The sequence below is a fragment of the Myodes glareolus genome, chromosome 14, assembly GCF_982192425.1.
Source record: "Myodes glareolus chromosome 14, mMyoGla1.1, whole genome shotgun sequence".
Taxonomy (NCBI): Eukaryota; Metazoa; Chordata; class Mammalia; order Rodentia; family Cricetidae; genus Myodes; species Myodes glareolus.
Genome location: NC_142039.1, coordinates 76,789,830 through 76,934,008, shown reverse-complemented (window position 1 = coordinate 76,934,008; position 144,179 = coordinate 76,789,830). Strand labels below are relative to the sequence as shown.

The window sequence follows — 144,179 nt, the reverse complement described above, 5'->3', positions numbered from 1 at the left end:
CTGGGTCAGACTTCCTGTCTGTTTCCTGCAGTCTTCAAAAGCAGCAGGAAAGGAACAAGGCTGTGCTGGATGCTCTAGATTTACCTACCTGTCTGCTGAACACCAGAGAACAGACCCCAGATGAAAACAAATGGGACAGAAGCATTGCCGAGCTGAGCCCTGCCAAAACTCCTGAACCAGAAAGTTGGGAAATGAAGATACAAAGTGGTTGTTGTTATCATTATGTTCTGAGGAAAGTGTTATACATAGGATAGATAACTTAGCTTTCAAGGGTTCTCATGCAAGGTGCTACAAACTGAGTGCCCTTAAATGACAGAAAAGGATTGTCTCACACTTTTGGAGCCTAGAAGCCTGAGATCAAGTGTCAGCAGGGTCCCACTCCCTTTGAAGGCTCTAGGGGGACTCCTCTCTAGGCTTCTTGAGTGAGTAATAGTCTTCAACTTGCAGCTGCATCAATCCACTGTCTGTTGTCACATGGCTTTCTCTTTCCCTGTGGTCTCCTCTATAGGTCTCTTCCCACTTCTCTACTCTTATAGGGGTGCCAGTCATACCAAATTAGGGTCCTCTCTAGCTTGGGGAGAGCATATTTAATTTGGTCATCCCAGAAAGACTTTATTTCCATATAAGCTTGCATTTATTGTTTTGGGAGTTAGGAATTTACTCTCAGATAGAGGGAATCTTCTGGTGAGCACCTACAGCAAAGTTCTGAGTACAAGCACCTCTGGATGATTCTAGGAAGCACTGGAGATGGGGAGGTAAGACAGGGAAGTCTCGGAAGGCAAACTATCGTCTATTTGGAAGAAGGCTGCCTTGGTGAGCAACTGGAATCAGTTCTCCTGGGAGGTTTGGTGGAGCGTCTAGAGAATACCACAGTCATTCCTGCCCTCAGCCATCAGCGGAGAAGATGAAGAATTTATGTCTCCGCTCCCATCCATCACTTGCTGAGGGCCATACCCTGGGAACATTGATTTCCTGACACTCATGGCACGATGCCCAAAGAAAAGAGCATTGCACCACTGCAGGGGAACAGGCTTGCAGCAGGTGGCAGCCACACATCTGGGTAGTGAGTGGTGGGCACGGGTGTGAGGCATGGGTGACCTTCGCTATAGGACTGTTAGGTTTTTGTTCTTTGTCGAAGACTCTTGGAGAAGAAAATTATTCAGAGGGCAGCAAGGAAACTTTTCCTCTGAGAATGAAAGGACCAAAGGGTTTTTCAGGGCAGGTAATCCTGGATTCAATTATTTTGAAGTTTCTATCACATAATTTCATTTGGTCTCTGCAAAAATCTTAGCTGGGAAGATAGTTCAGTTGGTAAAGTGTTTGGCATACAAGGAGGAAGACCCTACTGAATTTCCAGCATCCATGTGAAGCTGGTAATGGTGTTGGCCTGTATCCCAGTGCTGGGATGCCTGAAGCTCACTGGCTAGCCAGTTTGGAGTTCTTGATTCTAAGTGCACGTGTGTGTACACACGTACACATGCATGACCATGCATTCACACACATGTACACATATGTGTGACCATGTATACATATATGTATACATGACCGTGTATACAATATACGTGTATACACACATATGCATGACTATGTATTTACATGTACACATACACATTACCATGTATTCATATATACATAAACATGCACACGAATGCATATGCATAACCATGTATTTACACACACAATTTAAAGAAACATCAAGATAACTTAGTAAAGTTCATCAGGACCCAGACCTTGTGTCAGGTGTTTATTCTATTATTTTATTATATTGAGACAGATCTCAGCGTGTAGCCCAGGCTGACTTCTAACTTGTGATCCACCAGCTTCAGCTTCCAGCACGCTGGGATTAAGGGTCACAGTCCTGTTTCTGTTAGTACTTTCTCAGGGGAGGCTGCATATTTCACATCTAGGCTGACACATATGGACTATGATCAGCACACAGAATATAAATAGAATTCCAAGAAAAAAATTGTAGATTTGGGAGGTCATGAGACCTAGCTGTGGTAAAAAGAAAAGAGCCCAAACTTTTCTCTTTTAATATGTTTCTGCAAAGCAAATGAAAGGGAGTCCTGTACAGGAATAAGAAAAGGAAAGGAAAGGAGAGGAAAGGAAAGGAGAGGAGAGGAGAGGAGAGGAGAGAAAAGAAAGGAAAGGAGGAAGAAAGGAAGGAAAGAAGGAAGAAAGGAAGGAAGGAAGGAAGGAAGGAAGGAAGGAAGGAAGGAAGGAATGTTCCAGTGTTTCGCGTGGCATTTGGGCATTTGGGCTGTCCAGGGTTGGTATGGAACTGAAGTCTGGAGTGCTTCCACTGCTCTTCTGCTGGGCTGTCACTGCAACATCTCACTGAAAGTGCATCCAGACTCTCCCCGAGAGGCTATTCTTCTGGGGAAAAGTGCAGATACTTAAGATGCAAACAGAGCATGAAATGAAGGCATGTTGGCTGTTTCTTCAGATTGAGATGGGAGGTTCTTGTAATTCTAGTTGTAATTGAAACAAAATATTTTCTATTGGTATTAATTAGGATGAAAGGAAATGCCACCTAAAATTCTCCCTAACACACCTTGAACCTCATGGAGGGAATGGGAAATGCATATATTTCGAAAGATACTTTAAAGTTGAGTCTGTAACTCAGTGGTTGAGCACCTACCCAGAACACTGCAGGGCCCTGGTTGGTTGAGGAAAGAAAAAAAAAATCTACAAATAGAACCCAGGTCAAAATGCTGCAACATTTAACATTTAACTATTTACCCTAATTTAGTCTGCTTCTTTTCCTGCAAAGGTAGACGTGTGGGAAATTATCACCGAATCCCCCCTTTCTGACAAGAGTAGACAGGATTTGGGGCCATTTCTTTGTTTTCTTATTGTACTGCTCTGTATTGTTTCATTCAAAGGATTGTGGGTACGCAGTAAAATTAAAGAGCAACAAACTGACAAGTGGAATCCTTACTGTTTCCATCAAGGTCCAGCTGAAGAGGTTTGGGATCCAGGATCTATTACGGGAGTCTGACCTCACCAGTGGTGGCGGCATGTGCTGAGGAAGGAAGTCTGGGCAGGAAATTGGGGACTCAAGAATAGCACATTCAGCCAGACCCAGAAGCCAAGTGCACTAAGGTGGGGACACTCAGAAGCATCTGGAGAAGCCTGGCTGCACAGCTAGGCACTAGGTAAAGCTGCACAGCTAGGCACTAGGTAAAGATCCCAGGGCTGCAAGTGCCCCATCCGAACACAATAGTCTTTAAAAATCTATGATCGGGCTTGGATATGGCTTGCTGGATATGACTGCTTGATCTGTAAACTTAAGGACCCGAATTCAAATCCCAAGAGAGAGGGGAGAGAGAGGAGAGGAGAGGAGAGGAGAGGAGAGAGAGAGAGAGAGAGAGAGAGAGAGAGAGAGAGAGAGAGAGAGAGGAGAGAGAGAGACCCAAGAGTTTCTCATTAGCGTTTCTTATCAGGAGCATAGATGAAGGCTTCTTGTTACCAGAGACCAGAGTCTGGGTACCTTACCAGAAACTACATCACTGAAGAAAATTCTCTTCTCTTCCCTGTTAGCCATTAACTGCACACAATTATGCAGGAGGGTTGGGGCCATGAACCTGCCATGACCTTGTTGTGCAGGAAGTCACAGCAGCCAGGTCATGTCCCACAGCAATTCTGCCCCCTGCCTCTTCCTCTGGCTCTTATATTCTTTCTTCTCCCACCTCTGCAATGCTCCCTGAACCTCAGAGAGGGTGATATGGAAGTCCACTTATGGTTGAGCACTCAAGATGCCTTTTGACATCATTTATCTCACTTTTTGGAAGATTCTACTGTCGGTGCTAAGCAATCGAGGGGAAAACCAGTTAATAGGTGGTCCTAGGACCCAGCAGAGGTACATGAGCCAGGGACAGAAGCCCTGAGAACCAGGAGATGCGCTTCATACAACGGCCCAGAAAAGAAAAAGGCGAGGAAAGGAGGGATCAGGAGAGTGACTTCATAAGTTCAGCTTGATGGTGTTCACAGTCAGTTAAGGGACAGCCAACCTTCGAACCACAGGCACCACAGCCATTGCGGGAGGAGTGATTGGTACACGTATGAATTAACTTACTTTTGAATCATGTTCTGGGGAGTCCCTCACTCCAACTTACTTTATGCCTGATTCACTCTTGCTTGCGGAAGCATCGCTGCTTGCTTAAGATTTAAAAACTTAATTAGGGAATACTGCATGCTGCTGTAAGGAGGGGATTGCCTTTCGCTCGACACTTGCTGAAGTGCCTTATTATTTTATAAGCACATAATGAGTTCTTGGAAGGGTCTCTTTGAAAGGATTGCTGCACTTTGTAACAAAACAGCACCATTAAAGTTTGATAACCTGAAAACAGACATTTGTGGTTCCTTCAGTGTTCAGGGTTCTTTCAAGAGGTACTTACAGCTTCCTAAAGTGCATTATTTATGACTAGAAAGGAGGAGCAGGGAAGTACAGATCATCAAAAGAAATGTTGGCCGCTGTCGTGCAAACAGGGCGGTTGCTTGCGGCTTTTCCTAAGTTTAGCCTTAGTGTAGTGGGAAGAAAAGCAGTTTGGCTTCAGACCCTGCAGCTGCACTGTTTTCATGGCAATGATGACTTTTAGTTTGAGCCAAATGATGTTGTTTTTATTCGATCGCTTATGATGCATAAAATAGCAGTTTTCTGTGATTCAACACCCCATGCGCTGCACGGCTCAGAAGGGAATTGAAGGTCGCAGAAGATGAAGCCCTTGGCTGGCTGCCTGCTGGGTGTCAACATTCAAGAGATGTTAATTCTGCTAATGATGTCTTTTCACTCGTTAGACGTGGAGAGCATTTATTGAGTGTCCACATCTATTTACTCTGGTTATGTTGAGAGCATTTATTGAGTGTCCACGTCTGTTTTCTCTGGTTTATACCTTCTCTGAGCTCTAGCTGTTATATCCCTCCATGAGACTTTCTTAGTACGTCTTCCTAGTCTATTGAGGTCTTCCATGCTGAGCCTTAAATCATTTTCTTGAATCACTCTTTCTAAACCTATGATCCGTGCAATTTCAGAACCTAAATCATGACTTCGGGTGTGGTGGCACAGGCCTGTGATGCCAGTACTCAGGATCCAGAGGCAGATGGGTGTTTGTTTCACGTGTGTGGGGGCTACAAAAAGCCAATATCCCAAACAGACGAATCAAACAAAAAGCAGGTTGATTGTCAGGCTGCTAAGCATAAGCACAGTCCCAAACTCAGAAACTGCAGCCTGCAGTAAATGCAGGGAGGGCTGCAGACAGGAAATCGTGTCTCATGCATAGTCTGAATCAAAACCCGAGTCAGATGAAGGTCAATCGAGTGCCTTGGGTAGGCCCTCCGTTTAAGCCAGGAGATAGTCACCAGTCACCATGTATTATGAAGTCCCACATACCTTAGTGGGAGGGTATTATCTGGAATCCACAGTTAGAGGGGCCAAGAAGAAAACCTACGCAGGAAGCCCAGCCTATGAGAGAAGACTGGACCTGCCCTCCTTATCTAATCTCCAGTCAACTGTAGGGGACAATGAGGGTCTTTCTGTTTCTACATGGGCCATCCTGACTCTTAATCTCTCAGTCTCTGCCAGCACTAACTCTGTTGGTTCTCCAATTCTATGGCCATTTGACTCTTGGTTAAATTGTGTGGATTTTGATTAGGTTAGGAGGGAGTCAGAGATTTAGGGTCTCCCTCCTGAAATACCTGGGTTTTATAGTTCAAAATTGTTTGTGTATATTTTGATAGAACAAAGAGACAATCTTCCCGTCATTCTGGCAGCTATTAAATAGTCTCGGATACAAAGAACCTCACAAAATCCTAGGTGGTCAGGAAAGAAACACACTACTGGCACCTCACCCTGTATTCAACACAATACCTGAATGCCTTTTTACCTTCCACTGGAACATCAAAATAAACAAAAGTCCCTCTCTTTACATTTGGGTAAAGGGAAGCATAGGGGTATTGAATTTTAAATGTGCCCCCCCCAATTTCCTCTATACAGAAAAATGTCTCCAAAATCATATGCTCATGAATTGGTGAATCATTTGGGTTTAGATGGGGTCATGAGAGTGAGGCCCCCAAGATTTAATTAGTAGCTTTTTAATTTGCAGTTTGCTACGGCACATAGCGTCCTGTTCTGTCTTGGCATTCAACAGAGACTCCCACCAGCAAGAGGACTCTCATGCGGTGCTGTGCCCTTGGACTTCTCAGCTTCTAGAATCTGAGCTAAATAAACCTTGTTCTTTGCAAGTCGCCTGGTCTTTCATGTTTTGCAGTATTGACAAGGATATACAATAAACAAGAAATAGGCCAACTATACAAAGACATTATATGAAGATAGTTGAATTCTATATGAAATAAATATTGGCAAGAGGTTGAAATCACAGACACAAACATGCCCTGGGAGGACATGTCCATGTTTGAAGCTAGGTCCTGGCCTTCAGTGAGCTTTTCTTTATACTTTGAGGATATCCTGTAGGCTTTGTTGATACCATTGTTCATTTCCACTAGGAAAAGTCAGTGGGATAAGATGGCACCAGAAGCCAGAAAATGCTGGGGCTAGAGAGATGGCTCAGTGGTAAAGAGCAATTGCTGCTCACTCAGAGGACCTAAGTTCAGTTCCCAGCACCCACTTCAGGAGGCTCACAACCATCTGTAACTCTAGGTCCAAGGAATCAGATGCCTTTTCTTGGCCTCCACCTGAATTCATATACACATACCTCTAGTGACATTTCAATTGTATTTTAATAAATAAAGCTTGCACAAGGATTGGGAGGATAAAACAGCCACACTGGTCAGCCTTACAGCCAGGCAGTGGTAACACAAACCTTTAATTAGCCAATAGCCACACTAGTTGCCATAGAAACTGGTGGTACATGCTTTTATTCCCAGTGGTGCATGCATTTAATCCCAGAACTAGAGAGGATTATAAAATAGGAGGAGACAGCTCTCAGACACAGTCTTATTCTGAGATTCCTGGATGCAGGATCACCATTTCGAACGGAGGTCAAGGTAAGAGTCAGTGGCTGACTGCTTTGCTTTTTGGGTCTTCAGGTTGAACCCCAATTTCTGTCTCTGAGTTTTTATTAATTATGCTTCACATACCCATACAGACACATATTCATACACAGAATTAAAAAGAAAAAGCTATTTCTACTAGGAATGACATAATTAGTATGGCGGTAACATTTAGACAATGCAAGCACCCACACCCAGGAGAAGGAGACTGGAACAGCATTTCCACTTCTGTAGAAAGACTTCTGAATTTTGTGTCTCAGGTACCAGGTTGTCCTGAGGTGGCCCCAGCAGGCAGCTCTCTCAGGGTCCGCATGACAGCAGCACTGGGAGGGGCTCAGTTGCACATTTTCTGTCCCCACCTTGACTTACGGAACCAGAAACTCCAGGGCGGACCTTCCTGACCCACGTTTTTATTTTTTTATTGTTTTATTGAGGTGTATTTGTCTCCACTTCCCTTCTACCCTCTCCCATGGTCCCCTTGATCCTAATTTACTCAGATCTTCTCTTTTTCTACTTCCCATGTGCTTTAGATCCATGTATGTCTCTCTTAGGTTTCTCTTTGTTGCCTAAGTTCCCTGGGATTGTAAACTGTAGGCTGTTTTTTTTTTTTTAAATTTATGTCTAAAAGCCACTCATGAGTGAGTAGATATGATATTTGTCTTTCTGGGTCTGGGTTACCTCACTCAATACGTTGTTTTCTAGCTCCATCCATTTGCCCACAAATTTCAAGATGTCGTTATTTTTTTCTACTGTGTAGTACTCCATTGTGTAAATGTACTACATTTTCCTTATCCATTCTTCGGTAGAGGGGCATTTAGGTTGTTTTCACGTTCTGGCTATGACAAACAATGCTGCTATGAACATAGCTGAGCACATGCTCCTGTGATACGATTGGGCATCTTTTCTTATATTTTCTGGGTCTTGAGGTAGGTTCTTTTCTAATTTTCTAAGAAATTGTCATACTGAAATCCAAAGCCTGACCCACGTTTTAACAGACTTGCTGGTAACTATGACCCAACAGTGTTTGGGAGTCACTCACGGCTCAGCTATACGCATGAAACGGTGTTTTTGAAATAGAACTACTGAATTATGGTTTTTAAGCCATTTTCTCATTTGATCTGTCCATCACATGTAAAAGGGTGGCATATAATACACATAAAACAAAAGACAAAAAACGAAACAAAACTAAAGCAAGGAAGGACTCTTAGGGCCAGAGAGTGAAGGGAACATGAGGCTCATGTCGCCAGTGAGTGGCTATAGAAATAGGTCGTGGGGCATAGTGAGCATGTCCATGAGGCCAGCACTTTGAAACAGAGGCAAGAGATGGTAAGCTTGACAGGAGGAAAGGAGCCCATTGTGCTACTTCGTCACTCCTTCTGCGCTCTCTCTATTTCGGCCCCTGTTTGTATTCACAATCTAAATAGTACTGACCCTGAGAGGTGCCTGCCTGGAATTCTCAGACCAACAGAAGACAGAATGGTGAGGTGATACTGATGTGTTGAAATAGCTAACAAACATCTCCAAGGTCTTTAGAAAAAGCTTGGCATTGTAATCCAAGGTTTCCCTCTTTAACAAGAATAAAAGACCACACAAAGTTGGAAAGCAATCACCCCCACCCCACGTGGCCTCTCTTTCCAGCTAGGGGTCTGGCTGCTCTTTCGGAGGGGCTGTTTAGAAAGGTCCAGGTTTGCTGGCTATACCAGAGAAGTCACTGGCTTGTAGTTCCAGGGGTGTTAATGGTTTCATGACCCATCCTGCCACCTCCTGGAGATCTCTCCATGGCCAGCTGTTTGATTCAGTGTCAGGGTTCCAAACCAACTATGGGACTATGGTCCTCACCTGCTCTGTTTCAAAGAGCTTAAATCAGGATGATGGTGACTAAATCTTCAGATATTCTGGAAATTTCAACCATTTTCACTGCACACCCACCAAGAGAGGAAATGCAGAATCATTACTATTTTCTTGTTGTGTTAAGAAAAGGTCTCATGAAGCCCAACTTGGCCTTGAACTCACTTTGAAGCTGAGGATGCCCCAAGCATCTAATCTGCTGTATCCATTTTTCTACTACTAGCATTATAGGTGTGTACCACCATGCAAGGATTGTGAGCTTCTGGGGATCAAACCTAATGTACATTAGACAAGTCCTTTACCAACCGAGCCTTGTTTCCAGCCTCTATTTTGAAACACGGAAATAAATGGGATTCTTCAAAAAGAATCAAAGAAGATTTGGAAATTCATAGTTTGTAGTGACTGGCTTTGGGATGTAGGATTGAAAGCATTTTTAAAGTTCTTTCTATTTTTCCAAAATCCCTGTAATAATATGGTTGTATGGTGCGTTCTTTGGGATCACGGAGAGCCTGACTTAAAGTGACAGAAATCCACGGATGGTTCTGGAATCTGGAAGTCTAAAATCAAGTCATCCACAGGCCCATGCTCTCTGAAGACTCTAAGGAGCCTATTTGGTTTCTGGGTTACCAGCAATCTTAGTAGCTATAACTGCTACTATGCATACATCGGCTTTGGGTTCAAATCCTGACTAAGATGCTAAATGTTTTCACATTGAGCCAGCTATTGATCGTTTCTGAGGATGTGTTCTCTTCTACCGTGAGGACTAAGATGCTAACTGTATGGTCTTTGAAATTAATATTAAAGATTAATATGAGCACTTAATGTGTACCTGGCAGAAAGTCCAGTGCTCAGTTCAAGGTACCTATTGTGTTTGCTTTCAACCTCATAAAAAAATTCTTCAGTTTAAAGTGGGGGAGAACATAGGCCATTTAACAAAGAGAACTTTGGGATATATGATATCTACTTGACCATCGTTTTCTTCTAGAATACACACACACACACACACACACACACACACTGTGTATGTATGTATATATATATGTGTGTGTGTATGTATATATTATATATGGTGTGTGTGTGTGTGTGTGTGTGTGTGTGTGTGTGTGTGTATTTGAAACCTTTTTTATTTAGTTCGGAGACACATGGTCATGGTTAATGGATTGTTTCTGACCAAGAGAAAACATTTGAGTCTATTTCCATCTCCAGAGAGGCTCAGACACACAAACTGTAAGAAGTAAAACAAGACCGCCATCACTACCTTCCTACCTCTCCCCGCCCTGTGGAAGCCTGACTCCAGAACCGTTCACTTGAAACTGACCCTAAGCGTAGCTGAAGTCTTCCATGTTGACAGAGGAAGCTGTGAAATTTACTTGCAGAAAGAAATAACCTCACTGACCTGATTAACTTCTCTTCATTAGGCTCAGCAATGGTGGATTTAGAGAAATTGTTAGGGTAGGGAAGGACTTAGGGGTGGGAGGCAAATTTTGAAGGCAGCACCTTGCAGCTTCCACCTGTGGACAACTTGCCGAGCAAGCACAAGTGTTTGAGTTATTATCCTACCAGTATGTTAAAAGCTGGGCATGGTCACATGCACCTGAAATCCCAGCGCCATGGAGCTGGAGGTGGGAAGGTCACTGGCATTTCCTGGCTGCCAGGTTAGTTCCAGAAGCAGTGAGAGATTGTACCAAGGACAGCTATACCTTGTACAGCAAGGGGTGGAATAGGACACGCAAAGTCCTCCTTTAGTCTGGGGGCTCACAGCTGTACACACATGCATGCATACAGACACAGACATACAAAAACACACATATACATGCATGCGCATACCACACGCATATATGCATGCATATACACACATACATGCATGTACACACGAGGCAATGCATATATACATGGATACACACATGCAGACACACATGTACACATGCATGCATACACACAGACAAAAAGACAGACATGCATGCATGCACACATAGAGGCACACACACATATACATGGATGCACACATGCAGACACACATACACACATACATGAATACACACAGAGACACACAGGCACACATACATGCGTGTACACACACACACACATGTGAGAACACACACAAGCACACTTCCAAACATTAACATTTTAGGAAACGATCCTAAAACTATTTATTACTCTTAGCTAAACATGAGCCAAAAGAGCAGCCTGGAACCTGGAATGGTCGCAAAGCTAAAGAATACACCGACAGCAGTCAACACAAACAGCTGTGCCTTTTGGACCCAAAGCTGAGCACAGCAGAAAGGCAAACGCCCAGAAACAAATCTGGGTCTCTAGTTCCCATGATCTCAAACACCTGTTCTCAGTTTTGAGCCCCACAGAATGGCCTGTAACTGTGGTGTTGAAGCCTACAGGCATGGAGTGTGAGCAATTCCTTCTCTCTCAGGGACTACAGCGCAGTGTTGCCCAAGGCTCCTGCCAGCCTTCCTGAAAGCATCAGTGGACAAAGACTCAGCATGGCAGCCCCTTCGCCCTTTCCCTGTGGATCTGCCTTGCCCCTCTTTGCCAGGTTTTCTACTTTTTCCTTCTACTCCAGCCACTTTTAACTTTTCCTCTGGTTTCCATTTGGCTCTCGGTCTGGGATTGTGCTCCGAGGAAGGCCTCCCTGACTTTATCCCCCTTCCCAAGACCAAGGTGACATTTTAGTAGCAATGTGAAAAGACTACAATGATGACTTATTGGAGATCTCTGCTACTTTATCGGTTTTTTTTTTTTCAATAAACCAGAGCCTTAAGAAATCTGGGCATTTGAAGGAGAGGAAGGAGATTGAGGAAAATCCAAATGTCTAAGTCCCTGTAGGGCAACCCCCACAAAAGGTAGGAAGAAGAGAAATGAGAATGTTTGTGTGGTGATTGATTTGTCACCCGAGGGAGAAACTCCAAGTGTGGTATTTACTCACGCATAGTGTTCCAGGCACTTCCTCTTCCCCCAAATGTCCATGTGGCTTTATGTACACGTGTTTACAGAATGCGTAAATAAACATGAGTGGGATATGAAACACATGGCCCGTGTTTATAAAATATGCATCCATTTACGCTAATGAAAAATCACTTCCATCTGAGAACAAACAATGCTCCACAGAAGTGTTACCAGGTATGCAGATTGCCCATCTTTGGTCCTCACGCTTGGAGAAACTGAGTCATTAATATCACAAAAGGCAGGAATTTTGACTTCTCTCAACATTCAAAACAGCATGGCTTAAAGACATGTGAGCCGAAAAGAAGCTTCCCTCTTAAATTGTTATTTTATAAAACAGAGGAGCTTTTAAAATCAGCTTCGGGTGGTCACTTCAGTCAACATCTCATGTTTTCATGCATCCGACTTCAGCCAGATTTCCAAGTTTCCCAATAAACCCATGTGCATACTCTCTGGAGAGCTTGCTTAAAATACACTACTCCAAAGACTGAGAAAGTCATGTGAGTACCAGGAGCTTGCCTTTCTCCTAGCTTCTCACAGACTCAGGCCAACCGAGGACACCATTTCACTGTACCAAGTCTTGGGGAATAGAAGGAGAATTCCACCCTTTTACAATTATGTGTGTTTGTGTGTGTGTAAATGTCATGATTGTGCAGTGTTGTTATTCACTAATACAAAACAGGGTGGGATGGGCCAGGGGTATCTAGAAGCGGGCATGTAAGGAGCGAGGAAAAGAAGTTGGTCTACTCCATGTGAGCCTTTTCTAACCTCGCTGGAGCAAACAGAGAGGGAGCTGTGGAGTTCAAGCGGCTGCAATGCTGGCTGGCACGAAGTCAGTTCATGCAGCCATACTTGCTGTTAGCCCAGCATCCAGACTCCAGTTTGGTGAAATGCATTTTGAGTTAACCTGTGTGTGGTGACTTCGTGGTGTCAGTCTATGTGATATTAAACAACACTGTAAAAAAAAAAAGCTACGGGTGGTGTTCACTTATGGGGCACCATGATGTGTGTGTGTGTGTGTGTGTGTGTGTGTGTGTGTGTGTGTAGTCTAGAGTCTGAGGGAAACCTTGGGCCACCTAGTGAGACTCTGTCTAAAAACAGACATAAAAACCTACAAAATCAAAACAAATAATGATACGTCAGGTAAAAACAACTGGAGCGCTACAAAGCTGGGTGTGGCCCCCACCTTTCATCCTAGCACTGGGGTTGCAGAGGCAGGAGGATCCCTGTGAGTTTGAGGCCAATTGGGTCTACAGAGTGAGTTCCAGGATAGTCAGGGCTACCTAATAGATAATAATTTTCTCAAAAGAATCAAACCAAACCAAACCAAACCACAACAAAACAAGGGAAAAACAAAAGCAACAAAACAAAACCCCCAAAGCCCTCAAACTGTAAATGCATAGATACTGTAAAAACAGAGCAGAGGGATTTTGTCTTTTTTGAAGTCCTCACCGGTATCTTGGATGTGCATTGATTTTTCCCCAAGGAGTCTTTTCCCCCTAAAGCTTGGGCTAAATTTGTACAAAAACTATTTCTTTAAATCTTTTATTAGATTTGTTCATTTTTCAAATATGTGAATGTTTTTGCTTGCACGCGTGTCTGCGTACCATGTGTGCTTGCTGTCATCTGTGGAAGTCAGAAGAGGGCATCAGATGCCTGGAACTGGAGTTACAGATGGTTAGAAACCCCCGAGTGGTTGCCGGGACTTGAGCCAGAGTCCTTAGGAAGAATAGTTAAGTCCTTAGCTGCTGAGCGCTCTCTCCAGCCCCCAGAAAACTGCTTCTTAATAAACCCCAGCTTTGCCTCAGACAGCAAAAGAAAGAAAAGAAAAACAAGGCAGAGGCCAATGGGACATGAGCACCCCCGTCCACCAATCGTGCATTTCCAGTCTCAGGAAACGGATCTGATACAAATTAACTGCTGTAGACTCACAACTTTACCTGGACATCATGAACTTCAATATGTGCACACAGGTGTGTGGGTGGGACGAGATTTTATTTCACGCACACATTTGTATAGCCAGTCCTGCCACAGTCAGTCAAGATGCAGAACCGCTCTCCCACCCAAACTCACCTCTCCCTCTTCCCCATCCCATTCACAATCCTGGAATCTGCTGGTTACTCTCCATCTGTGCAGCACTTCTTTTGAAAATTTGTTTACTTTATTTTAGGCGTGTGTATACGTCTGTGCACTGTACGCATGCCTGTTGCCTGTGGAGGGCAGAAGAGGCTGTCAGATACCCTGGAACTGCAGTAAGTGCTGGGAACTGAACCCTGGTCCTCAGCAAGAGCAGCAAACACTTTTAACTGCTAGTCATCTCTTCCACCCCTCCAGCAGCATCCATTTATTTATTTATTTATTTTAAAGAAAATTAACAGAAGGAAAAATAATAGAAAATATCAAAGCATATTTGACAGTAAAGGTAAGTTCTGAACTGGGTAACTTTTGTTTCCCTTATGTATGTGTGTGTGTGTGTGTGTGTGTGTGTGTGTGTGTATACATACACAAATACATGCATACACGCATATCAATGTATGTGCACACATATATATATACATGCATGCATACATATCAATGTATGTGTACATACTATTCTGTGTTATAAATGTATTTCTTAGGGAGAGTTTCCAGGGGAAGAAGAGAAAATATTGTGATATTGGATAGTCTGAATCATCAGTCAAATCTTCTGTCTGCCAGGAGACATCTCCGCTGAATAGAGACATTTTCCTTTGGCCAACAGCTGCCATTGTCCTCCAAGCCTTTGATGAATGACTCTTAGCTTCATGTTTGCATGGAATTTCAACATGTAGAGCCTATTTTTTTTAAATGTGTTCAGAACTGAAGGACTGGGGTTCAAAAACAAAGCAAGTGATGCCAGGTAGCTTCAAGACTGTAAATATTGGGGAGCTGAAGAGATGGTTAAGAACACTGGCTGCTCTTCTGGAGGACCAAGGTTCTATTCCCAGCACCCACATGGCAGTTCACAACTATCTGTAACTCCAGTTCCAGGGGATCTAATACCCTCACCCTGACACACATGCAGACAAAACACCAATGCTTATAAAAAATAAAAGAAAGTATTTTAAAAATACTGTAAATATTCTAGCCTCCGCCGCTGGCCAAGAGAAACCAGGAGATAAGCAGGTCCCTCAAGTCCATAACCTCCCCCAAATGGTGTTCCTGGAACTACTTTCTAAGCGTGTGACACTTAATGGTGTATGGGGCACACGCAGACAATTTTAGGAACATTGAAAAGATCTACCACATTTAAATAAAGTTCTTGTTAATAAAAGAATTTTCAGCGATTCATAGTGGAGTCAGGACCTGCTAAGCACATTTTAATTTGTAAGTTAAAAAGGCGATTCTGCAGATACATATTAAAGTTAAAGATTTCCTCTAAATGTGATCGTGTTTGGACCACCCTAAAACTGGTAAGTCGGATGAACATGAAGCTGGGGTGGGGGCATCTGTTTCAGGCAAGGCTAGTGCTTTTGCAATAATTTGGGATGGTAAAACATATCTGCTATGAAGCAAGCGAATAGGTAAGGGTCCCCATTTGTTCTCTTGTTTGTTGTGATTTAGAACAGTGCAGGGTTTGTGAATGGTAGGCATTTGATGACTTTATATCCTTTAAGAGACCTAGGCAAGATTTCTCCCTATGATAAGTCTTGGCATCCTGATAGTGACGGTGTTGAAGGAATCCTGGTGAAAGGCGGAATGGTAGGCTACTGATGCTTGAGAGACAGGGTGAATGGGTGGGGGCCTTGTCTGTCTGTCTATTTATCTATGTATCTATCTATCTATGTATCTATCTATCTATGTATCTATCTATCTATGTATCTATCTATGTATCTATCTATGTATCTATCTATCTATCTATCTATCTATCTATCTATCTATCTATCTATCATCTCACTATCTATTTTCCATTGGCTGGCCTGGAACTCACCTTCTAGACAGCCTGGCCTTGAAACTGCAGAGGTGCGAGTCCTGAGTTTATAGATGTGAGTTACCATGCCTGGCTTAATGTGCTCTTGACTTGTGTCTGTCCCTGGATATGTTTTTTCATAATCTCTTACAATATTTGGACACCAGTGTTAAATATGCCCCATAATGTACCACTGATCTATTTGGCAAACAGCAAAGGAAGCCGTCTGGCCCTGGGGAGGCTCTCACTTTTGAGGGCTGAGCTGTTTGCGGTCTATCTCGGCCACCCGAGCAAACGATTGGTAATAGTTGGGGCCTGAAGTTACTGAGTTATCAGGGTTTTCAAAAATACTGAACACTTCACAGTAAGTTACCACTTGAACAACCGTCCTACTGTAAACACTACAGCGTTTGCTGAACTTACCGTACTTTATAGCTAGGATCGTCTGCGCCATCTTCACCTGCACAACCGTCTGAATTCATTTGGTGAAAACGGTGGGCCTTGTGTGTTCTGATTGCTTTTTTGATGCCACACACTGAGGACAAACTGCAAGCGTTCGGATTACTTACATGCAGTTTTATCCATTTTTCTGTTGGCCATTGCTTGTTCTGGGAGACCAGCAAGGTGCGGAGGAGAGGAGGGATGGCCCGATGTTTCTTCCTTGACTTACCTGGCAGCGAGCGCCCCCTTGTGCTGAGCATGGAACAAACACTCCATCAGCATCCAACTTGTTTCCCCTTTTCCATTTGACAGGGACTCTCACTATGTTGCCCAGGATAACTATGAATTCCCAATTCGGCTACCTCAGCTGCTGGAGTAGGTGATATCATAGACTTCAGCCACGGTGTCAAGCTTCCTCCCCGGCTCTTTAATCAAATGTGCATAAATCATTGTCCCATAGCACAGTTTCTTAGTAATCTGCAATAGCAACACTTGCTGGTATTCCTCCCTTATTCATGTACCTTAGCATTTCCCAAACTGTTCTTCAGGGCAAGGGTATAAAGCGGCTGTTGTGTCTACCCCATCTCTTTTCATGTTGCAATATCCTTAGAAGATACTGTTGCACAAATTCTAATTGTTCTTAATGAATACCCAGAATCAGATATCAGGGGGTGAAAGTTGAGAGATGAGCGAAGCGGAGCAGCCAGACACCAGACAGATCTTTTACCTCTACTGATGCTCAGATCAAAGTAATGCTACAACCTACTCTATGTGCCATGCTACAGAGGACATCTTATTGTGTCATGCTTTACAAGGACAGTCCTGGTGTGGTATGTTGCTCCACATAACCCAGACTGGCATGTATACTAAAAGTTAATTCATACATTGGACGGAAGAATTTTCATCCATCTTCCAGTTAAAGCATGTTTACACATGTACAGGAGAAATCGTCTTCCCACTTTTAAAGTCACTGCATTTTATATGATGGCAATTGGAACGTTTTAAAAAGGAAATTTTGTGACTAGTTTAGACATAATGTGAATACATTTGAGTGGATTTTTAATAAGATTTCTGCAGCCAAACGAGCCACATATTTGAGGACAAGGGGATGTTTGCATGATATCACCAGGGTTTAAGCAACACTACATAGTGCAACCCTTCCTTTTGCACCTGCTTTAGCAAAACTCAAGTGTTTTAATAGAGCCCCCACCGTGTGTGTGTGTGTGTGTGTGTGTGTGTGTGTGTGTGTAAAGACAAAAATTGAATAAAGTTTCCCCAAAACCACACACTAGGAACTAAGACATACACTGCCTCAGATTTTCCTTTTGTTTCTTATGTGAAAGGAATACTTATCTGACCCACACAGACTCACGTTCTAGATTCAGAGGAGCCCCCAACTCACAATTTGTTTGGATGCTTTTGTGAGCTATAGTTCATGTTATTATGCTAATTATTTTCTTCATGACCCAATGAACCATTTCTACACATATTAAACTGGGAAAGTAAAATCACTGTTCTAGCCCAGGTCTTCTCAAAGGCAGAGCCTGAGCTGGGATTAAATTGCTAATGCTCTATTGTGGAGGGAAACATCAAGACCCTGAAGAAGGGTCGAAACCCTGAGAGGTAAGGCAAGACACAACACAAAGCCATTCTGCCCAGGAAAAGACAAAGAGTGTAACTGCAAAGTGTGTGCTTGATGTCCCCTCCCCAGAATCCTTCAGAAGGGCCCCGACTCCATGAAAGAGATGACATTTATCTGTCTGACTTGATCCTGTCTCTGGGTCCCCATGAGGTACAGCTCTCTGCACAATATGTAATATATGTCAGATCTCTTCTTCTTTAACTATTATTGTGCATGTATCCTGCTGAGTCTGTTTACTGTTATATATGTGTGTGTTTAGGGTTGACCACTTAGGGTTGGATTATCATCTATCAGGATGATCATCCCTGGAGAAGACTGTTTCTTTTCCCTTTAGTGGACATTCATTGTCCATAGCTCTTCATCTAGGGGTGAGTAAGGATGGGACTTCTGAGATTTTCCATATCTATGTTGGGATGTCAATTGGGGTTGTCATTGTGCAGGTCTTGTTTAGGTGAGAATATTGTTAAATTTTCATGTGTGTAGTTCCCTGTCATATACAGGAGATGTTTTTTCATGCTAGAAGTACTGGTCTTCTGGATCTCACAATGTTTTTGTCCCCTCTTCTGCAATGTTTCCTAAGCCTTAGGTGTAGGCATTGTTTTGTAGATGAATCAATTGGCATCCTGTGATCAGTTAATCAATTGTTCTTTTCGTTTTGATCAGTGTGCTGGGTAGTTTCATGTCAATGACACAAGAAAGAGTCATTAGAGAGGAGGGAACCTCAATGGAGAAAATGCCTCCATAAGATTCAGCTGTAGAGCATTTTCTTAATTAGTAGTCCGTTTTCCCAAACCTTAAATCATACTGCTCCTTTGTTTTCCAAGTTTTCTTCAGTGCTACCATAAAGATTCAGCTTAGAACCTGATCTCCTGTCTCTGCATTGGGTAATCTCGTGAACAAAGTCTTCCTTCCTTCCTTCCTTCCTTCCTTCCTTCCTTCCTTCCTTCCTTCCTTTCTTTCTTTCTTTCTTTCTTTCTTTCTTTCTGTCTTTCTCTTTCTCTCTTTTTCTTCAAAATATGTCATCCAGTTATTGTTACAGTGTGTAACAGGAGAAAAAGGATGGTTTGGTGATAGGGGAAACATATTCTGTGAAGGAGGTTTTGTGCATAAAGACCCAGAGGGAAGCATGTACTATGCAGTCATGGACAAGAACAGCAAGCAGTCATGGGAATGAAATGAAATCATTTCACTTTTCATTCAGTGTCTACTTGATTGTGCTAAGTCCCACAGTTTCTGGTGTCACTTAATGACCACACGACCACCACGCTAGCCCCACAAAGCAGTCATTCCTAGCATCTCGGTGCTCAAAGGTGGCAGCTAACCTTGGAGAGGCTGAGCAATGTGCCAAAGTTGCAGTGTTAGTTACATTCAAGGCAATGGTTTGAACTCAAGGTGAGTGTTCTAGCCAGTGTGAGGTGAGCTTCACCTGCTAGGGCTATGTTGAATAAACTATGAGACAAAGACAAAGAAGCAGACACTGTCCTCAGACTCACAGTCTGACTAGGAAGAAAAGTGGAGGTTACCAGTTTACTCTTGGGTCAATGAACTGAAGTACTATATGCAGGACCAAGTAGAGAGGACTTGGACCACTGGTCCTGATGAAGCCTCAGACTGGCATCATTCACATCATTTGGGAACTCCTCAGCAATATACATTCTCTGGTCCCACTCCAGACCTACTGACTCAGACAAGGAGTGGGTCCACGTATTTGTATTTTATCAAGCCCTCAAAACATTCGGGATGCCAAAGTCTGAGAACCAAGGCAATGGAAGGGTCAAAGACATCACCATGGAAGAATTAAAGCAAGACCCCTTCGGTGGTCAGTGTCTGTCTGCTTGGTCCTCGACCTCACAGTGCAGAACTTCATGGCTGGTTGGGAAAACATAGAACACAGGAAAACTGGTGTTTCCCGAGAGATGTCAAGTCTCAGTGACAAGGATAATGGAAGTGACCTGAGTCCCAGTCCTGGGTTTGCCACTCTGCGAAGGCTCAGTCTCCTCACCAGTGTGGGAACAGCCATGACAGCGGCCTCAGACAGTCCTGCTAAGGGTGAGATATGTTCTGGACTCCAGGACGTTGTGAGAACTTGGGCTGATGTCACGATGGAAATGGGCAATGGAAGACTACGGCCACGGCTGTGTTTGTAAAGTAGATGAAGTGCTGGCAAGGGGCTCACTGTGAATGGCCCTGCGGTCAGTTAAAGATATGGCAGTTTGACAGCAAGGTCAGGGGTATCAATGTATGTAGGGATCATTGTCAGAGGGATGGGTAAGAATGGGCTGCTTTTAATCAAAGAGAAGGCTAAAAAGATTATCTGTCTTTATTAGTTCTATCAGTTAGTTGACTTGAGTGTTCGTGCGTGCATACGTGCATGCGTGCATGTGTGTGTATGTGTGTGTGTGTGTAGGTCAGAGGACAACCTCATGTCATTTATGCAAATACTGTCTGCCTTGTTTTTTTAATTTTTGGGCAGGATCTTCCAACTATCCTCGAACTCAGCAAATTAAGCTATGTGACTGGAGACTGCTCGTTCATTTCCCAGCCATACAAAAACTCTATTAATTACAACACTCTTCGGCCTATTAGCTTGGGCTTCTTGCTAACTAACTCTTGCATCTTAAATTGACCAATTTCTATTAATCAATATATCACCATGAGATTGTGGCCTACCAGTAAGTTTCCGGTGTTCATCTTCTTCAACAGCTACATAGCATCTCTCTGATTCTGCCTACTCTTTCTCTTTATGTCTCTGTTCAGATTTCCTGCCTGGCTTTATTCTGCTAAGCCACTGACTGAAGCAACTTTATTCATCAACCAATAAAAGCAGCACATATTCAGAAGGACACCCCACATCAAGGCTCTGCTGACTGGCCGGCCTCAAGGGTTCACCTGTCCCTCCTCTTGCCCAGTGCAGTGATTCTAAGCACACACCACTACCCCTGGCTCTTTTTTTAAATACATGATTCTGGGGATCAAATTCAGGTTCTTATGTTTGGAAGGCAAACATTTCACAAGCTGAGCCTTCTCCCCAGGCCATGATAATCTATCTTTAAATAAAATACCAAAATCTACAAAGCTCAAATTATGTAGTAAGGCATGTGGCATCCCCAAAGGTGACTTGACATTGCCTAGGGAGTCCTGAGAGAACAGAGCAAGGATGGTCAACTCAGAAAGTGTGAGGAGGGGCAGCTGCTCAGACCACAGAGTGAGCAGATTCAAAAATAAAAATAGGAGGTGCCAGATACAGAAGACGGAATTAGCCAGCATATAACTTAAACTACAAATTCAATTTTGCAAAAGGTTCAACACATTTATTTTTATTCCTGAGGCTCAATTTACAATTTCGTTTTGGAGGAGAAGAATAATTGAATACAATTTTCCCATGAAGAAAGCCGCCATGAGAGTGTGACCAGTGCCTCTTAGCACATTCACAAGGCGTGCAACCTTTCTCACTATCTGGTTCTCGCATATTTCCGTTTCTTATCTGCGACGCCCCCTACCCATCCGCACCCCCCCCCCCCCATCTTGTCTGCTCTCAGTGTCTGGATGCTACCGACTTGCTCTCTGGTTCCATGGATTTACCTGTGTAACTCCCAGGACTCTCTGGGGTCATATGCTCTCTTTCCTAATATCTGTTTCCAGCGTTTAGAAATGAAAACTTTTGGTGTTGATTTAGTATTCTGCAATCTCGCCAGACTTCCTCATTACTTCTAGGAATTTTGTTAGTATTGTTATTTTGGTTTGGTTTTTTTAAAGGCAGGATTTCTTTGTGTGGTCCTAGCCGTACTGGAACTTGCTTTGTAGACTTGGAACTCACAGAGATCCTCCTGCCTCTGCCTCCCGAGTGCTGGGAGTGTGCCACCACTGCCTGGCCTTTTCTAGTCATTTTTAATCAGTGTCTTCCTTAGGATTTTCTACATAGAAAAGCACACTATCTGCAAACTCTAATAGTTTCACTTCTTCGTTTATCAAGTGGGTTGGAGGGACGTGATTAACAGTACTTGCTGCTCTTGCAGGTCCAAGTTTGGTTCCCAGAACCCACAATGGGTGGCTTACAATAGCCTGTAATTCCAGCTCCAAGGGATCAGATGCCCTCTTCTGGTGTCTGTGGTTACACACCCAACCAAATATAAATAAGTCAATCTAAAAAAAAAAAAATCTGCCGGGCGGTGGTGACGCATGCCTTTAATCCCAGCACTTGGGAGGCAAAGGCAGGCGGATCTCTGTGAGTTCGAGGATAGCCTGGTCTACAAGAGCTAGTTCCAGGACAGGCACCAAAAACTACAGAGAAACCCTGTCTCAAAAAAAAAAAAAAATCAAAAAAAAATCAAAAAAAAATCTAAACAAAGCATTTAAAAGCTGTGTGTTATTCCATATATAAATAAAAAAATCCTTAGGCTATTTTAAATTTCTTTGTCTTTTTACAACATGTTTCCAAGAGCATCTTTGTTTTTAATTTATGACTGCTTTTTGGATTGTACGCTCAGTGCTTCATTTCTGGAACCCACTCACGTCTCTATTTTGTCATCATTTATTTTGCCAGAGCATAGCAATGGGTGAGCTGTAAAGTTTACCATTGGAACTCCCTGCAACTCTTTAAGAGCGAAAGCCAGATTCCTCGTGGCGGAGAAACCAGGGAGGCACAAATGAGCTGTCTGCTCCATCACAGCAAATGGGGCCCGAGGTTAGTGGAGCAGGGCTGAGAGGGTGCTCGGTCCAGGGAGGCACAGATGAGCTGTCCGCTCCATCACAGCAAATAGGGCCCGAGGTTAGTGGAGCAGGGCTGAGGGGGTGCTCGGTAAGGACGAGGGACAGATCATCACTCTAAAGCTTGTAAAACTTGTACTGGAACTCCTGCAGCACAGTCAGAGACTGCACTCTGGATTGCTTTGTTTATTGGTCTACGGATCATTGTACACAGTGGTGGATTTCATAAAGACAATTCCTTCCAAGTGCATAAAGTCTTATATTAATTATATGTAATAATCATATCATGTAACATAATATTAGCATTATATTAATGTTCTGTGCCTTTCCCTTCTCTTCCCTTCTCCTCCCCTTTTCCAAGTCTCCTTCCTTTCTTCATCTTCCTTCTGCTTTCATGTTGTGTGCATGCATGTGTGTATGTGTGTGCGTGTGTGTGTGTGTGTGTGCGTGTGTGTGTATCTATATAAAGCTCAGAGTTCACATGTTAGAGAAATACATGGTATTTGTCTCTTTGAGTCTGGCTTATTTTGCTTAATATGATGGTCTCCAGTTGCACCCATTTTTCAGAGAACTATGTAATTTTATTCTTATTTATGGTTGAATAAGGCACCCCTGTGTATATGTGCTACGTTTTCTTTATCTGTTGATAGATGCTTAAGTTGATTCTATACTTAGCTACTGGTTTGCAGAAGCAACAAACACGAATCCCCAGTTGTCCCTGTGGGATGCTGATGTGGAGTCCTTCAGGGTTGTGAGGCAGATCTGATTTTAGTTTTTTTGGGAATCTTCATACTGATTTTCATAGCAACTGGACTAGATTTTAGTTCCATGTGTAGATATATTTCTATCTTTGTTTAATAAATGAGGAAATTGAAATCCGAACCCAGAGATCTAGTTTCAGGAGAGGATCAGGAAACAGGGATAACATAAGAGGCAGGAAACTACAGAGCCAGGCTCTAGGAATATGTGAGTATGAGCATCACACTGTGGTGTGGTACACAGTGTGTACTACATGATTAGTACTTAATATTTACTGGGAAAAGCAAAAGTGAACACTGATCCCTGAGTCCTTCATTATCTGGGTCAGAGTCCTAACTTCAGACATTCTGCTCTCCTTCTTTGTACTTGATTGACTGCATGTGGGCCAGGGCTGGGCCAAGGGTGTGGTAAGGCATGCTCAGGCTTTGCTCCTCGAAGGGCGGCCCATGAAGCTGCAGACCTTTCGAGTCTGTTTGATCTGAAGAATCTCAGACCTATTGATTCCCTACTTGCATGACAAGCACCCAGCGAATCTGTGTGAATAATGAAGTCTGAAGTCTGAGAAACTTTAAGATTTAAAATCTCCCCCTTCCTCTTCCCTTCTCCCTTTCCCCACACTCTGTGTATGGGGGGGACATGTACACACCACAGCATGTGCTTATAGGTGAGAGAGCAACAATGCATGTACGTTCCACATTGTTAACATGGTCTGACTTATTCATGACTGCATACTCTAGGCTAGCGGACCAGAGGACTTCTGGGGATTCTCCTGTCTTCAATTCCTGTCTCCCTGGAGGGCTGCGGGATTGAGGATGCATACACTACACTGTCTGGATTTAGCACACAGCATCTTTCTGCTCTTCTTGAAAACTCGGTTCTGAGGATCTAACTTCAGGTTGTCAGGCTTGTACGTCAAGCATGTTATCCACTGAGTCATCTCTTTGGTCCAGAATTTTTTTTAACATTTTATTGATTTATGAGAAAGAAATTCTTAGGATGTGTAAGCCCCACGTAGCACCTATAAGCAGCGGAAGAGGCTTCTCATCCCAGTCCTGTTCACAAGAGTGGCTTGTGAAAGCTGGCCAGCAGGACAGCCATTTCACATTCTTGGAGATTTAGGTGTGGTACCGGAGGACTGGAGGGCTCGTTTGACTATATTCTTGCTCTTAACTGCATCCAGTTTTGGGGTCCCCTCAAGGGCTAAGGTCAAATGGCTTGTGGTGAACAAGAATCCTGTAAGTAGAAAACAGTCTCAATTTCATGGCCACTTTGGAGGAATGTCCCATTAGGAAAAGGACAATAACCACAGAGGTGAAACATCGGCATATTGGAGAGGGGTCTCCTATCAGTCTCATTGCACATCTTACAGGAATATATATATATATATGTATATATATATATATATATATATATCTTTTTTTCTGGCAAAGTTCTCAGAAAGGGTGTGGTCCAACCCCATTGTCTAGTGAGGAACAATAAAGAGCACTCTACTTCGATCACACAGCCATTAGCAAGGAACAGATCCACCGGTCAGGCTTAGCCCTTCAGCCTCCAAGCCTTGCGCTGCCCCATGCCTCGGATATTACGATGGGCTGGCGAATCAGCATCCATTTCTGCCTCCAGCTAGGTGCTTCTTCTCCCCTAGAATTCGGGCTGTGATTTGGGTTCCTGTGATTTGACGCACTCTCAGCTGTTTGGAGGTGAGAGCTATCAAATAACATCTCTGCTCTTCTTGCAAACTGGGTCAATGGGGTGGGCTTGGTGCAGCCCATCTTTGTTGTTAAAAGGCTTGGGAAGACGTGTTTGTTTGTTTTTCCCTAGTGCAAATCTAGACTATGAGACGAGGTTCTGAGTGCACAGCCGAGGAACCTCAATTTGCATGGAAGACACTCCCAAAGGAGTAGTTCTGGGTCAGCGTCTTCATTCTCCTTTTCCACCATGCTTAAAATAGCGACAGCACCTCTATTTTCCGCTGCCAGCCCCCAGCTCTAAGCGTGAGGCATAAATTTACAATGAATGATGAGCTCAGAAGCAGCTCTGTCAAGATCCACCCCCCTCACTGGGACGCATATTATTTAGAGCACAGATGTTCTTCACAGTGTGCTCGTCTTGGGAATTTATGTCGCAGCATCATCATCTGAGCTTCCTGGAACTGAAGAATCTAAGAACATCAACATTATCACACTGGGGATCAGGGAGAATTCCAGTGTCTCCTTCAACTGGGAATGACAGTACTTGCTGAAAGAGCAACCCCCAACTCAATTGTAATGGAAAATTTTAATTCTGGAAAGGAAAATTTTAATTTAATTTAATTTTTTTGTTTTTGCTTTTCTGTAGCTTTAGAGCCTGTCCTGGAACTAGCTCTGTAGATCAGGTTGGCCTCCAACTCACAGAGATCCATTTGCCTCTACCTCCCAAGTGCTGGGTTTAAATGTGTGTGCTACCACCACCCAGCCTTTCTTTTTTCATAGTTGTATGTAATGTCCCTTCTTCCTTTTTGTTTTTCCTTGTCTTTTGACACAGGATCTCATGTGTTCTAGGCTTGCCTTGAACTGCCTAAGCAGCCGAGGATGTTGGGGTTACTGTGTGTGATACCATGCCTATTTTGTTTGTTTGTTTGTTTTGTATTTTTGTTTTGTTTTTCAAGACAGGATTTCTCTGTGTAGGCTTCATTGTTCTGGAACTCACTCTGTACAACAGGCTGGCCCTAAAGTCACAGAGATCTGCCTGCTTCTGCCTCCCAAGTCCTGAGGTTAAAGGTGTGCACCACCACTGCCTAGCCCATGCCTAATTTTATTCAGAGATGGGCTGTGTGTGTACCAGGAAAGCACTCTGTCAGCTAAGCGACAACCCAGACCTCTCTATAGAATGTTTCTAATGCCAACTGTGTTCTGACCTCACTGTAGGTTCACCTTGCAGTTTCCACATGGCCCAGAGGGCACACAGTGTAGCCATAGCAACTCTCACATCAGGGTTTAAAGTGAGCAACATTTAGAGAGAAATTTAATTACAACATTCTTGTTTATTTAACAATAATGAGAGTTAATAGCACAGGGTGCTGTTTACTGAGCGTTTTCTGAACTATTATAACGATGCTAGACACGTTAGCTCACGTAAGCCATTGAAGAAGGTTGATTTCCGCCTTGCAAATGATGGAACTGAGGACTGGTGGGTAAGTATCCTCCTAGATCACTGCTAGAAACAGACAACGTCTGCATTTCAACAGAGACGTTTCTGGTTCTGAAGCTTGTGTGTGTTTTTCCTTCATTTCCCCAAATAGGACCTTCAGAGTTTCGTGTGACTTTAAGATACAAATTCTAGGGTAACCCAAGGATGCTAAAGGGCTGGCTTTCGAAAGTTACTTAATTTCTTTCCTTTGTGAAAATACTGGCCCAGAGTGAGGGCTAAAACATAGTGGGAGCAAGCTTCCTTAGGTGTGTGCAAGGTTCTAGATTCAGTTCCCAGTATTGGAAACACACACACACACACACACACACACACACACACACCACATCACACCACACCACACTCCCCACATACACCATACACACACATTGCACATACCCCCACATTCTCCACACCACACACAGACACACACCACACACACATATCACACACACATACTGCACACTCCCCCACCCTCCACACTACACACAGACACACACACCACATACATACACCACATACACCTCACACCCACATCACACACACACATACACACACCTTCTACACCACACACACACCCTCTACACCACACACACACATACCACACACCACACACACACTGCACAACCCCCCCTCCACACCACACACAGACATACACCACACCACACACACACACACCACACACATCACACACCTCACACACACACCTCACACCCACAACACCCCACATACCCCCCCACATACACGCACACACACATACACCACACACGCACACATACACCACACACATCACACACACACCTCACACCCCCCCACACGCACACATACACCACACACATCACACACACACACACACACACACACACACTCAACCTCCTTTGAGTCTGCTCCTCTGACAGAGACTGTAGTAGCTGATTTCCCTTGCTGGGGTCAAGGAGCACAGTAGAGCCTCCTCGGGTCTGCTCAGAAGTGCTCCGTTTGCTTACCCTGTGGCATAAAAGGGTTAAAGAGTCACACTATATGGACATTGGAGTCTAGACCTTGGCAACTGAGGGATGAATGACTTGGGGCTGTGTTTAATTTCCAGCGTTACCCAAATACCCATGCTGGGTACCAACGTCACGGAGGGGTCAAGGGCCCCACATTTAAGGGTTGCGTCAGCGCTCTTCGCAAGGACTGCTGACAGCAGCGCGTTTTCCCAAGTGCAGACTGGAGTTCCCGAAGGGAATGAGCGTTCCACACGCCTCGCTTGCACCTGAACCTTTGCTCCTAAGCAAACACGGTGCATTTCACAGGCAGAAGCACACGGACTCAGCTTGGTGTGGTTCATCTCAACTGACCTTTCTCTTCTATCTTCTAACCTTGTTTTGAATAAATGTTTAACTTCTTGATTAATTTCAGTAATTTCTGAGGGCAATTTTTCACAGCTCAGATAATGTGCCTGAATGCTTGCTGAGATGTGGGCTATCTCGAAACTGTAAACACTTCAGATTGCTTTTTTTTCTTCCTAATACTGTCCCTTGTTATGTGGGAGTAAAATTCAGTCTTCCTTCTTTCTTCCATCTGCATAATTGCCAGCATTTAAAGATGCTTGCTCCTCGCTTTCGTTGCCTTTGGGGAAAGAATCAGTTGCTCAACCTTCACTAAATTACTATTTTTCTGGTTTGTTATCTCTCGTTTCCTAAAGACTGGCGTATAATTAGTGCTTGCGTTTTGATGTTTTTCACCGGATTGCCTTTTCTTTGCTAATTCACCTGCTTTCCGTTTTCTTCCTCTCCATCTGCTTCTCCCAGGGAGGAACTTCTCGCCCACATCTTTATTCCATTTGCTTTTAAAAAACGCTTTGTGGTTCTTTGGAAGGAGAAAATGTTATCTGCTGCTACAGAATCAGAACCGTCTCCCTTGTCATTTGGCCTGAGCAACTTGGGTCCCATTTCCATTCTCCCTTCTTGGGTATTGGACTTGGTGGCGCCATGTAATCCTGTAATGGAGCCACACTTAAAAGCCAGACGAATTCCTCAGAGAACTATTTCTCTCAAGCAGTCCCATTACCAGTGTTTATCAATGTGTGACGGACACAGCAAAGTTACCGGGAGGTCATCAGCAAGCACCAGAGGACATCGGGGTGAGGTGCTTCCCAGCACACTGACCTCCAGGGCTGCCTTCCCTGCCTGTTGGACCACAGTCTCCTGACTTCCGTCAGTTACTTTTGTCTGGCTCCTTCTTGCCAGCGTCTCTGCTGTTATAACAGCAGATTTCATCATGTGGCTTGTGATAGGGTTCTCTGGTACATACCATTTTAGAAACAAATGTTGACAAATGCTAGCAAGCCACACATATCTTGATTTGTTTTTTTCTGTTGAATCTTTGAATTCAAGATTATCTCAGTGTCTTTTTTTGTCTTTAATTTTTGAGACATGGCCTTCTACATAGCTCTGACTGTTCTGGAACTGTCTTTGTAGACCAGGTTGGTCTCAGACTCACAGAAACTTGCTTGCTTCTGCCTCCTGAGTGCTGGGATCAAAGGTGTGCACCACCACACCCAGCCATTTTAATGTTTTTTTTAAACCTTTATTCCACAGAACCCTCACCCAGCATGTTTGTATTTTCACTTAGGAATGTACAGAAATTGCACTTCCGTGTTTAGAGATTCCCTTATGATTGCGATGTGATGTCTGATGTTTGTATACATGTGTGAAGGCCAAAGGGCAGCCTCCATTGCTGTTCTTCACGCTCTGTCTGCTTTTGGGGGTGAGGGGTAACAGTTTCTCTGACCTAGTGTTTATCTGTAAGATCAGGGTGGCTGGCCAGTGAATCCCGGGTGCGGTCTTGTCTCTGTTTCCCCGCCGCTGCCATCCTGCCCAGCTTAATTTTTTTTTTTTTTTAGAGGGTTCTGGCTCTAACTCACACTTGCATAGTGAACACTTCACAGAATGAGCATCTCTCTATCACTAAGTCAGTGCGATTTCTGAACGTTTGTCAGCCAATCCTTTAAAGGCTGAGCTGTCTCTCCAGTACTCAATGTAATTCCTAGCAAGAGTGCTCTCTCACCCCGGGACCTGAACCTGCCAGTTACTGCCCTCAGTGTCCTACTGAGTGCAGAAGCTACCCAGTGCTCCAGCCTCGTTGGTAGGAAAGACCTGCACGGTGGTCACGAGCAGGTGGGTGTTAGTGAAGTTCTCAACACAATGCGTACCCCAGGCGTTTTCTATTTTCTGGACCCCATTTTATTTTTTGTTTGCTCATCCTTGTATAATCTCTTTATAGAAATCGGAATTATTTTTTAAACCTCTCACAACAGTGTGGTCGGTGTTCTCACTACCCAGGAAGATGAGAGCCCGTTCCAGTCTAGCACTGATGTATAATCTGGACTTCATCTCTGCCGCAAATGAAGGGTGATCTCCGTGAGGTCCCTAGTGAGACTGGTCTTTGTTATCTGACCTTCGCCAGCCCTGTACTTAGAATACCGTGGTGACATTTTAGGATGGCAGTCCCACAGTACAAGATAATATCCAGATGGGGCGATATGAATGGGGGGTTACTGTGGCTAACTCCCCCAAAGCTTGTGGTTTGATCTTTCACAAGAGATAAAAATACCTCTGTGGTATCATAGCTCTGTAATGCACCAGAGATTATAGGATTAAAACCTTTGGGGGTGCCATTGGATTCTCTCATGTCTCATTTATAAAGTTCTGGTGTGCTCTTCTTGAAAGTAGGATCTAATCCACACCCCTGCTTTTCACACATCGGGCTCTCTGCCAGACTCCGCTGAGTGTTGGCTCCAGCAATGGCAGCTGCGCTGTGTCCTCCGCCGCTTCCACACCGGTGCAGTGCTGAGAACTGTGACAAGGACAGCATGGTACACAAACTTCCCTCTGACCCTGGAACATGAATTCTCATTGGTCTTAATAATTCAAACCTGGAGTCAGATATTAAGGGATGAAAGCTGAAAGATCAGAGAAGCAGAACAGCCAGCCATTAGAGAGTTCTTACCTCTATCAATGTTCAAATCAAAGGAACAATCCTGTTCTCAGACTGACTGCCTCAGACTCCTCAGTCTGCATTGAGCTCCTGCCTCCTTCCACCTCCTAATCCTCTGACTACCCAGCCATGTCACTCCTGTCTCCACCTCCCTAGTGCTGGGATTAAAGGCATACCATCCCAAGTACTGATATCACCTTTGTGTGAGCTCTGTTTCTCTTTTAAGACTGGATCAATTTTATGTAGCCCAGGGTGGCCTTGGGGTGGCCGTCTGTCCCCCAAGTCCTGGGATTAAAGGTGTGTGCCACAGCTGCCTGGCCTCTAGTGGCTCAGCTCTGCACTCTGATCTTCAGGGAAGCTTTACTTGTTAAAACACAAACAGAATATCATCACTACGTGAACCTTCTCAGCCAAAGCGAGCCCAGCTTTGCTCTCCAGAATCTGACCCTTGCCACCTGCCAACATCTGGCTTCTCTTCCTTAGGACTCCTCCATCCTCTCTACTCTGAGAGAATGGGGGGCTCTTTGTCTGACTTCTTGCTGATTCTAGGGTCCCCAAGGCAGTCATTTCCTGAGATGAAGGTTGAGTTTCCAAGGTCCTCTTGTGGAACATGGTCCCCTGGGTCCCCTAGGGCTTCACAACACCCCTAACCCCAAGCTTTTCCTCTTCAGTTCTTTAGTGAAATTCGCTTAGTGAAATTGCCCATTCTTCACTTCACTGATGGGTGACATTTGGTATATTTACCATGTTGTACAGCTGGCACCTCTCTTTAATTTTAGAACATACCCACCATAAAGAGACTTCCCACCAGAGGGTCCTTCCCATTGATCTGACCTTGATCTTTTGGGAGTTAGCTAGTCTGGATTTGCACAATGAATCCAGGGACCACCCTGGTCACTTATTCATGGCCACGCTACTCTACAGTCACTGCTTAGCACGCTCGCCTGAGCTCACAGTCGGCTTTGACTGTATCACCCTGTTCCAGCGAATCAAGACCAAGGCTGGAAGAGGTTACGGTCCTGGGGCCTCTCACAGGAGGGCCTGTGGACTGTGTACTTCCTCTAGAAAGAAAAGCGAATGTGGCATTCACTGAACACTAGAAAATCATGTATTGCGTGTGTTCATGTATGCCCTGTGTGCAAGCCTGTGGAGAGTAATATCAGTGGTCTACCTGCCTTAATCACTGTCAAATGTTTCTTTTAGTGTGCTGCCATGCTCGCTTCTTAATGGTTTGCCTTGCTAGGAGAGCATTCAGACACCTGGATGGACAAGAACTGGGAAAAGAATACAAACACTGGGGCAGAGAGTTTTGTGATGTAATAGTTCCCACGTGTCTGGGTTGAGTGACCCCGAGAATCTCCTATCAGTGATTTAAATGCACACATCAAATTTTCTGTATTTGGATTCACTGGGCTGTAGGGAGTGCGTGCTGGGAATTTATCCTTTTGGAATATAGTTTTCTGATGATTTTCATGCATACTAGAATTGAGAGATCAGCAAACAAACAAACAAGCAAACACGTTTTAGGAATTTTTATAAGGGGAGAAAGAACTACAATAATAGAATAGATCCCTCCTCTTTCCTATTTATAAAGTTCCTGCCATTTTCCCTGACTGCAGGAGGCAGTTACAACAGATGGGGAAATACAGTCCTTTGCAATGTTCAATAATTGTGATGGTATCCAGGTGTGGTGATGCACGCCTTTAATCCCAAGGACCTGGGAAGCAGAGGCAAGTAGATCTCTGTGAGTTCTAGGCCAGCATGGTCTACATAGTAAGTTCCAGGACAGCCAGAGCTACACAGTGAGGCCCTGTCTTGCAGCAAATAATAATAATAATAATAATAATAATAATAATAATAATAGTTATGAGAATGACAGTAACAGGAACCTAGTTTTAATATAATTAAAAGGCACTCAGATGCAAAGCAAAGAATAAAGTCACCTTGGAGAAGGTACCCACGTTTTAATTATGATTAAAAATAGTTAACATTTCTGCTTCCAACCAACATGGTTGTATCTTTTCACCTGAGGCTTACAAAATAATGAGAATGCTAGACAATGCAGGAGACAAGTCTGGGTGTGGCCATGCACACCTGCAACCCAGTGCTCAGGAGGCTAAGGCAGGAGGCTAGCTGTGGGCTTGGGGCTGGCCTGGTTTATTATGTAGGGAGTAGCAAGTCAGCCAAGGCTGCAAAGCAAGGGCCCATCGTTTCTCTATCTACCGGCATTGAGTGATCAAAGATGAAAGTTGGTTTTGTTTGAGGAAGGATCTCACTGCATAGCTGAAGCCAGTTTGAACTTACTCTCTAGTTCAGCTGACTTTAAATTCTTGATCCTCCTACCTTAGCCTTGCAAGTGAGGAACTGAAAGTTCTTTTTTTCACTTTTGTTTTTATTTTTAAAAAATTACTTTTCATTTTACTTACCTACCCCAATTCCCCCTCCCTCCCCTTCTCAAGCTCCCTTATCCCCTTCCCACTCCACATCTGCTCCTTAGAGTGGATCAGACCTTCCTTGGGGAGTCAACAAGGTCTGGGATGCCAACTTGAGGCAGGGCCTATCCTGCCCCATATCAAGGCTGACCAAGGTATTCCACCATAGGGAATGGGCTCTCAAAAGCCAGGAACTGAAAGTTTTAATGCCATATACAACAACATGAAAGTATGAAATCCTGAGGAATTTAAACGTTGTAAGAGTAAAAGTGCATGCAGTTAAAAACATAAAAACATCAGCCAGGCAGGGTGGCACACCTTTAATTCCAGCACTGGGAAGGCTGAGGCAGGTGGATCTCTTTGAGTTCAAGGACATCCTGATGTAGAAAGAGAATTCTAGGAAAGCCAAGGCTGTTACTCAGAGAAACCCTGTCTTGAAAAACCCAAAACCAACCAACCAAACAACAAAAACTACATAGAAACATTAATGAGAGAAATAAAGGAACACCTCTGTAAATTCAGACATTTCTTTATTTACAGGTCAAAATGCAAATTGAAAGTCTTGCTGAATTGTTTGTCAAAGCCAGAGCCTGGAAACAACCTAAATGCCCCTCCACCAAAGAATGGATAAGGAAAATGTGGTACATTTACACAGTGAAGTATTACACAGCAGAAAAAAATAATGACATCTTGAATTTCGCAGGAAAATAGATGGAGCTAGAAAACATTATTTTAAGTGAGGTAACCCAGACACAGAAAGACAATTATCACATGTACTCACTCATAGGTGGTTTTTAAACATAAAGCAAAGAAAACCAGCCTACGAACTACAATCCCAGAGAACTTGGACAACAATGAGGACACTAAGAGAGACTTACATAGATATCTACATGGGAAGTAGAAAGTAGAAAAAGACAAGATTTCCTGAGTAAATTGGGAGCATGGGGACCTTTGGAGAAGGTTGAAGGGGGAGGGGAGAGGTAGAGAGGGGAGCAGAGAAAAATGCAGAGTTCAATAAATATCAATAAAAAGAAAGTCTTGCTGAATATTGCTAGAATTAACTGACTCTAACTAAAGTTGATATGCAAAGACAAGAACTTAAATTAATCACAATAAATTTTCCCTCAGGACAGAGCTTTGTAGACCAGACTAGCCTTGAACTCACAGAGATCCACTTGTTTTTGTCTCCTGAGTTCTGGAATTAAAGGTGTGTACCACCACTCCTGGCTCCCAATAACTTTAAAAGAACAAAATCTTTCTTTTTTTTTTTTTTGATTTTTTTTCAGACAGGGTTTCTCTGTAGTTTTTGGTGCCTGTCCTGGAACTAACTCTTGTAGACCAGGCTGGCCTCGAACTCACAGAGATCCGCCTGCCTCTGCCTCCCGAGTGCTGGGATTAAAGGCGTGCGCCACCACCACCCGGCAAAAGAACAAAATCTTAAAACTAACAATACCTGATATCAAGATTTATTTTCAAACTGCAATAGTCAAAACACATGGTGCTGATGTAATGACGGATAAATAGGTCAACTGAATAGAATAGAAAGTCCAGAGAGCGGAAACAGATCCACAAATATAAGAAAATTGATTTTGAAAAGGGTGCAAGGGCAATTAAAAGAATAAAGTGTGGTACTGCAGCAGATGGATACCCTCTGTCCATGTAGTCATATCCCATGCCCAATGCACTAACTAGTGCCAGGTGAATAACAGACCAAAGACGTCTAACAGAAGGTGAGGTAAAGGTCTGTGTTTTTGGATTAGGCAAAGATGGTTTTTTTAGGTTCAAAGCCAAAACATAATGAATAAAATAAAGAAAAAGCTAAGTTGAACCTTGTTAAAATTGAGAATACTAGCCTTGCTTTTGTAAAGTTATCTTCAAAAGAGTAGAAAAACAAACCAGAAGGAAACATATTTAACATACAGTTAACTACAATGTGATATACATGCTGTGTACATAGTTGTGTTGCTTGAGGAATGATAAGAAGAAAAAAACTAGACATGCTAGTACATGCAGTATTTCCCTCGAATATTTCCAACCATGATTGGTTGGATCCACCGATGTAGAACCCACAGATGTGTTTGCTGGACTTTTGTGCAGAATACGTTAAAAAAAAAACCCTTAATAATGAAACAACCACTCTAATTAAAAATAATGAGTAAAATATTAGGATAGAACTCTCATTGAGGACATGACTGGCCAATAAGCCTGTGGAAATGTGTTCAATATTACTAGCATTACTAAAACTGCAAATCTAGATCACAGTGAGATACTGGTCCAGACCAGTTACAATGGCAGTTAAGAACACTCAGTACGCTTGCAGAAGACCTGAGTTCATTTCCCAGTACCTCACTGGGGGCTCACAGTCACTTATAACACCAGCTCTGTGGAATCTGGTACCTCTGGACTCTATTATACCAATACACACACACACACACACACACACACACACACACAGAGACAGAGACAGAGAGAGAGACAGAGACAGAGACAGAGACAGAGACAGTAGCTGGAATAATGGTCCCAGAGAAGAATCCTACGACAGATCAGTCTTGGTTGGTTAGTGGGCCCGAGCTCACCTCCAGTGCCTGCAGAGGCAGTAGAGATGCCAAAGGGTGGCACTCTCTGGGTGTAGATCACCATTAAAGCTACAATAATCCAAAATGAATGAAGTCTCCCCAGTTAATGTGTTGCTACTAATTTAACCTAATTAGTCTTTGAATGGGAGCCTCAGCCTGCCTCACAGGCAGAATGTGAATTGAAATTGCTAAGCAGCTGGAGACTGGGGGGTTGTTGCATGAACAGTTGTTCTTGTTTTTTGATTACTTGCTCAACTGGCTCATTGGCCCAATACTATAAAGACCAATGGGACTCTGACGAGGTGCTCCTTGCAGCTCATAAATAAAGCGTCTTGCAAGACAGAGAGTGGAATGAAGGGTCCCTCAAACCAACTTGGTTTGGGAAAGCTGCTGTAGAATAATCCTTCTGTACACTATGTGAATTATGCTGGGAGTAGTTAATAAAGAAGCTGACTGGTCCATAGCTGGACAGGATGAGGTTATGCGGGAAAACAAGACTAAGGATGCTGGGAAGAAGGGCAGAGTCAGAGGAGTCGCCAGTGAGACAGAGAGGAAATAGGAGGTACAAGATGAAGAAAGGTCACACCATGTTGCAGAATGCAGATTAATGGAAATAGGTTAACTTAAGTTTTAAGAGCTAGTTAGTAAAAAGTCTGAGCTATCTGTCAAGCATTTATGATTAATATTGAGTTGAGTCTCCATGTCAGTTATTTTGAAACTGGCAGGTGGGAAAGAAAAGTTCACCTGCAGAAAGTCATTGATCTTTTTGGCTTCTGAGAACTTTAAAGTGTTTTTTAAGCAAATTTCACAAGCAAATAAACAGTGTTCTCTGCTCATTCGAATTACCTGCCTGTTTACCATTGCTTTGTCCAGATACACCCGTTTTAAATTACCTTCAGAACCTCAGTTATGAGCCTTGAAGCTGTTGCACTGAGCCAGCCTTGATATGGTTAAATAGTCCTGATGTTGCCATGAGCCTCGTGTGTTTGAGCAGAGCTCTTGAGGGTGCAGTGTGTACCCCAATTTGCTTCTCATCCCCTACTCATCTGAATGTAGACTTCTCTGAACCACAGGCCAAGATTTGGTGAGGAAAGTGTGGCTTTGCATGAAGACTCTTCTGGCTGCTATGGCTTGGTCTCATTTGTTCTTCTTGGGATTTAACTGCTACCCCACAGAGTCACTGTGTGTAAAAATTTCATAAACGGTGGATCACTTGCTGATGCTCTTTCTTCCCTGTTTGTGATGCAGAAGAATTCAACTAGGAGGTATAAATAGTCTCTGTATTCGTGTCTTTTAACTAAAGTGACCAAAAACAAAAAACAACAAACAAACAACAACAACAAACAATCCTACAGAAGCAACACCAATGTATTAATTCAGGGTTTTGGAGACCAAGCATGAAATCAAGAGACGGGCCAGGATTTTCATCATCTGATTGCTCCAGGAAGAAATGTCTCTTGCCTCCTCCAGCTTCTGGTCATTCCAGATGGCTTATGCTTTCATTGTGATGGATATTCTTGTCTATAATCAACTGGCCCAGGACACTCCTGGGTGTGTCTGTGGGTTGTTTCCCTGAGGTGACTGTCACACAGCTCAGCAGACTGAATGAAGAAGACACTAAATGGTCACAGTATTATCTAGTAGGCTGGGAGTCCCCTTGGAAGGAACAAAAAGCTGTAGAAGGGAGGAGCTGGTGAACAGTGTTCTAGACTCCTAAGTGATCTTTTAATTAATTAATAAAAATATTTTTAACTAATTCTCTGAGAATCCAATGAACACATATCATGTATTTTGATTATATTTGCCCACTTAGTCTTCCCTCTAAGTCCTCCACAATTCACCCCCTCCCACCATTCCCTCCCAACTTTGTGTTCTCTTTTTTAAATTATAATTTCCCAAGTTCAGTTTGGGCTATCTATATTCTCATAGTTGTGGGGCCACCCACTGGAGCACATTCAACCTACCAGGGACCATAACCTCAAAGAAAACTAACTTCCTCCCTTAAAAAAAAGAAATTTGTCAACTGTCAGTGGTTTCTTGGCTAGGATGTCGTCTGGTTTGATCTTGTAGAGGCAGCCAAGCTGCTGTGAGTTCATGAGGTCACCAATCCTGACAAGTACAAAAGACACTGTTTTGCTCAGTTCCAACCCCTGGCCCTTACAATCTTCTCCTCTCCTCTTCTTTAATGATGTCTAAACTGTAGGAGTTTAAAGTGTGACAGAGATGTCCTATTTGGGGTTGAGCACTCCACAGACTCTTATCTCTTTGTTTTGGCCAGCTGGGACTTTCTGCTTTAACTGCCTCCTATTGCACACAGTAACTTTTTTTAAAAATGAGGTCTGAGAACTGTATCAAACTACCAGTGCAGTGGTAGGAATTTAGGGGGCAGTTTCTAAAATAAGAGTAGCAGGTTCACCTTTGGGGGGCTATGAGCTCTCTAACTGTAGGTTCTTGGCTAGATTTATAGTACCAGGCAAGGGTTTCTTTCTATAGAGCAAGCCCTATATGCAATTCGAAATTGGTTGGTTACCCCCATGATATCTAGGTTACTATTGCACTCATGGACATATCTTGCCACAGCAGTCTTATAACTCAAGGAGTTCATAACTGGGCAACGTTGTTATTGATGCTTCTCCCCAGCAGCCTTTGCAACATCTTCTTGTTTATGAAAGCTAACCAGCAAGGAGAAAGCTTTCTGGTTAGTACCAGCTCAATTTCTATATATCCTGTGGTGTCTTTAGAAACAAGATATGTTTGGTTTTTCAAAGCACGGTTTCTATGTGTAGCTTTGGAGCCTGTACTGGAATTCACTCTGTATTCCAGGCTGGCCTCCATCTGACAAAGATCCTCCTGCCTCTGCTTCCTGAGTGTTGGAATCAAAGGTGTGTGCCACCATTTCCTGTCCCAGAAATAGGATCTTATCATCAAGTTCTGGCGGGCAACCCAGGAAAACAGCCGACTTAGCTGTTGTTGCCTACCCAAGATCAAGTCAGTCAATATTCCAGATCAGAGTGGGGAGGGACACTCCTGACCAATAACTTGAGAAAAGGCATTGAACTTTTTATTTTGGCAACCTGAAGCTTCTAGAAGTAGCATTATCTCTTGTGTAGGCTAATACCAATGGAACATTTTTATCTATCTATCTATCTATCTATCTATCTATCTATCTATCTATCTATCTATCTATCATCTATCTACCTATCCAGCCAGCTATCTATATCTATCTATCTATCTATCTATCTATCTATCTATCTATCTATCTATCTATCTATCTATCTATCTATCTATATAGGAAACATAAAATGGTTAGTTTCCAGTAGGCTTCTTTAATCATCCTTAGTGGTAGCTATTGTTAGTTATCCACCCCCGCCTTCTCCTCTGCCCTACGCTCCCTCTCTCTCCCCACTTAAGCCGCCCTCCTTCCCCTTTATAGTTCCTGTATTCCACAGTCCTTCTTGAAGGTCCTTCTTCCCCTTCCCACCAGTGACAACTTTCTCGCTTACTGGATTCCACAGGCACTCCAGCATAATCACACAAGTCTGAAGACTTGACACTATGATCCACATATGAGAACATGTAGCATTTGCCTCTGCCAGTATAACATTTGGCATCTCCACCCATTCACCTGCAGATTCCATGCTTCTTTATAGTTAAATAAAATTCATTTCCTTCTGAGTAGGCACCATGTTTTTGTTTCCCATTCCTGCAGTGATGGGTATCTAGGCTGATTCCATGTCATAGCTGTCGTGAATGGAACAGAGTAAAATGGACAGATGTGTCTCATTATCATCTGTGGGCACCATTCCTCAGCTTTGAATTTAGACTTGCATCTGAGACTCTCCAGAGGCTCCTAGGCCTTTGGCTGCAATATTGATTCCTCTTGATCTGGAGCTTGTAGCTTCTTGGGCCCATCAGCCACTGGTTTTCCCTGTTTTCCAAGCTACAGACAGCCACTGTGGGATGAGTCTGCCTCTGATGGTGAAAACTAACCTAATGAATCCTTTCTTGTAATGCAACTCTGCTTCTTTGGAGAACCAAGCAACACACATTTCATCCTAATAGTTTGTTATGAGTGCTATTTGTTCTAACCTCAACTAGTTCAAGTTATATATCATGATAGTCATGAGAGATGTAATATTCCCATTTTGTGCAAGAATATGTTTCTTCAGAAGTCACAGCTGAAAATACATCAAATATTTTGCTACAGTGGGTGGGAGTAGGGGCCATATGGGTGGGGGGAGGGAACCTTATTGATGACATGGTTATGCAAACCACACAAAGGAATAAACATTTCAAGCAGTCCAAGGCATTATAATAAAGAAAGACTGGCCTGTGGGGAGTTGGACTTAACTATGAGTAAAACTGAGGGAAAGATAGTATCTGCCAAATTGTTTTCTTGAGTCAGAGTCCCTGAGTTAAGGGTTTTTGAAACTTTCCTTCAAATGTCAGAAGTCTACTATTCTAAACACAAAACAAAGCAAAATACAGCTGAGGGTACAAAGAGGAAGATGTTAGAAACCATGCCGACAATAGACAACAGCTCCTTAGACTTCCAAGGAAGTTTCCATTGAGAAACTTCCATTCAGGGGTGCTCTGTGGGCAGACTCTCAAATCCTGCCAGCCTGGGGATGTTTTCAGAGATGGTGCCAGTGAGGAAGTGTCAGGACATGATGTGTCACTGGAAAAGGGCCTGGAGCTGATGTTGCAAGGTCATCGAAGCCATGATCTGATGATTTAATCCAGGATGAAATGGCCATCAGGTGGTCTTGCATGTTTTCATGGGATCTCTTTCACAATACCTGATTTTATCTTAGCATGAATCATCAGAGTGACCGACTCCACCTTAGTTCTATGTTTGCTTTAGATTGTGGACCCAGTGGGTGAGGGCAGCCTCCCCATTGTCCTCTTATGCTGATAGTTGGTGGTTGGCCAGTGACCTGCCTGATAGGGCTTCTCTGTATTTCCCATATACCCTGGACCACTTCTGGTGCTTTTCCTCCAGTAAGATAGTCTCGGAACACAGATGGGATGGGAAGGGAAGCTTAACTTTTCATATTTCTGTTTCTAGAAAGTAGTATGTGGACAGCCAGCCTGATCTCTTGGAGGACTCTGGAGGGAATGGTGTGGACCTTGCAGAGGACACTTTGGCTTTCAAGAATATGCTCTTGAGACTGGTGCTCATTGTCTTTAATTTTGCTTCCAAATCTATCCGCACCCTTCTCCATATGCTCTAGGTCTGGGAAGATGACTTTTAGGATAGCACCAAGGGTTCTCTGGGTCTCAGGATGCCATTTGGGTTTGTCCTTTGTACAACCTCAGAAAATGAGGAAGTGAGGGCTGATCACATTTTTCTGATATCCTCAGGATTATAGGAGCTAGCCGCTTCTCTCTTCCTGCTTTTCTGCTGCTAGCAATAGACCCTTTGACCTTGGCCTTTTTGTGTATATATTCTGGTGAACTTTAGGCCCAAGAGTAGCAATGACATTGTGCACAGCTGTGCTAGCCCTCGGTTACTGTAATATCCATTATGTCTACGCCTAACTACAGCTTTGTCAAAGGTTTCTTTGTGTCATTATCCTGAAATTATCTTAAATTCAGTATGCCTGCTCTTCCCCATGCGGACTCTGGCTCATAAATTCCTAAATTTATAAAATTTAAAAATCATGTGTCACATGGGGTGTTCAGGACTTAGCCCAATTATGATGACACCTATATGGTCAATAAGTGGTAGCTCAAGATGTGTCTTAAAGTGGTACTGTTCCAAGCTTCAGTTCAACAGAGTCCTTATGATATGTACTAAGCCTCTACTATTTACAAGGCCCAGAACCAGCCATTTCCAGGTAATAGAGATGCTTTCATGAGCTGAACAGAGTTCATGGCACTCACAGCCACAGCTTAATTTCTCTTACTTTCCCTCATCACACTCAAACATCACTTGATAAATATTTATTAGGGATTATCAAATTTTGAGTGGCATGCTACTAATACCTGGGGATGAAACAGTGAATAAAATAGAAATGTCCCTGCTTTTGAAGCACAAGAAGGCTACCAGGAAGGGGAGAGGTGTCGGTTATAGTCTCTCACACTCATAGAATATGCTCTTCACACTGATGGGAGGACTTCAGATGAACACCTGTTTCTGTAGGACATAATCCTTGTCCTGGACTAGAGTCAGAACCTACCCTTCTGAGAAGGCAATGCTAGATGGAATGGAAGGAGGGAAATGAGCCACGCGAAAACTCCTGTACCAAGTCCATGTGCCAAGGACCTTTGGAGGGAAAAGGCAGCAGTGGCTAGAGTAGAGAGACAGCACATGACGTCATTCCGCAACAACACTGAGGAGGCTGGTGGAGTCAAATGACGCAGGTTCCGTAACCAGGGATGGCATTTGGATCTGAATTTGAAATCAAACCTTATCTTGATGGTGTACATTTGTAATCCCAGAATTTGGGAGGTTGAGGCATGAGGAATGGAAATCGGGTCCAGACTGATTGCCACAGTGAACTCTATCTCAGCAAACAAACATACAAACAACTTAAGAAACCTATCAGGTATTTAAACAAGGAAGGGTGCTTCACGATGGTTTCAAGGTTTGAAGGCATCACTAGAGGGCAACAGAGAGAATGGACTGGAGGGTAGGGGTGCGTGTGTAAAGATTACGGCCTTGGCCATAATCTGGGTGAACGGTGGCAGCCTGGGCTGAACTGGTACCAGAGAACACGTGGATACCTGGATAATATAAAGGACATTAAGAAAACAGGATGAAAAAGAAAGGTGGAAGTAGATTGGATGTGGAGGATGAAGGATTGAGGTGTCTAACGAAGTCCTACATACTTGGCTGTGGACAAGAGCATCAGGCTAAAGAGTGGAAGTGTTGGGTGATAATCTGGTTTGGGACGCAATGAGTGGAGAAGATCAAATACACTTCTTAGTTTGATGTGCTCTTTGAGTCATCTAGACTGAGCATATCAAGAGGCAATTGGACCCAGGGCTCTGTGGCTCTGAGGCTAGGACTGAGCTGAAGTTGGGAATAATTAGTAGAAAACACCATGCTTGAAGTTCTAGGCTAGCTCTGGCGGGCTACCTATGGAGAGAGTTTGGGAAGAATTCCGGGGGATGGGTGGACTGGGCAGACTAGAAGCGTGGGTGACAGAGACCAAGAGGATGTTGCAAATGAAGGGAGTAGCCAACAAAGTCTAGAGTTCTTGAGAAGCCAAGAGGAGAACTGAAAAATAGCTGGTGGGTTTAGCAACACGGCAGTCCCCAGTGACCTTAGCAGGAGTAATTTTAGTGGTCCGCGGCAACCAAAGTTAACTTGGGGTCATGCTGGGCAAGGCAATGGAGCTCCACCGTTGGATTCCTCCAACACTTTCTCAACTGATTTGATGCTAAATGACAGCTGAAGAACGAGAATGAAGACAAGGGACAGATGCACTGGCCAGCCCTCTTTTCTTGTCTGTTTTAAGATTTTTTTATTATTTTAATGTGTGTGTGTGTGTGTGTGTGTGTGTGTAAATGTGGAAAGTTCACATGAGTACAGGTACAGAGGAGTTCAGAAGAGTATATTGGATCCTCTGGAGCTGGAGTTACAGCCAGTCCTGAGTCACCTGGTATGGGCACTGGGCACGGAACTGCAATCCTCTGCAAGAGCGGTGTATGTTCCTAACTTCTGAGCACCTCTTTGCTTTAATCCCCATTTTGTAGCTGATGACGACCTGGAGCATCTGGTCTTTCTGCCTCTGCCTCCCGTGTGCTGGAGCTCCAGGCCTCCTGGCCGTGTGCAACGCTGAAGGCTGAGCCCAGAGCTTCTCGAATGTTAGACACACCACCAACAGAGCTGCATCCCAGCTTTTCTGAGGTGTGAGCCATCTAAACCTACTTGACTGTTTCTGAAACAGAACTTGCTGAGAACAGGTAGCTGACGACCCAAAGAGGAGGCTGGCTAGACACCAAGCAGATAGCAGTCTGCTCCATCTCCTTTCTTTCTATGATGAAAACCGTAATTCATTTAATGATATAAATCACATACAGAAAAAAATCTTAAATAAAATTAATTTTCAGATGGACAGTCATTACTTAAATAGAAAGGGAAAATTGTTAAAATAATATATCATGAATGAAAATGAGTCATTTCCAAACAGATACAGAAATTTTTCATGTGAAAGTATGCTTGAAATAATTATATATCAAGGATTGGCTCAACTATCAAAGGCTAGGCTCACAACCAAAAATATAAGCAGATTGTTTCTCAGGCTCAGAGGCAGTGAAGAGCTCGGTCTGCCCTTTCAGAGGACCCAACATCCAATCTTAGCGCTCACGTGGTGGCTCACAATCTGGAACTCTAGTTTCAGAGATCCCAGTGCCCTTTCTTGCTTCCCTAGGTACCACAGATGTGTGTTTTATAGGCATATATGCAGGCAACACACTCATACTCATTAAATAAACAAACAAACAAACAAATAAATAAATAAATCCCTCAGAGCAGAGGTTAGCAAACAAGGAAGAGAAGGGGTTGGGTAGAGACACTGGATTTAGAGAGGAGAAAGTTGTTCAATGAGAAAATGGAAAGTGCCCATCTGAGATCCCTTTGTGTGTGTGTGTGTGTGTGTGTGTGTGTGTGTGTGTGTGTGTGTGTGTGTGTGTGGCTGAGGGCGTGTGGGGATGCAGAGAGTCGACATCTGGTGTCTCCGTCACTCTCCACCTTACGTTTTGAAATAGGATTTCTCATTAAATGTGGGTTTCATCAATTCGTCTGTCAGAGGAGATAAACCCTCTCCTCTCCAAGTTGCTTTTGGTTAGCGTTTCTGAAACAACAGGGAAGCAAACCAGGATACTTGCCAAAGACACTAACTCACCAGAACCATATATAAGTACATAGAGTAATGATAATAACAAGGTTGAGTTTCCGTAGGAAGAGGCTCCTGAGGTACTTCTGGGTAAAGAAAGCCCAGGCTTCTTCCTCTGGTTGCTGTTCTTTGTTTCTCTTTACTTTAAACAGTTAGAAAAAAAGATAGTTTCATGGTGGTTATGCTAATTAGAAACAGCAGCATGAAACTTGGGTAGAACAGAGTACGTCCTTACAAGTCTGAAACCCTGGTTTGAAAAAGTCCCATTGTCCACTGGGGAAGAGGAAAGGGGTGGGAGAGAACTAGGGGATTAGGGGAGACAATGAGGTGAATGTGAGCAAAGGTGTCTGCATATATGAAAATGCCACAATGGAGCTCATTATGCTATGCAATTAATATGCACTATAAAAAAGTCCCATTGCTGCTGGTCACAAGAGCCTTCAGTGAGACCTGTGTGGGAGAATTGCACCCTAATCTGAGAACCAACTAAGATGAACTGCAGAAGGCTCAGCAGACCCTTCCTTCCTTGGAACGTATACTTTGAGAGGAAGGCAGAAAGTTCTGGAAACATCCAGAGTCTCAGGCAGCAGTAGTGGAGAACTGGGCCTCCCGAGACTTGCCGGGGTTTCTCCCAGGACTCCAGAAGGCTAGGACAGGGGAACCTGGACTCTGAGATCCTGAAGCGCAGACGGGCTAAGCATGTGCCCATGAGTCAGCATGTCTGAGTGTCAGCATCCGTCCCTCTTAGCTGTGTGACCCAGAGAAAGGTACTGAAGTTCTCTAAACCACAGGTTCCTCATTTGTGGAAGGGGAATAGATTCTGATTGCTCTCAACCACAAGGCTGGGGTGGGACAGAATGAGAGAATTCGTCTGAGAGAGCCTTAGCTGGATGTGTAGCAAGCACTGGAGAAATATGAGCAATGATTATGTAACTCCTCCTTGTTTCACAGGTGACAAAACTTGGCCCTGAGAGTGATGTGGTGTTTGTAAGGTGGTCTGGTTTGCCGGAGAGCCAGGCCTGCGTCTGCACGCTCTTTCTCTGTCCCGCTGCTGATGAAAAGCGTTGCTAGTGTCAGAAACCAAAGCCAAATTCTGGGCTCAAACCCCAACTCTTCCACTGTCTGATGCTAAACGCAAGAGGAAAACTTTTTTTAAAAAAAATTCATTAATATGTTTATTTAGTGTGCTAAGAATTGACTATGGCCACACATATACAAGCATGTTATACAAGGACTCTACCACTGAGCCTTGTCCCCTTGTTTGGGGACACCTCCACTGTGTTACAAGGTCTGAGACGAAAGGCCATGTGACTGCACTCACGAACCTAGCAAATGAAATCTCCCTGCTACCCCCTTTCTATATCTTCTTCTTGCCTTCCAAGTCAGGCTCTCAGAATCTTCAAGTGGAAGAAAGCCACAGGCAAGCCTCCAGCCTTCTACTGGAGCGTCCATGGGCTAATGAGATGACTCGGTGTGCAACGTTGTTTGCCATCAAGCCTGAAAATTTGAGTCGATCCCCAAGCACCCCACGGTGGAAGGAGAGAACCAACTTCCCAACTTGTCTTCTGAGCACCACATGCATGTCATGGCACACATATTTGCTTACATGTCCACACAATAAATAACTTAGAAAATAGGATATACTCATGATTTCTCTGTACCGGCCTTTGTTTCAGGGCCTCGGGAGAGCCGGCCAAACTCAACAGGTACACGCTCATAGTCCTAGAGGGTACACGAGAGGCATGTGGAAACTTGAGTGGGGTAGCTGGAGTCTGGGAGAGGCTGTAGAAGTAGGGTTGAACCTGAAATGTGGGGAGGGTCCCAGTGGGGATCGGGGAGAAGTTGAGTTGCTGAAGCAGTCCGGCAATGCCTGTGGCTGTACGTGTGACTTCTAACGTGAAGAGCAGAAGATGGTCACAAGATCCAGGTAGCCGGGCCTCTGTGGGTGATGACGTCAATGGGTCATCACCGCAGGTCCCATCCAGCTCCTTAAGGCGAACAAGAACGTCTTCCATAGCTGCTCGTACTGTTGGGTTAGACAGTGCTAGAACTTTGAAGACAGAGGCTGCCACCCCTCCTGTGTCAGGCCTCCTTCCAGGGCACCCTACAAAGGATGAAGGATAACCCTGGTGTGTAGCATCTTCACCCTCACTGAAGTGGGCTTAGAAGGGTCCTCTCAGCCTCAGGGCTGCCCATGGCCTTGGTTGAGCTCATATGGCTACTGTGTCATGGATCAGTATCCTCTGTCCCACCCTGCTGTGACCATCAGACTATTCCAGATGGTCTCCAGGGATGAGAGGGTAATTTCTTAGGAAAATGAGTCACTGGAACACAGGGTGGGGCGGGTGGAGGAAGAGAGGATGGTACTGGAGGGCTTGCCAAGAGACAGAGGGTCCAGGAAGTGTGATGCTGGGAGGAGTCCTCAGAGACGGCAGGTGCAGAGAGGATGATGCTACGCCAAGAAATAGTGGGAAGAGAGAAAATGATGCTGCAGGAGTGTCAGGAGACAGTGGGTCCAGGGCAGGGCAGGGCAGGGCAGGATGCTTCAAGCCCACACCATATGAAGACTAGTGGAGATTGATGAGGGACTCAGACAAACTGGATGGAAGCATGCTGCTGGATCTCCCAGCTTCAGATCATGACCCTCTACAGTCTGTTCTCACACCATTTAGAATAAAACACGTCTTGTTACTAACTAGCTTAAAACCCTCCAAAGGTTCCTCAGGCACTGTGAATAGAACCCATCAGGGTATCGCTCTGATCCATGAGATTTGTCATAACTTATTCTTTCTCACTCTCTTTTCTTTCCTTGCATATGTGTGCCTGTTCGGGTACTCACGTGAGGTTAGAGGGCAGCCTCGGGTGGTATTTCTTGGGCACTGTCCACCTCATTTTGAGAGATAGTCTCTGATAAGTTTGGTGCTGGTAGATTGCACAAGCTTGGCAGGTTAGCCAGCCTCACAGATAGGTACTCACTGGCTCCGCCCCCACATCCTTCAGGGTTTTTTTTTTGTTATTGTTCAAATATTACTTTCTCAGTGAACTTTTCCCTGACTGCTCACCCTGACTGTTCAGTTTCCTCTTCCCAGCATTATGTGCTTGTTTTTTCTGTTTCATCTTCCCCTGTGTTGATGTGGCTCCTGTAGAGAACTGATCCGTGATTTGTTTCTGTGTCTTTTTGTTTTCTGTTTGTTAAACTCTGTACAGAGGGAGGCCCCTGGCCACAAAGAGAACCGGTGTTCCAGTCCACAGTAGCTGTTCAGTAAATGTTTTACAGATCGGTTTGTGACTTGCGACAGTAAGAACAGGAGCAGGTCAGGTTGCTGGCTGCGGAGGTGCGTGATCTCAGGACAGGTTTGTGTATGGAACTGTTTCCCTTGCAGAACACGCTTGTTGGAACCTAATGTTTTCAACAGTTCTCCAACTCTAGAAACCTTGAGGAGGCAACAATTAAGGATTCAGACTGATGAAGGATGGGGGGGGTACACTTCCCAGGACGTGAGTCAAGAGACAGGTGACAGGGTGCAGAGAAGTGACCGAGAGAGCAGTGGGTAGGCACCAGAACTGGCCAGCGAGGACTCCACCAGGGGTGTAGGGAAAGTAATCGAACTAGTTACTCAACTTCTCTGGATTTGCTTTGTGTTTTAAGGGGAGAAAGTCCATCAGGCCTTCCTCTTCGGCAGGTTATTGTGGGGACTGAAGGCGATCATCATGCAGGTTACCCAGAGGCGTGTTACCCAATGCATGCAGTGCTGTGGGGCAACAGAGGAGGAAGTGTTGATGTCTGCGTGGCACCTAGGGGAGGGTGCATGGAACGGAGGGAGGGAGAGGTTAGGAGGATCTTGACCCTCTGGCAGAACTGGCAGAATGGCAGTTGAGTGGAGGCAGGGAGCAAGGAGGTGTTTCCTGGGACAGGGGGCGGAGACCTGGCAGCTATAGGCTCCCCCAGGATTCAAGTTCCTTGAGCTTCTGCAGGCACTGAGCGACTTCAGTACTCCCGCTGTGACCATCACCTGTGGGCACTACCTGCCAGCACTTTCAGCCAGTACCTGCAGCCGGCACCTGCATCGGGCCCCAGCAATGGCGGACCAGGCGCCCTTCGACACGGATATCAGCACCCTGACCCGCTTCGTCATGGAGGAGGGCAGGAAGGCTCAGGGCACGGGCGAAATGACCCAGCTGCTGAACTCGCTCTGCACCGCGGTCAAAGCCATCTCATCCGCGGTGCGCAAGGCGGGCATCGCACAGCTGTGAGTTAGGCCTCTGGTGGCTGTGTCTGGTCTGTTAGAGCTCCTGGGGGTTGCTTCTCTGACCCCCTTGCTGGTAGTAAATGTGACTATTTGACAGCTGAGATTCCTGTCTTTTGCCCTGCTGCACGCAAGCCTTCATTCTCCTTCCTCCGTGTGATGGAGCAGCCCCCCCCATCCCCCCGGGCTGTCTTCCAGGTGCACAAGGGCCCTAGCCCTCTTCTGGTCTCAACTCTCCTTGTAGCTCCTTCCAGTCTCACGGTAAAAGTGGGCGATTTACCAGCTGCCCACCTGGACCTCAGACAGAAAGTGCTAGCACAGGCACTTTCCTCTGCTTTCCTTTTAACCCCTGTTACTCTCTTTGAGCCCCAAGATAAATTTCTAATCCCATATCATCCTTGACCTAGATTAGTCCCGTTAAGAGTACCCCGCCTTCTGGCAGTCTGGGAAGGAGCAGATGCCCACAGTGCCCTAGGCGCTCCCTCTTTCCGGGGCTAGCGTAGAGGCTCACCTCGTGGGCAACAAAACGTCTCCCTATTTACATTAATGCCATGAGCAGATCTTACCCAATTAGTGAAAAGTTCAAAGACAGGGCAGAAGTAGTAGATTGCTTTTGATGGAGCCAAGGAATCAGTCTCCTTCAGAACAATTTGGCGGCCTTGCTGTGCAGACCCTCCTTCAGGGGCAGTTGGGGAGGATCTGAGATTCTGCCTTTCCAAAGTTTCCTTGTGGTGGGTGATTTTATTATTATTATTATTATTATTATTATTATTATTATTATTATTATTATTATTATTATTATATTGTTCTAGAACTTACTATGTGTAGACCAGGCTGACCTTGATCACACAGAGATCTACCCACCTCTGTCTCCCGGGTGCTGGGATTAAAGGTGTGCATCACCACTCATGGTCGCTGATTTTAATGCTTTGGTCTATATTTCATACTGTAGGCAGTAGAAACTGAAGGAACATGGAGTCTCAGAGACACCTTCCTGTAAACTACACAGCTCTTTTTCTCTTTTCTCTCTTTTTCTTCTTTCTTTTATTTTCTTTGCACTGTCTTGAGCAATGTTTGTTGTCTAAGTGGACCAGATACCACTGAATGGAACCTGAGTTTTCAGATTACCTGTATACTTCCTTATGATTTCTCATGCCTATGAACAATGCAGAAACTATGTGAGGTTTGTAGCTAACTTGAGCATATAATTCTTTGAAAAGCATTTTTAAACAACATGACATGCGTTGTTTGTTTCTTTATGCGTTTATTTCTCAGAACCTCTGATTCTACTGTGTGGCTTGGTTGAGATAAATCTTAAGAATGAAACACCTGGTCACACTTACTTTCGGGTGCAAAGTGGGGCTGTGTCGTGTTAGAGAAAGCTAGGAACAGGTATGTTAGAGGTGAGGACTCCTTCGCTGTTTTGTTTGTGGCCCTAAGGAGTCCCTCAGCAAGCACTCAGATAAAGTCCCACTTCAAATGAAATCTGCAGCACACAAATTTAACTCTCCGAGGACCTGGGGGCTTTGAAAGAGATAGAAGTTGGCATTTTTTTTTACATTATTTTAAAGTGAACCAATACTGGTCACAATCCCAGAGAGACATAGAAACCCTGAATCTGCTGTGAGATATCCCACTTTTTAACTAACCTCAGATAATGGGAGTGGGGTTTGGTAGAAAGTGCTAGTTTTGGCACAGAAGAGAATGTGTATTAATAGTTTAGATGGTCAACACACCAGTTTTGACAATAGTATTGCAGATTCCTTAAAGAGTTGTACTCATTGACAAAAACACCAAGCCATTCAAAAGATACGAAGGACAAAGACCACCCTCCCCAACGCTTCATGTGCTAAATCCTTGAGGTATCCATTGCTAACTGGTGTTGACTGTTTTCTCAGATACTTGTTTATGCTCAAGTAAATGTCTATCTGAACATGCATTTACACATTCCTATGTAGCTGACCAACGAAACAGGACTGTATTTACCGTGTTTATCTCTACTTAAGTAATGAACATTTTCAACCATCCAGGGTGTGACATCCTCGACCTTCTTTGGAACTGCTGCAAGGTGTTTCACTGAGCAGACACCTCCTAAGTAACAGAATCATTCTGCAATTTTGTGGCATTTAACTCTACCACTCTGGTTGTTACGATGGTAGACGAGGTGCTGATGATGGCTACACGGGTAGCTGATGGGAAGAAGCTGAATTCTTGCGGGACAGGAAGCATGTGACTAGTCACAGTGTGGCCTGCAGTCAGACCACTACTAGCCCGATAGGATCTCGACAGGCCTACAAATTATGTTCATTTGGGCTTTGAAGTGTTGAATGAAGAGCCAGTGTGCCTTCAAAGAGCTTATTAATGATGTCAATTGGCCTTAGAAGAGCGTGCACCCAGAAGGATGGGATGGTTGCAGTTCCTGCAAGAACCTCATCAGAACCAGTTTTAAAAGCTCAGCCTGATGTCTCACAGGGAATCAGCAGAGTTATAATTATGGATCATGCTGCTACCCTGTCTCAGTCAACCTCAAAGTCGCCATTATTATCATCTCCCTTGCTTCTAATGATACAATATCCTGAGGCAGCATCTCATAAAGCCCTGGTCAGGTCGTGAGCAAGGGAAGGCTAGAAGTAGGGAGTTGGAGGAGAAGGCATGGGAAATGGGTGGGAAAGATGGAGTGACCAGAGGTATAGTAGCAGACAAGGCAGGGGAAGGACCTGGCAAAGGTGAAGAGTGGATTGAATTTGAAAGACATTGAGGGGTGTTCTCAAAGAACTGGTTCTAGCAAATGGGAATAGAATCATGTTACCAAACATGAAAGCAATACAAAACTCCAAAGGGACATATAAGGAGGAGTTGACTTCTAGAGGCTGGGAGCAGTGAGTGAACGTGGAATTCTGAAAGCCTTGTCATAGGCTATTGTAGAACATACAGACAGTCTCGGGGCATCCAGGTCACTGGACTCAGCACCTTGGTCCCGAGAATGTCACCACTGGTTATAGAAGAGTAGGTACATGCTGAACCAAGGAGCTCATTTTAGAGAGAAGGAGCTGGGCTTAGATTCCTGGGCTGACCTTTAATTAAGGTGGTGATATGGATGGGTGGTGAAGCATGTGTGAGCCTCAGTTTCCCCTCTGGTTGTCAGAGAGGGACAACTGCTCTTGAACCGTTGAGTGCTGTAGTGCTGTGTGAAGACAAAGGGGTTTGCTAGTCACACACAGATTCATTCCTGCTTTCCTAATGTCTTTTATTTATTTCTCCTGGAAACTGTTTTCTTTGTGCTTTGTCTTCCTTCTATTTTGCAGCTGCCCACATACATACCAGCTGGAATATATTTCAGGCCATAACATAAGGAATTTTGTGTGTGTGTGTGCGCGCGCGTGTGCATGTGTAAGTCAGAGCTAAACCTTTGCTGCTGTTCTCAAAGGGCATCTACCTTGTTTGTTGAGGCGGGGTTTCTCATTTTCCTCAGTTCACTTGCTGGCAAGGATAGGCAGGCTGGTTGGAGAGCTTCTGGGATTTGCCTTTCTCTGCCTCCCCAGCATTGAAATTACGATCGTGTGCTACCATGCTCTGTTTTTAAAACATGGGTTCTAGGGATTGAGTTCAGAAATAAATGTTGTGTGGCAAACACATTAAGTGAGGTGTTTCTCCAGCTATGTTTCTTTTTTATATATGAGAGCTTCCTTACTTGACAGAGGAAACCTATAAAGAAATTCAGTTTTAAGTTTGGAATGGTGGGCTGGTCAATGCATGCTGACACCTGTCTTCACATGTGCAGAAGTCATGGTACAAAACTGCTTAGAACAGTATCAGATTCTCTCTTGTTTCTTGGCTTCTCTGCACCATATGACTTGAGTGTATTGCAAATCTCATTCCAGGGCAGACTCAGAGCCGGCCTCATGCCCTGACGTCTGCCCATCTGCACTCTGCATGAACAAAAGCCAGGGCTGGGCTCTGTGGCCCTGAAAAGAGCATGTTTGGCACCTCTTCCATGCATTTCTTAACTAACCCTTGGATTTTCCCCCTGGATGAATGGTTGGTCATTTACCAGAGGATCAATCAATAACAGAGTGGAGGTGGGGTTACCTGGGACTTCAGTGATAAGACTTAAATCATAGACTTAAGTAATAACCTCCCTCCCCTTGCCCTTGGTTAGATGTTCTGAAAATAGTATGGTCCTCCCGCATGCTGCTACACACAGCTCTGGTCTCGACACTGGAGGACGGGAACTAGCCTGTCAGTCAGGAAGTCAAGGGTGTCGCACAGGGCTTGTTCATCAAGTGTAAGGTCCTGGTGGTTTCAGTCCTGCTGTTCAAGGCCAAGGCTGCAGCTCAGAGGAAAGTGCTTATCTAGCATGGAAGGGGGTAATCAGAAGTTCAAGGTCATCCTGGTATACTTAGGCTACCCGAAAACTTCCCTTCCCTGCAAATCCACCCAGCTTCTGGCTCTGACAGACCTGGGCTCCTCTCTGCTGTGGTGGGAGAAGCTGCTTTTTCAGCAGTTGGTGGAAAGAAGATTGCTAAGAGTAAGAGACGAGTGCTCAGCCCCGAACAGAGCATATGTATTTATTCTCCTACCACCAAGGCTCCGGGAAAATCTCGGAAGAAGAGGCAGAAAGAATGTAAGAGCCAGAGAATGGGGAGGAGCGCTGTGAAGTGCTGTCTTCTAGACAACTTGGCGATAGTGAACCCACAGAAGCTGCACAAGACCTACAAAGCCCAGAGTAGATCTCTGGCCCCACCCCTCCCTGAGGATCTATCAGCAATGGGTATCTGCCAGGGGAGACTCATTCTGTTTGGAGAATGTGGGGCTATAGAATTCCCATGATCTAGTGGATGACCCCACGTCCATGCTCATGTGGGTAGAATACTAACTAGGCTTAGAGGATGTAAAAACAAAGACTTAAAATCAGAAGGAGCATTTTAAGGGATGTTGGGAGAGCTGGTAGGTGTTGATTCAGTCATATTTCATTGCGTACATGTATGAGATTCTCAAAAATAAAGAGAAAAATCAAAAACCAGAGTGACTGAAGACCTTGCTTCTTCTGTGAACATCTTAAATCTGCCTATAAAACACCAGAGGCTTCATGGCCAAGGAGCAGCTCCTGCCATGCTAGAAGCTATATGCAAACTTTGTATAAAATACCAATACTTAATACAAATTTCTGAAGGTTTAAACATATTGCACAAATTAACCCGCCCTCTAAGGAATCCCATGTTCTATTAATGAAAATAGTTTATACTTTCAAACTTTGAGTTTGACAGTAAAAGTAAAAGATGAGATACGCAAAGTACTTCCTAAGGCTAGTGATAGTCCCTGGGCTTCAGAGAGAGAATGCTTGTGTCTCTAAAAGCTCAACTCTTGGCTTTTCTCACTCTAACTGCTTGAGCTGAAGGATCAGCTAATTTGAAGAGAATTGAAGTGAAATGCCGTAGGACTCAAAGGAGCTATTTTTTCTCCTTCATGTCATTTACTTGTGATGACAATCCTATGTTGGCCATCTTCTGAGAAGTTGTCTGCGAAGTGGTTTGGAACTGGTCCCCCACCCACCCACCCAGCGACAAACGGTTTAGAGCTGGTCTCTCCCCACCCAGCACCAATCATTCGCTTAGCAGATGCCTCTGGGAATGCTAAGAATATTCTTGCCTGTCATTTTAGGGAGTTAGACATTTTACAGACACATCTGTAGACCAGGTGTGTCACTCTGTTTCTGGCTCAGTTTATCAGGAGAGCACAGCCAGGGAGTTTGAATGGGTTGACAAGGATCACATACCTGGTAGGGGGAACATACAGAATTTGATTCAGGTCTTTGTGCCACAGACTCCTTGCTAGGATTTCACTTTGCTTCTCAGCACAGATGGGTTCATGTTGACAGAACTTGGGGTCGGGGTAGGATGATAATACTTCTTGAATGTCTGCCTACATAGGCATGGGCATTATTTCGAGCTTTTGGCCTTTATCAACTCATTCTCCACATCCCCACACACGATGAAGCTGATTGTCTGTATTCCCATGTTATAGTGGAAGAACCAGAGGCCAGAGGTATGAAGTGACTTGCACAGGGCTGTTAAGCAGTCGAGCTGGAACACGAATCCTGGTGATCTAGAGTTCTGGCCTGTGGCTTTGACTGTCACTGCTGAGTTTGTCTGACACGCTGATGGGAGGGAAAAGCCACTGTCCTTGCCTGCACAAGTTTGTGATGGAGGTACACCTTAGTTTTTTTTTTTATTTGTTGTGTGTGTATGTGTCTATGTGTGTGTATGCATGCATACTATAGTATGTATGTGGAGGTTAGAAGACAGACTGTGGGAGTCAGTTCTCTCCTTCCACTATGTGGGTCTTGGGGATTGAACTTAGGTGGTCAGACTTGGCAGCAGGTTTCTTTACCTGCTGGGCCAACTCTTCAGTCCAGGAGGCACACGTTGATGGAGCCATATGCTCATGTAAAATAGCTTTGTGTTGCATTAGGGCTCAGAAGGCAGAGTTGGGAAGAGAAAACATTACCAATACCATTGAGTTTAGAGTTCTTGAAGCCTCTTGCCCTTTCTTTTTTTTTATTTTAATTTTTTTTTGTAATTTTATTAAATTATAAAAGTTTCCATTTCCGCCCTTCCTCCCACCACCCTCCCACTCCCCCCACTCCCTCTCCTCCTCCCTCTCCATCCCTAAGAGCAGTCAGGGTTTCCTGCCCAGTGGGAAGTTCAAGTTCCTCCCCCCTCCCTCCAGGTCCAGGAAGGTGAGTGTCCAGACGGACTGGATCCACAAAATCCAGTATATGCAGAGGAAACAAGTCCCAGTGTCATTGTCAATAGCTTTTCACAAAGACTCCGGGCCAGCCACATCCAGAGAATCCGGCCACATTCCGAGAATCTGCCTCTTGCCCTTTCTGAATCCATCCACTCAAGACATGATTCTTGAGCACTTGCACATTGGTTTTGCTCCTGGAGCTAAGGATACGAGCTGCCAGAAATCCTCTTTCGTTTAGGCTCCGGAACTGTGAATTCTCGGATGTGTAAGGTTGGTTCCTTTAGCAAATACCACCTGCACTTAGCTTGCACCCCTGGGCCCCGGCTCTAGCTTCAGACCTCCCTAGAAACAAAACAGGCTGCTGCATCCCCAGATGGAGGCCTATGTGCAGACAGTGGTTGTTGTGCCGACCCAGCCAGTCAAGCAAGATACAGTGCAGCGATTTCGAAATACGCAAGTCACTGTGCTGTATTGGTCATCACTATCTTTTCTAGTCTCGAGAGTCCTGATGCTGACTGAGCTGTGCACGAATCTACTGAGGCTTAACACAGAACCCTCTACATACAATGAAAACTCTCTAAAACTGACTACATCCACAGGCCTTGTTTTAGATCTTTGAATGCCAGCTGAAGTCCACACACATCTAAACACAGCTTTAATGAGCTTTGACACCAATGGTTCAGGGTCCTGCACCCTGGTGTGCAGGCAGCTTGGCTGTGTCTGGGTAGAACATTTGAATTCTGTTGCCCACATTAGCGTCCTGTGGTGCTTAGGTCTGGGCAGACACTCCATCCTTTTGCCTTCTGCCTACTGCGTTGCAGGGGGCCTCAAGCCATTTTCCCCTTTTATAGCCACTGTGTTTGGAGGTTTTGCCTTTGAAACCCAACGAAAGAGAGCCAGGGAGCAGTTCGGCGATGTTGCTATTCTTTCCAGAAGTAACTCCCATTAGTACAAGCTTCCCTAGCAGCAGAGCCATGGCCCCACAGCAGCCACTGCTGCTGACTCCAGTTCTGCTGCGGTTATGGAAGGGGCTGAACCCAGACGTATCTGCCTTGCTGGGGTCCTTGTTATCATCATTTTTCATATATCTCTTGTTGGTATCAGGACTCAGCTGGCCCTGGGCAAAGCACCTGTGGACAGGAAAACATCATTTTCCACCTTGTTCTGGTCTCAGAGAACCAAAAGGGATCCAGGTGGTGTGTGAGAGCCTCCCCTCTATCAAGGGCTGCTCCCTGCAGAGAAGGGAGGGCCCTGGGACTCCCATGTCCTCCTGCAGTCTGCCTGAAGCTTTGGTTGAGAGAACATAGCCGATTCATTCTCTAAGCCCTGGTTCAGTGGGACAGACAGAGGTCCCACAAACCGATGTGTTGTTGCTTCTGTTGGCAAGCTTCACTGCTCTCCACAGAATATATAGTGGAGACGATGCCAATCTATCCTTCCAGGCTTTGGGGAAGGATGACCAGCAGCCTGCAGAGACCAATGGTTTCTAGAGGATTGGGTAAGAGTGTATGGATCTGGAATTGTGTGGAGAAGATAAACTCCATGTGCGTGGTGACTAATTTTCATTGTCAGCCCGTCTGGATCCGACCGGATCTAGAACCAGAGGGGATTGGTGAGGTACGTTTCTGAGTGTTTTGGGGAGGGCATTTCTGGAAAGGATTAGATGAGGTGAATTGTGGGTGGTTTCATTCTGTTGACTAGGGCCCGGATGGTCTGAAAAGAAAGCCAGCTAAGTGCTGGAACTCTCCTGCTCTCTGCTTCCTTAACCTGAAGTGCAAAGACGCTCCCTCCTGCAGCCAGGCTTCCTGCTTAGGCCACGGCACAGGACAGCAAGCAGCCACGGGCTGAATTCTCTGAAACTGAGTTCTCTTAAGTTGTTTTTTCTTCAGGTATTTGGTTACAACTACAAGCAAGTAGCTGACACAAGACGCTCTTCAGATCTTTACTTCCTTGAGGGCTCCTTTATTTATTTGCCGCGTGTTTGTATGTTTGTGCACGTGTGCATTTGTGGTATGAGCGTGGAATTATGAGGACAACTTGCAGGGGCCAGCTCTTTCCTCAGGTCGTCAGTGTTGGCAAAAGTACCTTAACCTGCTGAGCCATCTTGCTGCCCCCTTGAGAGTATTTTTAAGGGATTTTTTTTTTTTAATCCTCTGTCAAACCTACAAACGCCTCCAATTTTTCTGGCCTTTCACTGGCCGGTTGTTCCTCTGAGCCAGCAGTCCTTCTGAGGAGCCCCCAGGAGTGTGGTGAGGGATGTCACTGGCTAGAGCAATGCTGTGTGGAGTGGAGAGGGACAGAGGCCTGGCTGTGAGGCAAAGGCGCCCAGCTATGATCCATACATTGCTCTGAACGCCAAGGTAGTATCATTGCCTGACAAATGGAAATCCACTCTCCTGAGCCCAGTGTCTACCTTCAAGTCATGCCGTGTTTCCTTGGGGGCTGTCTTAGTACCTGCCCTCACACTCCATGTCCTTGAGAAGTTGCACAGTGAATAATCTTGGAGTTTGAAGGTTTCTGGAAAGGACTGTCCTTCTAGAAGAGGCAGGCCCACACTGGGGGCAAAGAAGAGCTCTGAAGGAAGATGGAGGAGCAGGGTCACCCAGTTGCCACCACTTCATTGCAGGGATAGGGCTGGTCTCCATACTGCTTAACCCTGTCGAGTGTTGTCTGGCACACAGGACTCTCATTAAGGACAGGCCTCTGTGACCCTTGACTTCCTGAAAGCTGGCTTCTCTGTGACCCCAGGGTCAAGCCTTCTCAAGGGCACACTATGGACTTGACTTATCAAGTCACCTCTGCCGATAGCACTGAAAACTTCCACAGCACAGGGCAAGATGCGTGATGCCAGGCCTCATGGAATTTACGGTTTGGTCAAATGTTGAGGCTGAATGCTCGGAAAAATCAGCTGAGGGGGTCAGGGCCTCTCATTACTGCATCTCATGAATTTTTTGGATCCAGGCATGACGGGAGAAAGACCTCAAAAGTTTTAAAAACGCACTTTTTAGATGTTTATACAGCAGGAAGCCCCTTTCTTCTGGAGATGCTTAAACCTTTGCTTTGCAATCACTGCTGGCTGGTTCGGGGTCTTCTGGGATTTGGGGGTGTCTCCTCTTTCTTAAAAAACAGCAACAAAAACCGAAACAACGAAAACAAAACAACAGAACGCTAAATTCCACACAGTTCGAAGACAGGTACTGGGTGCTTTCCTGACCATCCAAATTAGTTACCCACCCCATTACCTGACTTCTGCTTCTTCCTGACTATCACACTCATTTGGGAACAGCCATTCTTGCTTGTCTTTCCTCACTAAGCTCCTCGAGGCCAGGGGCCTGTTCAGCACTGCAGCCCCAGGACAGTAGAACTCCGGGAAGTTATTTGTAGATTTGATGAAGGCATACGTAGGCTTCTAAGTCAACGGCACTGGGGTACGGGAGTAGGTGGTCCTGGGGGCTGTGGAAAGGAGGTCCATTCTTCTCACAAACTGTGGTTTGCTATGGTCTGCGTTTCAAGGGATCGTGTGCTGGGAACCCAGTCTCCAGTATGCTGGTGGTGTTGAGAGGTGATGGGGCCCTTAAGAGGTGGGACCCAGTGGGAGGTGGCATGCTGGCTTCCCCCTTACCTCCCCCGCCTCGCTTCTTGTCTCCCCTGTGACCTCTCCTTCGTCCAGGTAGTCTAGCCATGGGTGTCAGCCACCAGTGAGGTGACACAGGCAAAAGGCTTATTGTCAAAGTTGGGGCTGTGCTTGTGCCTTCCATCTCCCTCATCGAAGCAGCTCGCTGTTGCTTCAGGTTCATCACAGTTGTGACAAACTAGGAGACAGTGTCTGTCTGCAGTGCTCCAACCCTCTGCCTGGGGCTCTCCTCTCCTCTGCTCCATGTCTCAGGCTCCCCAGAGCGGTTCCCCTCAATCTGTATTTCCTATTTTCTAGTTAGATGATGACAGTGATCTAGTGATGATGGCATCATCTAGTGACGATGGTAGTGGTTGATGCTAACAAATGAGCCAACCAGGCCTTTCGCTTGGAGCCAAGACGGTTTGAGCTCTTTGTGTGGTTTTTCTAATGGCGGCCTCACGTGGGAGATACCATTCCTTCTGTGCACACACAAGATGAGAGGGAGGTTGGAAACCAGGGATTCACAGAGCTGATATCGGTCTGCACAGGGGACTGTGCATCCTACATGCCTGGGTCCTCACCTGTCAGTACTGTTCCCCTTCTGAATCAATGGTGGCTATCATGGTGGCAATCTCAAGCGAGAACGCTTGATCAAGGTGGAACGCTGTCACCATGGTGCTAGCGAAGAAGAAGCTCCCGGGATGGTGATCCTACCAAGTATCGAGATACACTCTTCCACCAGTGTGTCTTTACAGTGGATTTCAGAAAGAGATAGTGTACAAAGAGACCCAAAGGCAGACACAGGCTGCCAGTGTACCCGCTGCTGGGTCTCAGTGAAAAAAGAGTGGCAGGCAGAAGAGAAGAAGTGGAGGGCGGGATACTGTTCTCCAGGCTAGAAGGGAGTGGCCATGACTGTGGTTGATACTGGCGAATGAGTCAACCAGACCTTTTGCTTGGTCATTTCTAGACTGGGCCGTGCAGAAGCAAGTTAAGTTTCAAGGGAAAAATACGTTTTCAACAGCTGAAGCAAGGGACTGTAGCGTTTGCCCAGCTGGTCGAGTACCTGAGTAGCCTGCACAAGGCTCTGGCTTGGATCCTCAGCTCCTAAGGTTTGGGTGTGAAGGTGGAAGCAGGAAGATCAGATGTTCAAGGTCATGCTCTGTTCTATAGAGAATTCATGGCCAGCTGGGCTACTCGAGACCTTGTCTAAAAGAGAAAAGAGCAGTTGAAGCAACGAGTCACTGAGGCAGTGACAACCAGTTCCCAGGACATGCCAACGACATCCCAGGGTGCCATCGTGCCATTGTGCCCCTACTCCCTTCCAGCTCCGTGGCTAAACCCTCACATCCACTCTCTCTGTTCTTTGTCTCCTTCCTGTGTCTTTCATCAACCTGCCTTCCCCTCATCCAAACAAAACCAGGCTGCATTCTGGATGAGCCCATAAGATTCTGGGACTTCTGCAGTGGTTGACTTGGAGGTAGCTCACAAGGAGAGTAAGAGCTCAAGCTTCTCAACCCTTCCCCTCTGGAGGTCCAACTCTAAACAGAAGCTGAGGATCATAAGAGCATGCACTCTGCCTGCCTGTGCGGTCTGAAGTCTATGGGTGTTGGCAGTCCATCTTTCTCCTCCCCAAAACAGCGTGAGACTCCGTGTCTTTCAGGATGATTTCTATCACAAGCCAAAGCATCCCCTGGGTTAGCGCATACACCAGGCTCACTCCAACCCAGGCTTTCTTGCTATTTTTTTTAAACTGATGCGTTAAACTTCTACATGTGGGGATAAACATTGTTTCCTGCACAAAACAGACGGCATAAAAAGTCACCCCTTATTATGTGTACAGCACAGACACAGTGAGAAACACACCGTGTGAAAACAGCACGGCGCTCTGATCGTGGGGGAGGGGACAACTGTTTTAAAAGGTTTAGTAGGGGCACGATAAAGATTGGGAGACATGAATCTGACTCGGGACACGTGTGCTCTTCGGAGCAGTGTCCCCAGCCCTTCTGCCAACCCTTCCAGGCAAGGGGACCGTGACACGCCTGTTTTCTTCTTCCAGATCCACTCACTCACACTCACCCTCAGTGGGGGCGGGGGTTCCGGTGGCCTTGGCTTATTTTCTGTGGTTTTTTTTCCCTCTAGCTATGGCATTGCTGGCTCAACCAATGTGACGGGGGATCAGGTGAAGAAGCTGGATGTCCTTTCCAATGACCTGGTTATCAATATGCTAAAGTCGTCCTTCTCTGCCTGTGTTCTTGTGTCTGAAGAGGATAAACATGCCATCATAATAGAGCCCGAGAAGAGGGTGGGTCCATGTCTGCCCTGCTGAAGGCTTGCATGTAGCCATTTTCCTTTCGGACTGCGTGCAAGATTTTGTCTGCTTCTCCAAGCTAGATTTCTAGGGATTACACGAGCTCCCTCTGTTTGGTCTTCCTGCCCTCCCAAACCTCTGAACTCTGTCCCAGAGGCTCCATTGACCCTGTTCTCCCCACTTCTCCAGGGTGTCTCCCTATTCCCGAGTAGTCACTACTGTGTTTAGGTGTCTTCAAAGCCTGGTGTCGGCTAACTGCCTCTTTGATACGGCCAGTTCCCAGACCTCATGAGACACCCACTGCCAAGCTGAATTGGCTTCACATTCCATCCCTAGCTCAGGCATTGGGATTCCCTGGAGGTCGGATTGCTTTGTGAGGGCAGAGAACAAGAGATAGCTCATATGACCCAGTGTCTAGCTCCAGCCTGGCATGCTGTAAGGCTCAATGACAAACAGCTGGGGAAGGGTTGGAGCAACCGCTGGGGAAATGACCAACATTGCAGAGAAGCTCAGGGATCTGAACATGACATGTTACAGGAAAGAGTTTATCCAGCTCTTATAAGACAGTGGCAGCTAATAACACAAACCCGAGACTAGGAGCAGTTACATTTATTGTCTTTCCCTGATCAAGGTGTATTGGGGCTATGGACGAGTAGAATTAGGAAAGACAACCAGAAGCTGATTAAACGTTCAGCTGTTGACCTTAGTAAAGGGCAGGAACCAGCCTAGGGATGCGCTCCACAGTGATGCGCTCACAACCCTTCTAACACATTGCTGCATGCCACACAAGTCCTGATCCAATTCGTGGCCAATTATCCAGCACTCCCACCTGTGCTGCAACACGCCATCACAGCGACTGCAGTCCCATTTTCCTGCATCCATGGTCATGAGTTGTTAAGGACAAGCAGTCAAGGAGTCCCCTGGATCTGGGGCGGAACAGTAAACACAACCTCCCTCCACACACACACACACACACACACACACACACACACACACACACGCACACACGCACACACCTAAAGACGCTAACTGGAGATGGAAAATGAGTTGGTAAACTGGCTCCTCTGAAAAATTTCTCCAATTTGTTGTATTTTAAAAAAACTTAAGGGTGTAAATGTTCAAAGGCTGAACTGCATGCTTGGAGTTGGAGTCACAGACGGAGCTTGGAATAGCTGTTCAGGGAGCTTGAGATCTGGGGCTGGCCAGCCCACGTGCGCACTGAGGCTTTGCTCCCACCACCACATGGGGCCACTTCTTTCCAGAGTCATAGCAGGGGTGTTGTTGAGAAATCTGTGCACTACCATTTTATGTAGCACCTCCCAAACCGAGTGACAAATGCTTTACAGACCCAGGTGCTAAGGGTCTCGTCCCTTCCCCTAAGGCATTAGTTCTTTGCCTTATAAGTAAAGAGAAACAAATGAGGATTTTTGGTTTTTTTTTCTTCCTTTGGCTGCCAGGACACTCTCAAACCAAAATCATGATTCTGTTATACCAGTGATGTAGGAAGTTATGATTTAATTATCTGTGTTCTACCACTTTTATACTTTCTATTTTAAATGTTTTCTCTGCCTGAGATTTATTTGCCTGTCTGTCTATTCTTCCATCCTCTGACAGAATATCATGAACAAATAAGACCATATATCTCATCTTGTCCTGGAGAGTTCATTCAATGTGTACTTACCTGGCTTGCATTTTGTTTTCTTTGCCCAGGGTAAATATGTTGTCTGTTTTGATCCCCTCGATGGCTCATCCAACATTGACTGCCTTGTGTCCATTGGAACCATTTTCGGCATTTACAGAAAGGTAAAATATGGTGTACAAAGTCTCTGGTTTTGATCAGGAAATGAATGCGGAGCATGAAGCTATGGGGCTTGAATAGATTCACAGCAAGGTCTCATTGCCCTGCCTATTCTGTGCAGAAGATCCACAGAACTGCGAAGGACAGTGATGAAATGCAGGTGGAAGAAGAGCTCACTCTTTCAGCTGCATCTTTCTTTGACAAAGAAACAGATTTAAAACTGACAAGGCATGGGCAGTGACCACCTCCCCAGATCAGCCCAGCCTGCCTTCAGCAGTTTCCTCTTTAAGCCAAAAGCTTTTTAAAAATGCTCTTTTCATAACCAAGAAAACAAAACCAAGCAAATATTTCCCATGAGACAATTCACCTCTCTCTAGTCTAGTCTTCCTCTAGAAATTGGCAGCGTCCTTAAAAAAATATTTGGTCCCCATAACTAAGGATGGAATTTTAAAAGGAATGGTTATTTGCCCTTGTGGCAATAATCCTGCCCATTTCTGCCCGACTTTCTCCTCCATCACCTCAAGTCTTCCAAATTCACAGCGTCCGCTGTGTGCTCCCTACGGGGTGACATGAAATGATACAACCCAATGCCCGTGGCATTGGTGGCCTCAGTAGGAGGAGAAGAGGAGGTAAGGCTTCGTGCTTTGCACTTGGCAGTCCTAGGCAGCAAGACAACATGCGCTGGGCTTCCAGGGGAAAGGCGGTCATTGCTCTGAGTTTCTGGCAGGAAATGCGATCAAGAAGGGTTGGTCTCGGCCAGGCTAGGAACCTCTGGTCCAGAGAGTCTCCTGAATGTGTGGACATCTCAGAGAAGTGGTCGAGCTCCTCATTTTAAGGGCACAGAAGAGAACAAGGGTGTTCTGTGACATAGTTAAGGGAGGGACAGGAAGCTTGGTGCAGGGTGTGGCAAATCTATGGGGGACCCTCCTGGGTGGAGAAGCAATTTCTGTGAAGCCTCAGGGCAAGGAAGGAGAGGTAGTTAGAGGCCCGTGTCCCATCTTTGTGCCTCTGGCTTCTAGGGAAGAAAGTTACTATTTTAAAATGACTCAAACAAGCAATCTATGACAAAAGTCATTCATTTTCCTTTAGTGACACATTGACCAAATTTGCCATTTAGGGAAACCAACTAAAAAAAGGCATTTTTTTTTCTTTTTTCTCACCAACTGCCTCTACTGGCCTCCCACCAACTGCCTCTGCTGGCCTCCATTCCCTCTCAAGTTCTGTGAGGCCAGCTTTAAAATGTGCCTCTTACACTGGGTTGTGGGGGAGAAACGTCAGCAGCATCTGGCCTATCCTCTAATGACCCCAGAGAGATGCCACAAACTCTATTTCTGAGAATTTCTTTGATGTGGGAGTAACTGACCACACTGCTCAGGGAGTGTGCGTTCCAACTGACTGACGGACACACACAGAATCAATTTTCCCCTGAGATGCTCAGCCCTGCAGCCTTGCGCTAATTTGTTTAAATAAAGATGGAAAAAGCAGGTGAAGACACTGGTGCCCTTAATCAGGTTACATTAGCGGAGCTGGCGGGAAGGCACGCGGCTTTTTGGAAGTGATAATGGAGGCACGAGGGAATATTAAATTAGGAAGATGTGAAGGGGATGTTGATTGGGAAAAAGGATCCTGATGCAGGAAGCTGGGGGTCTTTCAGGAAGGCTGTGGTAGTGATGCATCAGAACGCTACTGTTATGCGGCGGTAAGAAACCTCTAGGATGCTGTGTGTTGTCCTTAGCAGGGGCTCTCAACCTGTGGGTCAAGACCCTTCCTAGGGGCGCATATTGGATACCCTGCATAGCACATATTTGCGTTAGAATTCATAACAGTAGAAAAATTACGATCATGAAGTAACAGTGAAAGTAATTCTACTGTTGGGGGTCCCCACAGCGCGAGGGGCTGTATTAAAGGGTCACAGCACAGGATGGTTGAGGAGCAGGCATGAGAGAGCCCTGCCATGCGTCCTGTTGATGTTGAACTGGAAAAAAAGAACCACAAACCAAAAGGAAAAGACATGCTTTCTCCTTTGCTTTAGAAAACTACTGATGAGCCTTCGGAGAAGGACGCTCTGCAGCCAGGCCGGGACCTGGTGGCGGCGGGCTATGCGCTCTACGGCAGCGCCACCATGTTGGTCCTTGCCATGGAGTGTGGCGTCAACTGTTTCATGCTGGACCCGGTGAGACATCTCTTAGGTTGGGAGCTTAGTTGGTAGCTTTGAGCTTGTACGTGGTTTGTGTGTGTGTGTGTGTGTCCTAAGTGCATGGTGCCTATGGAGGTCAGAAGAGGGTGTTGGATCCCCTGGAGCTGGAGCTGCCCGTGGTTGTGAGCCACCCAGCACCGGTGCTGCAAACCCATCCCCAGTACTGTGGAAGAGCCGCAGTGCCTAGCCATCTCTCCAGCCATCTCCCCCCACTTTCTACAGACGACAACAGACCACACACACAAGGCATGAAGCACAGCATGATGCTCTCTGTGAGAGGCAGTTCACTCTTGAGAGGGCTGGGGCAGTGTGTGTGAGGTGTGGCAAACTGCCCTAAATCAGAGCCTGGGCTATCTTTGACCCTTAGCGCGACTGCACTTTCACCTCCCCGGGAACACGGGCACTTAATAAATAAACTAAGACCAGAGTGGAGGGTGACAAAAGAAGTCTAAAGTCTCTGCTTGAGGCCCCAGGGGAAAACAGGGCAGACCCAGAGCGAAGTTTAATCTGAGAGAAGGGTGCAGCTTCTGAGAGCGGTGATGTTTGCTGAGTCACTGCTGAGTCCTGATCGCCCCATCGACTTGCCCTGCTGCTGGTGCCCTCTCTTCTTCTTTTGAGTTGGCAGACCCAGAGGAAAAAATACTCTGTCTCTTGATCGTGGACAGGCTAGTGAAAGGGTGGGTTTCTGGGTACTGGGGAACCTCCCTCCCTCCTCAGATACAGACATTTGCTGGATCTGCGCGGCTTCGCTTGTTGACTGCCAGGGCTCCTTTTCACTGAACACTTCGGCTTGCTCTCTTTGGCCTGATGGAGACGAGGTTACTCCAGGGAGATATCAAGTGCCTCTTTCTCCCTTTCATCTCCCTTCTAGGGCACGTTAATGGCCGAGGCCATAGTTAGGATAGCTACCCGTGGGTTTCTTGCAGTCTTCAGCGTTCAATGAGCTCCTGTCTCAAATGTGGGAGACTCTCCTTTACCCACTGGGCACTGAGGCGGGTTACAAGATAAGGCCGCCTGAGGAGCAGGGCCGCCTGAGGAGCAGGGCCGCCTGAGCTCCGCGGGCAGCTCTGGCTGCTCGCTGTGAGACAGTTTCTTTTCTAGACATTTTAGGTGGAGATATTTATTTTGCTTTCCTGACTCCACAAAAATATTCCTATAATCCGACGGCCCATATTTTTAGAAATAGGAACCAAAAAGCACAAACATAAAAAGGAAGAGACTCCCTTGTAGTGATGCAGTGTGACTGTGGTTAATCCCTTCCCCTCCCCCCATTTCTTCCCCCCTCAACATTTCCTCCGTGAACTCAGGAGTGAGTCTTATTCTCACGGTTATTGTTTTCTGTCTCACATACTTCCTCCTGTATCTGAACGGTTTTTCCTTTTTCATTCTTTGACAATTTCATATTTTCTCTACTCATTCCCTCCTATTGAAATCTTTCTTCCTCTCCTATTTTCTTCCCTTGTTTTCTCTCTCTCTCTCTCTCTCTCTCTCTCTCTCTCTCTCTCTCTCTCCCTCTCTCTCTCTCTCTCCTCTCTCTTTCTGAACCACTGAGTTTAAATAGGGTTGCTTGTACGGATGGACATGGACAAGGGCTATTTATAGGGGCATGAGCAACTTATCAATGACCACAACTGTGGGGAAAAGGCCGCCTTCTTCCCAGGAACCACCAATGACAACAGTTCTTCAGGGAGGGCGGGGCCCGAAGAACCCCTCCCCTTTCTATGATTTTGGAAGCAGGGTCTCAAAAATATAGCCCAGGTTGACCTTAAACTCCCAATCCTCTTGCCTCAGCCTCTCTAGTATTGGGGTTTCAGCTGTGCCTTCCCAGGTCTGACCTTGTCAACTTTCTTGCTTGCTTTGTGGAAATCATTTGCACCCTTAAACCCTTCCTCCCTCCATTCCTTACCACCAGAGCCCCTTCCGCTGCAGTCACTGCTCCCATGAATAAAGCTCCCATGAAGCTTTATTCATGCCCGGGGGAGCTTGCTGGTCATCTGTGTACCTTTCTCCCTCGTTTCAAAGGCCATTGGAGAATTCATTCTGGTGGACAAGAATGTGAAGATCAAGAAGAGAGGTAACATCTACAGCCTTAATGAGGGCTATGCCAAGGACTTTGACCCTGCCATCGCTGAGTACATCCAAAGGAAAAAGTTCCCTCCAGTGAGTGAGTAGGCACGTGGGATTGCTGTGGCGTTGAGCGGTGGGAGGAGCGCCCTTGAGAGGGAAAGGGACACTTGGCATTGAGAAGGGCCTGGACTTCGTCTGGGACTCTGGCTTCACGAGTCAATCTACTGACGTGAATTATCCTGGAGATGAAAGGAAAGCGAGGTGGAAACCGTTGAACCTAGGTGCTAGGGCCCGAGTGTTTGCTCGGAGACACTAAAATCTGGGTATTATTTCCTTTGTATCTCCAAGCTTTGTATCTCGACAATAAAGTCCACCAGACGAACCCATTTACAACAATAAAACATTTGTATTTCTGGTGCCCTTGATCCCCAAGCACCTACCACATGAGGTCTGTACCTTCAGGCCTATGTCCCTGCTGGATTTCAGTCTGTTGTACCAGGAAGGCCAGCGTCAGGCAGAGGAGATGACTCAATGGGTCAAATTTCTTGCTTCACAAGCATGACGTCTGGAGATTGGTCCCCAGGTCCAGCTTACAGGAGCCCTTGCTGTAACATCAGGGTAGGGAGACAGAGAGGAGCCTTCTGAGCAAGCAGTAAGCTAGGACGGTCAAATCAGACAGCTTTGGGGTCATATGAAAGACCGGATCTTAATACATAAGGTGGCGAGTGATGGAGGAAGGCACCAGACATCAGCCTCTAGCTTCCTCATGTATGCTCATGTATGTGCATTCCCCCAAACCCACATACATGTGAACATGTACACACCTGCATGCATGCCACCAAACACACACACACACACACACACACACACACACACACACACACGACGGACAGTGCCTACTTTGGTGCCTCACTACAGAGATTGCTAGTTGGTGAATATGAAGAAGAAAAATGGCTAATTGTTCAGGGGCTCTCTAGGGGTGTTGGATTTTGCCTTACCAATGATGCCCTTTTCTGAGGATGAAGCCCATATGTTAGCATGGCATCTGGGGGCCTCAAAGCTGGCTCCAGGCTTTCTCTCTAGCACGGTTTTCTCTCCTCTCTCTGGCACACTTGCTGTTCACATGCATGCCAGCAAGCCCTGTGCAATAGCACTCTACGTCCATGTTGTCAAACCTTTGCTTGTACCACGTCCTGTCCCACAAGACACACCCAGTTCTTTAGCTTGACAAGGTCTTTGTCAACCTTCAAGTTAAAATTTTTGTATTGTCTGTTCCAACCTCACATCTGGAACCAACTACACTCTCCTTGGGGCTACTCTGGAATGTGAACTGTCAGGAGATATTCAGGAACCAAGTCCCCATGATTCCCTTCTTCTCCTATGGAATGGGATTGTCTTAAGGTTTACCAATGCTGTGAAGAGATACCATGACCATGGCAACTCCTATAAAGAAAATATTTAATCGAGGCAGCTCCATTAGAGTTCAGAGGTTTAGTCCATCATGTCAAAGAATGGGCAGCCAGTGACACACTTCCAACAGAAGGTGTGGCCCTGATTAAAGGTGTGCCCTACAGCCTCAAGGTCTGGATTGAAACTGTATCACCCAGCCTCCTCCAAGACCACACTCCCTCCAACAAAGCCACACCTCCTAATAGTGCCACCCCCTATGAGTTTATAGGGCCAAATACATTCAAACCACCACAGGGATTTTCATCTGCTGCCATGCTCAGCTCCAAGTGGGTGTTTTGTAGGACACTTGGGAAGTGATTGTGGAATGGAATAAGCGTCAGGGACGTGAAGGGTGACACCTCTGTCTTCCATGGCTCTAATTCTTTACTGCTCTTCACCTTGTAGGATAATTCAGCTCCCTACGGTGCCCGGTATGTGGGGTCCATGGTGGCTGATGTTCACCGCACTCTGGTATATGGAGGGATCTTTTTATACCCTGCCAACAAGAAAAGCCCCAATGGAAAGGTATGTACATCCCCAAGGAAGAGAGCAAGAAGCAGCAGGTTTTGTTTCCAGCCTGAGGGATTTGACTTCATTAGGTAGAAAGGTCATGGAGCTGATGAAGTCCCCTGTGGTTGCTAAAATGTCTGCGACAGTCTCTAGACTTGAGGCAAGGCCCAGACTGTATCAACTAAATGTGGAAATGTCTCACGAGGGTCTTCCCAAAGCTGTAGCAAAAGAGAATTAATGGAACTCCAGTGGGGACTAAAAGCACTCAGAGCTTCCAGGGGGCATGGGCTTGGCTTGCACAGAATGGGTTCCATTCATAGAGGGAAATGGAATAGTCCTGTCTCATTACCAAGATAGCAAATCAAATATGCATTGCAGAGAGGGGTCTGCTTTGATGACTCCCAAGGGGCATAAAGTAGAAGTAGCTAATGAGCTTGGCATTTGCTACTGGGAAAGTGATGTTGTCTGATGAGGGACAAGGCTGTGGGGAAACCCAGGGTCCCCGGTGAATTCTTTCCACTGACCGTACTGACCTCTTGTTATGGTCAGGTCCCCAGCAAGTCACAGGGCTGCTGTGCCTTCTAATGCTGGCTAGGGGACATCCTTTCCTTCTTCGGGCAAGGTGACAAAATGCTTCCTTTTCAGATAGTCTGTCTTTTTTTTTTTCTTTTTTTTGTGACAGTCTCACATACGGGGAGGCTGTGTGAACTCCTGGTCCTCCTCTGTCCACCCTCTAAAGACTGGGTGGTGTGAACCACCGTGCTGGGTTTTACACAGTACTAAGGATCAAATCCAGGGCTTTGTGTATGCTAGACAAGCACTCTTAGCAACTGAGCTACATCCCCGGCACCTCTTAATATACGAAAGAAGAAGCAGGAGGAGCAGTTCCCTTAAGATGTCAGGAACAGGGATGGCGGGTCTGGTGGGTCTGCTCATGGCTCACTCATGGTGTCTGCTTCACTGAAAACGATTTTCTTCATTCTTAGCACACCTGCTTAGCTCGACAGCCTGGAAGTATCCAGTCAGCTTGCTTCATCACGCTTTTCTCAAGTGATCCACTTTCTTTTTCTTTGACAGAAATGTGGAGGTGCCTCCCCGTTTTCGAGTCTGGCCCTGATTCCCATATGGAAACAGAGGCAGGAAATACTAGCACAGTCTGTCTGCTCCACAGGCCAACTGCATGAAAGTGTGCCCAATAAAAAAAATTAATATTCAAAAGCAAACACCAAGATATACGGCAGACAAAGTCCCAACCCTGGAGCATTAGGTGTCTTTAAAGAACCATGCACAGGGCTGCAGACAATAGTACACTGTTTGGAGGAGCCAGTCTGCCTTCCAGATGTCTGCAGCCAGACACCACTGTGGATTTTTAAAAAATGCCTTTAGAACAGACGGCGCTCCATCCAACACACACGGAATCACTCATTAAGTCCAGTCTCTGGCTGTAAAGAGTACTGCCAAAATGTCACTCTGTCCCAGGTCCAGGTGGTCTGCCTCATGTTTGCATCAGGTGGCTGACTAGCTCTGGCTCCGTGAATGGTTTTATTCAACCAAATAGTTAATGGTCTGTCTCAGATGCATTGTGGGACACGAGAGAACTTTCCTAATAGAGAAGGAGAGAGGGAGAGGCAGGGGAGGGAGGGAGGGCGGGAAGAAGGAGAGAGAGAGAGAGAGAGAGAGAGAGAGAGAGAGAGAGAGAGAGAGAGAGAGAGAGAGAGAGAGAGAGAGAGAGAGAGAGACTCCATTACCATGGAAACCCCACCAGCTCTGCAGAGCTTTACAATAGAACAAGCCCCCCTTCCCCCGAACCCTGATGGTAACACCTTCTGGCTGACGACCGTGGTCTCTGGTCTTGTCTTCCAGCTGAGACTGCTGTATGAGTGTAACCCTATGGCTTTCGTCATGGAGAAGGCCGGGGGAATGGCAACCACGGGGAAGGAAGCTGTATTAGACGTCATTCCCACTGACATCCACCAGAGGGCACCAGTCATCATGGGGTCCCCTGAAGACGTACAGGAGTTCCTGGAGATCTACAAGAAGCACGCAGCCAAATGAAGGCTGACCTCGCCCTTGCCCCAAAGCAGAGCCTTCTATCTGGACCTGCAACCTCAGGCAGCACTACCCCGTTCTGACTGTGTGACAACAGACCTAGCAGTGTGGGTAGTTTCACAGTTCAGTGGTTTGCAACGCAGCCGCATGCTATAAGGCCACTATAGCAGGTGATATGTATTTTGAGCAGGTGAAGGAGAAATAAACACATTCTTCCTTTATAATTTTTTGTGCTTTGTGTCAACAGAATATTAGGCAAATCATTTAATCTCCACCATAGCTGAATGAGCATAATGCTATCCTGGGTTTATTTTATCCAGGACGAAATGGAGAGCTGAGGGTTAATGAAACCAGCTGAAGGTCTCCAGCCTATGAATGATAGGTAGGGCTGGGGGATGAACCAGGCATCCTGGTCACTGAACTGAGTTCATCTCATTTCTTATATGCGCAGTCCTGTTCAGTTAGTTCTGGCTGTTTTTGCCATTCTAGAAATTAGTGAGTGTCTAGCTTCTCCACCTCCTGCAGGTGTCTATAATCACCTAAGACAAAAATCACAGTTTATCTTACTATTCAATGATGCTTTTTTATGCAAGGGTGGCTTTGTACAACAAGGCCGCCTAATCTCTAGGGAGGGCCCAGTTGTCATAATGGAATGATTGACTATAAGAACTAAATGTAAGGGAACAGACTGTGTGTCAAGCAGATATTTTTGCATTGGGAGCTTCCCTGAGAGGACCTGTCATAGCTGGTCCTGTGCAGATGGAGTGTAGTGAGAAGCACACCTGCTTGGCACACAGTCTCTTCTGCACAGGGTTTATCCCTTTCTGGATCAGAAATTCAAGATCGTGGGAAGTCATATCAGGTGTTAGGAACACTATACCCCGTGTGAGCTGTCCGTGTGTGTGTGTGTGTGTGTGTGTGTGTGCATGTGTGTGTGTAAAATGTGCTGTTTTCACTTGAGAACATGTCACCAATTCCATATTCTTCCAACAGAACATTTGTTTCAATCATAGTTCTTGGATTTGTTTTTGTCTGCTGACCAAACTGCCTGGTATCTTTTGATTGAGATATGGGTTTATTTAATGGAATGCTTTTCAAGAATGTCTGTTTGTATCCTGAGTACATCCAAGTTTTCCTCTGTAGCCCTGAGCCAAGAACAGATCCAGAACAACGGCACAAACACCAGTTCTCTTCTAATCATTCTTTGATTGAGCCTGGAGGTTTTAGATTCTGTCTTTGGATAGACAAGATGCTAGAACTCACTCACAGTCACATGAAAATGAATGAGTCTTAGTTTCTACAGAGTGTTCTTGCCCTGAAGTGGGGGATCCTACTACTTTCAAACACACAGCATCTCCTCTGCAAGAACCCTTGAAACCTCCCCTTGCACAGTAGGCTTCCAGGTCTCTTTCTGCCTACTTCTTTAGTATTAGCAGAAGCAGGAAGTATCAAGAGATTCCATTTCCCACCCACCGGTCTTGGTTTGTTCTTAGAGTTTTCATAGCTATGCCTCTCACCTTCCAACTCAAATCACACAGAAAAGCAGCAGAGCGTGCATCCACCGTGCTTGCGAGAGGGAATCCTTCAAATGAAGCTGGAAGCCTTCCTACTTTGACTTTGTCAACAAGGGCAAGCTACACACAGGGCATAGCACTGGTTGTTGGATGAAACAGGCCAGGCTGGGCAGAGATGGAAGATCCACTTTAGCACCATTCGTTCCCAAAACCCTCGGAGTAAGTGCAGCCCAGTCCTCAGGCTCAGATGCAGGAATCATTTCAAGATGCCTGTAGTTGGTTCAACGGTTCCTTCTCAGAAGGCACGCTCACATGCAAATTCCGTGACTGGCTGTTGTGACCGTATGTTTATAAAGGGTCTCTGCAGATGTGATCAAGCTGAAGATTTTGAGATGAGCTCATCTTAGACCCCATGGGTAGGCCCTACACACAGCAGATGTCTTTAGAAGACCACACAGGAGAAGGCCACTGCGTTAGTCAGTTTTCTTTTTTTTTGTTTTTTTTATTAATTAATTTATTTGTTTATAAAAATTTCCACTTCCTCCTCTCCTCCCCCTACCCTCCCATTCTCCCCACTCCCTCTTTTCCTCCCCGTTAGTCAGTTTTCTAAAGGAGCAAAACGGAGACTGGATGCATGTGTGGGCATGGTGCACACACACACACACACACACACACACACACACACACGGATTTACTGGAGGGCTTTACAGGCTGTGGTCCGAGTAGCTCCCTAACGGCTAAAGTATGAGTTGTTCTGTCCATGAGAACAAGTCTCTGCAGTCCCGATCTGGTGTTGGAATCCCTGGGAGGTCCTAGAGACCTGCCAGTTTTCCGTCTATGTTGGAATCCCCAGGAAGTTTGTTCTAACTCCAACAAAAGAATGGCTCAGCAGGACCAATGGACTTGCCAGTTAGAACGAGGGTAGCCAAGCGAACAGAAAATACTTTCTTCCTTACCTGTCCTTTCACATGGGCTGCCAGCAGGAGTTATGGATCAGATATTGGGGGGTCTTCTGACCTCAAAGGATTCAGATTCAGGGTGGGCCTCCCACCTCAAATGACCCAACGTAGAAGCATCTCTCACAGGTGTGCCCAGATGTTTGGAATTTAGTTAATTCCAGATATAGTTGACAACCATGATCCATCTTAGCACATGATAGTGGAGGCAGAGGCCAGAGTGATGTCATAAGCCATGACAATCAAGGAATGCATCAAGTCAAGGCAGGCAAGAAAAGACCCTTCCCATAGCTTTCAGAGAAAATATGGCCTTGTTGCCACTTTTCTTCTGGGCTTTTTGGCTTCCAACATAGCACAGAAAAATTCCTGGAATTTTGGGTATGTTATGTGTATCAATACATGTTTATGTGTGTGTGTGTGCACATTTGTGTGAGTGTATGTACACGTGGTATGCACACGTATGGAGGTCAGAAGTTGGTGTTAGGTGTCTTCCTCAAAAGCTCTCCACCTTAATTTTTGAGACAACGCTTTCCACTGAACCTAGAGCTCACTGAGTGTTAGACTGGCCGGCCAAGGAGCCCCTGAAATACTTCTGCCTTTGTCTCTTAAGTGATGGGGTTTGACATATCTGGCTTTTACGTGGGTGCTGTGGTTGAAACTCAGGTTCTTATGCATGTGTGCCAACCCATTTACAAACCCATTTAATGAACCATCTCCCCAACCAAACATTTCTCTTGCATGGCTGTCCTCTTCAAAGGCTTCCTCTTTCTTGGTTTCCATGGAGTGCTGAGGCGGAGGAGGTAGGTGTCCCTGTGCCTCTACAAACTGTGCTGGGGAGGGTGGAGGTGGGGCAGAGGTGCGGGGAAAAGGCACACATTAATAACGTGTCCTGTTACGTGTCACTAATGTGTCAGTCATCCTGAAATGCTTGTGAGGGGCAGCTGACCTCATCTTCCCGGACCTCCAAGAAGCCTCCTTTGTATCTAGGTGAGCACCAGCTAGTTGACAGATCACTCAGATTCCCCAAAGGCACTAAGTACAGAATTGCAGGCCTTCTGTGACAAAATTGTGTTGGGATGGCGTGACAGGATTAAGTGAAGCAGTTTTACCAACAGGAAAGGTCCTCAGACAACATTCCAGAATCATAATCCAGGTCTCTAGATGGACGGCCTTGCCCCATGAGCAAGACTGCCTCTTCCGGGGTTCGTTTGTCCCGATCCACTTAGACTTGTGAGCATTTTTCAGGGAACACAACCAGGTCACCAACAGCTCTGCCACTAATATGTCAGCAGTCCTGAAATACCTATGAGGGGCAGCTGTCACCCAGCCTCTGGACCGTCCCCACAGTTGCTCTTTAAGCTTTCCCTCTGTCATGTGCCCCAAAAAGCTTTGGCATTTGCAAAGGTCAGCAGCTGCCATCACAGGCCATGTAGGCTGCTGGAACTTCTACCATTTAAAGGCAGAATGTGTATAGGCCAGAAATCAACATCAAGTGTCTCCCTTTATTTTTTGCCAGGGTTTCTCACTGAAGCCAGAGCGTCCAGATTTGATTAGACTGGGTAGACAACAAGGTCCATTGCTCCTGTTTTCTCCCAGAGCTGGGATTACAGGTTTACTTCAAGATGTCTGGTTTTTAACATAGGTTCTTAGGAATTCAAACTCAGGTCCTCAGCTGGTGTGGCAAGCACTTCGCCAATTTACCCAGTCATCCAGCCATTCCTCCAGCCCCAGAATGGGGCTTTTAAAGAAATCTTTGACTATTTGAATGGATATCACAACCACAGACTGTCAAACCCATGGTCTTTGGGAAAAGCAAAATAAAAAAAAAAATACATGCGCAAATTACTCTGAATTTTCTATGACTTGTAGCTAAACACAGTTTAAAGAGATAGTTATCAAAGGAAGATATAAAATTGTGAGCAATGTATAAGTCCTCAATGTTGCTGATTTGTGTATTTGACACAGAGTCTTGATAGGTTACCCAGACTTGGCATTCTCCTAACTCAGCTTTCCAAGTGGGTGGAGAAAATCGACACTATTTATATGCATGCTTATAGCTCTAGGTGCATTGTAAGGGCACAGGTTTCTAAGACACAGAGCCTGATACCAGGCCTACCGACTGATTTTTAATTCTTACAAGCTCTTATCTCAGTTTATGAGGAAACCGAGGTTTCCAGAGTTTAGCAACACCCCTGAGTTACCCACATAGATGCAGCCAGCTTGGGACGCAGAGCCTGGTCTGTCTGCAGTCAGAGAAACCAAGGCTATCATATAAACAGAACGCCATCAGCTCTAAGCACAGTTCTTTCTAGGGCACTAAAAAAAAAAAAGTGCTTCTTTCATTTTTATTAGATTATTTTATGTGTATAAGTGTTCTGCTTGCATGTATGTGTGCACACCACTGATATGCTTGGTGCCCTTGGAAGTCTGAATAGGACATTGGACCCCCTGGAACTGGAGTTAGAGATGGTTGCGAACCACCAAAGTAGGCCCTAGGAATCAAACTCAGATTCTCCGCAAGAGCAGCCAGTGCTGTGAAGCCCGAGCCTGTGTTTCTTTCAGCCCTGATGTTTCTTTTCAGACAAATACTTTTAAAATTAAAAATTCAGATACACTGATGAATCGACCCTGGGACCAGACACTTTGCTAGGAATGCTATGTTTATCTTCCAGTCTTAGGTACCTCCCACAAACATCCCTCTTGTCCATGCTTAGCGGAAATAAACCGGAAAGAATCCTTGCACAGCCCTCCCAGGGCTGCTGTTTGTTATGTGACCTATGCCCTAGATAAGGTTTTGCCAGTCTGCCCTCTGGGAATCCCAATGAGGTTCTGTAGCAGCGATCTTCAGAGAACACTTTTTGTGTCCACATAAGAGGATTTTGTGAGTCATTCTTATTAACTGGTTTTCTCTCCTCTCACCTGTGGCTGAGCGTGACTTCTCGGGATCTTCAAAGAGAGGTGCTCACACAGAGAACGAGGCAGTCCTTCCCAGCAGGGCTGTTCTATTTACAGCCTGCATACTGTGCTGTGCCAGCTGCCACCATCGGGGAGGCCAGGGAAGTTTCCTTAAGGGCTTGTCCAGCTATCCGAGTCACGTGGGCTGGGGCACTTTTCCCTTGGGCCCTGGCAGTCAGCACGGGTGTCTCTTCAGCGTGCAGGCTGCGAGGCTGCTGCCCCAAGAAAGCAAAGATTCCTGTCAGGAGGTTTTGAGGCCTCACCTGCCACAATGACGGACAGAAGCCCCTTTGAGACAGACATGCTCACCCTGACCCGCTACGTTATGGAAAAAGGGCGGCAGGCCAAAGGGACTGGGGAGCTCACACAGCTGCTCAACTCCATGCTGACTGCCATCAAAGCCATCTCCTCGGCTGTGCGCAAGGCGGGCCTGGCTAACCTGTGAGTCCCGGAGAGCATGCACGCGCAGGCACAGCTGCCCAGAGCCCCAGGCTCAGGCCCGGGTGTGAGATCCACAGCCGCTGGCAGTAGAAACCCGGTCTAAAGCTAATTTGCCTTTTGCGCCCCAAGGATGCTGCATTTAAATCCTTTGTGTCTGCTTTGATAAGGCAGCCTTTGGCATATTTTGCCAGAAAAGGGAAAAAAAAAATACTTAGTGACCAGCTATGGAGAAAAGTGAGATTTTTCCTATAATCACCGATTATAATGATAACACAGTGGCTTGTTGCCCCCAAACTTATATTGAATTCTCATGGTTTATATTTGCATGGACAGATTCTTACTGGGACTTTAAAGTGTGTTTGGTGCCATTTTCCTGCACAAGTGTTTGGTTGTCATGACATCTGCCAGTAGGGTGGGAGGTAGAGACCAGAACACAGATTTTCAGGGCTCTGGCTGCCATGGAAGGTGTCTGTTTTCTTCATCTTCATGTAGAGTGTGAGAATCTGGTCATGCTGGGCTGGGGCAGGCAAAGCAGAATGCCTCTGATTGGTTCTCGTTTGCAGAATGAGGCCAAGTTCATGCTGGAGCAGCTGGGGGCCACTGCCAGGGCTCTGGTTTTAAACCATGATGAAAAGAAACCAACTTCCTTTGGGCTTCTGTTTTGATTGCAGTAATTCCGGTGAAGGCTCTCTTGGAAGCTGAAGAGACCTACATGTTTTGGGGATGGAATAGGGTCGGCTAGCAAACCCCCCAAATGAAGAGCCAACAGATTCCCTTTAACCCCCAAATTGTGACAGCGTTAATATCATAAATGCCGTCATCAAATTAACGAGCTCAGTATATGAGTGTTAAGGACTGGTAGTGGGATCCACATTGAAGACGCTTGTCTCCTTCTCCTACCCTTAACTGTATTGTTACCTCACTTGGCAGAACGGCCAAACTCTGCCTTTAAGAATACGCTTCCAGAATGTGAGTTGCCTACACACATGACGCTCACCCTGAGTGATATTAGATAGCATCTCTGCCTCTCCTGTGTCCCAGCTCTGCTATAATTAGGGTGGCTGCCTGTGACCTGTCAGGACTCTCACCCACACTTTTACCGCTCCTCTGGGCAGGCCTCTCAACTTCACAGCTGCTGCCTTGGCAGGGCTCTTACCTACCTGGTGCAACCGCTTCTCCGTGGTTTAGTGTCCTACCAAAAGGGTCTTAGGGGCTAGATAGTTAAGCGTTTTATTTAACTTGGCTTCCATTACCTTGTGGCTGTGGACAATGGATTTTTCTTGCTGAGACCTCCATGTTTGTGAACTGAGGAGGTACTAACCGCCGTAACTCACAGGGTTGTTGTAAGGGTTAGTAAGCTATTGTGAGGACAGTTCTCACAGCGCCAGGCCTGTGGTAAACACTCAAGAAGTGCCCCCACTTAGCTACCATGGTTCCAAGCCCAGACTGCAAGAAATTTGAAGCCTGGCCTATGTGGCGACTCACCACTAGGTGGCAGGCACCACCCTAGAAACGGCTTTAGTCTGGGCCCTAGGCCCCTGGGTGGGCTCCTCACAGAGGATAAAACCTATCCCCTCACAGATAGCAACCACAGCTGAGGAGACAGGGACTGCAGGTGTCCTGGCTTTGTCCCGTGTGGGTGTGTCCAGGCTTTTGGCACTCTGACAGCACACTGTGGTTTACAGATGACTACGTTCATAGCCGTCCTGGGATGCACATGGCCTACGGGCTGCAGGCTGGACATTTGCCCAGTTCTTTATTCGGCAGCAGGAGCTGCACCAAGGCTCATTTTTACACACGAGGCTGTGATCCTGATGCAAAATAACCCAATTTTATTGTGCCTGTCGTTACTGGCTTGCATACTTCTGTCTTAAACCAAGGGGTAACAGCCTTTGAGGTCATGCTACCAGGGTTATTTCCAAGGCTCATCATACCCTACATCAAATTCAGGATGGGGGTGAAGTGGAAGGGGGGCTGTAAGTCAACGAGGAGAGGGAATGTATTTGCCGTAGGTAATTACGGTCCATCAGTGGTTCTCAACTTGAGCCACCTGTTTACATCACCTGAGGATTTCTTCAACAAACAAGTGGAATTAAAATATACAGAAGAGGGTAAGAGGCTTCCTTTCTCCATACTGCAGTAAATGTGTATTGTGCATAGACTATGGAAATGCAGACAGCAAGACATGGCTCTTGTTCTTAGCAAGTAGATGGTACAGAAGGATGTCCTCCACCATGAGGGTACTCCAGAGGTGTGCCTGGTGCAGACATGGGACATGGAGGGTTTTTAAGGTACTTAGGAAGATTAGCAGCAAACATCATGTTTTGGGGATGGCAGGAGCAGAGGTAAGGAGAGGAACAGATACCTGGGTGGAGTGGGGCAGACGAAACAGGGGTCTATGCTGGTGGAACTAGAGCAGCCCAGGCAGGATTTGACAGTCTTACTGCTGGAGTGGTAGGTGGAGACACGGAGGCTGTTGGCTAGTTAGCTCCCCTGTTGTGGTAAAGGCCATGATCAAAAGCAACTTGGAGGAGGAAAAAGTATATGTCACCTTCCAGTATGGAGTCCAGCATGGAGAGAAGCCAGAGCAGGAACTCAAAGCAGGAACTGTATGGCAGGAACTGAAGCAGAGACCACAGAGGAAAGCCATTTACTAGCTTGCTCTTCGTGGCTTACTCAGCTGCTTTTTTTTTTTTTTTAAAAAAAATAGAACCCAGCACCTCCTGTTCAGGGGTGACAGCGCACACGCAGTTGGCTTGGACCCGCACATCAGTCAGTAATAAAGAAAATGCCTGGTGGACATTCCCACAGGCCGATCTTGTGAACCTCCGTTGAGGTTTCCTCTTCCTAGATGAATCTGGTTTGTTTCAAATGGACAACAAAATTAAAGTAGTACAGAGTGAGGTGAGACTGAGGCTTTTGGGAACACCCTGAACAGGTGAGGCATGAGAGGGGATGGCTGTATATTATTGTTCTGAGACACAAGACTCTGGGGATGTTTAAGGCTGAAGCTTGGTGTTCCAGAGTAGAAAAGCTATGGTATCTGTAGTTACCATGATGGGTGTGATTTTAGGGGCTCTCCCATCCTCTCTAGTTTCAAGCGCCAAGCAGGGGCTTGCATTTTCGTGAGGCTGAATTCTGTCAATTTCCCTAGGAGACCAAGGAAATACGACAATGCCCCCAAGGTGCAAAGGAAGTCATGTTGAGTGACAGTTCTTTGAGTCATAACACACTACCTATATATTTATAATTTCGAGATGGCAGAGGCGTGGAAGGAGGGTAGGTGTACTGTTGATTTGGTCCCTGGGCATTCTTTACTGGAATTACAACTCCTTCAATGACTTAACGCACGCTATCTTCTTAGGTACGGAATTGCAGGAAGTGTGAACGTGACAGGGGATGAAGTGAAGAAACTGGACGTGCTCTCCAATTCCCTGGTCATCAACATGCTCCAGTCCTCCTACAGCACCTGCGTTCTAGTCTCTGAAGAGAATAAAGAGGCAGTCATCACAGCCAAGGAGAAGAGGGTGAGTCCCCGGTGGGCTGCAGTACCCTGTGTCGTCAGTAGATGGTGCTACTGGAATGAGAGCGCGGTTATCTTGCTTAGTCTTTTTCCCAGATTTTCTTCTATTTTGGGAAATGTGTTTTCTGGAAACAGGGTTTCTCAGTTCTCTAGGTGGAAATCTTATGTGTTTTTAAATCATTTGGGGTACTTGTCATTTAGTGCATCATTAAACAGGCCTTGGCTTCTTTGTCTTCCTTTGGGGAGGAGCTATACAGTGCACTCTCTGATTCGGTCCCTCACTATTTCTTAGCTATGGCCTTCACTACACATGTCCTCAAGAGGACTGGGATTTGTTGGAGGAGGTAGACCAATCCAGGGAACAATTGATGATGATCCCATGCTCTTGGCAGAGTTAGCCGGTGCAGGGAGAAGGCTTACATTCACTGAATTCACAACAATTTGTGAAAGAGTGAAGTTTCTAGTGGCCAAAAATGCAACCAACACTCAATCACAGTATTGTTCTGGTTAGTTTTTGTCAACACGACCCCAACTGAGTCACCTGGGAAGAGGGAGCCACAGTTGAGGAACTCCCGCCATCAGATTGGCTCATGGGTAAGCTTGTGGACATTTTCTTACTTTCATGTTGATGTGTGAGGGCCAGCCTATGGTGGGCTGTGCCCTCTCTGGGAAGACAGTCCTTGGTTCATAGGAAAGCAGGCTGAGCCTGCCATGAGGACTGCAAGTCAGTAAGCAGCATTGCTCCATGTTTCTGCTTCAGGTCCTGCCTTGGGGTCATGCATGGGCTTCCTTTGATGGTGGGTTGTGACTCTTTCTGCCCAAGACTGGTTTGGGCCAGAGTGTTTTATGACAGCAAAAGAGAAACCAAAAGCTCTATGTTCTGTGCTGACCTATTGGTCCTTGTCACACACAGGGATGGGCCGGGGTGGTGGTGGTGGTTTCTTTGTAATTGGAAGAAGAGCTGAGAAGATGAGTAAAGCCAAATTTATTAAGCCCTTTACCCATTTGTCATAACCCACATCACACCTGCCATCTTCAGCTTTAAATTTCAACTGGTGTGCTTCTCAGCTCTCTCCACCGGTATCTATCACTCCTGCATATTAGATTTCGGTTGTATCCTAACCTACTTTCTATGCCAGGAACAGTTGAACATCTGCCTGCCTGGAATTCTTCTTCTGCCTAGTTCTTCATGTGCCTGTTTTCCCAGCTAGGTCTATCATTTCTGGCCAGGTTTATTATCAGATTCCCAGCCAGGTCTATCCTCAGATGTTAGCTTTGCCTGCCTTCTATCCACCACCTGCTTAAATTACCCACATGGCACTTGCCACACGTATGTGCATGTTTGCCTGTGTAGCGTGTTTTGGAGCTTGAACATCAGTTCCACCACCTGAGCCCCGCAGCACGTGATCCCTAGTGCATTTTCCAGCACATCACACACACATGCACACACACACATACACACACACACACACACACACACACACACACACACACACACACACACACCTGTGGAGCTATGCCCATAAGCAGTGGCTTTCAGGAATGAAGAAACAGGGAGTCCATGGGTCTAAGTCTCTCGTTAGTGTAGATATCGGTCACATGCCATTGTGGTGATGGGCAGGTGTGCTGACTGGGTGCTTTTCTCTGGGATTTAGGGGAAATATGTGGTCTGCTTTGATCCCCTGGATGGATCTTCGAACATTGACTGCCTGGCCTCCATCGGAACCATATTTGCGATCTACAGAAAGGTGAGTAGATAAGCTGGCATCTTTCCAAATAGTTCCGAGACTGACAGCTGAGCCTGAAGGCCTATCTTTTCCTCCACTCACTAGACACAGCACTACAGGCAGCTCCAGAAACATAGCAACCCCCTGCCAGGGTTCTCCACTCTCCATCTGCCTTCTCCTAGCATCTCTGGGGAGGGCAAAATGGCAGGACTCCCATGGGACCTTGTTTTGTTCAGAGACTGGACATCCTTTATCCAAAGTGCAGGGGAACCAGGAGTATTGGGGTTTCAGGTTTTAGAATATTTGTAAATACATAATGAGTTGTTTTAGGGATGAACACAAAATTCATTTTGTTTCTTACTCTCCTTGTACCCATCACCTACACATGACTTTACACTATATGCTTTTGAGCACCTGCAATTTGACTCTGGCCTCCAGCACCAGAACAGGTGTAGAGTTTGCCTTGCATGGTCTCTGCTGGCACTTAAAAAGTTCCCGGATTCTAAAGGATCTTATTTATTTATTTCTCTCTCTCTCTTTTTTTTTAATTTCATATGTATTTGTGTTCTGCCTGAATGTGTGTCTGTGTGAGGGTGTCAGGTTCCTTGGAACTGGAGTTGTAGATGGTTGTGAGCTACCATGTGTGTGCTGGAAATTGAACCTGGATTCTCCTTTGTCAATATAGCTTTGGTAGGTAGTTCTAGCTGGCTTTGAACTTGCAATATTCCTGCCTGGTGCCCCTGAATGCGGGGATTTAGACATGGGCTACCATGAGCAAGCAAGTAGGGACCCCAGCTTGCATTGGTTTCCTGTTACTGCTGTGGTAGTTTATCACCCTCTTGGAGGCTTTAAAACACCTACTGATTATCTGTTTCTAAACTAGACAAGGCTTGGCAGTGTTATCCGCTTAGGGCCCATAAATCATCCAGTCTGATCTCTAGTATCTGGAAGCTGGGGTGAGGAGTGGAGAGAATTTGCTTCTGGGTGAGCTTAGGGAGTGGGTTTAGGTTGATGGTGGGGTCCAGTTCCATTTTGTAGTAGGCTGGAGGTATTGATCTCTTTGCTAGGAGTCCTTTTCAGCTTCTAGAAGCTGCCTGTGTGTTTTGGTGTGTGACTTCTTCAGTTTCAGAGTTCACAAATACTCCAAGTCTCTCTCTCGAATCTCTAAGCTGCCCCCCCCACCATCGACACACTCTTCCCTTGGAAGCCAAATGAGCTCAACTTTTCATTTGATGAGACTGGACTAATATTATCAGGACAACCCAGGGTCACCTTCCTATTTTAAATCTATAACCACGATGCGGTGGTTTGAAAGAAAATGGCCCCCAAAATGAATGGCGCTGTTATGAGGTGTGGCTTTGTTGGAGGAAGTGTGTCACTATGGAGGTAGGTTTTGAGGCCTCATATATGCTCAAGCCACACCCAGTGTCTCAGACTGCTTCTTGGTACCTTCACAAGATGTAGATTCTCAGTTATCTGGCCAACACCATGCCTGCCTGTGTACTGCCATGTCCCACCATGACTATAATGGACTGAATCTCTGCACCGAAAGCCACTAAATTAAATGTTTTCTTTGTAAGAGTTGCTATGGTCATGGTGTCTCTTCATATCAATAGAAACCCTAATGAAGACACCTGATCATACAGGCAAAAATCTGTTTTATTTATTTATTTCTTTTTGGTCTATAATGCGACATACAGAGCCTGGGAGTTTACGTAGCCTTGGGGCCATTCTGTTTACCTTACAAGCTTAACAACAGAGGGAATCTTAAGGGTTGGCCTATGAAGAGCCAGCATAACCATAAATTTCACACCAGGCCTCACAATCCAGACAGTATTTGTCTGTACTCCTGTAATGGAATCCCCACATTCCATGTGCCTTGCTGGTGTTCCCTCTAGACTGCAAACTCTGAAGGAGCAGTATAAGAAGAACAGTGGAAGAACAGGAAAATGTTTCAAGGTTAAGGGACACTGAGATGAAGAAGTGAGGGGGCTTCGCTTCTAGGAAGAATGAAAGACAGTATGACCTACAGTGTGAAGAGAAAGACAGTATGACCTACAGCGTGAAGAGAAAGACAGTATGACCTACAGCGTGAAGAGAAAGACAGTGTGACCTACAGTGTGAAGAGACAGTATGACCTACAGTGAGAAGAGAAAGACAGTATGACCTACAGTGTGAAGAGAAAGACAGTATGACCTACAGCGTGAAGAGAAAGACAGTGTGACCTACAGTGTGAAGAGACAGTATGACCTACAGCGTGAAGAGAAAGACAGTGTGACCTACAGCGTGAAGAGAAAGACAGTATGACCTACAGCATGAAGAGAAAGGAAGTATGACCTACAGCGTGAAGAGAGACACCCAGGTGTATCTTTGGGTGGCTTTTCATATTGTTTTCTTGGACATCACTCTTCCCCACACCTCACTTCCAGTGCTATTGCTGTGATAAAACACTGTCCAAAAGCAACTTGGGAGGAAAGGGTTCATTCCGTCTTACATTTTACAGTGTCACCAAGGGAAGTTAAGATAGGAACTCAAGGTAGAAACCTGTGTTATCATTCATGATGCGGGTGATGCATGGGTCTCTTGGTGTGTGGGAGACAGACTGGTACACCATGCAGAGAGAGCTTGTGTATAGAGTTTATTTAGTATTGGGTATTGGGAATGGCATAAGAGAAAGGAGTTATAGGGTGGGGAGAAGGGGAGAGAGAGAAAGAGAAGAAGGGGAAAGGGGATTAAGGGGAAGAAAGAAAGGCAGAAGCTGCCTCTTCAGAAGAAGGGTGCAGGCTGGAGAGGAAAGGGGGTAGACTTAAGTGGGCGGGGTTTGTCTCTTAAAAGGACAGGATACTCAGGTGATAGGCCAGGCCAGCAGGTTACAACAACCTGGAGATAAGAAACGAAGCCCACTCCTCTTTGCCTTACTATAGTGCTTATAAGACCTAGGCTCACCTGCGTGGGGATGGTGCCACTCACAGCGGGCTGGCTCCTCCTCCATCAGTTAGCAGTCAGGAGAACATCCCATAGACACGCCCACATGCTTATTTGATGGAGGTCCTGTCTTCCCAGATGTGTTGACTTGACAACCACCATATTTGGGCTGGCCTTTGCCTCCGTCCCAGGAAGTGGTTACAGATAACACTGTGACCGTTTGACCGAGGGACAGTGGAAGGACAGGGAAGGAGCGTTAACTCACTGAGTCAGTAATGGCAGGATGTTAATTCACGTGGGTTCCCCAACACCATCGTTGCAGCTGTTAACATCTGGAGACCAACTGTGTTGGAACCGAATGAGTATTGCTATTCATGACATGTAGCCTTTATGCTAGAATTTAGATGGACTTGGACACAGAAATTTTGCCTTAAATTTTAAATAAAATACAGGCTTGATGGCCAGTCCAAGTAACCATGGGTCTCGTCAAGTGATATTTCAAAAGAAAAGTACACTCCAAGCACACCAGTGAAGGTGTGCTAGGGTGTCAATGATGATATGTTTGATTATACCATTGGGTATATGGAACACTAAATCATAAAATTAGTATGTCAGGGCTTGTTCTGGGTCTGGGGCCACAGTCAGTAGGCAAAAGTGTATTAGTTACAAAATTGAAGACCTGAATGTAGCCCCATGGACCCACATATAAACACCAGGTGCGGTGGAATGTGCTTGAAATTTTAGTGCTAGGGCAGTGGAGATAGACAGATCCCTAGGGGGCTTGTTGGCTATCAGTGTTGCCTAATTGATGAGCTCCAGACCAGAGGGAGACCTTGTCTCAAAGGAGGTAGATAAGCCTGAGGTTGTCCTCTCGTCTCTACATATCTGTACAAGCACATACATGTGTGTGTGCGTGCGTACACACACACCCTCTTTCCACCGATGCACACACATACATGTGAAAAACACGCCAAGGAGGAAATACTCATGGCTTCTAAGTTTCTATCAACCGAAATATTTCAGCACCACATGCTACATGATGTTGTGTGAGCTTTTTGATTATTGACTTCAATTACAAAACTCTTCATTTGTAGCGTGGAGATAATAATGTTGTCTCTACCTTGCAGTGCTGCTGAGTAAAGATCATTGTAGTGGGTAAGGACATGGCTTGTGGTGGTGGCAAAGGGGATGGCTAGAGCATCTTCCAGTGCTCTTGACAGGATGCAACCTTCAGAGAGACCCAAGAACAGCCTTTGCTTTGGCTCAGTCTGAGTTGTTCGTGAGCCAGCCACTCACTGCCTCTGGATGCATTTGCTGCAGCTTTACCATTGTCCCCGAGTCAGCCCCATTTTGTCCATACACAACCATGAAATGCAGCATGCCAACCACTGAAGTGAAGACTTTTTCAAAATAGACAGTTTAACATAGGAAGGTGAAAGAGACAAGATTTTCTGAGTAAATTTGGAGTGTGGGGATCACAGGAGAGGGTAGAAGGGGAGAGGGAAGGAAGGGAGGGGAGTGGAGAAAAACGTATAGCTCAATGAAAATAATAAAAGAGAAAAAAACGTATAGTTTAAACATGAGGCAGCTGCATTATCTTTCCATCGTGGTGACCAAATCCATGGTTGCTTGGTCCCATGACCTTGGACAGACATCATGGTAGTGGGAGTATGTGCTGAAGGAGATTCTTCATCTAATGGAGGGCAGGAGCCAGAGAGAGACACAGAGAGAGGCAAGAGAGAACCATCAAAGACATAACCCCAGTGTCCTCCTTCCTCTGTGTGTCTCTTCTGACAATGTTTCTAACAAAAATGTAAATTGCAAAAACACTAATGAAGACAGGGTGGAACTTTAGGTACAACATTGTCAAGTTTCCGTGTTTCCAAATAGTTCCATTGACTGGGGACCAAGCCTTTGCTTAACATGTGAACCGTTGGGGTTAAGGATGCTTCTACCCAAAAGGTAGCCAAGTATATGAAGATGGGAGAACAAATCTCAGTTTTCCTTACTAGCTGAGCTATGTGAAGCAACTGCATTCAGGTGAAGGAGGTAAGGGCTACAGGGTTTTTGAAAAGTTTTACCTCTCTGAGTATGGTTCCTTTTCATGGTTTCAGGAGCTCTGAGGTGCAGCCCCTGGTGAAGGGTTTCTTCTTCTTTTCCACAGACCACAGAGGATGAGCCTTCTGAGAAGGACGCCCTGCAGCCTGGTCGCAATATTGTGGCTGCCGGTTATGCGCTCTATGGCAGTGCAACCCTGGTGGCTCTTTCCACAGGGCAAGGAGTGGATCTCTTCATGCTGGACCCGGTAGGTATTGAATGCAGTGGCATTTGTTCTTGGGGACTCCATGGACTTCTGTGTTTGAATTCTTATTCCTTGGAATGAATTTTGATCAGTTTGAGCACTTGATTTTGGAGTTAGAGAACTATATCATGGAAAACACGGAGAACTTCGTGTAATGTTTTGTATAAATAAATTTATTTCAACTGACACATTAAAAACACAAAACTGTTCACATCCAGTGGGTCCCATGTAAGGTCCCCAATGTCTAAATAATGTTAATATATCTCTTCCAACATTTCTTCTTTCTTTTTGGTGAGGACACTCAGCCTCCTTTTGCTTCTGGAGAAGAGTTTCTTTCCACAAATGCATTCAGCCCGTGTGGCTTACAGACGACCGTGATGTAATAATCCCAGACCAATGTCCAGATCCTTAGAGCAGTGCTGTTTCTGACTCTCTATGGGATAATGGGCTCTGTTCCCTGACTGCCCAGCCCACTGCCTCTCACTTCTGTGATGACCAAACACTTGAAGTATGACCAGTGTGAATGAAAACAGGGAGTTTTACATTATTTAAAATATTAATTAAAATAGACCCACCTGGATAGATTTTTTTCCCTGTGGGCAGCAAGGGTGTGGAGGATTTCCCCCAATGTGCAAGGATTCCCATTCCACAGTGTGGAGAGTGATGGATGGAAAATGGTCCCTTCCAGTGCTGTGTTATTCTTCACACTGTTCATGATGGTGGAATGTCCCACAGTAGGAAAGGAAGAGGCATGGTCTTTGGACAGATGAAAATTGTGAGAACATAGTCCTGGCCAAAAACTGGGTAAAGGCTGAATTTTGAAAAGGAAGGTAAAGCTTTTGTGAGGTATGAAGATTAAAACAGAGAAAAAAATTTAAAACTATTTCCAAATTATAGAATTTCTCCTTTAAATGCTGGAAACTTCACCTATCAGTTGCAAGGTGCTTTGCTGAAGACACGAAGCTCTCGCAAAAATCCAAAACTGTGACCAAAGACTGCTTCAGAGATTCCAGTATTTACTTTAGTGAGAAATCCAACATTTCACTTTAACTCAGGTTTGGAAGTATTTATGGAACAACGTGAATACTCCAAAGTGATAAAGGAACTCACAAATGATAACCCCAATCAGTCAACAGGACAGGCTGCATGGTATGGATACCCAGTCACACTTCAGATGTAAAGCTCATCACTTACTGACCCTGCAGACCCAGCCTCCTTCCTGCATCAGTTTGCTGACATCCTGGCTTCTCCTGAGGAATTCTGTGCTTCATACACATGACCTTTGGGCAAAACCCTTTTGAAAACTGTCCTAAAATTCTAGCCAACAGTAGGCAGCACCAGCTACGTGGTGGCGAGGCACCGGTTCTAAGCAGCTTCCACCCACACAAGTCAGAGCAGCCCTAAGAGGGACACTCCATCGTTCCTGTTTGTTCCAGTCTTCTGATGAGGCAGGCAAGGCACAGTGAGTCAGTGATTGATAGGAAGGAGCTTGTCCAAGGTCATGTAAGTGACTGGCTGAATTCTGACCAACCTGCCCTTGACTACAAGCCAGATACCTTCTACAACATTCTAAAGACGATCTGGAGGCCATTGGGCAAACAGAGCCAACTTGAGGACTCTAGGTAATCATCTGCTTTCTGCCTGACACCATGACAGCCTGGACAGAGGTCAGCATGAGACTGTCTCTGTGTCTGAAAGAGAAACAGAGAGCAGGTCCAGAGGAACACAAGGCAGGAAGGGCAGGAGGAGACTTGAATCTCGCCCAGCCAGGTCTTGGTGCCATACACTGGTTATGTGCCTCCTGCTCAGTGTCAAGAACTGGGGAGGATTATCTAACTTTCCGAGTATTTCACACCCCTGACTTTGGACTAAAGAGGCTAGAATGAGAGACTTTAAACTAAAATTTAAGGAGAACACCTTTTAGTTTTTTGAGACAGAGTTTCTCTGTGTAACAGACCTAGCTGTCCTGGAAATAGCTCTTGTAGACCAGGCTGACCTCAAACTCACATGCCCCTGCCTTCCTGAGTGCTGGGATTAAAGGCATGAGCCACCACCACCTGGCTCAAGGACACCTTTCTTTTGAGATGGGCTCTCACTATATAATCCACCTTGCCCTCAAAGTCATGGTCCTCCTACTTCAGCCTTCTGAGTGCTAGTAGTGGTGTGAGCTTGTCTAGCTAACACCAGCACACCTGGAAGAAATGAACTTTTTAAGATAAAGTTAGGGTTCCCTTAAAGGGTGAATCTAGGGACTGGATAGATGGTTCAGTGTTATCAAGCATGAGGACCTGAGTTCAGATCCCCAGCACCCTTATAAAAGGTGGACACAGTGCAGGTGCTGTGGAATAATCTTTGTGTACACTGTGAAGATGTGTTTCCCTCACTGGTTTGATAAAGACCTAAATAGCAAATAGCTAAACAGGAGGAGGTATAGGCCAGAGAGCCAGAGAGATGTCGGGGTCCAGTGCCAGTCTGACCATAAATAATTTCTCTGTACCAGAGGGGAGGCGTGGGAATAAAGACACAACTCACATGGCTTTATCGGGAGGGTGTTTTCAGGGATCCCTCATGAAATCCTGAGTTCACATCCTGAAAATTCACAGCTGCGTTTATTCTTCAAACAGCTTTTATACCAAAACATAAGCTGAGGAAGAAATTCATTAGCATTCTCTTTCCTGGGTGACCGGGAGAATGACTCTGGTCATGTCCACACCTTTCTCTGCCCGTTTTGTCATGTCTCCCTATCTTCCTGCTCTGTATGCCAGCTCTGTCATGTAGCCCAAATTAACATCTCTATCCCAGACATCCTCCAAATCACAAAGAAGGAGCCGAGCAGCATTAGCATATCCTGACCCTTTGTTTAGGATCCTGACCCTTTGTTTAGGATCCTGACCCTTTGTTTAGGATCCTGACCCTTTGTTTAGGATGGCCACATCCTGTCTGGAAGGCCAGCTGACCACCTTCTGTGTGGTCAGGTGTGAACTGGCCTGAAAGCCTGGCCATCACACAATGTATAATATTGTCCCTCAGAGAGAGAGAGAGAGAGAGAGAGAGAGAGAGAGAGAGAGAGAGAGAGAGAGAGAGAGAACTCTGGGAAGAAGAAAGGCAGAGTCACCAGCCAGACAGAGAGGGAGCGAGACATGCAAGAGGGTAGGTAAATGCCCAAGTCTTGTTTCAGCATGCTGACTGAGGGTTTAAATTAAGTTGTAAGTGCTAGTTAGCAATATGTCTAAGCTGTCTGCTGAGCTTTTATAATTATTAAGTCTCTGTGTGGTTATATGGGAGCTGGCTGGTGAGACAGAACATTCTGCCTACAGGCGGGCATCTGTGATTCACCTCTCCTGGGGGTGTGGGGTGGAGACAGAAAACTCTCTGGAAACTCATGAACCAATTAGCCTGGCAGACACAGTGCTGAGCAGGGAGACCATCTTCAGACAATGTTGTAGTAGGCAAGGACTGACACCTGAGGTAGTCCACACCCACTCACAATTGTGTATACCCATGAACACACCAACACACAGATGTGCACATATGTGAACATATCTAGACACAGGTTCACACACACACATATATGTGCATACAACCCTCCCACAGACACACATGAACAGGAGTGCTCACACAGGTATGAACATATACATAGGTATGTAGACACGTATGAACTCACACATGTATGTACACACAAATGCATAGACATGAACACACAGGTGTGCACACACATGAACACACCGCACACATACATGAACACACACACAAACAAAGGAAGTGAACTAAACATCAGGCTGCCATGAAGCAAAGACACACATAGTGACTGAGTGATGGCCAGGAGTTACAGGCTACGAACGGTGAAGACTTGCTACTTAGAATAAAAAGAAGCTGGGTTTCTTTGACAAGGAGGAAGATTTGTGGAAAGGAGCTGGATGGGCTTATTAAGACACTTGTTTGGTGATCTCCGGGGGATTTGAGGAGGAAGAGGCCCGTTCTGGATGAGTGTTGTCTAGATGTGGGTGAAACTCAGGACCAGGTGTCTTCATCTAGTATCTTGCAGGCAGGAATGTTGAGGAGCATACAGAGACTCTCAGAGAAGGAAGCAGGCTTTGCTCCACTGTGTAGAGAGGACGGGGTAGATATCTCTGTAGTTGCTGAGCTTCCTAGTCTCTGTCTGACAAGGCCAGCATAGTTTTGTCTGTGTACTTGGGGAGTGAAGCTGGTGGATATTCCTTGGGCAGCTTCTAGCCCGGCTTCCAGCCGTGAACCCTCACCTCATTCCCACATTCTTCAAGCCACCTCCAGCATCAGCACAGGTGTGGTCCCCAGACCCTGCAGACAGAGATGTTTAAGACAACACCCGCTGCATCAGTCCCGAGGGAGGAGACAACCAGAGCCAGATGGGGAGACGATTGAGGGATACTCTGCAGGTACTGTGGGGTCGTGACCACAGTTTTATTAACAATTATGAGAATTTGTTTAGTTTTTGTCCACTTTTCTCCTTTTGTGGAGTAAATCCAGTAAGGAATTCAAGGCATTTCTTCTTTTCTCCTGGTAAATGATGTCAGGAAATCAGTAAAATGGTTTTCAGGACAGACTCATTAACATAATAATCGGACCACAAACTGATAGAAATCAGTAAATAGTAATGGTTTTCAAGACAGACTCATTAACAGAGTAAAGGACCACAAACTGATGGTTAAACTGTGTCTCTCTTTTATCTCTTTTTAGCTTCTTTCTTTCATTGGTGCCCTGAAGGTATTAAAATGGGGCAGAGAATTTGGGGATTAATTCAGATAGGTTGCTTAGAAATGATGTTGACAAAAAAATCCACATAAAGAAAAAATTATCATGGCCTCTTCCCTTTGATCTGTTTTTATTTCTTATTCCATTGTTGCTTGGGCATATAATTTTATTCTTCCTATCACTTATGAAAACACCACATGGCAGGTTCCAGATGGCCCCAGGGAAGCCCAAGTTTCTCCCAGCAGGCTGTTCTTCTAGCTCCTCCTGACTGTTGTGTGGTGTGATACTAGCTTCCTTTCCCTGGCCTGGCTCACCTTTCTGAAGTCTCTTTTCGCTCCAGGCTCTTGGAGAATTTGTGCTGGTGGAAAAAGACATCAGGATTAAGAAGAAAGGGAAAATTTTTAGCCTCAATGAGGGTTATGCCAAGTATTTCGATGCTGCCACCACTGAGTACGTGCAGAAGAAGAAATTCCCCGAGGTGAGTGAAGAGAGCCTGGGACAACAGCAGGGAGCAGGCCGTCTCAGTGGTGAGCTACGTGAATGACACCTTTGTCTCTTTAAAGGGGTTGATGTCACTGTGTACAGCTCTGGTCTACCTGAGTTTGATGGATTCTTCTCTTCTTCATAAACCATCAATCTTCTTTGTACCTGAAAATTACATATTAAAAATTATACTCCCCAGTTCAGTCCCTCTGGGAATTTGTCAAGAAGTCACATTTTTAAAATTCATAACTTCAGTCAGAACTACTCTCAGGCCATCTGTTTGCCAAGTTGTAATCTATAGATTCTGAATACCCAGCCATCTATGCTTTAAGATAAAATATGATCACATCTGGGAGTCTGACACACCAGATAAATCAGTTACTTATATTTTAAATAAAACTCAGGAGTCAGATTTGAGATAAAAACCTGATAGATCCAAAGAACAAAGGAGGAACTATCAGCCGACCCTGCCTTTCCACACTTCCAGATTGAAAAGGCCTGCTAATCTTTCTAAGCCCCTCCCTATTCCTTCATGTGTCTTTCTATCCCAAGTTGGGTCTGCCAAAAACTATGATTAATTCTGGCCAGCTGAATGTTGACTCGACCCTCTTATTCAAGGTTTAACCTTATTGGCAGTCTCAGGAGTATCAGAGTACAATCAAAATATCCCAGAACAGGAGACTAGTTTGCAGTCTGTCTAATCAGGGACTCACATTAACAGAGGATGTTCTGTGTTATTGTTACTGCTCATGATTCTGGGGCTCCAACTCAGGTTCTTGCACATATTCTGCAAATTCACGGGAGCACTGAGCTACATTCACACCTCCCTACAGTGTTATTTAGGGGGGAATGACAAGAACAATGTCTACCTGCTCAACACACACATACGATTTTTCCTTTTCTCTTTCTGTGTGTGTGAATGTGTGTGTTTATACCTGGAGATACCTTGAGCACTATTCACCTGTTTTTCCAGCAGCTTAATACACAGTTTCTCCCCTGCCCTGTTCTCCTGCCCTTCTGCTCCCTCCCCCCCGCCGTGTGTGTGTGTGTGTGTGTGTGTGTGTGTGTGTGTGTGTGTGTGTGTATTTAGACCTAAAGATACCTTGGGCACTATTCACTTGTTTTTCCAGACAGCGTAACACACAGTTTCTTCCCTGCCCTACCCTCCTGCCCCCCCCCCCGCCGTGTGTGTGTGTGTGTGTGTGTGTGTGTGTTTAGACCTAAAGATACCTTGGGCACTACTCACCTGTTTTTCCAGACAGCGTAACACACAGTTTCTCCCCTGCCCTGCCCCCCTGCCCCCTGCTGTGTGTGTGTGTGTGTGTGTGTGTGTGTGTGTGTGTGTGTTTAGACCTAAAGATACCTTGGGCACTATTCACCTGTTTTTCCAGACAGTGTAACACACAGTTCCTCCCCGCCCTGACCTCCTTCCCCCTGATGTGTGTGTGTGTTTAGATCTAAATGTACCTTGGGTGTTCTTCACCTGTTCTTCCAGATGGCATGTCTCATTGGTCTAGAGCTTACCAAGAAGACCAGGCTAGCTGGCCAGTGGGTCCCCGGAATCCACCCATCTCTACTACCTCAGCACTATGATTACAAGCATGTATCCCCATGCCCCACTTTTTAATGTGGATTTTGGGGGATGAACTTCTGTATGTAAGCACTTGTACAATTTAACTATCCTCCCTGTCCCACATAGTCTTTGGTTTTTGAGTAATTTTTAAAAATGCTTATTTTTATTTTATGTTTTGGGTATCTGGCCTGCACGTACCAGTTGCACACACACCTTTGCCAATGGAGGAGAGTGGATGCCCTAGGAAAGGGTATTGGATACCCTAGAACTGGAGCTGCAGATAGTTGTGAGCTGCCATCTGGGTGCTAACTGGGCTTCTAACCTTGGCATGGTGCAGGCTGGCTGCTAAATTGGATGGTTCTCATCTCTTGACTCTTTTATCCTATAGGGTAGCAGTATACATTACGGGGCCAGGTATGTGGGCTGGTAGTTTTCATCTCTCCTCTTTTTTGTCCTATAGGATGGCAGTGCACCTTACGGGGCCAGGTATGTGGGCTCCATGGTGGCTGATGTGCATCGCACCCTGGTCTATGGAGGAATCTTTATGTACCCAGCCAATCAGAAAAGTCCTAAGGGCAAGGTAACTTCCTGTGTCCACTGACTGCCATGATAGTCAGTGAGCTATTGGGATTCTTCTGCTCCTGCTACAGTGTTGTGGCTACTGTTATGGTTACTAAACTGCTTCTGGTCATGTGTTTCCTTCAGAGCTCAGAGGAAGAGGAATAGGCTTGTCCCTCTGAGTAAGTTTTGAAACTGCGGTAGGTTTGGGGAAGAAAGGGCTAACGTGACTAAGACGGGCAAGTCTTATGAGCCCTCTGCTCCTCTGGCCTCAGGCCCATTGCTTGCTGCAGTCACAAGGTCATTTCCCACTTCTGTAGTCATGTGTTCATCTCCCACTTTCTCTAGAGTCCCATGCTTTCATAGGCTCCCAGGGCATCAGCCTACTTCACAGAGAAAATGTAAGCACGGTCTTGCACTTATTCTAGGAGGGTTTGCACATGCCTGAGCTACACATGAGAATTCAGAATAAAACTTCCATTCAGATGGAAACAGTCCCTATCCAGTAGGAACCTTGTTATCCACATTCTCCCATCATGGCAAGAACTGTCCACAGAAATGAGTCTGAATTTTGGCCAGCCACAGAAATTGCACCAACAGAAGTCTGTATTATGCATCATCCAAGTTGAATGTTGAGATTTCCATCATTGGAATGCCAGATTCACAGCAAAGATATCTATAACACTCTGTGAGATTGAATGAAAATTGTCATACGCACAAGCTTGTGTGTCTGGCATTTTTCTGTGTGAGTGCTCAGCTCACATTTACCAACCTGCTGAGCTCAGGACAATGGAGAAGTCTGCAGAAGAGGGTCACAGGAAAGAAAGGCACAGCAGACTACCCAGTGAGATTGTGTGGATGATCTGAAGCTCTTGACCAAACCCACACCTGACACATGCTTAATTCCAGAAGGTAGACATGCTATTAAAATGACTATAAGAGAATCCAAAAATGTTCACATATGATTACACAAATGTGTCCTAAACACAGAAGCAGTTCTATGTACAGATGTGTTCATTGTCCACATTGGAGGTACCCTCAGTTCATGATCTCCATACTTTAGCCCTTTGTGACCACATCTGTGTGCAAAAGCATGTATATGTGCACACACGTATCTGTCTTGTGCGCTTGACTGTTACAATTGTGACAGATCTTAAAAAAAAAAAAACCTACCAGAAAAGGAGACCACAAGGCCTGAAAGTCAAAGCACCATGAAGTTTTTGCTCTGAAGGCCAGTTGGGTATAACAGCAGTATCTGAGGTCCTTACCCCACAAAAGTTCATTATGTGCTAATGTTGAGTTTTTAAAATGTATCTGAACTGACAAATTGATTACAGTCTGATTACATCTCAACATTTAAACCCTCCTTCCTGTCCTCAAGTACCCAAGACAAAGAAGGGGAGGAGGAAAGTGGAAAATCCTAGAAGCGCCTAGGATTCAGACCTCCCTGCTGAACTGCTACTCCAGAGTGGGCTGCCAGTGTCCCTCCAGGGGAGGATTAGGGGTAAAATAGTTCCCATGTGTGCCCACGCTTGTTAACTCTTCTGTCTTCTGTCAGGTTCCTGCTACTGTCAGAGTCTCCGGCAAAGGCATCTTAAGTATTTCTCCTGGAGTCTGAACCTGCTGTCTCTTGAATGTCTGACCCTTTGGCCCAGATAGAAGACATTTTGTGCATATTCTTGAGACAGAAGCAGCAGCACTAATAATAATAAATAAATTAAAGTCAGAAAACAAACAAATGAAAAACCACAGGAGGCAGCACAGGCACGATGTTACCAGATAGATAGATAAGTTGCTTCAGATTCATTGGGCCAGTGGTGCCTCCTGAGAGGTTTACCAGTCCATGGTACCCAGAGGTGGATACCAGCTCATACATCAGGCTCCTGTGGGACTGATGACTCAGAGAAACACTCCTGTGCAGTGCCTTTTCAATTGTATTTTAATAAATAAACTTTGCCTGAAGATCAGAGCGTAAAACAGCACCACTGGTCAGCCTTATAGACCAGACAGTGGTAACACACACCTCTAATCCCAGTAGCCACACTAGTTGCTATAGAAACCAGGTGATGCATACCTTTTACTCCAATGGTGCACACCATTGACCCTAGCCCTACAGAGGATTATAAAACGGGAGGAGACAGCTCTCAGACACAGTCTCATTCTGAGATTCCAGGAGGGAGGATCGCCATTTCAGACTGAGGTCGAGGTAAGAGCCAGTGGCTGGTTGCTTTGCCTTTCAGGTCTTTAGGATGAACTCCAATGTCTGTCTCTGAGTTTGCATTAATCATGTTTCACTCGTGCTCGGGAGTCACACAGACAGCTCAGCAGTTCTTGCTGCGCTCAGTATCTAGGGGCATGCCTTGGGCTGTCTGGCCTTTTTAAAAACGTACGCACCTGTCCTCGTTTTTTCTGCAGCTCCGGCTCCTGTATGAATGCAATCCCGTGGCCTACATTATCGAGCAGGCAGGAGGCATGGCAACCACAGGCACCCAGCCTGTTCTGGATGTGAAGCCAGAGAGTATTCACCAGCGAGTCCCCCTCATTTTGGGATCCCCAGAGGATGTGCAAGAGTACCTCGCCTGTGTGCAGAGAAACCAGGCAGGCAGGTCGTGAGCCCGAACTCATGAGTCCACTTCTGGCCTCGCACTTCGTTGTATGAAGGGTTAGATGAATGATCAACAGAGACAGCAGGAAAGGCGAACAAGCCAAGTGTACCAGGTCACTAAAGCATCACCCTGCTGCTAGTTTAGAAGTCAGGTTTAGAAGTCAGAGGCGAAGATACGGCCCAAGGGCTAAAATAAAAGCATGGATGTGAAAAGAATCCCTTTCATGGGTCTTCTGTCATGGACAAGGCAAATGGGCAAAGCAGGACTGTGACCTAGTCTCCTAACGCACATCCAGCATCTACCCAGCCACCCAAGGGTAAAGACACATGACAGTGAAAGAGTGTCGCGAAGTTTTAATTTAGTTACTTCCTCTGCCTATATACACAGTGCATGCACAGACTTACATATGTGCTGATTATTAGTAGAGCATTTGTGGTTTATTTTGGGCAGGTTTTGAGTTAGGATTCTCATAATTACTAAATACTGAGTTCCTCACTGAGTCCTTTTCAGTCTGTAAATTGGATGGTAATTCATTGAAAATGTGGTTACCTTTTGGCAAATCCAGATGTAACACACAATTTATACTTAAATTGAATGCTTACCATTTTTAATTTTTGCATGTTCATTGTTTTGGGAAATATTTTAAGAGATCCTAGAGTCTAACAAAAATGAATGAGCCAAATGGTTCTACCTTTGCTTAGATTATGTCAAGACTAAACAAGTACTTATTTCTCTACAATATCAACTTGTTTGAATGATAGCTGCTCTGTGTGTGCATGATTTCACAAGATTTCCACAGAGCTGACAGTGACTTATCCAGAAGACAAGTATTCCTGCAGCTCTGCAGAATGTGGGTCCTCCACAGGATCATATTCCCGTTGATTTGTCTAATAGGTCTGTCAGCCGTGCACTTACTGTACAATCCTTGTGGGCTCACCACAGGAACGGCAGACCCAAAGCAGAGACATCTGTCACAGTTTATGAGACCGAATGAAGCATCTTTTATTTGTTACTTAACTCATCATTTCTCAGATGAGAGTAGTTCAGGAACCACGTACCTCAAAACTAAGACATTGTCAAGGGGGAAAAATGGCCTACAACCATTGAATGGACTCAGCAACTGCATTGTCATCTTGAACTGAGCCTTGAATGTGTTGTCATGCTCCATGGGATCCCAAATTTCTGTTAGCAGAACACGTGTGTTTCAATAGATCCTCGTGGCAACGTAGGCAACATGCATGCACAGCAGTGCTGGGCATTAAGTGCCTAAGCCCAAATAACTCAATAGCATTTACATCCCGAAAGCACACCTACATTAAGAGAAAAAGTATTTTTTTTTAAATTTACTTATTTATTTATTTATAAAAATTTCCACTTCCTCCCCTCCTCCCAATACCCTCCCACTCCCCCCACTCCTTCTCCTCCTCCCTCTCCAGTCTTTTTTATTAATTAATTTATTTGTTTATGAAAATTTCCACTTCCTCCCCTCCTCCCCATACCCTCCCATTCTCCCCACTCCCTCTCCTCCTCCCCCCCGCTCCCTCTCCTCCTTCCTCTCCAGTCCTAAGAGCAGTCAGGTTTTCCTGCCCCGTGGGAAGTTCAAGTTCCTCCCCTTCCCTCCAGGTCTAGGAAGGTGGAGAAAAAGTATTTTTATTTTTAAATAATCAAATTTTCTAAAGAGATGCATGAGACATTGAACACTTCCTCAAATATGAAATTAAAATGGAAAAGTCCACATTAGTTTCAGTTGTATAGTGATTTTGTGTCCTTTTCTTTATTTTTATCATGGTGTTCACTGAAAACAACCTTCAGAAATACTTGTTTTCAAGTATTCAGAAATACTCAGCCTTCAGAAATACTTCAGAAAGCACTTGTTATTAAGTTAAAGAAAAACACTTTTGGTAGCATACCTGTTCTTGATCAGCCAGTGTTTCCTGTCATCAGACCCCGTGCATGTAAAGCCAAGGCTGACAACCAGAACAGCATGGTCCTGGTCCTTACTGCTATACTTTGTATCATAGTAGATGCTTGGAAAATAAAACCAAAGCTAGGGTAAGTGGCTCAGCACCCCACAGTGACCTGTTGCCATCAGCAATGAAGAAGGCATATTGGAAGAGTTTATTGGCATGATATAAACTCCAGATAAGACATAAAAGCCAGATCTATTGTTATCAATACAGCTGTGAGAGCAGTGATTCTCAACCTGTGGGTCATGACACAGGGACCCATATCAGATATCCTATATATCAGACACTTATATTACAATTCATAACAGTAGTAAAACTTCAGTTATGAAGTATCAATGAAATAACTTCATAGTTGGGGTCACCGCTACAGGAGGAGCTGTGTTAAAGGGCTGCAGTATTAGGAAGGCTGGGAACTACTGTGCTAGAGACTGTCACAAAAATCACAGAAATACAAGCTAACACAAATCTTCTTGCAAGGTATTTTTCTAGATGCACACAAAATTACTTTTTAAAACCTTGCATTCCTACTTAGAAAACAATAGTCCGAAAGAAAGAGCATAAAATTACAGGCATAAAATCTGATAAATTCTTAAAGACCCGACAATTGAAAAAGATTGAGAAAAGCCATTTAGTAAGTGATGTAGCTACTTAAAAAAGTACGAAGTGCTCATACCCATAGGGATGTGCTTAGGCCATTGTCAAGTGGAAACTACATGCACACACTTACTACAGACACCATGTGTAAGATCCATGGAGCTAAACAAATTAAACTTTGTGTAAAAGGAGGACCTCTAGCTGCTTTGTTATGTGGTGTTACAATTATCCTTATGAATTGTTGGAAGGAACTATTCTCACTACTACTAGAGAATTGGAAGGAATCTTGGCTGCATCAATAGCAATGGACATAGATTCCACTGTAGTGTGGCACTCACCAGGGTACCGCCATCTTCTGGGATTTGCATAAAGCCTGTGATATTAGCAGCAGAATTTTCAAGCATATACCTATAACTTTGTTTCTTTAAGTAAAGGGAGAAGAGACTCAGTTACTCCCACCCATCTCTTGGCAAGCATGAGTTAAAACCACAACACTTTGCACTTTGCAGAGCACACTGAAATCTGGGCTGTTATAAATCATCCCAGGAAGGGAAATGACCTGGGGAATTTAGAGCTCAGAATAACTTCCCAAGTCTTCAATGACAACCCAGAGGTCTTCCAGGCTATAAGAAATATTCACATGGAGAATTATGTGTTATATGTGCAATGGTTTGCATAGTCTCTGTGTGCAGAGAAACAGGGAGTTATCTGGAAACCATTGCAGCAGAAATCTGTGCAAAGACTGGGAATATCATGAGACCCCTGATGGTCTACAGTGATTCTGTCTTCTAATGTTCGTTCTGAAGACAGTGAACTACCTCTACAATTGTCATTTCCCATAACCCGAGCTGGAGTGACAACATAGGTGTTGCAGTTACTACTTCCTCCTATGGATAGGACTCCCAAATGCCTCCACATACAGGAAGATTGATCAATCATGTCACCAGTGCAGCCCAGGCTTCCCCAAGACTGGGAGAAGTCTAGTAGGTTCTGTTTACACACTGACATCAGCTTGTCGATTTTTCAGAACATCCGACCTTCAAAAACCATCTACTGTACAACAGGAGTGACAGCTGCCGTGAAGAGAGAAAGGGTTTCGTCGGCAGAATCTACAGTAGGTGTCTGACATCACACAGAGCAAAGCAGTACTTTGTTGGTCAAAGCGAGGATGCCAGTTCTCTCTTGGCTTCCCAATGGGCTCTGGATGATGGGGACGTGACTTGTAATAGTTGGTCCTTCACAGGCATCACATAGCCTTCCATTCTCCAGCCCACAGAGCTGGGAACTTCACCCAACCGGGGTTTGGAAAACTCTACCTTACTTGTGTTTCAAGCTTGTTAGGCACTTATCTGGGGAGTCTGCAACTGAACACATGCATTCAGCAGACTCAATGCAACCTTCAGAGGTTGTCTAGGCAGAGGGACCTGGTCCAGCTGCCTCTGATTTACTCATTAAAGTCTAGAGTCTCTGGATCCACAACCCTGACTCTATCTCCTGCCCTTGCTTTGATTGGCTGGGTCATCAGTAATGTGGGACTTCAGGTGTTGAGATGGGATCTAAGCCCATGTGAGGCAGATATCGAGAGTTGGAGGACGGGTGAGGAAATGGAGGATATTTATCCCTAAAGCCATGTTGGAGTCCATTTCCTCTTTCTTTTTTTCTTTTTTTCTTTTTTTTTTTGTATAGGAGGCTGGATAGGGGATGAGCAGGTTAGAGAGTATGTGTCGGTCTTCACGCTTTCTGAGGTTGAGTGACTTCTTAATTGGAGATGTCATGCTTTGTTTATCTGCTCAACCCTTGATGGACCTCTGACTGCCTCTACAACTGCGTCTTGCTAGTGGCACTGACTGCTGTCTCACTAGGCCACAAATGAATTTCCAGCCTCCGCTTTTAACTCTCTTGGGTACACATTCAGAAGGTCTGCTGATGGGTGTGTAATTCAGCTTTCTCCTTGCTCCCACAAAGCAGGCACCACTGTGTTTTGACTCCAGCCATGACCACGCTGACCAAACTGAACTCAAACAGCAAGGCATATCGTTTTAACACGAAGACGACACATTTCACACTCAGATAGTGTAGCCTTCCTCTCCTCAGTGCTCAGCCACTGTCTCCCCAAAGGAGTCTCTGAGCAGAATGCTCTGGAAGCCATTGGCCCTGTGTGACAGACACAGCCTCATCCCTTGCTTCAGGTATCATATGAACAGCAACCACATGGCTAGGTAGTCAGCACTCAAATATTTGAGATGAATCAGATAACAAGCAAATCAACCGTATGAAGAAGGTTTAGTGCTTTAGTTATATTATCCCTGAAACAGAAACTGACCAGGTGAAAAGGAGAAGGTGAAGGAGCTGAATGTAAAATGACATATATCCAAATCTAACCAAACGACAACAGTCACAAGAACACGACAGGAAGGGATACGAAACAGCAGGCAGGGACCTATACCCTAAAACCCATCTGTAGTTCAGATGTTGGGTCAATGACTGGACTGTCAAATTCAGTCTATGTTAAAGGAACAAGAATTTCTGACCTTCTAACCTCTACCCCAATGACAAAGAAATAAAGCATCCTTGTGTTGCAGAAAATTTAATCGCATTGTGAACCTTGAGATTGTGTTATTTATTGGAAAAACCTATTTCTAGTTGTGGTGTGGCTCAGTCCTAACACATACATTTAATCCAAGAATTGCTGACAAAAAAAGTCAGCCATAGGTCAAGAGGCAGAGCAAGCAACCAGTTGACAGGAAATGAAGATAGGATTATTAAGAAAAATACCATAGAAAGTAAGAGGGAGTTAGGGGGATGGATAGAGAGACACACAGGAAGTAGAAGGGAGGGACTTTGAGTTTGAGCAGTTTTATTTGAGTTGGCAGAGCAGAGGTGGAATTGTGGGTTTGCCACCACCTTATCAGATAAAGCAGGCTTTAAATGGAGGCAGGGGCTGAGGTAAGTCAAGGTTAGCAGTTTAGCAGGCAAGGATTTACAGTTCTAAAAGTGTGTGTACTCAGAACAGAGCATCCGGATCTATGGACAGACATTCCTAGAGCTAAAAGAGATGACTAGAAGCAACAGTAATAGGGGCTTAGCATTCCACTCTCAGGGACGAGCAGATCACCCAGATTAAAAGTAAAACAAAACCCTGAAAAACTAAATTGAATCTTAGGCCAGATGGCAGTAACAGAAGTCCACAGAACATTCTGTTCTACAGTGGCTGAGGACACATGCTTCTCATCAACACAGGAACATTCTTTAGGAAAGATCATGACAGGCCACAAAGAAATTGCAACAAATTTAAAAGTAATCAAAATCATATCAAGCATTCTTCTAACCATAATGCAATAAGGCTGAATATCAATATCAAGAAAGGACTCTGGAAAATATGAAAATGCACAGAAACCAAACAATTTACTTTTCAACAACCAACAGATCAAAGAAGAAACCCTGAAGGAAATTATATATATCTATATACATATATAGATATATTTTAAAGAAAAAGAAAAGGGCTCTCTGCTCCTCCCTGTTCTAGAGACAGCTGCTTCTTTTTGTGCAGTGCCAGCCTTGTTTCAGAGACATGATGGTTAAGGTCAGAGTGAACGGATTTGGCCGTATTGGACGCCTGGTTACCAGGGCTGCCTTCACTTCTGGTAAAGTGGACATTGTTGCCATCAATGACCCCTTCATCGACCTCAACTACATGGTCTACATGTTCCAGCATGACTCCACCCATGGCAAGTTCAAAGGCACAGTTAAGGCTGAGAATGGGAAGCTTGTCATCAACGGGAAGGCCATCACCATCTTGCAGGAGTGAGGTCCCACCAACATCAAATGGGGTGATGCCAGCACCAAGTATGTTGTGGAGTCGACCGGTGTCTTCACCACTGTGGAGAAGGCTGGGGCCTATTTGAAGGGTGGGGCCAAAAGGGTCATCATCTCCGCCCCTTCTGCAGATGCCCCCATGTTTGTGATGGATGTGAACCATGACAAGTATGACAATTCCCTTAAGACTGTCAGCAATGCTTCCTGTACCACCAACTGCTTAGCCCCCTTGGCCAAGGTCATCCGTGAAAACTTCGGCATCGTGGAAGGACTCATGACCACAGTCCATGCCGTCACGGCCACCCAGAAGACTGTGGACGGCCCCTCTGGGAAGCTGTGGCGAGACGGCCGTGGCACTGCCCAGAACCTCATCCCTGCATCCTGGCGCTGCCAAGGCTGTGGGCAAAGTAATCCCAGAGCTGAACGGGAAGCTCACGGGCATGACCCTCCGTGTTCCTACCCTCAACGTGTCCGTCGTGGATCTGACATGTTGCCTGGAGAAAGCTGCCAACAAGAAGGTGGTGAAGCAGGCATCCGAGGGCCCACTAAAGGGAATCCTGGGCTACACTGAGGACCAGGTTGTCTCCTGCGACTTTAACAGTGACTCCCACTCTTCCACCTTTGATGCTGGGGCTGGCATTGCTCTCAATGATAACTTCGTAAAGCTCATTTCCTGGTACGACAATGAGTTCGGCTACAGAAATAAAGTGGTGGATCTCATGGCCTACATGGCCTCCAAGGAGTAAGAAGCCCGCCCTGGACCACCCACTCCAGCAAGGACACAGCAAGAGAGAAGCCCTTGACTGCTGAGCAGTCCCTGTCCTAACTCAACCCTTGACACTGAGCTCTCCCTCACAGTTTCCATCCCAGACCCCCAGATAGCAGGAGGGGCTTAGGGAGCCCTACTCTCTTGAATACCATCAATAAAGTTCACTGCATCCCCTCAAAAAAGAAAAAAAAAAAGAAAAAAAAGGAAATCAGAGACTGTGGAATATAACAGGAGGAGTCTAGGAAATTTAAAATAATCATCATAAAAGAGGAAAGATCTCAAATACATGTTCATCCTGTATTTTAAAGAATATATATATAAAAAAACAACCAAGAACAAGCTAAACCCAGACTTGGAAGAAATAAACCGCACAGAGGTCTAAACAGTATGAAGATCAGATAATTATTGCATCAGCTGTGAACTAAACAACGAGCCCACTAGTGCCCAGTGGATAGTCCTAACCTGTGACCACATAGATGGTATCCATGAAAAGTCAGTGGGTCAGAAACTGGAGAGTTGGCTCAGAGATTGAAAGCACTGTCTGCTCTTTCGGAGGACCTGGGTTCAGTTCCCAACACTGACATGTCAGCTCACATCTCTCTATAACTCCAGTTCCAGGGCATCTGACACCCTTACACAGGCATAATACCTATGAACACAAAATAAAAATAAATTATATATTAAGTCAGTGGATCAAGCTAGGCATCAAGCCTTTAATGCCAGCAATCAGGAGGCAGAGGGAGGAGGGTTTCTGTGTGTTTGAGGTCAGCCTGATCTGCACAGTGAGTTTCAAAACAAAATAAAACCTAAACCAAACCACATAAATAGTCCCCCCTCCATATAGGGGATCATAAAACAAAGCACAAAGGTGTGAAAATGATAAAGAGACAGCAGGAAAGAGGGAGGGATTATGGGGGTGGGAAGGCAAACAGGAGGGTGGAAGTGAGGAAAGACAAAAATCACTGTAATATATGTGTGAAACTGTTAAATGTTACGTTAATAAACAATGTAAAAACCAAAGCAATATTTGTGCTTATTTGGTTATAAACAGAGCCATTCCCTTGCCCTGAACCATTGGAATGGAGAACGTGAGACAAGCAGACACGTGCGATCCAGGTGGGCATGGTGAGAACAGCAGACACGTGCGATCCAGGTGGGCATGGTGAGAACAGCAGACACATGCGATCCAGGTGGGCATGGTGAGAACAGCAGACACGTGTGATCCAGGTGGACGAGGTGAGATCTAGGATGTGAGCATGGTGACAAGGCACAGCCCGGAATCATGCCTGTCTCTGGGAATCTCTTCCTGGAGGTGTTGTCTTGTAAACCATTGACAGGAGGTAGATAGCATAAGAAGAACAAAAGCTCCCTGTTCTCCTAAGTTTACATAGTCACCATGAGTATAATAGAAAACTGGATAATGTTGGGTTTTTTCCATAAATGATGCTACAGTGAATGACATTTGCATGATTCGGGTACCTGCTCGTCCCTCTGGGTCTAAGTGCGGCCCACCATGTAAAAGTCACATCTCTCGGGACTCTTCTCTGGCTTCTCTAGATTGTGGATGGTTTTCCCAGTCAGCTTGGGGAGGTTTAATCATCTTTCCTGATGGGAAAGTGAAAGCTAATTTGGCAGGGAAACCATGCTGAAGAAAGAAAACTGGGAGCCCGGAGACCCACCAGGTCCAAAGTGCAGTGCAGCTCTGACTCGCTTTCACATGTGCTTAGATAGCTCAGGGGCTGCTGGAGAGAACCCAGTGAATAGAAGATCAGCCAGCGACCAAGTCAGTAAAAGACAGTGTAGGCAAGTCAGGGACAGGAGGAGGGACAGGTAGCATTGCCCCCAGCCTGCAATGTCAGGGTCAGGAGGAGGAGAGGGTGCCCTGGTAGCATCAGATGTTGGTGATCAGATAAAGTGTGCTGGGACTTGGTTGTGTTTTTTGTAGGCTCTGTCACTCTCTGAACCTTGGGCAAGCAAACAAAGGGAGGCTAACATTGCCATACAAGTATCTATAGCAAGCGACCAACGCTCAACACCAAATGAGAAGACCATGTCTTCTGAGTTCACCTTAATGACCACCTGCCTGGTTCCAGTTCAGATTTAGACATTGCTGGGAGCAAGGAGTTGTACTCTCTTTCCAGTCTGTGCTCAACCAAACTGAGGAAGACTGGTGTCCACATTCAAGCCTTGTGTGTATTCAAGTCACACACAGATACCAAGAGGACAGAAGCCAGAGGTTGTTTTAAAGCAACAGAAAGTATTTAGCGAGTGCAGTGTCCCAGATTTCCATCCTCCAGAACTGTTTGGTGGACAAGTTCCTGTTCAGGGGATTCAGAGGCTGAGTTTATGGCCAGCCCTGGCCTTAGGGTGCTTTCTTCTAGGTGTAATTAAAAACAGATCTTGGAGGAATTTTTGTGCTTCTCTTCCTCCCAAATGAACACTTGCGTCACGTTCTGGAACTAGACCCTTCAATATTGGAGAGCACAGACCTGTGGGTGGGTAAGTGCTGGGGCCAGGTGTTCCTGCTCTTGGTTGCCATCTAGTGGCAAGAAGTGAAAAAAGCCAGATTTCAGAAGAGAAACGAGGGAAATCTGAGGGAAGATGGGTAATGTGCATAGATCAGTTCTCCAAGGTTTTCCGTGAGGAGGATGAGGGAGTCTTCCTGCAGAGTGATGCAGGGTTCCCCTGGAAGGGGAATGTGCAACAGCGTTTAGCCTTTTCCTGTCTTTGGAGAGTGTGCTGTGCTTTGTTCTTCTTAATGGAGAACAGCCACCCGGTTTGTGTTTCCAATGCCATGGAGAAGGAGAATGGCACTTCTTAGCCAAAGCCACCGTCTTCTGGAGGAAGAATAGTGCATCAGTGTAGTATGCATAATAAAAACCCAGGGGCGGGTATTGGGGTTTAACTTGAAAGCCAGAAAAGCAAAGCAGCCAAGTCACTAGAGAAGTCTTACCTCTACCAAGGCCAGGTGACCACAGAATAAACAGACTAAACAGACTGAGCCTCTCACTCTTTTGTATGCCCTCTAGTGCTAGGATAAAAGGCATGTGACTCCATAGTACTGGGTTTAAAGGTGTGAGTCACCACTACCTGGGTCTGTTTCTGTGTTGATCTTGTGTAGCTCAGGGTGGCCTGGAACTCACAGAGATCCATCTGTCTCTCTCTCCCAATCAAGGGATTAAAGGTGTGAGCCACCACTGTCTGACCTCTAGTGGCTTCACTTTGCCCTTCTATATTCAGACAAGCTTTATTTATAAAAACATGAATGAAATATCACTATATATCAGGGTGATGGGGGAGAACAGAGTCCTTTCTTATCTACTGGCCATTGAAAAATGAGACTATATGTTTGTATCATGACTCAACATTGACAAGACCACCGGGGAACTTGTTTGTGGTTAAGATAGTCTTTTCCTGGGTTAATTACTATTTTGGAAATGTGTGCGTAGAGGATTTGCTGACATAATGTCAAAGATCTTTTCTTCTTCAGTGGTTTGCTGGTAAGCCTGTTGAGATTCTGGCTAGAGCAAGAGACCACACCAATTTACAGGTTAACCATGCTGTCCATCCACAGTGGCCCCAGAATTTTATAGCATACCCTTCACAACATTTTGTTTATCCTCATGAACTGAAAGTTCTAGGTGAATGCTGTTTTCCTGTTGGCATATTGGCTACACCTGAATCTACTGCTATTTAAACCACCTTTTGTGGCCTAAGGGCCCCACAGTCAGCTCCCTGCCACTAAAGCCTTGGCCTAGAGGGACTCTGGTCCTGCTGGCACTAGCCATGCTACTGCTACCAAATGTAGTTTTTAATTAAGTCTTTATCATTCTATTTACCAATAAAGACTTGGGAATCAGATGTTGGGGTGAAAACCTGCTAGCTCAGAGGGCTGAGAAGCAACCAGGTGATCTTTCTTTTTGGCTGCAGATTCGGCAAGAGAACCTTTCTCCACTTGTCCCAAACCATAAAGACCATTAAACTCCAACTTCCTCTGTATCTATCTATTTTCTTGGCTCCTCTGGCTAATTCCTGTCAACTAGTTATTGACTGCAAACTCTGACCCAAGGCTGATTTTATTAACACAGTCTTGGGTTTCAGAGTGAGATCAAATATCCCACATTTCCTCCTTTCTGTCTAAATAAAAAGGAAATGTTTTGACTCTAACACAGTAAGATTATATACAATAAGAATAATTATCAGGTAAGAATTACATTCACAATGTTCAGTCTATTTGAATTTGGAAACTTTGGAGAAAGTATTCTATTATTTATTCTATTTTGGTCAGTTCAAAGTTTTATACTCAAACCACTTTCTATCATATCTTGTGTTATGAGGCTAAATATATCCTTTTAGACTCTAAAAAATTTCGTAAATAAACAAATTAAGTTTTTATGTCTCTCAACCTTTATAAACATTACATCTCTTTTGTAAATTTATTTCCTGAATTTGGTAACAAAGAAATTGTAAAACTATAATGATCTAGTCTTTAACTTCATCAGAGACTTGAGAAGGGTAAAAATATTATCTGAGTAAACAGGAAGGGCAGAGCAAGCAACTTCAAAAACTATAGAAATGACAGAGACAACTGTCTGCTTGGACAGTCTCCCAAGGTTGTCTCTGAAATGTTGGGGCATCCATCTTTGGCCTCTAGGCCTAGAATATATGATAAACTTCTATGTGAAGCAGAAATTTTGACAGACTGGACTACTTGGTCTATGGCAAAGTTTAGTAGTTAAATTCTTTTATGTCCTGCTTTTCAATTTGAGCAGGATGCTGTCGGTAGCTGAGGCAAGGGCAGTCTCTTGTCCAGTGGCTGGCTTTGCCATATTGGCAGCGAACTCTGTATGTAAGTTCTCTGATGCCCATCATCTTTTTTGAAGTAGATGGGTGCTGCCAGATGTATCTCACTGTCGTGAAAAGCCTTGTTATTAAAACATCCTAAAGGCTATCTATCTAAAATATGAAAACATTCTTCACGTGACTACAAGTCTTATTGTTATAGATGACTAACTTGTAGGGTAAGGGCCAGTGAAAGAATACCCTGTCCCTGAGACCAGAGCCAAGGTAACAACACACTCTGCCTCTAACCAACTCAGGAATCAAAATAAATCAATCCTTGAGCACAAAAAGCAACCAATTTCTGAGGACAAAACCAACCAGTTTCTGAGCACAAATCCAACCATTTGAGACCTACTAAATTCCACCCTAAAAATCTCCACATTGGAAAGCCCTGCTCCTAATAAATACTATATAAGCCCTCTTCCTGTTCAGTTTGGGACTAGCCCTTTTTGACCCTGGCAGAGACAGCTACTCTCCTGGATTCTTACCTCCCAAGAAATCTTTTGAGTGAGGTTTGTTGTAAGAACTTTCTTTCACTGGAGTGAAGCAGAGGTGCAACGACTGTCACCTGAGCAGAGCAGAGCTCTAACAACTCTTGCTAAAACAGAGCAGGAGCAGGTCAGATCTGTAACGCTTGTCTGGGGAAACTTTCCCCTGCTGGAGCAGAATTGATACACTCTGGAAAAGCTGAGCAGAGCTGTAGCATTTCTCCAGAGCAGAGAAGAGTAGAGAAGATCAGAACAGACCTGTAACAACCTCACTGGGGAAACCCTCCACTCCTGGAATAGGGTTGTTAAACTTACACTAGGGAAAACATTCCCAGAGCAAGGGCTGTAACTCTTTGCCTGCTGAAGCAGAGCTGTGACATTCCTGTTGGGACACATTACCCTTCTGAGCTGTAGGTAGTCTTGTGTTTCTACTGCTAGGACACCTTTCCCTTCAGAGATGCAACAGTTATTTAAATACTAACCTGCATTTCTGAATTATCCTGAGCAGTTTGCAATAATAGCTTTCAAGGACTAGAACTTTACATTTTTAAATGAGCTGCATAGGTACAATAGCTTATGCTAAAGTAGAAACATATATACATTATGATATAACACACCACAGCCTCCAATTTCAGAATCAGATCCAGTGATGAGACCTCTACCTGGAACAATGGTACTACCCAGAACCCACACAGGATTGCAAGGAAATGGAAATTCTTTTGAAATTCTTTAACAGGTGGTGCCAAATCAATGGCCAATCTAGTTCTCGATTCCTTTTTTTTTCATTTTGCATATAGCCCAGAACACTTGCAAATGATAAACACACTCTCTTGTGGCCAGAGGCTAAGAGTACTCATGAACTCCCTTCCCTGTCTCCATTGATGATGGCTGAGCTCAAGATGCTCTTACCCTTCAACAAAGAAGTATGTGCAGGGACAACTGCCATGGAGGGTCCGCATATAGACTGAAAAGTCTAATGTAGGTTGTACACTGAACCCACAAGAGGCCCGAGTCATGAACAAAACAACTGAGGGACTCATGCTCAAGAAGTGATTAAGCTCATGACTGAGTGGAGCAACCCACCAACCACAAGCAGAGGACAGCTACATGGGTCACTAAATTTGGTGATGGTAACATGGGCAACTAAGATGTTGGAAGCTTTGTGGTGGCTAATAAAGAGAATGGTGTTCACATGGCTTCTCATAGTCTACAGTGCCATTGGTACTCTACTGTGGAGCACTGCTACACTCCAAGACCTTATTGTCCTCCCAGAATTTGATCTTCCTCCTTACTTTCTTTTATCTGCATAGAGTCCTTCCAGGACGATGGGAGTAGGAGACTCAGAGGCTGTGCTTGGGTATGGGGAATGTGATGTTTGCTCCCTTCTCACAACTGAGGTCATACTCTACAGAGCAAACAGACCTTGGGGTTTAAGGTGGAGGGGATGGCTGAAACAGCAAGACTTCTGAAGGTCTTCTGGTTCCACAGGACCATACTCTAGGCATTCTTTGGCTCACACGTGTCCTGTAGGACCAACATCTAAGGAAAAGGAAGCCAAGACAAATGTTGTCCAAGCAGTGGGAACCAATGGATATGAGTCAGGCTCGGGTAGTGAGTCCTCCACTCCTTAGACCCTAAACAACTTTTCTCTTTACTTCTTAACTTCTTTGATTTCTCTACATCCTGTCTTGGTTATGTCTATTTCTTCATATTGTAACTGTCCCCAAATTCTGCCTGTTCATGAATACACAGGAAAGAATGTGTAGATGGTGAGCTGACTTTTATGAACTTTTCAAATGAAGGTGTTCATTCTAATTGGGAAGCCAGAGGGAGGGTGGTGCCAGCTACCCTCCTAATGTGAACAATAGCCTCAGTATAAGCAGGGCGTAGAAATGACAAGCGAACATTAGATCTTTCAACTTTACTTGTCCCCATGTTTTGCTTGAAAAACTCCAACACCTAGAGACCAATAGTTGCAAGAGAAGTTGATTTGATTCCTGAAGCCATCTAAGATGAGACTTTAAGTCTCTGTAGCAACACCATCTCCAGTTGATGAAGATGCCTGTTCATGTGGTGCAAAAATTGGAAAAGGAAAATCTAAGTAAACTGCTGCCTGAGAGGAAATTATCTTGTGAACTAACTCATAGATAGAGAGTTGTTTATTAAGTACTTGTAGTACTTGTTATTAAGCTAGTTGTTATCATAGCTAGTTTTTTATTAAGCAACATGGAAGTACCTACAGAGATGGCAGGATACATACATCCATATAGTAAATTTTATACCCATATAGAAAAGTGGGTCTCTGCAAATGCAAATATATTACATATAAGCAAATACATCTGAGATGAAGGGTATCTGGACAGGCAGATGTACAGCGTCTGCAGACAGACAACAAGTAGACTCCTCTGGGGCACAGTAGATAATGATGATGATTCTTTGTGCTGACCTGACATATCATGTGTCTGACATGGGTTGATGCAAGGAAGAGTCATAATGAGCAGATGAGTCAGAGCTCATGATGGAGCAGAGACAGACACTATTCCACAGATGTTGAATAAATTTCAGGGAAGGCATTCAATGTTCAATGGCAATAACACTGTGTTACTCCATCTAACTTAAATACCCAATCATGTAAAAAAAAAAACTCTTGATTAAGTTTAGATTTTGCACACAGTTGGTAGCATAGACTACGAGGTCAACAATTGTCACATAATTCTTCCTGGATCATGTGAAGCACACAAATACATTGCATCAATGTGCAAACCAAATATGGTGTCCATGTTATTGAAAATTAAGTAATCTGAAACAATGAGGAAAATTTGATAGTGTTTGGGTGCCAATTTATCTCCTTCTGGTCCCACTTTTTACTACCGGTACAAGGAAAATTGCCTTCCATCTTGACTACGGCAAGGAAAAACACTCAACTTACAGCATCAGGCAACTCCATACACAGAGAAAATGAAGTGAATGCTGAGGTTGGGGGAGATGGAAGAGACAGATTATTGTCTAATAAATCCAGCGTTTCCATAAACAAGATGTAGGCTTTCTAGAGACTCACTTGGTTTTGGTTACACCACAATACATACATGTATTACCACAATGAAGAGTGGCAGAACAGGCGGTGCTTCTGGCTAGTAACCTATTAAATCTCAAAGAGAAAGATGCTGCATAGTTTAATGACATTCCTCATGGAAGCCCATTCATTTCCTCTCTTACTATTTGGACTTCAATACCACTTTGCAGTTTGGGTTTTACATTTCCCTAAAGATTCTTGTGAGAGCATGCTGTGTTCCACCATCACTGGGCAGGAATGCGTCCCAGGGTCTATATTCTCATAGAATTCCACCATAACTGTGGATTAAACTAGAAACAACAGACTAGAATACACTTAACCCACTCCAGGGATGATGATAAAAGCCTATCATTCTTATTGAAAGTGGATGAAACATGAGTTCACAAAGCCACTCATCTAGCAAAACATCAGATATTGTGTGGTTCAAGGCTGAAAGGCTGGTGCCCTTCCTCCCCTACAGTTCACTTAGGCAACAGGCACCCCACCCCTCCAGGACAATTGAGCAAGTGTCGTGGTATGATGGAGCACTCAAGAGTGGTAAAACTGGGAGTTGATGTGGATCAATTCCCAATCTTCTGAGAAACTTGTATATCGATTTCTAATGTATTTATAAAAGTCTCCCTTTCACTTCCTTCTATTTCTTGTTCAGATCCTGTGTCAGAATCAACAACGGTGAACTATTAAATTTTTTGTCAATTGTTTAACTTGTCTTTATTGCCTGATTGGTTTTATTTTTTCTTTTCTTTTCTTTCTTCTTCTCATTCTTTTTCTTTTTTTACTTTCTTTTTGTTTGGTTGCCAGTTGCTGTGGGACTTTATTCAGGTTTGTTGGTACCTCAACCAAAGGAATTTGCTGTGTTTATCACATACAGGTCAGTCTACAAGGCCACCCTTTTCTAGAGGTCTCTGGTCAGAAAAGCTGTTGGGGAATCTGACTGGACATAGTGGCTAGCAGGAAGTGCCTTGATGAGGGGAGAGACATTATTTCTTTTGGGAAGTCACACTGCATGACTGTTGTACCTAGATGTTGACTTTGAAGGATTAAGTAAGGGTGGAGGTGGGAGATCATGATAGAGGAAGGAATACAAGGAGAAATAAAGAACACTGAGGTCTAATTAAAAAGTTGTATGGGATCTACTACTGCAGAGGCTTTTATGTGAGTTAAAATGTAGCTATCCTGCAACAACATGGCAATAACTTTGCTTGACACCATAGGACAACAAGAAGCCCAATATAAGGAATGGGTTACCATTTGGGAGTTATTGGCTGGCGAGGTCTCATAGAGCCCCAAATCTTACAGGTTATTGCCAATGCTATTGCTTATCCCCTAGAACTTGGTGATAAGACCCTATTGCTAAAGGCACCACAGAATTCACAGAACATGGATAAATTAAGCAAATACTCACTTCCTAGATTCATCTCCTTGAGTTAACACTCTCAGTGCTATAAGGTACATGCTCCTGGAAAGGAAAGGTCAGATATCAGCCTTACACCTCTGTGTACCCTAATAGGTATAATAACACTGCTGGCCTGATAAAACATATCCACTGGTACAATAATGGTATGGGTGTTGTTAGAGCAAACAACAATGTTATGATTAGATTTAAGGCTAGCTAATAAGGTCAAACAAATGTCAGTTAAATGGATAGAGATGGAAACAAACCAAGAATCCGTGGCTAGACTGTTCATAGATTCAGAGGAGAATCTACAATTATTAATCTGCTAAATGGATATAGCATTAAACTGACTTCTAATAATTTACCATTATACTCATAGATTAATGCACCCCTCAGCCCTTATCAGAAGCTTCTGTTTGCAGTAAATGACAATTGACAGAGACGCCCATGGCTGGTTAAGGTGAGGAGCCTAAAAGAATATGGAATGCTCAGCCCTAAACAGAACATGTGTATCATGCCCAGCTTCCAAGTCTCAGTAATAAAAAGATCACGAGAACCAGAAGTGGTAGATGACTATAGACTGTCTTTGAGACACACTTGGGCAGCTATGTACGTGAATCCATCACAAGGCCTCCACAAGGCCTGTCTGAGCTCAAGTTGGACAAAATTTCCGTATGGGAAGGGTAGGTAGGCATAAAGCTCCATGCCCACCTGAAGAGCTACTGCCGATTGAAGGAGTCAGCTTTCTTTGAGACAGTAACTCCTGGCAGGCCAGCGGAAGGCCACACATCCAAAACAACATGGGTAATAGAAACTGGATCTATGCGTTTAAAAGGAAAGAGAAGACACAGGGTGGAGTGGGGAGAGAAGGGGGACAGTTATGTAAGGACCTGGGGAAATGAGTAAGCAACCAAAACTCTGCGGGAAATCCTTAAATAACTAAAAAGTGAAAGGAAACACCAGCAAATAAACAGAAAAGAGAAGAGAACAGTTTCAGGACTGATTTATATAGTTTGCTAATGTTCTAGACATCAGGGTTCTTCCTTGTTGGTGGACAGGGAAGGTCGTATAACCAATGTGTTAATGAGAACATGTTATTTTCTGAAAAATCCCTTTAAATTTTGCCGATGTCTAGACCCAAGGATGCAGAGTTCCAAGAGCTTCTCCACCTCCTGTTTGCTCAAGTGTAATGTTAACCCTTATCCTAGAGAGCAACACCTGTCCACAGCGTGCAAAAAGTTGTGGTTGTTCAGCAGACAGATAACTTGTTGAAAATTCAGGCCAGGTCCAGGTCGCTATGGGTTGAGCTGAGGACAAATGAGAGAGTTTGATGGTTTAGACACAGCTTCTGAGTTCAAGCTGCATCCACTTCTCATGCGTGATGGTGGGCACCTTTAGTCCCTGACCAGCATCCTACTGAGGTGATAAGTGGCACAGGAGACTTTATTTAATGCCATTAAACATTCTATTTTCTTGACGAAACTGGGAGAAGTGGAATTTACCCCCATCTTAGTTTGTAGCTGAAAAGAAGGGTGGGGAGCTGAAAGTGCAAAAATAGCCCAGAAATACAGAATCAGAGCTCAAGGGATGTCTAGCATGTATGACCATCAGAGTTCAAGGGATGTCTGGTAGGTATGGCCATCAGAGTTCAAGGGATGTCTGGTAGGTATGGCCATCAGAGTTCAAGGGTTACCTGGCATGTATGACCAGACTCCAAATGGGTCACAGTGGAGGAGGCGAACCCTGATCGGATTTGAAGGGTGATCAGGTAGAAATAATTTCTGCTGACTTGACATATTTCCACAGTAAGGACCATTCTTCAGCAGCTCAGGAATTGTAGGGGAGCTACAGAGTAGGTGAAGTAATTACTCAGTTTGATTTTCCTATCTGAAGGAGTAAAACTTAATTTTCTGGGGCCAGTGATTGGCACAAAACTTGTCAAGGGCCAATGAAAAAGGGAAAATACACACCACCTTTAGGGTCTTTCTATTCTCTCTCTCTCTCTCTCTCTCTCTCTCTCTCTCTCTCTCTCTCTATTTCTTTCCTTACTTCTACCCAAGTGTACCCTCTGTGTATTTTTTTATTACAGCTTGACTACTCCAGCAAAATCTCTTAAGCACTATGAAAACTACCACGTTGTTGCATTCTGTTTTTAAGTGAATGATTACAATGAGTGCAAATAAAAACATAATGTTTTCCATATCCCTTATGTGATTAAACATTTTACATATCACAGGTGATAGATCTTGTTAGTGATTGTTCAATGTAAATCGAAGTAAAGAAAAGCCAGACAGTTTCGAGGACTCCGATAGCAAAGATATTCATTTTTCCTCTTAGATTTTAGCCTTGAATGTTGCTGTCTTGTGTAGGAATCACCTTCCCTTAAAGATTCCTGTGAAAGCATCTCCGTTACACTGTGAGAGTGAGGAAAAAGATTGCCCAAGACCTGTGTTTCCACAGAATATTACCTTAGATGTGAATTAAACAGGAACTGTGGTACTTGTTTACCAAGAAAAACGTATTTCTTGCTCTACCCATCAAGCAAAATGTTAAGCATCAAGTGATTGAATGTGGAAAGCCTAGCCATCTGTTTCTCTAACAAGGTCCATAGGTTCAGCTCCACACAGGCCACTGAGGCAGCCCACACCTGCCTCTTCATGACAGGTGGGATCAGATCTGGTAAGAGCCTGGAGTCCCAGAGCTTAGAATTCTACAGTCCAGAGGCTTGGAGCCTGGAGGCCCAATCTTGTAATCAGCACACCAAATCAGAAGAAGGACAAGGTTGAGGGGTGGGGCCAGCTAGAGAGAGACTTGGGATTTAAAGCTTGAGTGAGGTGTTGCTTGGCCAGATCCTGGGACCTCAGTGACTTTTGACAAACTGTGGGGGACACCAAGATAGCAGTGATCACCAGAGGTAAGGCCCGGTCTCTGCTAAGGCAGAATAGGGGAGACACCGAAGGAGAGCCTTGGGAGATTCCATGGAGAACCAGGCAGAACCCCAGGAATGAGAATGTCTCTCAACCTCAGCAGTCCTGCTGTGTGGAGGTGGATGATGGTGGGGAAGCCAGAAAGGAAATCGGGCACTGGGTCCAGGTTTGCATAGATTCCCATTAAGTGCAAGACTGCTCCGGCCTAGAGTGACAGCTGGTACCATATACAGTAGGGACATGCTTTTTCATTCTGAGTTAACAGAGATCCTTTTCCTGCGTATTATCATTGGATAAAAACTGCTTTTCATGATTGGCATGAGCTGAAGTGATAACAAGCAGCATGTCTCTAGTCAAGAACAACAGAGGGCATGGTTTAAGAGACCAAGCATGCCTTGTTCTGAAATCCTGGGAGTGGCTTTCTCTAATACTCCAACTTCACTGGTGGCTCTGTCTTACGATCTTATGAGGACATTTCCATGTTACCCTTTCCTCATTGAGGTAATGTGTGTGGTTTCAAGATCCAAGGGTGGGCCAGATGGATTGGGAGCTATAGACCTTCTATATTTTAAGGAGGACTTAAGAGGTTCAGAGGCCCATCTCTTGACACTTGTTAGGCAGGGATAGAACAGAAAATGGCCTCAATTCAGACAGTAACCTTGTGATTAGGATCAGATGTGGTGCAGTAGAAGTTTGCTTCATTACAAATCCTAGGTTACCTACGTCACAAGTCCATAGTTGTATAGGTTTTGAACTTCGAGTGTATTGTTATCTTTCTGATAAATTAAGTTTCTAGTATATATGGAGTTTGTATTCAGAATTCTAGAATTCTGGTCATATACTGTATTTATTTATTTATTTATTTTATTCTTCTCTCATTTATTACATCCCGACTGAAGTTTCTCCTCCCACCACACTTCCTGTATTGAGTGGTAGAGCAACTCAACACCATTCAGTGAGCCTTTAGTCCAAATACATAGCTAGTCATTTCCAAAATCTGTGCGTAAATATTTGGAAGAATAGATTTTACCTATCATGGGTGTTTTCATTTCTCAGGAAGGAGGAAGAAGGCATTTCAGAAGTCTCACTTCTCTCCCCCTCTCTACATTCTTGAGACATGATTCCTGTTGTCTTTCTGACTGTCCTGTGCTTGGGAATGGCCTCATCTACTCCATCACCTGATCCTATTTTGGATGCTGAATGGCAGGAGTGGAAGATAAAATATGGAAAAGCATACAGTCTGGTTGGTAATGTTGAAACTGTTCAGAGAGAACGCAGAGTGCTTGCTATTGGGGGTTATGGGCACAACAGAGGCCACAGAAACTGCCTTTCTCTGAAGAATTACCTATATAGGTGAGCATCGGGTGGTCAGGATCTCTGTTCCTAGAGATGTGCCAAATGGTTTGTTTCAGTATCCCAAAATCTCTCTCTCTGGGTTCTCTTTACTGTTCCAACAGGTATTTGGGCAACTTGCGTATGGGTTAAAAATAAATATCATCCATTATTGTTATTTCCAGGAGGAAGAAGCACAGAAGAGAGCAGTATGGGAAGAAAATATGAAAATGATCAAATTGCACAATGGGGAGAATGGCCTGGGGAAGAATGGTTTCACCATGGAAATGAACGCGTTTGGTGACATGGTGAACGTGACAAGCATTGATGCACAATGTGTTGGGTGACATGTTGGGTGTGATATGCACTGATGCACAATGTATTGGGTGACACGTTGGGTGTGACACGCATTGCTATACAATGTGTTGGGTGACATGTTGGGTGTGACATGCATTGCTATACAATGTGTTGGGTGACATGGTGTGGCATACATTGCCCCACAATGTGTTGGGTGACATGATGGGCGTGACATGCACTGATGTACAATGTGTTGGGTGACATGTTGGGTGTGACATGCATTGCTATACAATGTGTTGGGTGACATGGTGTGGCATGAATTGCCGCACAATGTGTTGGGTGACATATTGGGTGTGACATGCATTGCTATACAATGTGTTAGGTGACATGGTGTGACATGCATTGCTGCACAATGTGTTTTCCTCTCCAAATTGTTGCCGTCTTTGTTTTTCAATGATTTATGTGTTTTTCCTTAAAGACCGGTGAAGAATTCAGAAATTTGATGATTAATATCCCAGTCCCCACTCTGAAGAAAGGGAAAAATATCCAGAAACGTCTGGCTGGTGATGTGCCCAAATTTATAAACTGGAGAAAGAAAGGCTATGTCACCCCTGTGCGGAGACAGGTATTAGCATTTCACACGCTCATCAGTTAGGAGGTGACATGTCTGTAGAACTGAGTGAGTTGATTTTCTAATAATATTGTGATTCTTCTTGTGTTTTCACACAGTGCATACCAAACATCTTCATCCACCACTACCTTGGCCTTACATCTCCATCTAGTGTACCCCATCACATGTTAAGGTGTCACATCCCTTTTCATGCTATCTCTGACCTGTAGACATCAGTAGGCTCTACTCTTATGTGCATGTGTGTCTCCAACCATTACGACCTGAGCAAATGGCCATCAGTCAAGTCTCCAAAGAAGACTGATGTCCTGACAGGCTTCCATCAACTGCTAGTGGCTCATTTGCTTACACAGTACTCAGCTCTCTGATTTTGTTTGCTATTTGTTTGTGGATGACTCTCATTTCTTCTCTTTAGGGTAGGTGTCCTGCTTGTTGGGCTTTTTCTGTGGTTGGTGCCATAGAAGGACAGATGTTCCGGAAAACCGGCAAACTGATTCCTCTGAGTGTCCAGAACCTAGTGGACTGTTCTAGACCTCAAGGTAACAGGGGCTGTTTTGGAGGCAATACATTCCTTGCACTGCAGTATGTGAAAGAAAACGGAGGTCTGGAGTCCGAGGCAACCTATCCATATGAAGAAAAGGTAAGGGGATCTTCTATGCTATTGTTTCTTCAAGCCTGTGATCACAGTGCTATCTTAGCATGGTTATCTGTTGATAGGGTTTCCATGTGGCTGATCCTACTTCTGAAAACAAGGAGAACATTCAAAATCTTTATGTAGAATATAAATTTCTTCACTATGAAAGTTTCTTATGGACAGCAAGACCTAATGATGTATCACTTGCAACATGAGAGCTAAGTTTCAGTTCCAAATCTGTAACATTTTATTTCCTGGGATGATTTATAACAGCCCAGACTTGGAGATGCTCAGCCACAAAGCGAGGAGTATGGCTCTGACTCTTGTTCTCCAGGGCTCAGAAGTAAGTAACTCAGTCTTTTAACTCTATTTTTAAGGAAGGGCCCTGCAGATACAGTCTGGAAAATTCTACTGCTAGTATCACAGGCCTTGTGTTAGTACCAAAGAGTGAGAAGACCCTAATGAATCTCGTGGCAACTATAGGACCCATTTCTGTTGCAGTCGACGCAAGACATGATTCTTTCCAGTTCTATAAAGAAGGTAAGCATGTGCTCTTCTAGATATTAATTGAAGATATATATATATATATATATATATATATATATATATATATATATATATATATATATGGCATTTCTGTCCAACAAGCCATTTTTTTAAAAAAATATCAAACGTAATTTGAGTATGTGGGTTTCCATATTTTACAGGTATCCATTCAATAATCTTGTGTATCATTGATACTTGGCATAACCTCCCCTTGCACGCAAACAATTCATAATCCATAAAATTTATTGTTTAACTTAATTTCTTGATTTTCTACATGTCTTTAAGATTCTTCATGAGATGGCATTTCTAGAATAAACCTAAAGTGGACTATGAATTAAGAAATTTATGCTCAGTATTTCTTGCTGGCAATGAATCACCTTATGTACACGTAGACAAGTGTTTATCAATACATTTATGATCACTTGGATTTTTCCTGATTCTTATGGGGACCTGTGCCAGGATTCCTGTCAACGACTTATTTGATTGTCACTGGAGTTTGTATCATTTCAGTTAAGTCAGAAAACGCCTCCCTGATGGCTGCTGACTACTCTCCCTGGTCACCGATGCTATTTTCCAGGCATTTATCATGAGCCAAACTGCAATAGTTCTATTGTCACCCATGCTATGCTGCTGGTCGGCTACGGCTTTGAAGGAAGAGAGGCAGATGGCAGGAAATACTGGCTGGTCAAGAACAGGTACAGACCACTGAGATTATTTGTCTTTCAGGTGGGGAAAGATTTTTCTGTTTCTAGAGACAGTTTTTTGGGTGGGAGTTCTTGTCTCCATGATCTTAGGCACTGAGCTATCTCCAACCTCAATCCTGGCTTTCAGTGGGATTCTGGACTTGAGTTCCAGTCCTCTATGGCCAGAACTTGATCCTCTGGGCTGTTCCTATGCCCTGAGCAACCAGGTCACGCTGTGTGGTTACAGTGTTCATATTCAGCTACTGGTTTTGTTAGGTTCTAATATAGCATCTGTGACACTGATTTTCTAAAATCGGACACAAAAATTTTTGCTTCTGAACCACCACGTGGATGGAAAATTATCCTATTTCTTCCTTGCTGTGGTCTTCACAGTCTTGTGTGAGGTAATTCTTGGTTTCCAAGAGTTGATCCTCTGCTTCTTCTGATGCTTTCTGTTAAGCGGGCCTCTGGGTCAGTGCTCAAATGAGGAGTCACTATAATAATCCATTGTGCTGTGCTATTTTTACTAAAGGGAAAAATGTTTCCTTTCAGCATGGGTAAAAAGTGGGGCATTAGAGGCTACATGAAGATCGCCAAAGACCAGAGAAACCACTGTGGAATTGCTACATATGCCATGTACCCTACAGTGTGACCTCCTTGGTGGTGACAAAGAAGGAATGGATGTAAGACAACATGTACAGAAGAGGCATTTCCTTCTCAGAGCAATCAGCCACTGCTCTGTGCATAAGACACTTCAGCAACTGATGAGCCAGTGAATTTTGTGGCATATTTACTCTAGTAAGATATGACCACTGCTGTAACTGATACTGTACACTAATTTGTATTTGTGTTTTCTGTAATAACTTGATTTTTATATTTCACTATATCAAATGATGTCTTCAAAATTAAAGGTTTCTCTAAGTGTTTCTCAGTTATTTGAGATGCATCTATTGAAACTTTTCTGTTTAGATCTATACTACATTTTTAAATTGAATTATTTGTTGTTGTTTTGATATTCAGTATCTTGAGTTCTTTATATATTTTGGATATTAGCTACTGCTGTAAGGACTAGCTGTCAGCAGCTCAGGGACTGAGGGGGAGTCATGAAGTTGATCAGACTAATTATCCAATTGATTTTTCTATCTGAGGGAATAAAATTTAATTCTCTGGGGCCAGCAAAAACAAACAAACAAACAAACAAAAAACCGGAAACACACACACACTCACTCACTCACTCACTCATTCATACACATCTTCAACATGTCAGGATCTTATCTAGAGTGCTGATGAATGGCAAGCCTTCAGCAGGTCAGAGTAACTAAAGAGGAGAAGGAGAGTAGGCAAACTACCGGGTAGACAGACAGACACATGAGGACTTTTCTTAGGACCAAGGCTCAGTTATTCATTATTACTTTTCTTTCTCTTGCCTGTTCTACTCTATTATTTCTCCAATCTGTTCTTCTACCCTGATGTGTCCCTTCTATATTTCCTGATGACTTCCTTCTACACTACTTCCCGAGGTCCCTTTTCTGTTATTTTTTCCCTTACAGCTTTTATACTTCAGCAATTTTTTTCAAGCACTATAAAAATTACAATGTGGTTACATTCTATTTTTTGAGTGAACAAATGCAATGAGTATAAGCAAAACCACAATGTTTTCCATATCCTTCACATGACCAAACATTTTACATATTACAGGTGAAAACCAAATTCTTTCTAAGAACCCATATACATTCATTTCCAAGCAATTTATTATAGCTTAGTAAAGTGTAAACAAGCAAGGTTATTTGTCTTAGCCAATTCTTTTACTGGCAGACTGCATTTTGCAGTTACAAAGACAGAATCAATCATTTTGTTATTTATTTCAAAAGATAATCTTATAAAAATTTTAAAAGAATCACAAATTTATGCTTTTATATATGAAAAACACTCAGCCAGGTCTACTTTAATTCCGAAGGGTGCATATCCATTCATCAACAGTTTTTTAATCAAGAAGCTGAGGGAAGAAATGGGTACAAGAAAATAATCATCACCTTTGATCATTGACTCATCTTAGCCAGAAAGGTACAAACATCAGCTAGCAATAGCCAGGCTGCCATTGTTTTTATTCCCTTACCTTAATGAGTACTAACTCAATTATTAAAAGTGTGCCTTCCTAAACTTTAAATTGTTCCCCAGGATTTTCTACCTCAAAGTGATTATCAAAAACATCATAACCCAACCTTAAGTCATTATTTAAAGCTTTGTTTTGACTCTGATACCTGTGAACCTGTGAAGATATCCCCCAACATTAAGATGAAAAGAATTTGAACTAACCTACCTTCTGGAACTCAGTTGTTTTCACTGATTATTTCCTTAAGCCACAATCTGTAAGGGAAACTCATAAATCCCAGTCATGTGACTCATTCTTGACTCTACTTTCTACCCTCTGTGGCTCATGTACTCTCAGGGTCAGTGGCAACACTGTCTCCTACCTTTATTTGTGTTAGTTTTCTCACTAAACTAACGCCTACCACAATCCTTTACTACATTTGTTAAAAACCCTTCATCATCAAAATTGTATTCAAATTAACATTATAATGGTATAGAATCATTACATCAGTTAAACAGTACAGTTTAAGAAGAAATAATCTTCATAATATTCCACAGTCAAAACTACCCAGTAGAATAGGGTATTTCCATGAGACAATCACACTATGTTAAAAGCAGTGTAGACCCCCCCCACACCCACTCACACCCTTTCAGACATCAGAGAAAAATGCAGCAATAAAACATGTAAAGGCGCAGCGGCAGCAAGAGCTATTCTGGCGCTGAAGCCCTCAGGAGCCCGCCTACCTGAGATCAACCCATCAGTGCTTACTCTCCAGTGAACAATCTCTGGAATCTCGATCGTCACCTCAGCTCCTCTGATGTAGCCACCTGCAGCTGGGCCTCTATTGGATGCGGAGCTGGTAAAAATCTTATTCTATTCTGTATGCTAATGCCTTGTCTAAAGGATGGTGTCCTTTGCCTTACCCAACTTTTCAGTTTTACAAGGCTCTATTTATTAACAGCCGATCTTAGTGACCACACTCTCAGTTTTCTGTTCAGAAAGTCTTCTCCTGTGCCGCCGAGTTCAAGGCTATTCCCCACTTTCTCTTCCAACAGTTTCAGTGAATCTGGCTTTATTTGGTGGATTTTTTTGATACACTTGGACTTGCGTTGAGTGCAGGGTGAGAGACATGGATCTATTTGCATTTTCTACACACAGACATGACATTTGACCACACCATTGGTTGAAGATACTATCTTTTTTCCATTGTGTATTTCTGACTTCTTTAGAAAAGAATCAGGTATCCATATGTGTGTTTATTTATGTCTGGGTCTTCAATTGGGTCCCATGATCAACATGTCTATTTTTATGCCAATACCATTTAGTTTTTATTACTACAGCTCAGTAGCATAATTTGAACTCTGGAATGATTAGACCTCCAATAATTCTTTTTATTGTCCCAGGGCTATTTTAGATAACCTATTTTTTCCATATCAAGTTGAGAATTGTCCTTTCAGGGTCTGTGGAGAATTGTGTTGGAATTTGGATGAGGATTGTGTTGAATCTGTAGATTGATTTTGGCAGGATGGCCATTTTTACTGTGTTAACTCTACCAATCCACTAGCATGGGGGATCTTTCTATCTTCTGATATCTTCTTCAGTTTCTTTCTTCAATGTCTTAAGGGTTTTTTTTATCATATAAGTCTTTCATTTGCTTGGCTAGAGTTACTCCAAGATATTTTATATTATTTGAAGCTATCTTGAAAGGTGCAGCTTCCCTGATTTCTCCCTCATTCCATTTGTCATTTGTATATAGGAGTGTGACTGACTTTTGTGAACTAATTTTGCACTCATCTACTTTGCTGAAAGTATTTATCGGCTCTATGTGTTCTCCACTAGAAATTTAAGGGTCATTATGTTTACTATCATATCATCTGTAAATAGCAAATATTAATTATCAGAGAAATGCAAATCAAAACTACTTTGAGATCCCATTTTACATCTGTTAGAATGGCTAAGATCAATAATACACGAGTCAGCTCATGTTGGTGAGGATGTGGAGCAAAGGGAACACTCTTCAATAGCTGGTAGGAATGCAAACTTGTACAGCCACTATTGGAATGAGTGTCACATTTCCTATAATGTTGGGAATTGATCTACCTCAAGATCCGACTATATTACTCTTGAGCACATACTCAAAGGATACTCCATCCCGCCACACACACTTGCTGAGCCATGTTAATTGTGACTTCATTGGTTTGTTTTGTCTCATTTTGACATTATAGTTTTTATTTTATCTTATATTTTATTTTGTTATATTTTTAAAAAGCAAATGAATGGATCAATGAATGAAAACCTAGACACCAAATAAAAGTGAACAACAGAACTGTTGTTATACCTACTGGTCTAGGGAAAATCAGTTTGCTCCAATGGAGTGTCACTGGACATGTTAAACAATCCGTGGCAAGTCTCATGTCCAGAAGTAGTCGGCTGGCGTATAATGGACTCCACTTTTTTTTTTTTATGTGTGTGTATGTGCTTTTATTTATTTATAACTCTGTGTTTTATCCTTCTTCTGGGGATATTGTTTTATTTTTGCTATGTTTTGTGGGGTTGTGTTGTCATGCATGGATTTTTGTTTATTTCTTGAGAAAGAAATTAAAGTTGAGTGGGTAGGGAAAGGGTGTCTGGAAGAACTTGTGGGGGGAGAATATAGTCAAAATTGATTTAAATTTAAATAATAAAAACAAAATTAAATAAGTAGAGAGAATCTGGAAGAACTTAGAGGATGGGAAGAATAAGTCAAAATGATTTAAATTTAAATAATAAAAACAAAATTAAATAAATTTTAATAATGTTCTAATAATATTCTAAGTTTCTTTGATGTTTGTTGTGGTGTTTCCCTGTTCATTTGACTCTGTTAAATTGGGTCCTCTCTTTCTTTGTCTTGGAAAGTTGGGACAAGGGTCTCTCAATCTAGTTTATCTTTCCAAAGACTCATCTCTTAGATTCATTGAGCCTCCGTGTTAATTTCTTTGTTTCTATTTTGATGATGTGTGCTCTGATTTTTATTATTTCTCTCTGTCTACTGGATTTGGATTTTGTTTTTTCTTTGAGTTGCATCACTAAGGCAAATATTTATTCTCTTTCTGAATTTTTAATGTCGACATTGAGAGCTATGAGTCCCCTCATAGGACTGCCTCCAATGCGCCTCAGAGAGTTCACTGGGCTGAGTTTTTATTTAGTTACAGCAAACCTTTTATTTCTTTCTTGGTTTATTTTTGGACCCATTCATCATTCAGTAATGGGTTTTTCATCTTCCTAAGTTTATATATTTACTAGAGTTCTTTTCCCCTGACAAATGCATCCATAGAGGATACACAAAGTTATTTAAATCTTTTTAAATTTATCCATTTTCTTGTGACAAGGTTTCTTTGTAGCTTTGGTCCCTGTCCCAGTACTAGCTCTTGTAGACCAGGCTGGCCTCGAACTCTCAGAGATCTGCCTGCCTCTTCCGAGTGCTGGGATTAAAGGCGTGCACCACCGCCCAGCAAATTTATCCATTTTTTTTAGTGTCTCAGCATGTGGTCCATTTTAGAGAAGCTTCCATGTGTTGCTGAATAGAATCTGTATTCTTTCATGTTTGTGATGCCGCAGGGCAATCGGTAATGAAAAGTCCCCAGACAGTCTTAATACAAAATATACAGCTTTAATAAACAGAAGTAAGACTTACACCAACTTACACCAGAATCCAAACAATCCGTCCAGACACAGGAGCCAGGCGAGAGAGAGCTAGCGGAAGCACTCACCAGGTTTATTGGTAAACTTTAGCTTAAGGGCGACATGCCCCACGAACAGAGTGTGATTGGCTGAACTGCCCTATCATCTCCCCCTTTTTCTAAAATAAGACAGAACCAAACCAAATACAACTATATACAATAGAAGCAAATAATAAATATAAAGTTACAAACAATAAACAATATTAAGCAAGAAACATATAATAAAAGTTTTACTAAACATTTTATTTCAGGGAGTCTAAATAATGTAGATGGTAACTACAACTATCTAATCTTCAACTCCATCAAAGATCTGAGAAGGGAAATAATTTTACTCAAGCAGCCCGGAAGTATAAGCGGGAAACTTCCGAAATGTGCAACAAATGGAAGAGACAACTGATTACCTGGGCAATCACCCAAAGTCTTGTATGCAATGTTGAGCCAATCAACTTTGGCTAAGGCCTGATGTAACTGATATGCCATTTTTCAAAGGCAAGAAACCTTTTAGGACTCTCTCACCCTGTCTTGGCAAGATAAGACAATCCTGCTTTTATCCATTTATGGATATTCTGTAATTCTGTCAGTGGTTGACGTATGGGCTTTTTCTTTGCCCAAAGGCCAGTTCTGCCAGGAAGAAGACAAGCTCCAGGTGGAGTGTCTTTGGTGCTCAACATTCTCTCGGGAGTAGAGCGGTGATGCCAGGAGCGATTGTGTCTCACTACTATAGAACTATGAGTTAGATTAAAGGCCATTTTTTACAGCTCTTCGAAGAGGTTGAAGATTATACTATCTATACTAAGTATGCACCTAAATAATCTGATTAGCCTAAATATATATATATATAATAAACATATATGACTATTGATTTCTATCTATCTAACTTGAAGACTAAGAGAATGAACAACTGTGCAATGAGTGAGGACAATGACCTCCAAATGTAAACAATGTATATCATTACATAAATATCTTAATCAGAGGTAGGAATGTAAATATATGTATATATATCAATACAGATAGAGGTAGAAGCATACTCACATATAATATTCAATATATCAATGTACAAAAATCAACATCAATACAATTTTCTAAAAACAATAACTCAAAAATACCAATATATTATTATCCCATCACCAATCAATCCCCCTTTTTTTTTGATAAACACCCCTGAGCTTATAAAATACCTCTCCCATTTCCTCATCCCTATATCAATTATAACCAATCCCTAAATGATGTCCCTAAGCCTGAGGACAAATTCTACTGGGAGAGGGGACGTTGTCCTCTAAAATTGCTTCCAGCTGTCATGGAGGTGACGTTTCTCTTAGGGGGTCCTGTGAAAATAATTGATGGTAAAATTCCCATATAAATATTTGGTGTGAGAAAGTTGTAAATAGTCTTTGAGTAATTTGAGGAGGTCTGGCCAGAGTGTTGTCAAATATTGTGCATCATCCAGAACTGTTTTGTGTAGCTGGTACCAAAAAACAGGTCTAAAAAATAGCGCTATCAACATTATGACGTCATAGTAACCAGGTGGAGTTGGTGTTGTGGGGCCCCATCTTCATCCTAGGAGCTTTAAAGATTACTGCAGGAAAATTTATTGTTTTTATGGGAAAGTTAAACATTATCTATGAAGACATATACAGACATATATATATATATATATATATATATATATATATTAATAAAGATAGAAACAGATGTGGGGAAAGGCAAAGAAAATTTATCAGTTATAGTTATTCTGTCTTGTATCTTGGCTCTTGACATGAGACAGAAACTCTGGGATATCTCTTAGCAACAGGCTTGGAAATGAAGAGGAACCAAAACCAGCTCTACATATTTATAAATAAATGCACATTAGTACATATTAAAAATAGTAATACTTACCTAAACTATTTGGATTCATTGTTGATCCTCTTTGGGTCATAGGCGGTTTCTATATTTAATTATCCAGGGTCTCTTGGATCCTTTGAAAATGAGTGTTCTCCTGTGGAGACGAGAACCCTGCCCCTAACCTATATATTTCTCTTACCTTTGGTGTGATTATTATCCTTGTAAGTGAGTTGTCATTTATCTCTTCCAAGAGGCTTTTCTTCTTTAAACTGAACCTTTATTAATTTTGATGGTATCCATAATTTTTCCTCTCCTGTGGAAACAAGAGCAAAACCCCTTCTCCAACGCAGCATATCTCCTGGCTTCTATTGTGAGGTCAGCACATCCTTGAAATAAATTGGTTGATTTAATTCAGCAGACTTTTCCAATATCCAATGTCTTTCTGCAGCCGTTGTCCCCTTCTCATTAGCATTGAGAAAATTCAAGGTTAATAAAGCATTATGTAACCTATTCCTGGGGGTATTTTCCACCCCTTTCTGTTTGTTCAACATATCTTTTATAGTTTGATTTGATCTTTCTATAATTGCTTGACCTGTAGGATTGTATGGTATACCTGTAACATGCTTAATATTATAATAAGCAAAAAATCGTTTTATTTTCCTAGAAACATAAGCTGGACCATTATCCATCTTTATCTGTGTATGTATACCCATGATGGCCATAACTTCTAATAAATGAGTGATTACTGAATCAGCTTTTTCTGAGTTTAAAGCAGTTGCCCATTGGAAACCTGAGTATGTGTTAATGGTGTGATGTACATATTTTAATTTGCCAAATTCTGGAAAGTGAAACACATCCATCTGCCAAATTTCATTCCTTTTAATACCTTTTGGATTAGTCCCTGTAGGCAATGGTGTTTGGTTATAAAAAGAGCAAGTAGGGCATTTCTTTACAATCTCCTTAGCTTGTTGCCATGTAATAGAAAACTCTTTTTTCAAGCCTTTGTTATTGACATGATGTTTTTTATGAAATTCAGATGCCTGCAGCACATTACCAATCAATAATTGATCAATATCTGCATTACCTTGTGCTACAGGACCTGGCAGACCTGTATGGGATAAGATGTGTGTTATATACATAGGGCAAAGCCTGTTTCTGATCATGTCTTGTACCTGGATAAACAATGAGGTCAGTTTTGTATCATCAGGTATAAATTCAGCAGTTTCAATATGCAAGATAACTCTTTCTGCATATTGTGAGTCAGTAATTATATTAAGAGGTTCTTTAAAATCCCTAAGCACCATAAGGATGGCATATAATTCTGCCTTCTGGACAGAATTATAAGGACTTTGTTCCACTTTACTCAATTCTTCTGATTTGTAACCTGCTTTCCCTGATTTATTAGCATCAGTATAAAATGTATGGGCTCCGGTTATTGGAGCAACACAGACGATTCGAGGAAGGATCCAAGAAGTTCTCTTTATAAAGTTAAGTCTCTTGCTTTTTGGGTAATTGTTATTGATTTCTCCCAAAAAATTAGCACAAGCTCTTTGCCATGGTTCATTGTCTTCCCATAACTTTTTTATCTCATCAGCAGTGAAAGGCATAATTTCTGCTGGGTCTATACCTGCTAATTGACGAAGTCTCAATTTTCCTTTTATAATCAATTTAGAGACTTTTTTCACATAAGTTTTTAATTTTTTACTTGGTTTGTGTGGCTACAAGATCCATTCCAAGATAATATCATCTCTTTGCATCAAGAATCCTGTAGGAGAAATTCTGGAAGGCAATATACTGAGAATACAACTAAGCTTTGGATTTACCCTGTCCACATGAGCCTCTTGTAATTTTTCTTCAACCATTGTCAGTTCTTTTTCTGCTTTAACTGTTAATTTTCTGGGACTGTTTAAGTCTTTATCACCATCCAAGGTCTTGTTTAAATGAATTATTAGATCAGGTGTTATCCCAACAGCCGGTTGTAGGCTGGAGATGTCACCTAATAATCTTTGAAAGTCATTAAGTGTTTGTAACCAGTCTCTCCTGATTTGTGCCTTTTGTGTCTTAATTCTTTGTAAACCTAATTTTTAACCTAAATAATTAACAGAATCTCCTCTCTGAATTTTTTCAGGAGCAATTTGCAATCCCCATTTAGGTAATACTATTTTTATTTCTTCAAACAGCCTTTCTAAGGTATCTTTGTTTTGATCAGATATTAAGATGTCATCTATATAGTGGTATATTATGGACTTAGGAAATTGTTTACGTATAATTTTCAATGGTTGGCTTACAAAATATTGGCACAGGGTGGGAGAGTTTAACATTCCCTGTGGGAGGACGGTCCACTGGTACCTCCTTGCAGGCTGAGAGTTATTATAAGTAGGCACTGTGAAGGCAAACTTTTCTCTATCTTTTTCTTGTAAAGGTATAGTGAAGAAACAATCTTTTAGATCAATAACTATAAGAGGCCATCCCTTTGGTAACAGGGAGGGCAGAGGAATTCCAGATTGCAGAGGACCCATAGGTTGAATAACCTTGTTGATAGCTCTAAGATCTGTCACCATTCTCCATTTACCAGATTTTTCTTAGCAACAAATACAGGAGAATTCCAAGGGCTGGCAGATTCTTCTATATGTCGAGCATCTAATTGCTCTTGTACCAGCTGTTCTAAAGCCTGTAACTTTTCCTCAGCTAAAGGCCATTGTTTAGTCCATATTGGTTTCTCAACCATTTTATTGTTTAGTCAACCATTTCAGAGGCATGGCTGTTGGTATCTCTGAAGGGCCATCAATTGTGTTGTGTTCTTGTATAGCTCTAATGGCTGGTTTCCACCATCTGTAATATCTTGTAATATTTTTCTCAGAAATATAGGCTCTGGAAGCAGCAGGAATGTTAATTTGGGTATTCCATTGCTGCAATAGGTCACGGCCCCATAAATTCATTGCAATATTGGCTACATATGGCCTTAGTTTTCCTATTTGTCCATTTGGAATATACAATTGACCCATCTCATGCTTTGTCTTGTTCGAGATAGGGTTTCAATTCCTAGAAACTGAATATCTACCTCCTGAAGAGGCCAATGCGGATGCCAAGACTCTGGGGTAATGATACTTATATCCGCACCTGTATCCAGTAAGCCAGTAATAAATTTGCCATTTACACACACTCTTAGCTTTGGTCTTTGTTCATTTATAGAAGTCTGCCAGAATATTCGTTTACTTTGTCCTCTTAGATTTCTTGATTTATTTACCACATTTAACTCATCCTTCAGGCCGTTATTGCTTTTAACAGCAGGCATGGGGCATTCTAATTTCCCTGAAGAGGCATGTTCTCTGCATTGGCTGGAAATGACTGGACCACATTTGCCATGGGGGCCTGGAAGAGGCCCCTCATTTTGTTTTCCTATGGCAACGGGTTGCCCTGTTAATCTCTTGTCGACCTACATTCATTCGTTCAATGCCTGTCCTTTCCACATCTCCTACATAAACCTGAAGGCTGAGTCCTCCTATTTCTATTATTCCTAGCAAAGGCATTATTCCTGGAATTTCATTGTCTGTAGTCCCTTTTCATGTGTCCCATTTTGTAACAATGAAAGCATTTTGTAATCTGATGTCTCCTTTTACCTTTGGAAATTGTTTCTTGGCATATTTCATTGCCATAATCAAATGTATCAACATTCATTGTATGTAATACCCATTCATCCAAAGGCACTGATCTGATCTTTAAAGGCCCCAGGATCCTTTTGCAGTCTATGTTGGCATTCTCATAAGCCAAAGACTCAATTACTATATTTCCTGCTTCTGGATCAGGTATCCTATTTGTACAGCCTTAGTTAGTCTTTGTAAGAAGTCATTAAAGGGTTCTCTCTGACCCTGTTTTACCCTGATATATGATTTTACTCTCTGATCTGAGTCTTGAACCCTGTCCCAGGCCCTTAGAGTTGCTGTGGTGCATATGGATAAAATGTTTTCTTCATAAAGAGCTTGTTTCTGAGGATTAGAGTAAAGTTCTTCATCTAGAATTTGATCTAGAGAAACCTCAATTTCTTTCGCTGATTCTTGTTGTTGTAAAAGTCTGGCCTCTTGCTTGAATAGGCATTTGAAATGCCATAAAGGTCCGTTCTCCAAGATTGCTGACGTTAATTGATTCCAATCTTGAGATGTTGTCCTGCTGCTGAGAATCCAGGATTTTAACATCTCTCTAACAAAGGATGAATGTAGTCCGTAATTCAAAATTGCTTGTTTAAATTCTTTCAGATCACTCATACGTATAGGCTTCCATGTATGTTCTTTAATGACCTTAGGGTTTTTGGAGCCAGTTATCTTTTCTGATGTTATCACTGGAAAGGCAGGTATAACTCTGTGTAGACTCAGAGTTTTTGGAGGTAAATGTTGCCTTTCTACCTTTTGCTCCTGTTCATCAGAGTCTATGATTTCCTCAATCTTATTAAATCTGCTTACCATTGCCTTCTGTAAGTCCTGAATCTCCTGTCCAGTATTATGCTCCAAAGCCTTCATTAACGATTCTAAGGCATGGAGCTTGTTTGTCAGAGGCACAATTTCCTCCCTGGAAACTATTGCCTTCATTGATAATTCTAAGGCATGGAGCTTGTCTGTTAGAGATACCATATCCTCCTTGGACATAATCCTCATGGCATGTACTGTGTCTTCTTGTATGGAAATCTTGTCAATTAATTTATCATATCCTTTTGATAAAGTCCAACTTTCACATTCAATGGTTTTAATCCTCTCAGCTAATGTTTCAGCACTTACAGTCATGGACTGGAGGTTACGAGTCATTTTGGTTGTCCCCTCCTCCAGAGCAGTGAAGCTCCCTTCTAAAGAAGCAATATCAGACTGTACCTTCTTGATATTTTGGTCAGTCGACCAAGTCATATCAGACAAAGATCTAGTCTCCTCCTTGAGAACTCCAAACTCTGATCTAGTCTCCGGCTTGAAAACTCCAAATTCTGATCTAGTCTCCTCCTTGGAAACTCCAAACTCTTTTTTAAGGAGGTTGGTGTCAGTCTGAATTGTCCTTAAGGTTTTAATCTCTGCCCTCAGCATTGCTGATTCAATCTTGAAGGACTGCATTGTCCTTATAAAATATCCAAACACCAGAAAAGCGACAAGTCCCAGAAATAACCAAGTAAGAGGAATATCAGAAACCTTATGGAGAATATCCTCCATGGTGCAATTAAAAAGGCCATTGAATTTTTGGATAGTAATATTTTCTGTCATGTTCAATCAAAAGAAATTGTATTTATTTATTTGTTTTCAACGGAAAAGAAAAATCTTACCTGTAATGACCCTTGCCTGCCAGTAAGTGGCGGGGGCACACCTGAATCCACGTGGCAATGGCACCAACCTGGAAAGATTATGAAATATATACACACTCAAATCCAGAGGTTACTTTCAGGCTAGCAGCGCAAGTCAAACTCAGCCGGGGCTGCAGGGAATACACTGCCTGAGTGGGGGTAGAGTTGCCACTTGCCCGAATTCCGCGGTGTTTGCAGAAGCCAGAAAGTCCGCGGCCCGATTCTATTGAAAGGAGCTGGGATCCAGTGCAGGCTTTACTGTAAAGGCCATGGGGCCGCCAAGGTGCTGTGTGTGCTCAGGCTGCTAGGCCCGCACCACGAGGTGGGAAAAAGGGCCCATGTCCGGGCGCCAAATAATGGTGAATCAATCCCACACCAATTATGTTTTAAGGGGGTATTTATTTTGGGGGGTAAAACTTACACACACCATAAACCATCAGGAAGGGAGCCTAGTTGCTGGAGCAGGAGCCGGGAGCATGAGCCGGAACCATGAGCCGGAACCAAGCACCGGAACCAAGAGACAGAGCCGAACTTGCCGCTCTTCTTTTAAAGAGGAATATACCACGCCCCAGTTGGCTGGTATTTCAGCGGCTATTGGCTGATGGAGCAGAAGGCTCTCCCGCAACACTGTGGGCTAGTGCTTCAGTGACTATTGGCTGAAGCAGTGGAAGGTACTCCCGCAGCAAACCATGAATGCTCAGACCCTGGGCATACACAGCCTTCAATGATGACAGGAGCCATGGATATCCACACAGACCCGACAGCAACAGAGTCACAGATTTAGACATGGCCCTTGGCAATAGCTGGGACCAGAAGTTACCATGGCCCCAGGTGGCAGCTCGGGCCAGTCAGATCAGTATGGCTCTGGCAGCAACAGGTGTTAATCTGAGATCAATCTTGATCTTTAAGGTCAAGTTGTACGTTCTAGTTTGTACATCTTGTATTTGGTGCACATGTGTTTGGTATCACGTCTTTATTATTGGTTCCCTGGATTAGAACGCAGCATTCCCTTAGTTCTGATTTGTTTTTGGTTTAAGTCTATTTTGTCAGGTATGAGGATAACAGTCCAAATTTGGGTCAGGAGACAAGAAGGCATCATTTTATTCTAAGGTGATGCCTATTTTTTTTATTGACTCTGTGGATTCCACATCATGCATTCCAATCCTGCCTCTGTCTTTGCGATCTCCTCCTCAAAGCAAAACAGAATTTAAAGGTATAGCCAAAAACAAAACAAAGCAAACAAAAAAAAAATCTCACCATGGAAGCTGTAGTATGGCCTAGTGAGTCACATAGTAGACCCCTTAGTCCATATATCTTTATTTGTAAGTATTCATTGAAATGAATCATTGGTTTGACTTGAGACCTCTGGCTTCTGCTTCCCTATTGACTATGGGCCCTCACTGGGACTCTGCCTGGATATCCTGCCATTGTTCTGTGTCGTGGAGATTCTGTAGCTTTGGATCTGCAGATCTTGTCCCTTCACATAATCCAGTACCTCATAGACGAGGTGAATTTTGGACTAGACTAACTCATAGCCTGGGTTCTGGGCTTGAGTGATAGCTGGGTTGGTCAGCCTGCCCGCTTTCCTCCCTTGTCAGGTAGTGATAGCTGGGTTGGTCAGCCTGCCCGCTTTCCTCCCTTGTCAGGTAGTGATAGCTGGGTTGGTCAGCCCGCCCTCTTTCCTCCCTTGTCAGGTAGTGATAGCTGGGTTGGTCAGCCCGCCCTCTTTCCTCCCTTGTCAGGTAGTGCCTTTTTTAAAGCTATGTTTCTTGTATACACCAGCTAGATAGATTTCACTTTTTGATCTATTTGGCCTGTGTCTTTTGATTAGATAATCGAGGTCATTAATACTTAACATTATTATTGAAATGTTTTGTGTTAATTGTGGCCATTATGTTGATTATTTTTGTTTTTCTATGTGTGCTCAGTGTTACTCTGTGTTTTAGGAATTGTGGTTGGTATTTCCTTCCACATCTCACTTGGCCATACTCAGAGAAAGGAATTTCATTCTATCTGACCAATTTATCATAAATTGACACACTTCACAGTGTGGGAAATATTCCTTTCCAGTCGTCAACCTTCGTTCTTGATCTGCAAGGTGAGGAGGTATCCATCCTTCTAGAACCCAAGTCAGGTATCACCCTGAGTTCACACTGAAGTGCATACCAGGCTTTAACCACAAGGGGGAGCATTGTCTCTGTTTATAGGACTTAGGTATGGTTGCTGAGTAGTATTAATGTCACCAAATGTTTTAATCTACTTAAATAATTTTGCACATCCTAACAAATTTTTTAATGATCCCTTTTATTTTGATCTGGACAGGCAAAGAGGAAATAGAATGTAGACAGAGTGTCAGAGCACTTTCTTTATGACTGATTTAAAGGATAAAATATAATAGCAATCTCCCCTGGTGTAAAAATTCATGGAATTTTTGAAGCCAACAGTTAGTGATGGATTCCAGAAATCCATCAACATCAGTCCACTAGTTTGACTGCCAATAGGATATTTCTGTAAGTGCTTTTTGAAAAAAAAAATGTTGCCTTTCCACACAGATATTAGAGTTGGGGGTGATGTTTGAGGAAAGACCTTCCTTGTTAGAGAGAGAAAGGAAAACACATCTTCAGCCTGGTTGTAGACAGCCTCTGGCTGGCTCTCTCCCTTTTTAAAGATCTCTGTAGAGACCACACAGTAAGCTATGTAAGATGATTCAGGTTTCTCTCCATTCTGACTTGGCAGATACTGAACTTGAATGTGTCCAGGACAGTCCTCCAAAATGAAGCCCACAAAATGAGTCCATCATGGGGATAGAGAGATGACTACAGAGTTTGATGTTCAATAGCAAATGATCTTTTACAATCACCAGAGAAGATTAACTGCCCATCTGAAGAGGCGCTTACATCTTCCACACAGAGCAACGAGCTGGTGCAGCCTGTGAAAGTGCTCCTCCCAGCTGAGACACGAAATTATCAAAAGATCCCAGACAGCAGAACTCACCAGCTACGCTCAAGAGCAAAAGCTAATTTTGACATTGAATTTTTTTTGTGGCATTTAGAATATAATTTTCTTTTTTACAGTACTGCACCATGACGCTGAAGGGAGAGTCCTGGGGTGAGGAGGGACGTTGTCCAACGTGCTAAGACCCCTGGACTTTGTGTGTGACTCAAGAAGAAGAAGAGAGAAAAGAAAGTAAAATCTGTTAGAGAAAAAACTGACATGAATTCTCCATGGGACTGGGTTTGACACTTCATAACGGGAGGCCATTTTGAAACCTGGTCATCCTTGGTGCAAGAAGGGTGCTTTCCTTTACACGTGAAGTGACTTTTTGTGTCTAGGGCTTCAGAGCAGCAGTGGTTCCTTCAGGGTAGTGAAGCCTGGTGGTGGTTTTAAGATGTAGAGGATGTTCCCTGTGACTCATCCCTGCACAGTTCTTATATGCAAGGCAAGATAACCCTCACGACTAATTTTCCATTGTTTGATTTGACAGATGAGTTCATGTCACTGAGGAAGAGCACAGGTGTGAACTTACGCAGGGAGACTAGACAGCAGAAGGAAGTTGGGTGTGAACCTCCCACCAACCTGAACCGAGCGTGAGAACACTAGCAAGGCTCTGAATCAGCAGAGCAGGTGTGTCCTTTGCCCCCGTGATGATGTTCCTGTCGACGACCATTTTCCTGTTGGTTGTGTCTATCATTTAAGGCTCAGAAAGTGCCTTACCTTAGGTACCAAATTCCTAACTCACTGGGATTCAGAGTGATGAAGTTCTGTACTTCCTACCTCATAGCTCATGTGTTCTCCTAACATGGTGCTTGGCTGTGTTTATTTGAGTTTGAAGAATATATGCATTGTATTGAGCGTTTAAAAAAGGTACAGATACCCTTCTGTATTATAGAGAAAATTGAGACTAGGGTGTTCATTTAGCCCTGTGTGTGTAGCCAGATAGATGGCACACGAGCTTTATTCTGCACATCTTCTTGCAGTGAACAGGACAGGAATTCATGTTGTTCGAGCCTGCTCTGTGATCCCACTCTTCTGTCACGAATGTGTTTAAGGTATGAGTGTTCTAGTAGAATTTTACTGGAGTACCGAGGATCACAGTGTTGTGAAAACCTTATTCTAGACTCAGAAATGATTGACGGCCAGTACAAGTATCTCACTAACTCATCTTTACAAGAGACATCTAATTTACTGATGTCTCAAGGTAAAGAATGGAATGCAGGGAGGCGTCTTCCTTTAGTACTGCTCAGCTTGACCACGCTGACCCCACATCTAGACAGTGCATGGTTTCAGGCTGTAACAATCTTCCACATTTTCACCTCTTCCTTTATATCCTGTGATAGTACTAGCATCAGGGAAATCTCCTATCAAATATTTTATTTGTTTCATGATGTGACTGAGGTTTTCTTGTTTTCTTTTTCTTGATTGCCAGCTACTGTGGGAATGTGGTGAAGTTTCTTGTGCCTGAACTAATAGAAACACAGGCGACTTCCCACGGAGCTTTAGGCTGCAGTATCACTGTTTTTTCCCAGGTGTGTGCTCAGAGAAGCCAGGAGGATTTACTGGAGATGCTGACTAGCATTGGTGACCACAACACTGCTTATTGAGGCAGGAAACTGTCTCTTTTGGCCGAAGACAGAAGGCTCAGCTGTCAAGAAAGGACTAAGTTTTGAGGCCATCTGTCAGCATTATTTTTAAGCTCATTGCTAATTACTGTTGCCAGTGTTCAAAGCAGGAGGAGACTCTGTATCTAGTGTTTAATGGTATGGAAGTAAGAGAAAGAATACAAAGATAAGGGAGCCTTTAGCACCTGTCCATTTGAGAAAGAAACAGACTGATACGTCAAGCTCCCCCAATGACACTTTGCAAAATGAATTGACCAGTACTCCCCATTAGATTTCCAGTGGTCATGTGATTTGAAACACATGAGAAAATGCATGGCTTCCCTACAGCAATTATGAAAAATATTAACTGTCTCTTTGGCAAATCCCAACATAAATCCAGAAATCACTTAGTTGACCAAAGCACTGAACTCTTTGGCTTTTGACAGTGGCTGACAACCTGGACTTTAAAAATGTGAGGAATTAGCAGATTTCAGGCACGACTCCATGGGGACGTTTTTAAAACATTTTTAAAATAGTCTTTTTAACTATTTTTTAAATAGTTTTTAAAATAGTCTTTTAAACTATTAAAATGTTGTTTAAAAAACAACATTTTTAAAATAGTCTTAGTAAGAAACAATGCGATTGTTTTGGGTCAATTGACAGAAACTGACTTCATGAAGCACAATTTGATTTAAGCTAGGGTCATTTGGGAAGAGGGTTCCCACTTGTAATAATATCTCCATTGGACTGGCCTATAGGCAAGACTTTGAAGGAGTTTGTTGGTTAATAATTGGTGTGGGAGAGTCTATCTCTCTTTTAGGGGGCACCATTGGGCTGGTGTCCTCAGGTTGTATAATAAAGCAAGCTAATGGAGTCGCAGAGAGGAAGATGGTGTGCAGAAGTCTTCCATGGTCTCTGTGCTGAATGATTAATGGACTGACAATATGATGATGGACAAAACACTTCTTTGAACTTTTATGGATGATAGTGTTGATAATAAGACAACTTGCAAGTGAACATTGAAATTAAGAAATAAATCAGATCATATTTTGCTTATAAAACGAATTCCATCACACTATTATCCTATTCTCTCATGCTCTATCTTCCATCCTGTCCCAAGGCCAGTGATAGTAGCATATGTTGTTTCAGGAGTGTCTGGGACTTCTCTGACCAACAGCTTGAACGGAGTACGTGGCACAGGGGTGTTATTAGTCCCTGGTACCTCTGGGGAACATCATTAACCTATGTACCATAACTTCATTTAAACAACACCTTTCTGTTTGCATACATATTTTATACATGAGATTCTTACCTGCCTTACCCAGTTGTAATGACTGTGAACCAGGGAAATGACTACCTCAACAAGAGACTTCTGGGATGCAATAGCAGCACTTCTATCCTGGTGGTAATTAAGTGCTCTTAAACTGGCCTTAAGGTCCCTCAATAGAAACAAATTCATGATGGGTACTGTAAATCTAGTCAACTGCCAGTGGCAGAAGGTGTCATAATTCCTTATATTGAACATATTACTTTTTTTTCTTAAATTAATGTATTTTCTAACTGTACTTTACTCTTTCTGATATCAACAGGTAAGTGTAGCTCTCATTCCTTATTAAAAAACCCAAACAGATGGATTATCTTACAGAGATTCACAACTGATGAAAATGTGGAGAATAGGTGACTGTGAGGTGCCTTGCCGCCGAGGACACTTCAACAATGTAAAACCTGCACCTAAGGCTCAGCAACACACACACGCACACACACACATATACACACAGACACACACACACGCACACACACACATATACACACACTCATTCACACAGACACACACACATGCACACACACGCACACACACATATACACACACTCATTCACACAGACACACACACGCACACACACACACATATATACACACATTCATTCACACAGACGCACACACATGCACACACACACGCACACACACACATATACACACACTCATTCAAACAGACACACACACATATATACACACACTCATTCACACAGACATACACACATGCACACACACACACATACACACACTCATTCACACAGACACACACACGCACACACATATACACACACTCATTCACACAGACACACACACACATGCACACACACACACACACACACACATGCAAGGTGGAAGGTGCTGGTGGTGCAGAAACATTCTAGAAGTCAAAAAATATAGATATTCAGTGATGGATAATGTTTCCTAGATATGACAGGAATAGTGCATCCATAAAATTTCAATAACATGGTTGGTTAAAGATTTGTACAATAATGTTTTGAGTGAAGTAACTTAGACCCAGAAAAACAATAATCATGGTTTCTTTATGTAGGCACTTACATAAATTTGACTCTTAGAACAGCTTTAATCGGATCTCATAAGTTTGGGTATGTTGTGTTGTTTTCATTTTCATTCAATTCTAGAAAGTATTCAGTTTCTGTCTTGGCCATTTTTTTGTCTTGTATTAAAGAGTCATTTAGTTTTCATAAGTTCGTAAACTTCATGTTGTTTCTATTTTTGTGGATAGCCAGCTTTAATTCATGGTGATCTGATAGGACACAGGGAGTTATTTCAATTTTCTTGTATCTGTTGAGACTTCCTTTGTGTTCGAGCACGTGGTGAGCTTTGGAGAGAGTTCTATACAGTAGTTAGAAGAATATATATTCTTTTGTGTTTGATTCTGTAAATAATTCTTAGGTCCATTTGGTTTATAATGTCTGTTAGCTCTTAAATTTATGTATTAAGATTTTTTTGAAATGATTATCCATTTCTTCTATTGTATCATCAATGCCTGAGAGTCTCTCTTCCATCTCTTGTATTATATTGGTCAAGCTTGCCTCTGTAGTTCTTGCTCAAATTGTTAAATTTTTCAATTCCAGTTTTCCCTCAGTTTGGGTTTTCTCTGTTGATTTTATTTCCACTTTTAGGCCTTGAATGATTTTATAAGTTTCCTTTCAATGTTTGGTGTGTTTTCATAGAGTTCTTTAGGGATTTATCCATTCTGAACTAAGGCCTACTATCACCTTCAACAGGTGGGTGGTTTAAGGTCATTTTCTTGCGCTTCAGCTACGTTGGAATATCCAGGGCCTGCTATGGTAAGGTTGCTGGGTTCTATTGGAGACATAGTGCTGCAGCTGTTATTGATTTTGTTTTTATGCTAGTGTCTAGGTGTCTGAGGCTGATTTTATTATAAGCATGGGTTCAGATTTCTGGTTTTGTCTTTGGTCCCGTGTTCTGTTTCCTCTGTAGATTTTAGTAGAGCGTGATGGCAGAGTAGTAAATTTCCTGTAGTCAGTGATGTAGTAGTAAATCAGTGTAGTAAATGATGCCTGGTAGTAAATTTTCTGCAGACCTTATAGGTGTGATCCCTGGGGGTTTCAAGTAAAATGTGTTTCCAAGGATGGGATAGGAAGCAGACACTTAGTAACTGGGAAAGGGTCACAGGAGGGTGGAGAGCAGAGTGTTCAGCCAGGATCTGCTTATTTCAAATCCTCAGAATGGGGTAGATAGTGAAGAGAGGTCAAGCCAGATAACTTATAGCACTGGAGATGAGTCTGGGGAATTGGATCTGGAGAAGAAGGAGAGAGGAAGGTCTGCAGCCAGTTTCCCTGCTTCCCCGGAGGGAGTGGCCTTCCCTATGGTACATGTTGCAGTTGGTCCTGGGACAAAGCAACAAGTGGGAGAGGAAGGTTAGGAGGGGAGGTCTGTAGGATCCTCAGGAGGGGACAGAGGGGAAGGAAGGCTGCAGCCGGTGTTCTGATGCAGACATGGGGTGAGCCTGGAGAACTATGTTTGGAGGAGAGGAGGGTGTGGCCTCGACTATCTTACTGTTTCCCTAACCTGTTCAGCGGGTGTGTTTGTAGGGAATTGCCTGCTGTTGTAGGGTTCTTGGGATAATGGGATGGGGAGGCAGGAAGGAAGGTTAGAGAAGGTTTCTGTGATCCTTTGGGGATGGGAGTCAGGCAGGAAAGAAAAACTGCTGCAGATGTTCTACTACAGATCTGAGGATGAGATTGGAGGGACTGGGAGTGGAGGAGCAGAAGGGGAGATGAAAAGATAGCCTGTGCTTCCCTGGCAGGAGGGGCCTTTGCCTGGAGGAGGTCCCTGCTAGAGCTGGGGCTGGGAAGAAGGAAGGAGTTGCAGGAGGAAGATCAGGAGGGGAGAATGAATGAGATCCACAGGAAATGGGGTCAGGGGGCAGAGAAGCCTGCAGCACATGCTCTTTTGCAGAGCTGGGACGGCACTGACGGTTTGGATCTGAAGGAAAGAAAGCCAACTTTTAAAGATTTAAACCTACAGCTTCTTAACTTAAGATTTGGGATCGTTAAAATTTAAGGCATCAAATTTAATATTGTAATCTTGAGCTTAAGACAACTTTCCTGCTAAGTAACAGGATATTTAGAAGTACCTTAGAAATAATCACAGAAAATCCTGAAGGAGAAAAACAATTGAGTTTTTCCATATAACTATGAGAAATTACACATTTGGTTGATACCATAAATGAAACAAAAATGTAGTACAGAGCTATGCCAATAAAACCAGCTTGATTCTGGAACATGAAACAGACAAGTAAATAAATGGAATGGAGTAGAGGAGTCAGATATAAGTGAGCACAGTTGTACCTATGTTACTTTTTACAAGGATGCAAAAAAAGGTACATTGAAAAAAACAGCGTCTTCAAAAATTAATGATGGAAATCCTTTACTGGCAGAAAAATGAAACTGGATGCTTGTATTTCACTCTGAACACAACTCAACCCTCAACAGATTAAAGATCTCAGCCTAAACCCTGAGGAATGGAAACTTTCAGAAAAGAATAGGATGTGTAAACTTCACCCTCGCGGTACCAGAAGGCCTTTCTGTAGGACTGTCTAGCACAGGAACTAAGATTGACTTCTGACAAACAGGAGTTTACTCACGTACAGTTTCTGTGGAGCAAAGAAAACTTTAAGTTGAGTTGAGGCAGCCCACACCATGGGAAATGATACTCGCCGGCTGTACATCCCACAGAAGATTAGTGTCTTTATCAATGCA

At 44.0% G+C, this 144,179-nt stretch overlaps 3 protein-coding genes, 1 long non-coding RNA gene and 1 pseudogene across 5 annotated transcripts in view; all 5 read left to right on the top strand.

Annotated features, from left to right (window-relative positions):
• LOC146892137 (uncharacterized) overlaps positions 1-6,246 on the top strand; it is an 18,500-nt gene extending 12,254 nt beyond the window's left edge. The window contains exon 3 of the long non-coding RNA XR_015005255.2: positions 2,955-6,246. This is a non-coding gene — a long non-coding RNA (uncharacterized LOC146892137). The remainder of the gene's footprint in view (positions 1-2,954) is intronic.
• Positions 6,247-48,170: 41,924 nt separating this feature from the next.
• On the top strand, positions 48,171-71,506 carry Fbp1 (fructose-bisphosphatase 1). The gene is made up of 7 exons (XM_048447630.2): positions 48,171-48,541; positions 61,044-61,206; positions 62,923-63,015; positions 65,043-65,183; positions 67,230-67,367; positions 69,129-69,248; positions 71,097-71,506. The coding sequence occupies exons 1-7, from the start codon at positions 48,372-48,374 to the stop codon at positions 71,286-71,288; spliced, it is 1,017 nt and encodes a 338-aa protein (XP_048303587.1). The 5' UTR covers positions 48,171-48,371; the 3' UTR covers positions 71,289-71,506.
• A 5,374-nt stretch (positions 71,507-76,880) lies between these two features.
• Fbp2 (fructose-bisphosphatase 2) lies at positions 76,881-97,791 on the top strand. The gene is made up of 7 exons (XM_048447631.3): positions 76,881-77,148; positions 80,513-80,675; positions 82,327-82,419; positions 87,488-87,628; positions 92,697-92,834; positions 94,873-94,992; positions 97,386-97,791. The coding sequence occupies exons 1-7, from the start codon at positions 76,979-76,981 to the stop codon at positions 97,581-97,583; spliced, it is 1,023 nt and encodes a 340-aa protein (XP_048303588.1). The 5' UTR covers positions 76,881-76,978; the 3' UTR covers positions 97,584-97,791.
• A 5,920-nt stretch (positions 97,792-103,711) lies between these two features.
• On the top strand, positions 103,712-104,894 carry LOC125408960 (glyceraldehyde-3-phosphate dehydrogenase pseudogene; annotated as a pseudogene).
• A 13,671-nt stretch (positions 104,895-118,565) lies between these two features.
• LOC125408919 (cathepsin M-like) lies at positions 118,566-122,220 on the top strand. Of its 2 annotated transcripts, none has more exons than XM_085698862.2 (7): positions 118,566-118,691; positions 118,969-119,088; positions 119,556-119,702; positions 120,121-120,345; positions 120,717-120,879; positions 121,463-121,580; positions 122,121-122,220. In XM_085698862.2, the coding sequence occupies exons 1-7, from the start codon at positions 118,566-118,568 to the stop codon at positions 122,218-122,220; spliced, it is 999 nt and encodes a 332-aa protein (XP_085554988.2). The 2 variants fall into 2 exon arrangements, with proteins under 2 accessions (XP_085554988.2, XP_085554987.2); XM_085698861.2 differs by having other exon boundaries at positions 118,966-119,088.
• Positions 122,221-144,179: the final 21,959 nt, after the last annotated feature.

Excerpts from the sequence above, each read along its gene's own strand:
- Fbp2 (XM_048447631.3), top strand. The coding sequence starts at position 76,979 with ATGACGGACAGAAGCCCCTTTGAGACAGACATGCTCACCCTGACCCGC. Across the intron at positions 80,676-82,326 it reads TCACAGCCAAGGAGAAGAGG|GGGAAATATGTGGTCTGCTT; the intron begins GTGAGTCCCCGG and ends TCTGGGATTTAG. Across the intron at positions 87,629-92,696 it reads ATCTCTTCATGCTGGACCCG|GCTCTTGGAGAATTTGTGCT; the intron begins GTAGGTATTGAA and ends TTTTCGCTCCAG.
- LOC125408919 (XM_085698861.2), top strand. The coding sequence starts at position 118,566 with ATGATTCCTGTTGTCTTTCTGACTGTCCTGTGCTTGGGAATGGCCTCA. Across the intron at positions 118,692-118,965 it reads ATGGAAAAGCATACAGTCTG|GAGGAAGAAGCACAGAAGAG; the intron begins GTTGGTAATGTT and ends TGTTATTTCCAG. Across the intron at positions 120,880-121,462 it reads TTTCCAGTTCTATAAAGAAG|GCATTTATCATGAGCCAAAC; the intron begins GTAAGCATGTGC and ends GCTATTTTCCAG.
- Fbp1 (XM_048447630.2), top strand. The coding sequence starts at position 48,372 with ATGGCGGACCAGGCGCCCTTCGACACGGATATCAGCACCCTGACCCGC. Across the intron at positions 67,368-69,128 it reads AAAGGAAAAAGTTCCCTCCA|GATAATTCAGCTCCCTACGG; the intron begins GTGAGTGAGTAG and ends TTCACCTTGTAG. Across the intron at positions 69,249-71,096 it reads AGAAAAGCCCCAATGGAAAG|CTGAGACTGCTGTATGAGTG; the intron begins GTATGTACATCC and ends CTTGTCTTCCAG.